The sequence below is a fragment of the Mixophyes fleayi genome, chromosome 2 (assembly GCF_038048845.1).
Source record: "Mixophyes fleayi isolate aMixFle1 chromosome 2, aMixFle1.hap1, whole genome shotgun sequence".
Lineage (NCBI taxonomy): Eukaryota > Metazoa > Chordata > Amphibia > Anura > Limnodynastidae > Mixophyes > Mixophyes fleayi.
Genome location: NC_134403.1, coordinates 259,728,396 through 259,872,574, shown reverse-complemented (window position 1 = coordinate 259,872,574; position 144,179 = coordinate 259,728,396). Strand labels below are relative to the sequence as shown.

Here is a 144,179-nt window from a genome sequence, read left to right as displayed (position 1 = left end):
TGGGATGGCTCAGTTGGAATAGTTTTCCCAACATTTTTCCTCAAACAAGTAAGACATGACATTGCTTTCTTACCAGCCTGAGAGGAAAATCCGGGAGCACACCAGTATGCTCTCACCAGTTTGCCCATACCTTCTTTACCCAAGTGAGTCAGGCCGTGTGCTGCTTCAGCCAGGCTTGGATAGTATGTTCGGGGAGCTACGGGCTTACCTTGTCCATCCCTCCAGAGTCCTGAGGACTCTTGACCACATCCCTTCGCCTTCCAGACCGCCTTCTCCTGCAGGGAACACAAATCTTGCATTTCAATTAATTTCTGCATGTCTAATGTCTGAAAAACCATCATAGTCTCGGTCGATACAGTCATAGGTTGCCCTGCTGCCCATTTAGCAGCTTCGTCTGCCCTGTTGTTGCCCAATGACACTGGGTCTTCTTCAAAGGTATGGGCTTTGCACTTTATGACGGCTACTGTTCTGGGTAACTGTATCGCTGTCAGAAGTCCTTTTATGTGTTGCGAGTGTGCCACTGGTGTACCTGCTGCTGTCGTAAAGTTTCTAAGACGCCAAAGGGCCCCAAAATCGTGCACTACCCCGAAGGCGTACCTAGAGTCAGTATATATATTGGCTGATTTACCCTCTGCCAGTTCACACGCTCTCTTTAGTGCTACTAGTTCCGCCACCTGGGCTGAGTGAGGTGGACCAAGGGGTTCAGCTTCTACCACATCCTGATCGTCTACAACAGCGTAACCAGTACATAGCTCTCCTGTCTCTGTCTGTCTATGGCAACTTCCATCTGTATAAAACGTAAAATCTACATTTTCTAAGGGGGTGTCACGTATGTCGGGCCTTGCAGTAAAGGTCTGATTCAGGTGTTCCATACAGTCATGCGTGTCAGTATTCTTGCCTAACTCATCTTCAACCAGGGTCTCCTCACCTCCCACCCTTTGTGTCTCTTGAGACACATACGGAAGGTATGTAGCTGGATTTAGGGTGCTACATCGTTTGATGGTGATGTTTGAGGGTGCCATCAGGGCTAGTTCCCACTTTGTGAATCTAGCTGAAGAAACATGTCTGGTTTGGGCTGAATTTAACAGAGCTGATACAGCATGGGGTGTATAGATGGTTGAATTATGTCCTAATACTACATCCTCGCTCTTACTTACTAGAAGGGCCGTTGCTGCTACACTTCTGAGACATGTTGGGAGTGATCTTGCCACATTGTCTAATTGTGCACTGTAGTATGCTACCGGTCTGCTAGCGTCACCATGTTTCTGTGCGAGGACACCTGCTGCACAGCCATCAGCTTCTGTACAATATAGCTCAAAAGGCTTTTCATAATCAGGTATTCCCAATGCAGGTGCTCTTGTCAGACTATCTTTAAGATTAAAGAACGCTTGCTCTGACTCTTCTGTGTGTACGACACGTTCTGGTTTTGAGGAAGAGACTAGCTCCTGCAATGGTAATGCCAGAATAGAAAAACCTGGGATCCAGGACCTACAGTATCCACACATCCCCAAGAAAGTACGAATCTGCTTCTGGCTCTGCGGCAGGGTCATGTGTTGTATGGCCTCAATTCTGTCGGTTGTCAGGTGTCTTAGCCCCTTAGTGAGGCAGTGTCCTAAGTATTTGACCTTAGTCTGATATGGCTGTAATTTATCCTTTGCCACCTTGTGCCCTGTTTGTGAAAGATGAAGCAACAACAATTTAGTATCATGTAAACATGACATAAAAGAATCAGAGCACAACAACAAATCGTCCACATATTGAATTAGAACAGACCCATTGTGGGGTTGAAAGGATTGCAAACAGTCATGTAAGGCTTGGGAGAAAATACTGGGACTGTCAATGAACCCCTGGGGTAGTCTGGTCCATGTGTATTGCACTCCCCTGTAGGAGAATGCAAAAAGGTATTGGCAGTCAGGGTGAAGAGGGACTGAAAAGAAAGCAGAACATAGATCAATGACAGTAAAATGACTGGCAGACGGTGGAATCTGCATGAGGATGACAGCTGGATTCGGCACTACGGGGAATTGGCTCTCAACAACTTTGTTAATTCCCCTTAAGTCCTGGACTAATCTATAGCCCCTCCCCCCACTCTTCTTCACAGGGAAAATGGGACTATTTGCTGTACTGGCTGTACGAATTAAAATCCCTTGTTGTAACAGCCTCTCAATAACAGGATATACCCCTAGTTCCACCTCCGGTTTTAATGGATACTGTGGGATTTTTGGAGCTATCCTACCACTTTTTAGATTGACCATGACAGGGGCTACGTTTGCCATCAGTCCAGTGTCCTGTCCATCTCTGGTCCATAGGGAACCTGGTATTTCCAGCAACATCCCCTTTACTTGAGGTGGACTTTGTTCTATAACAGGAGAGTGTAACATTAACCTTTGAGGGGTGTCCAATATGTCCTGTACCTCATGTGCAACCTTCTCGGGTATATCTAGGAACACACCATCTGAAGTACAGTATATGACACATCCCATTTTACATAACAAGTCTCTCCCTAGTAAGTTAGTAGGAGCCGCTGCAGCTAAGAGAAACGAATGCTTAGTATGCAGAGGGCCGATAGTAACTTCAGCGGGTTTAGTTAGAGGATAATGTAACACTTTTCCCGTTACCCCCATAGCTGGAATGGATTTACTGGTCACCTGTAGATTGAAAGGAGAGGTTATCACAGATCGGGCCGCCCCTGTATCTACAAGAAAAGTTTGTTTCCTACCAGCTATGTCAACTATCATTGTTGGTTCTTCACTCTGACTCTCAGTTAACCTCACTGGCTGTAGACTACAGGTATGACCTGACCCCTAGCGCTGACTATTATTTTCTCGCGCAGCATTTGCTGCTATAATATGCGCGGGTAGCTGTGTGTTCTCTTGCCTATGTGTGTTTCTCCGTGGAGGATACCTATGTGATTCTCCCCTTGATGTTTCTTTCCTTGCTTCTGGACAGAATCTCCTTATGTGTCCCTCTTTCTTACAGCGAAAACATACCATGGCCTTTTTACTTGAGTTGTATGCTTGGTATGATTGTGGTTGTGTGTGTATTCCTTCTAAAGCCTGAATACTCACCGTCATCAACCTATCACCTTTCTCTTCTTTTTTTCTAAAGATATTTTTGTCATGTTCCACAGCAGACTCCCTAAGAGAGTCTACTGTGATACCTCTCCAGTTAGGTAATGAGGTTTGTACCCTTGTTTTTAAATTTTCCCTAAGACCATCCATTAACACCCCTACAGCTACTTCCCTGTGATGTGGATCCTCTCTTATGTCAGTTACTCCGGTAAAGTGTGTTATTGATGCTAGCGCCCTAGAAAAATAGTCTGCTGCTGTTTCACTATCCTTTTGCTTAATGGTGAAAATCTTACTCCAATTTACTACTACTGGAAAATAGATGGCTAAATGTTTGACAATTTGTTCTATATTCTTTTGGTTAATCTCATCAGTCAAGGTGTCATCTTCCTTCAACAAACAATCTTCAATGAATTTTTGTATGTTAGTATTGGGAGGAAGACACGCCCTCAACACTACACGCCAATCCTTATTGGTTGGTTCGTGGGCATTTCCTAAGTCTTTAACAAATTTCTGACACTTAGCCAACTCTTTTCTAGGATCTGGGAATTCAGTCATAATGGAACGTAATTCTGATCTAGTCCAGGGACAATGCATTGTAACATTTCTTAAAGGAACTACACCATCCTTGTCCGGTTTCCCATTGGGAACTGATATTGTGCGGACTGGGAACGCACCTTCTGGTACACTGACTTCAGGGGACACTACAGGATTTGCTAGTTCTAGATTTAAAACGCTTTCACTTCTAGTGATCACGCTACTCTCACCTATCTCAGCCATTTTCTCATACTTGCGCTGAGCCTCTAGTACACTAACAGCATGGGCAATGGCCGAAATCACAGTGGGTTCATCTTCAGTTTCAGATACACTTGGTTGAAACTGGCTTAAAACAGGGTACAACTTAGCAATCTTTCTATTTTCAGTTTTAACAACGGCTGTACTTACCCCTCCCGCCACATAAGGTGGCGGGGGCGCGCTTGCGCTGAGTTCGCCACGCTTCGCAACGGTTACATTCGCCTTGCGCGCGCTTTTCGTCACGCCTACTTCCGGTTTGCATTCGCTGCTCTGCCACGTGTTACCTTCCATTTGCCACAATTTCAAACAATCATTATGTCTATTTCTCTTTTTCGTTGACTTAATCAACCAAACTTTATCTCTTACGTTATTTAGTACTTCTGAATAAAAACTTCCTATTGTTGGGAAAGGCCTATCACAATCTTTGGTCATCTTGACCCACGTGTCGCAATACGCAGTTGCGTATGCACCATATTTCTTAAACATAAGATACCTAGCTGACCCCAGCGGTCCTTCCTTAAGCAGCACAACATCAACCATCTCTAGCGTTTGCTTCGCACCCATTGTGAAAACAACCTATTTCTCAACGCTACGCAAAAAGACTTTTTACCTGTTCTCCTTTCAAACAGAACTTACTAGAGATTTTTATCCGTGGACGGTTTCACAGGCTACGCCCACGCACCTCCTAACCCAGAAATATCGCTATGGACAACAGAAATATCAGCTCCTCGATATCCTGGCTCTCCACAAAATTCTGTTGAGTATTACTGAACTGGTAGTACCGGGGTTTTATACCCGTTTGTACCAGCGTAATTCCTCTCAGCCGTTCAACCCAAGTCACAAGCACGGTTGTACAACCATGCGGTCCGATCGCACCGCTTAGCAATACTAACTATTACTAAACTTTGCGATTACTCTTGGGGAGAAAGTTTCCAAAAGCTTTTTAACTGTTCTCTTTTCAAACAGGGCTTTTGCTGCCAGTATACCTGCCTTGTATACTACCTCGGTTGCAAGCCCGCCTCGTCAAGCGGCAACCGATATCCCTGTCTTTTTGACAGTAAATCAACTTTCACTTCAAAATCATACAATCACAAAACACATACACCTTAGTTTTCTGCGCAGAAAATCAACAATATTCCCAACAATAGTGATAGTGTTTCAGAGACTTTCACAAGTGATTTATACTATGCATGTATAACTATCAAATTGATTGTTTAACCACGTGGCAAATCTACCGGAAGTTCGCGTACGCACAGCAGGAAATACACATACGCTAAGCAATGCAATAAAGTTAAAACGCACAATGACAGAAAAAAGAAACAGTTTTCTCTTTTGTCCCTAGGTTCTAGTTAGCGTGCCCTAGATAATGCAAAATGGACATTCAGTTTCACAACACAGAGTAAAATTCAGGTTTTGAACACAATGCGTTCTTACCCGTTTATGACGCGTCTCCACCCTTTGTTGAGGAACCGAAATCCGTTGGTCTTGCGTATCATCGGCAACGAAACCTCCAAAGCTCACGAGCCCCCAAATTGTTATGTGCGTATTGTCGCTAACCAATAACGATTGTCGAACCTCGATTTGTGTTTCCAAAGCACAAAGATTTATTCGACAAATAAGTAGAATAATATGCTCAAGCGAAGTAATAGTAAATACAGCAGTTACTGATCCAGTGCAGTCATTCAATCCTGAAGTCTGGGGACAAGATGTCTGCACTCTGGATCACAAGCTGCTGCTTATATACACAATCAAGTACAGTAATACAATGAAGATGGTATGGCTTGCATCTATTGGTCCGGGTCTCAGGAATGTCCAAGGGGTCGTCAATCATTGGCTGGTTCATCCTAAGGAATCCAAAGGAGGGGGTCATCTCTGCAGGGGGTATGCTCTGCTCTTCCCGCCAGAATTCCTTAGTCTTAAGTAGTTCATAATTCCCTATCATTCATAACTTGCGTATGCACTCTGCGATTCCCTCGCAGAGCGCACCAAACAGTAGGATATGTAACAAGGTTCATTATGATACCACTCATGATGTTATTCCTTTAACCCGTTCTGTGTATTTCACTAATATGCATGTAACTCTGATATAACATATAAATACTACTATATTTCGACATAACTGACTATGTGTTGCAACTACCATTAATGTGTACTATTTTATAAGTATGCGTGTTTGTGCGAATGTACGGTAAAAGACCGATTACTGTTGCTGCCACGTGTAGTGGATGCGTACGCCCTTTCACGCCGTAGCGTGCCCTTGTACGTCATAGCGTACCGTACGCATCTTTTCAAACAAAGACAACCAAGTTTGCTAGACTTTAATTGAAATGACTTTATCCAATTTGCTGACTTCGACACATGTTAAACATTTAATTATGAATTTTCCAAGAATACCATATTTTTATATAGTCCAAAAAGTATATAAAGGAAAGTTTCTGAATCTGGGGAGCCCATTGCATCGGCCAAAGATTCTGTACTTGAACCTATGACACAATATGCCAAACAATATTTCATTCCAATGTGTTGCAATTATGTCATGAAGTTTAAAAGAATGTGAAGGACACTGATAAATCAGAAATATTTCATAGTTGTTGAGGTATTGACAGTGATATTCCATCTACAATACACTGTGCACAATGTTCTAATTATGTTTCATTAACCATTATTTTAGATTGATACACTGTTTTTCTCACAGTGTAATAGATAGCCCTCCTTCATAGATAACCTACATATGGCTAAATATAAAACTACTGGCTACATATTATAATAATTTTGCTGATGAAATATTTATCTGAAAAACAGAGTTGAATGTAAAAATGAGCCAAAGAGCCACAAGTGCACAATATACAAGGAACTGCAAGTAAGTTGTGCACAAGTCCAGTTCAATTCAATTTTGCTCCAAGATGCATGTGTATGAAGAACAAATGTACTTGTATGCATCTCTAAATCAGGTCCTTTCTCAATGATGTGTGACACCCCCTCTGGAGTTGTTGTTCACACGTCCTAGAGACTGAAAGAAGATTTAGCATTGTTTATTTAAATTTCTGTTCTATCCTTTACATGTTATGTCACACGTGTGCACATCAAGTAACACACAAGACATTGTATAACCATTTGGCTTGTGATCATACTCCCTTGTGCAGCGTTGCTCATAGTGTGCGACGCGGCTCCCAGGGGTGCTGCGGCGCTGTCACGGGGGTGCATCCTCCTCCCTCCTTGCTTCTCACTGAATCATCACGTCCGATATACGAGGTATGTCTATTAAATAACAAGACTGATTAAATAACTCCCCTTTATTTATTGCTATTACAAATTTAATGTTTGTCCCCTTCAATATACTCCCCATTCACACTAATACATCGCTGTAGTCTTGTTTTCCACTGGTCGAAGGCATGGAGCAAATCAATTTCTGTCACTTGTTTCAACATATCTGCTGTTTTCTTCTTTACAGCATCAACTGGCTCAAAATTAGTGGTGTGCAACGGGCACTTTTAGGGTTTTGGGTTTTGGGTTTTGGGTTCTGATTAGCTTGAGGTTTTGGGTTCTGATTTGTTTTGCCAAAACACCTGACGAAAGGTTTTGGTTCTGATTTAGCGTTTTGGGTTCTGATTTATTTTTAAAAAAAGCATAAAAAGCGCTAAAATACATTATTTTGTTTTTTTCACACTCCTACGCTATTATTAACCTCAATAACATTCAATAACAATCATTTCCACTAATTTCCAGTCTATTCTGAACACCTCACACCTCACAATATTCTTTTTAGTCCAAAACGTTGCGCCGAGGTAGCTTTCTGGACTGCGTAGTGGAGTGGCCCCGGTACCCAATACACAATACCTCCTCCAACTGGTCTGAATTCCACTGCACATATGGCTGCTCCTCCATCCTCTGCAGCATATAGAGGGTGGAGTTCTAGCGTGTCAATACCTCTTGTTTTCGATCATGACAGTGCATTTTAATTTTTTTTTTATTTGCCCCCAACACTGAATGTAGTTTAATATCTGATACGCATGTATCTGGACTGCGTAGTGGAGTGGCCCGGTACCCAATTTGGTACCGGGGCCACAATATATCACCCTCAACAGTTCTCAATTCCACTGCACAGATGGCGGACACCGGATGGACGTCTAAAACCAACATAGATGTTAAGACCGCAGTTCCTCTTTTTTGGGACTGCACAAACAATTAACGTAGTAATATAAATGGAAGTTACTATTTTTTTGAACTACAGGAAGAAAGAACGTAGTAATAAAAATGGCAGTTACTCTTTTTTGGAACTACAGAAAGAAAGAACGTAGTAATAAAAATGGCAGTTCCTCTTTTTTGTAACTACAAAAACAAAGAACGTAGTAATATAAATGGAAGTTACTATTTTTTGGAACTACTGAAATAAAGAAAGTATTATTAGAATCGGCAGTTACTCCTTTTTTGAACTACAGAAAGAAAGAACGTAGTAATAAAAATGGCAGTCCCTCTTTTTTGGAACTACAGAAAGAAAGAAAGTAGTAATAGAATCGTCAGTTACTCCTTTTTGGAACTACAAAAACAAAGAACGTAGTAAAAGAAATGGCAGTTCCTCTTTTTTTGTAACTTAACAAGAATTATATAATTTTGTTTATTCAGAAATGATGAGTCTCTCTATTAGAGTGTAATGCCCCTTAAAACTCCTTTAAATAAAATAGTACGTATTCTAGGAGACCCTGTTTATATATTTAACTTGGTTCTGCAAAAATATGCATGATGATCACTGGACAGAGATCTGTAATAGAGCAGCGATTAAAGTGGCCTGATTAAAGGTCATGTAAGATCTTAAAGCACTCACAATTATATAGAGACTGTATTCTCATTAAAGACGCTAAAATTTGGCACTTATATAGAGCTTGCTTCACTGGGTGATGTGAGCAAGCGGAGTGTGTTAATATGGAGAGACCCTATCTAAACATTAATATGATAGAACAAATTGCAACGCTGTATACGCTGTGTGTAGGCATGGGCGGACCCAGACATTTGTCCTACCCCGGGGCGATTTTAGGGGGGGGGCGATTTAGGCCCCGCTCCCTTTCTAATTTCTAAGGCTGCCGGCGGCTGCACAGTATGTGCAGGTCCGCTCGGCAGTGACAGTGTGCTGCCCCGCTGCTCTGAAAACACAATCAGAGCAGCCGGGCAGCACACTGTCACTGCTGAACGGACCTGCACAGTGTGCAGCCGCCGGCAGCAGGCCCATGCTAGGGGTAAATGATTGGTTTGTTTGGGCCCCCACACCAAAAAAGCTATTCATCTCTCCCTGTACAAACTAAACTGGCTCTACTGAGGCAAGATGTCGTCCTCATCCTCATCCTCTGATTCCTGGCCCCCTTCAGTGTGTACTTCCTCATCCTCACACATTATCAATTCATCCCCGCTGGACTCCACAACCACAGGTCCCTCTGTATTATCTGGAGGGCAGTGCTGTACTTGATTGAGGAATTGATAATTCATTTTTATGAACATCATTTTTTCAACGTTGTGAGGAAGCAACCTCCTTCGCCGCTCACTGACCAGGTTCCCCGCTGCACTAAAAACTCTTTCCGAGTACACACTGGAGGGGGGACAACTCAGGTAAAATAGAGCCAGTTTGTACAGGGGCTTCCAAACTGCCTTTTTTTCCTGCCAGTAACAATATGGACTGTCTGACATGTCTATTTGGATGGTGTCAGAAAAATAATCCTCCACCATTTTTTCTATTGTGACAGCATCCAATGCAGCGACAGTAGACATATCTGCAATGGATGGCAGGTCCTTCAGTCCGGACCAGATGTTGTCTGCATCCCCGCTAGCGGGTCTTTTAGGAAAACTGAGCTTTTTCCTCGCAGCCTTAGGTGTGGAAGAAAATGAAGGTGGAGCTGTTGGCATGTCACGGTCCTCTTCAGAGGACAATCTCCTGACCAGCAGGTCTTTGCACCTCTGTAGACTTGTGTCCGCCGGAAACAGAGACACAACATACGATTTAAACCGAGGATCGAGCACGGTGGCCAGAATTTATTCCTCTGACTTTAAAAGAGTGACCACCCTCGGATCCTGGCAAAGCGTACGAAGGGCTTCATTCACAAGAGCTACATGCTTGGAATCGCAATGGTTTACCAGCTCCTCCCTCACTTTCTCTTGTAATATAGATTGCAGTACCTATTCTCTGGAACTGCTTAAAGAATGAACGTAGTAAATGTAATATAGATTGCAGTACCTATTCTCTGGAACTGCTTAAAAATTGAACGTATTAAATGTAATATAGATTGCAGTACCTATTCTCTGGAACTGCTTAAAGAATGACCGTAGTAATAGAACTGGCAGTTCCTATTTTTTGGAACTACACAAACAATGACCGTAGTAATAGAACTGGCAGTTCCTATTTTTTGGAACTACACAAACAATGACCGTAGTAATAGAACTGGCAGTTCCTATTTTTTGGAACTACAGAAATAATAAATGTAGTAATAGAAATGGCAGGTCCTCTATTTTGGGATTGGAAGAATATATTGCTCTATAATATTTTTTATACTTTTTCAATAATTTTTTTATATTTTTTTATTTTTTTTTTGGGAGATTTTTTTAAACATTTTTAAAAGATTTTTGGCTAATTATCAAATTGATATGGACTTATCAGAAACAAATACAGGACAAAAGCACCACTGGACTCAGCAGCACAGACACTGGCCAAAGCACCAATGGAATCAGTAGGACAGAGCACTGGGAAAAGTACTACTGCACTCCGCAGGACAAAGCACCACTAGACTAAATAAATCAGCAGGACAGAGCACTAGACAAACTACTAAATCACTCAGCAGGACAAAGCACCACTTTTGTAAAGTTATCAGCAGGACAGAGCACATCAACCTCCCTCTTCAGTAACCACAGGGAGAATGAAGATGGCGGCCGCGAGCGGGGCATTTATGAGATCCGAGTCTCGCGAGCCCCGACGCGAGACTTGGATGTCATAGCCTCGTTTTGGATGCATTTGGCGGCCGGAAGTTCCCGAACAGTGCTCGGATCCAGTCGGATCCGCACTGTTCGGGTGGGCTCGGATTTGCGAAATCCGAGCCCGCTCATCTCTACTCAAAATGTGTCCCTTTAAGAACTGATTTAACTTTTGGGAAAAGATAAAAATCGCAAGGTGCTACATCGGGCGAATATGGATGATGTTCAAGTGTAGTAATGTGTTTGTCGGTCAAAAACTGCTTCACAGAAAGTGCTGTGTGAGCAGGCACATTGTCCTGGTGAAGAAAGAAACCATTTTTCCACAGTTGCGGCCGTTTCTTTCTGACTCTTTCTCTCAGCTTTTGCAAAACTTCCTTATAATAGTGCTGATTAACTGTTGTGACTTCTGAAACCCATTCTTCCAAACTTACACCTTTGATATAGAAAAAACCCATGAGCATTGCTTTGAATTTTGACATGCTTTGACAAGCTTTTTTCATTCTTGGTGATGACAGTATTTTCCAGTGCATTGACTGTCTTTTGGTATCCTGATTGTACTGGAAGATCCAGGTCTCATTACAAGTGATTACTTTATGAAACAGGTTTGGAACTGTGTCAAGTTGCTGCAGAATGTCAACACAACATTCCTTGCGACATTCTTTTTGCTCTGGTGTGAGAACCCTTGGGACCATCTTTGCACAAACTTTCGTCATGTTAAGATCCTCACGCAAATTTTTCCATACAGTGTCTTTGTAAATGTTCACGGATTCAGCTATCATTCAAACACATAATCGGTGGTCTTTTTCGAACAATCTGACTAATTTTTTCTACATTTTCTTTGGTCCTTAAAGTGCAAGGTCGTCCAGGGTGTTCATCATCTTCGACATTCTTAAAACCCTCATTAATCTTTTCTGCCACCTTAAACACACGAGCTCGAGACAGGCAGTCATTCCCATAGGCCGTAGTAAGCATTTGAACACATTCTGTTGGTGTTTTGTGCAATTTTACTAAAAATTTCAAATTGACAACGATGTTCAAATTTTAAACTTAGCATTTTTTCAGCAGAAAACACAACCAAACTAAATGGCGACTCACAATCAACTGAACGTCATAGTGTTGCAGCTTGTCATGCAGGTTCAGACAGGTTCAACGTTACTACATATGCAGTTATAACCAGTTCTGACTGCTTTGTTTACTAGGTGGAATCACAGAAGAGAGGAGCCAGAATAAATAGTAGAAAGAAGGCCAAGTATGTAAAGTAAAGAAACAAAGGAGAAATGGTGATAGGAAACAGAAATGGAGGGGCAAAAGAATACAGGAGGGCACAGAGTGAGGATGAAGGGGCTCAGAGTATAAGGATGAAGGGGCGCACAGAGTGAGGATAAAGGGGCACACAGTGTGAGGATGAAGGGGCGCAGAGAGTGAGGATGAAGGGGCACAGTGTAAAAGTGAAGGGGCACAGTGTGATGATTTTTGTACATGTTGTTGTTTTATTTTGTTTGATCTTATGCCTCTTAATTTTAGCTGTAAATTATTGTTTGACAGAAATATAATTGAAAAAAATATAGAAAAATATTATTTTCCCTTGGATTTATGTGTATTATTTTTGCAAGCAACTTACTAAGTATTTCTGTCCTGACCTAAATGCTTATCACGTTATTTTTACCCAACTACTCATAAAACGGGACTGCTCTGTAATTATTTTGGAGATGTGCCTTGAAAAAATTATGGAGACTCTAAGGGTGCCGGGAACTGAAAATGTTTGGGAACCACTGCCCTAGTGACATGATCAGGATCCAGTATTTCTTCAACTGCATATTTTTCTGAATCCTGGACACCCTGAGAAATATTCTTGTGGGGAGAGAAACTTGTTAAACTGGACAAGATATGTTTTGTAATTCCCTGGTCTTATTGAATTAAATGTTCTGCAACAACATGGTTAGAACTGCCAAACAAAGGGATATTGTTTTTGGCTGTACATTTTGTTATCTTTTATTTTGATTTGTGAGGTTTGTAGAGTGACGACCTGTTTGTGGGTTTTCTGATAGACTGTAAATATCAACTTCACTATTTTGGAACTTTGACTGTGTGGGCATTGCAAAGAGGTTGTTTCCCTTTGCTGGAATCTTTAAGGCTTTATACCCTTCTTCTTTGTTTCACTATTTACAGAGTTACTGTCATTGCTTCATATGTGTCAAATGATTCTGTCTCACTTACAATTGCATCCAAAAGTGACTGGGAAAACTATTTTCAGGGATTTTAGTTATGTGGGTATCTTGGGAGTAGATTCAGTACCATCTTCAAAGATCCTTTTCTCATGATTATTTGTCCTATTTGTGCAAATCTTGAGTTGGACAGCAGCAGCTGCACTCTCTTCTGCAGAATTTCGTTAGCTTCGGTTATTCTGAAACGAACAAATGAATTATTCCGTCTACAGCACTCTCTACATTTATTCACCGGGACATTCATCGCTAGCATCAGCTGAAAAGAACACGACTCTGTAATCTCTATGGAGATCGTGAGCATGAGTGCATATACACATGATTGGTCTGTAATTGGTCAGAAAATATTAAACAGTACAATCAACCAAATGAAACAATTATTAGCACTTTGAGACTACTTTAGATCATCGTGTCACTATACACACTCACACGATATCTGACCAAACGGTCGGATGTCGGCTGATTGGAGGTTTTTTGTGCAATCATAAGGCCAGTATGTACCTTGCCTTATTGTAACCTTGAAACCCTAGACCTTGCCATGTTCTCCTCCTCCTCTCAGGACTAGCTTCTCTTCCCAATTAGCACTCTCTCATGCTTTCTTCATAATAGAAACTTTACCTCTGTCCTGGACTCTGGCTGTCACTATCAGCTTACGATGTTACCCACCACAACATTGTCCTTATAAACTGACCCACTGTCTACTTAAATGTTCATGTAGTGCTGAGCGTCTCTTGCAGAAACCATGCTCCCATGCTGACTTCCTCCATTTCATTTTCCTTCTCTCTAAACAGTCCTACTTGAAATCTCTAATTTGGTCTTACCCTCACCAAAAAAGGGTGGAGGAGTTAAGGATTACACCATGGCTTTTTTAAAACTGTCCACTCTACCAAAGCTGCAACCATGAAGGTCACTAAATATGTATTTACTGCCAAATGTAATGGCCATTTCTCTGTTCTCATGCTTCTAGACCTCTCTGCAGAACTCAACACCATTGACAACAATCGCCCCTTGCAAACCTTCCATTCCAACGATGTCTGCAATACTGCCGTTGCATGATTCACCTCCCATCTAACCCCAGCCTTCAGCTCCCCTTATTCCCTCAGTGATCTCATCAGTTCTTTTGGCCTCCAATATCTCCTTTATGCTGACAACACCCAAATCTACCTCTTCTCACCCAATCTCTCTCCATTTCTGCTCTCTTGTGTCTCCAGTTCTCTATCAGCCATCTTCACTTGGATGTTCCTGCGCTTTGCAAAGCTAAACATGTCTAAGACAGAAATTATTGTTTTAACCCCTCTCCTTCTCTATTAACAATATCTCCCCTGCCCCTGAAATTCACCTCCTTGGTCTAATCTTTGACTGCTCTCTCTTCCCCACGTTCAGTCCCTCTCCAAATTCTGCCAAATTGGTAACATCTCCAGGATCAAGCCCTTTTTCATTCTGGATGTAACTAAAACTCTCATAAATGCACTCACCCATTGATTAACACAACCTTCTGCTCTCCAGCCTTCCTTTCTCTCAGCTCCTCTCTCACCGCTCTACCTCTGTTGCTATCCCTCTCTAGCTCCCTGTCCTCGTCAGAATGCAATACAAACTTTTTACCCTCACCTACAAAACCTACAACCACTTATCTCTCTGCTATATATCCAACCTCATTTTCACACACACTCCCTCCCACCACTCCACTCTGCCAATAACTGTCGACTCATCTAGTCATTGATTGAATTTTCCCACTCCCGCCTTCAGGACTTCTCCAGAACTGCTCCCAACCAGTAGAACACACTACCACACCCAAATAGCCCATCTACAATTCCTAAGGCCTTCAAAGATGCCCTTAAAATCTCTTCATCCTAGCCCATCATCCCTCCCCTAACTCTCCCATCTCCACATCCCCCACTCAGTTTCACCCTGTGTGTCCATCCATCCATCCCCTTTGGAATGTAAGCTCTCTAGAATAGGGACCTCTTTCCTAGAGTTTTCCTTACATAATTATGTAATTTTGCAGGTTTTAATTATGTAAATTGGTTGTTTGAATTAACTTTTTTCACTTTACTGATGTTATTTTATTATATGTTTTAATCCCCTATGTATGGTGCTGTTGATCCCTTCTGGCGCCTTATCAATAAAAAATAATAATAATGTGTTAATGACACAAAAGACATGGCTAAAGGGAAGTTTCACATGTGGTAAATGTGCATAGTTCAAATTCATGCTGCCATTCAGATATTTATTGCATCACTTGACATATGTAAGAAATTTCAGGAAATGTACATATGTTGCAATCATCAGATGACCCCATCATCATCATCATCATGAGACCTCACATCTTCCCATTTGTCTTTGCACTTTCAAAGTGAGTCGTAGAATGGTGTAATAACCAGAAACATACAACGTATGTTTTTGGTGATTTCTACTCACTTGTACTCGGGAGTTGAAAAGAACAATAAACTTTCCCTTCACAGCTATCTGTAGTTAGCAGGATATACAGTTGAACAATCCAGGTATATGTCACTGAGCCAATACCTAACTTCAAATCTCTTTCTTGCCTCATGAACTGCAATAGTATAGACTTGTTTGATGGAAATATTAGTATTTTTATATTCAAGGTGATCTTTACTTCTTTCTAACCTAAAGATGTCCTCTTTACATTTGAGGAAGTTTGATATTAATGGCCAGGAAGGAGAACACGGTGGCAGGGCCTTAGTAGTAATGTATTGAGCCCTTTAATGGCAAAACAGAATAAAAAGAGCTTTTCTCCAAATAGGGAAAGCAGCCTTTCTCTCAAAATAACTCCACTGCAGCTCTCTCTACCCTTTCCCAGGAAGCTCACAAACTGGAGGTTTTTTTATCTGTTCTCCAAATACTTTGCCATGGATAAGCAAGTTTTACATTGTTGTTGAATAAATGAAACATATTTAGCAATAGTGTCAGGTGAATACTCAAGTTTGGCATATGCTCATCTAGGATTCAAAAGTGCAACTTCTGAGGACGTTTGATCATGTTCACGCTTAAAAAAAAAAAAAAAAGCTCAACTTTTACATCTTCTACTTTGTCAGCTAAAATGTTTTGACATGTAATCACTGCCTTCATCATACCTAAAAGCTGTATGTCGGATTCTGACCTAGACATCACTATAAGATCAAGAGAGCAGGTCTGCTTATTACAAGTGTGGAATCTATAGTTAGTAGGTAGTAGAGCGCTGACCAGGTGCTTACCTAGTTTGGAAACTAAAATTAAGCATTACATCTGTTGCAGTGGACCACTGGGAGGACTTTGCTTTTGGTCTAGATGTCCACAGAGCTATTTATATATATACCTGAATTCTGAACCTCTGCTAGTGACCCTGATCTATCACCTGTGCCTGGATTCTGAACCTCTGCCTGTGACCTTGACCTTTTTGCCTGTACCTGACATCCTCTCTGGTGCTCTGTCCAGTCCACTGATCTCTGACCTGCCGCTACTCCATGTGCTACCTCCTGTCCCTGTGCGGTGCCGTGTTAGCATAAACTCATACTACTCTGAGCATGAGACCTGGGGGCATCCGAGTACCTGTGAGCATAACCAATCTCCACGGGAAAGGCGGCTGCTAAAGGTGGAGACCTCTTCTACCTGTTCTATGAGTTTATGCAGCACTGGTGGCCATAACACTGAAGCATTAAGATTGTCCTTCACTGGAGATAAGTGTGATTCGTCACTCCAAAAAACACGTTCCCACTGCTCCACAGTCCAGTGTCGGTGTGCTTTACACTACTCCATCTGACGCTTGGCATTGGTCTTTGTGATGCAAGGCTTGCATGCAGCTGCTCAGCCATGGAAACCCATTCCATTAAGCTCCCAGGGCACAGTTTTTGTTCTTACATTAATGCCAGTGGAAGTTTGGAACTCTTCAGCTATGAAATCAGCAGATCGTTGGCGACTTTTTCGCACCATGTGCCTTAGCAGCCATTGACCCCGATCTGTGATTTTACGTGGTCTTCCAGTTCGTGGCTGAGTTGGTTGTTGTTCCTAAGCGCTACCACTTTGTAATAATATCACTTACATTTGGCTGTGGAATATCCAGTAGAGATGAAATTTCACGAACTGTCCTATTGCAAAGGTGGCATCCTACACAGTACTACGCTTGAAGTCACTGATTTCTTCAGAATGACCCATTTTGTATCACAGCAAACACTGCTCTGCTGAAACAATCTTGCTGTTTATTTGGAAAGTGTAAGGATTACATAAACTGCAATTCAACACAATTGCTCCCACAACTCTACATCTATACAGTTTCCCTCAATACCAACCGGCCACTAATTGGCGTTGGTTACCTCGCCCACAAATACAAGAAGTGTTTTTATCCTCCACCCCAGCACTACAAACTAATTACAGCAAACAAATCAATTACACCCAGGTGGAACACCTGTGTATGTGCTGAAAGCAGAGCCCAGGGAAAATGTAACCCTGTCTGCAACATACTATTGCAGACTAGCTGGGTTTTTACCTATTTTCCTGTAGAAGAGGTGTGACAAATAAGCCTCTTTGTCACTAGATAGATAGATAGATAGATAGATAGATAGATAGATAGATAGATAGATAGATCATCACATGGGGCGGCACTCATTGGTCTTCCAAAGAATCTAGGCACAAAGTTGTTTTTGTGTATAGATTCTTTGGAATACCAAGGAGTGCTACCCCCATGTGGTGATGTATTTTGAAAAAGTTTTTTTTCTGGGAGGGCACCCAGGCAGTGAGATTTTTTTTATTTTTATTTTTTTAAAACTCTTTATTTATTAGCAGAAGAAACATCATGAAAAAAATACAAACAGCAAATAAAACAGAAGATTTTAAGGCAACAAGATTTCTCCTCTGCTTTTATTTATTATACTAGAGGGGAGGGAGAAGAGAGATCAGGGAAGGAGGGGGGTATAGGGGGAAAGGGGTTGGGTAGAGGGAAAGGCACGTATATCGCCATAACTATTACTAATGAAATTATAAGTAGCATGTCCAGAGATTAACAACCTATGTAATTAAGAAACAAATATCCACACATGCAGTACTCATGCAGTACTCGTACTACACCCAGTCTGGAGGATCCGGAGGTGGCCCAGAATCTATATGCTATTAGAGGGTGGGTATCAGGCGCCGCCTCCGTAACCCACATAGGTGCCGGAGGTGGTCGCCTTCTGTTGTTCTCCCATTTCGGCCTTCTGACGGCGCAGCGCGCGCATGCGCTGTATGCCACATCCTGTTGCTAGGCATCGGGACGCCAGCTCCCCCTGCAGCCGACGATCACCTGTGTCTGATCGCCGGAAATCCTCCCTCCTATCAGGATACTTCCCCAGGTATTTAAACCTCACTCTGGCACCATTAGAGAGAATTGGTTCTCACCACTCCTGCGTTCCTGTTATATACTGCTACATTGGTTTTTGATTTCGGCTTGCCTTGACTCTTCTCTTGGATTCCCCTATGTACCTTGCTGCCCGTACTGGTTTTGACCTTCGGACCGTTCCTGACTATTCTCTCGTCTATCTCTGTGGTACTGCGCTTCCTTTGGTTCTGATCCGGCCTGTCTGACTACATTTTCTCTACGCTGCACTGGTGACTATCTGGGAGAACCGGGACCTGCGCACCTCATGCAGCGAAGCCCATACCATCTTGCGGGGGTCCCTGGTGAACACTGGGGGTGTGTTAGACTCTGCGCCTCCCAGTTTAGTAGCGCCAACACCAGTTAGTGGTAATTCCTGTGTAAAACATGACAGTGGGTGAGCCAAAGAGAGTAAGCAGCTACGACTTTCATGTAGATACCACGGGGCCCAAACCTTGTCAAAGTTGTATGATTTATCGTGAAGGTAACATGTAATACTCTCCATGTTTATGATATGCCAGATGTAATTCCGTAAAGCCTGCATGGAGGGAGGATTAGGGTCTTTCCAATGTTCAGCCATTAGGGATTTGGCAGCAGCCAGTATGTGAGAGATCAGCTTGTTGGAAGGGGCGCTCTCATCATGGATAGGACGAGAGAGAAGGAATGACCAGGGATCCTTCGTGACTTGTTGTTTAGATATGGAATTAAGTGCAAGGTCCATGTTCCAAAAATGGGAGGGACTCCCGTAAAGTGGGTTTCCAAGTCCACCCATGCTATGGTCCGGAATGGGACATAACTTACCGCAACCTGGGTCAGATGAGGTAATAAGAGTTTAACATCTGGAAAGCCTCTTCCTCCCCGAGCCCTGAACTGCTTAAGTACTGCTACTAAGATTCTAGGGGGCTTACCACACCAGACAAATTTGAGAAAAGAGGAAACACAAGGTCCAGCTGTTACGAGCCGCCGCGGCTCGCTTCCTGGGTCCGCTAGCGTCCCGGCCATCACCTTGATGACCGGGACGTCATTTCCAGTTCCTGGTCGGCCGTTGCCAAGGCAACGGTCCGACGCTTATAATCTGGTGCTGCATCCCGGCGGTACTAGTGGCCGGGCGCATGCGTGCAATTTAACACAGCCTGTGGGCTGATTAATGTCATTTGTATGGGGGCTGTGTGAGACTCAGAGCTAGGCTCTGATTGGTGGCTTGTGGTATTTAGAGCAGTGAGGTCTGCAGCCTCACTGCCGGTTATAGCGTTCTGTCCTCAGTCCTGCTGCCTGCTTTTGCTATCCATTTTGGTTCCTGCTACCTTGGATTTGACTACCCGTGTTTTGACCCCTGCTTGTTATTGGACCTGTGACCCTTCTCTTCTGACCTTGACCTTTTGCCTGGAATTCGGATTTTGCTTCTCTGCCTGTGAGTTTGACCCTTCGCTTGCCCTTGGATATTGCATCTGTGCCTGTGACCTTTTGACCTAGGATTCTTCTTATACTACAGTCCACCAATCACTCCACTTCTGGGAACTCCTTTAAGTCAGTATACGTTACTCGACCCTCAGTCGGCCCGCAGCCCAGTCTGTCCCCACCACTAGGGGCTCCAGCAAACACCTGGTCTTTAGAGTAGTTCCCGAGTTTCACTGTACTGACTTGGGAGTTCCTAACACCAGCACCTTCACCAGAAGAGTCTGGAAGAGGTAGAAAAGTTTAGGAATCAAGTTCATCTTAACAGCAATGATCCTCTCCAGCCACGATATGATATAGCTCCTCCATATTTCTAAGTCCTTTTTGATTTTAATTAGAAGAGAAGGAAAATTTTCTCGGTAGAGTCGTTCATAAGAAGAGGTGATATAGACACCAAGATACTTGATCTTGTTCACCTGCCAGCGCAAGGCAAAATTAGCCTGTATGCTGGCATGGAGGGGAGGGGGAGTGGGGAGGAGCATGGCCTCAGGTTTAGTAAAATGTATTTTATAGCCTGAAAGAAGACCATACTCATCTATGAGCCTGTATAGAGCGGGTAGAGAGTCTCGGGGATTCGTAAGAGAAAGAAGTATGTCTAACGAAATTTCCTCATTTAGTTGTTGTGCTGTATCGCAGGAGAGGATGGGGAGGTTCGCTTGTTTCAGTAACGCCTTTATGGTTTCAGCTGGGGGGGTACTTCCAGGGTTCGAGCTATCTAAATTATACAAAGCAGAATAAAACTTCTGAAACTCTCATCCTATTTGGTCAGTGCTGTAGATGGGGGAGCCCGAGGCAGATTTCAGGGCCATAACGTTGTTTTGGGAGGTTTGAGCCCTCAAACAGGTGTCCAAGATACTGTCTGCTTTGTCTCCCCTCTGGTAGAACGTCTGCTTCAACCCTTTGAGGGCCGCCAGCTGTGGACTCCAAGAGGTGGAGGTTCAAATCAGACCGTACTTTTAGGCGTTTGTTCAAAGTAGCTTCATCTGGGGAAAGTTTATGCTGTTGTTCCAAGGTCTGAAGTTGGATAGCTAACGAAGTGCATTTAGAAATGGTTAGTTTCCTATGGCGTGAGGCCATGCTAATCAGATGACCCCATATCACTGCCTTATGGGCTTCCCACAGAGTCGCGGGGGGCATGTCTGGAAGGCCATTTAGAAGAAAATATTCGTCTAAAACAGTCCGCAATTCAAGGGTAAGTTGCGGATTATGTAGAATGGTGTCATTGAGGCGCCACATAGCAGAGTGGGGGTGAGGACATATATCAGTGAGGTCAGCAAATACGGGGGAGTGGTCAGACCAGACCATCAGGTGGATGTGAGGTGCCTGGAGCTTTAGGGACACATTTTGGCTGAGGAAGACCATGTCTATTCGCGAATAAGATCCATGGACCGGAGAATAGAATGTATAGTCTCGCTTGGAAGGTTACCTAATTCTCCAGGAGTCAAAAAGAAGATGGTGAGAGAGGAGGGACGCCAAGGCCTTGGATTTATGAGACTCCAGGCTGCCCGGCGAGGGGGGGCCATAGTGGAAGATCTATCAACAATATCATCCATCACAGTATTAAAGTCCCCAGCCATAATCACTTGTCACTGGCAGACCTGAGAGAGCAAGGAGTCTAGGGAAGCCAAAAATGAGCATTGGCTTTGGCTCGGGGCATATAAGTTTAAAGTACACAAGGTGTTGTCTAGTTTTCCCACTAGGATTAGAAAACCACCGTCCGGGTTGGAGTGGGACATCAACATCTCAAATGTTATGTGGGAAGCAAAAAGGGTTGCTATGCCCCGTTTTTTCTGTCTAGCATCGCAAGCATGGAAAGTAAAAGGTCTAGTCTAGACTTCAATTCTGGGTGGAAGTGACGGGTAAAGTGTGTTTCCTGAAGAAAAACTACATCGGCCCTGTGTTGTTTAAGTGTCAGATAAGTGTTGTGCGTTTTTGTGGACTGTTCAAACCTTTGACGTTCAGGGAGAAAATTCTAAATGTCATCAATAGGAGTATAATATGCTGCCTCAAGTCCCTCAGCGAGGGTCAGACGTGCTGGAAGAGAACATACAAAGTGCACAGTATTAGCATGTAATAATAAGTACAAATAGAATCAGAATGTGCCTGAGGATAGGAAGGAAAGGCAAAGACAAGGAGAAAAGGGGGGAAGGGAAGTGGACAGGACCAGTATGTGGGGGCACATCTGGTACATGATGCCGGCCACGAAAAGTAAGGGGATATGCCAATGGCAGGGAAAGGCCAGGCAGTTATCCCACTACGTGGACGTGGTCAGGAAGACCCAAAGTCTCAAGAAGACGGACAGCGTCTGCCATAGTCCGAGACAAGTGGAGCTTGTTATGGTGCCAGAGGGGAAGAAGAAACGGGAATCCCAGGCGGTATCGAATGTTGCTATCTCTGAGGATCACTGTCACTGGTTTTAATTCGCGGCTTTTGAGGAGGGTGATCGGAGCCATGTCTTGGTAGATTTGCAGGGAAGCGTTGTCAAATAAGATTGCTTCAGACTTACGATATTCCCACAGGATCGCGCCTCCTTAATAGTATAATAATGACATCTCAGGATGACATCCTGGGGCTGGGAAAGTTCCTGTGACCTAGGGCGTAGGGCTCTGTGAGCTCTCTCCAGGAGGAGATGATCTTCTGGGGTAGAAGGAGCTATATGAGTAAAGAGCCTTTTTATGTATTGACCAAGGAGAGATTGATCTGCTTCCTCGGGGATGCCTCTGATGCGCAAATTATTTCCCTGAGCCGTTTTCCTAGTTTTCTCGTAGTTCCTGCAGGTGAAGCATATCTTGTTGGAGGCGGAGAAGATGTGACGCTGTGTCTCAGTGGGAGGAGACGATTTCATCCATTTTGGTTTCCAGGTGATAAATCCCATCTCCGAGGTCATGCAACGCGGTCTTGAGAGAGCCTATCGCTTTTTGCACTTCAGTTTGGACTGCCTATATCTCCTCGTCTCCTTCACCTCGCGGAACAGAGATTGTAGGTCTTTGCGAGTCAGTGGAGAAGAATCCGAGTCATCGGAATCAGAAGTCTTTGCTTCTGTGTAGGCAAATTTCTTAAGTCTCTGAGGAAGGTCTTAACCCCCCGCCTTCCTGCCCCCTTTCGGCATGGTTTACTCAGAGCATGGGCCACAAATAGATCAAACAGTGTGTACCGTTGTGGAAGATTCTGTGTGTAGGTTAGAAGAAAAGACAGTGTCACGACATTCCAGGTTAGGACCCTGGCCCAGGGGTCATGCGGGACGTCATAGTTTAGTCCATGTTGCGGGTCACATTAAATCAGAGCTGTGCTCAGCTACATAGAAATCCAGATTAAAAGCAGTGCAGAAGATGTTCTCTAATATTACATAGACTGTATGGGAGTGCCAGTGATCAAAAGGTGTAGTACCACTAATCGTCAGAGCCACAGTTAGAAATTCAGTCAGCAATCAAATCGGCACAAGTGTGACATACAATCAGATCGGGCGATCACAACATGTACTCACAGCAGAGGGATGCTGATGAGCACCGCCTGGTGACCGCAGTACAGGAGGGCCAGTGGAAGTCCTGGTGGGGCTCAGCAGCTCAGGTTTCTCAGAGGGCTGCCAGCATAGCTTACAATGGAAACTCCAGTAGGTCTGCGATCTGGGATGGATAGCGCGCCCGAGGGCAGCAAGAGCGGGATTCACCAGGAGTAGGCCAGATGTTATTGAGCCCTCAGATGGTTCCTCGACAGGCAGCTGGGTTTTGCAGATGGATGGAGGCAGAAGGAGGAGAACCTGTTAGAAGCTGTGTTCGGTCCTCAATCTTCACAGCATTCCAGCTGTCATCCTAGCGCCACATGCAGCTGTCAGGGGGGACTCTTGATGGGAAAGGGTCCGGGGGGAGCGTTGATCCAGATATTGCAATCGAAAGGTCTGGCAACAGTGTTTATTGTTCCTTCACAATAAGACAACGCACATTTTGATAGGATGACACCAGGCAGCCTATCGTTGGCAAGACAAAAACCAGGTGTACAATACAGTGTTTATAGTTGAGACTGCCTTTAGTAGGAAGTCTCCTCAGGTTCTTTGCAATGAATCTTCTAGAGACATCTTGTCAGTCTTGCTATTAGCTGTGGAAAAACACTTTCAAAGCTTGTGAGGCATAAACTCCACACGACCTCTGAAGGAGTCCTGTGATATATGGCACCAGGACTTTAGCAGCAGATCCTGTAAATTGCGAGGTGGGGCCTCCATGGCTTGGACTTCTTTTTTTAGCACATCCTCAGCTGCTCCATCGGTCTGAGATCTGGGGAATTCGGAGGCCAAGTCAATACCTTGAACTCTTTGTCATATTTCTCATACAACCTGAACAATTTTTGCTGTGTAGCAGGATGCATTATTCTGCTGAAAGAGGCTACTGTTATCGGGGAATACTGTTGGTCTGCAACAATGTTTAGGTAGGTGATAAAAGTCAAAGTAACATCCACATGCAGTCCATTTCTGCACTAAACATATATAGGAAAAGATGTACCCAAAAAAAATACTTACATGTATGTGATGAGACAGATGCATCTCAATAGCATTTCCACCAGACAAACATCAGGCATATGTATACTTACGCCCCATAATAGCATTAAGATGAGGCTTGACAGTGTTTATATTAAATAGTAAAATCGCATTACCCAATTTGTACACAAATAGTAATATAATGAAGTGTCATACACACGAGAGAATATTTGTCTTGACAGTTATATAAATGCAAGAGCCTTATTTTACATTAAAAATATAATGAAATACAAACACTTCAACATCTATGTTTGCTTTGGAAATCTTATTTCTTAGAATAGGCCAAAAGGATAGGTAATGTAAATAGACCACAACTTGATATATTAGAGCAGCAACTCTAAATGTTTAAGTACTATCAGCTTGGATTACGGCTGCTGATGTTTCAATGTATAGTTACATTGCAGTTACGATAGCATACTCTTACTACACTCAGCTAATGTTTTCCCACCATGTTTTGCATCTCCAGGCCTAAGGGAAAGTTAGTTAACAATATGCAATTGGATGTATGTCCAAATCTAAGTGAGCCCCAGCGCATGTTAGGTATATTACATAGGATGTTTTATCTATTGCTTGCTATGCATGACAGAGTGCGAAACATACAGAAAAAGATGGCATGTGGTTTGGATAGGTCTCTGAATATATGAAATATTTTTGTATGTTGAGGGAGAGAATGGATGATTGTGTGTGAGTGTATGCTGGATGGGAAGTTAGTGAAAAAGTTATGGTTATTGTTTTTCCCTAATTTTGGGGTATATGTACTAATAAAAACACCAAGGGGTATATTTACTAAAAAAAATGCCATTGTAAGAAAATGACTGCAAAGCGCTGAGAATGGCAATTTTTTAGTTCATTGGAACCATCGCTTAATAAATATACCCCCAAAGGGCTTTAGTTCTTTCAGCTGCTAGAGGTAAGTGTTTTTATAGGGCCTATCTATTTAGTTTCTAATCTGGAGTTGCTAGGATATATATGTCTATGACGTTAGCTATCTATTTTGCTGTGGTGTTTTGTTTTGAAGTATTTAAATGTTTATTATCTTGTTTTTACTTTTAATAAAAGATTCTACTCAATTATGGTTTTGTATATTATTCATGTGTTCTTACAATAGTTTATTTAGTAATCTTACTGGACTGCTTACATATGGTTAACTTGTATGGACATGTTATTATGTATCATATGTTTATAGATTTGCATGTTTTTGTGGATTTGAAGTAGTACATTTTAGTTGTGTTGATTGCATGCTTTACAGTGTTTGATAATAGTTCTCTGAGGTCTCTAGTTTTTCTGTGTTGTAAATGAGTGTATAAGTGGCATGAACCCATCTCTCTAAATCTTTTGGCCATGTCTTAGCAGGTGGTGTTTTTGGTGCAGTCTTTTTGACAATTTCTTGACTTCAGATTCTGTTCCCTCCCAAATGAGGAATATGTAAGTTATGTAATGTTTCCAGAGTACTATGTGTTGTTTGTATGGATTAACTATATATAGCATTTTGCCATGTGTTCATGAAAGGTTGGCATACATTGGGGCAAATTTAGTTCTCATGACTGTTCCTTGTGTTTGTAGGTAGTACATATCTTGGAAAATAAAATAGTTGTTTGCAAGGATGTATTTTAATCTATACTCTTTTTGTGTTTTCCCTCTGGCTAGTATACTGTTATGTTGTAGGATGCTAGTGTAGTTAGCTAACATATCTTGTGCACCATATATGAATCCTTACATGTGTGGTCTTTGAGGATGTAGAGTGACAAGTGTTGTGGCTCCGAGGTATGATGTTGTTTTGCTAACATATAGCTGCTGGAATGGGTCTATGTATTATGATTGGCATTAACTTAATAAAACCTAATACAATAGGTATTTGATTAGGTTAGTGACTGATTTGTGATTTTGGGTAGGAATCTATATCCTGGCCTGCATTCCTTGCAAATTGTTCCAGCCTAGCAGCAATCTCTACCATTTGTTTTGGCGGTGTCATGTCAGCTGACATGGATCACAAATGCTTCCCAAACATGTGTAGGAAATCAGGGAAGTAAATTACAAGGCATAGAATTAAACGAAGGCAGATATTTGGAATGTCTTTTTACATTGCCCAATTGTCAAGTGACCCTAAAGGCTTCCTAAATTACCTTTATGATAAAGCTAGAAATAAAATAAATAAATTATAATACAGCTGAATTAAATGTCCTGCTGGTATTTTGCAAGATGCAGATGCAAACAGATTTTACTTCAATCCAATAAGAGTGACTGGTAGAGTCAATGAATTAAGTGGTTGTAGGTTTTGCTAAAATGTGTTTCCTCTTCAGACTCTCTGGAAGTCCTCTGACCTATGGATTAATTCCCTACTCAGTTGAGCATAAACAGGAAAGAAAACATCTGAGCCAATATAATTTAACTAGTCCTTTTCCTCAGTGTCTTTTTTTCCTGAGTAGGCAAAGTATGTGGTATGTAAATGTATTGCACGGTCACGGAGTAGGACCCCTGGATCTGGACGCAAGATTTCTCTGATGATTGTGAGAGAGGGGGCAATATTACGGCTCTTAAGTCAAAGTTGCATGCAAGATGCGACCGGCTTGTCAGAACGCATATTTCCGTCAGAAAATTTGAATTGCGTCTGCAACACCAGTGCCGTGTGTAAGTCTGCCTATATAAGGCTAAAATGCACGGAACCAAGGTAAGTCCCATTAGTTATTGTGCTTCTATTCATTTTTACAGAGACTTATTTAATTTTTTTATTGTTTTAGTAACATTAGAGAACCTCTGGGAAAGAAGGTGGTTTGAAAGATACATCACAGGATTTGTGGAGCTTGCAACAAAGATTTACTTAATGACTTTTCAGACGCTCTGTGTTTGGATTGTACCAATTATAAAGGAAATGGGAAGCTAGCGGAGGAATTTAGAGTTTTAATAGACTTAATAAAAAAAACATCTTTTTGTAACTAAAGAGGTCTTTGATAAGTGTTAGAAAATTCAAGGTACATTGGATGATCTATCAGGACCCTCTATGTGTGCATCAGAGGAAACTGTTGAAGTGGAATACTGGTCCTCAAAAGAGTGAAAACGGTAAGAATTAAGGAAAAATCCAGATTTAATTTAGATATAGTAGAAATACTACTGAAATTAATAAAGCTAGGGGAATTCAAGATATACTGTCACGACGCTTATTTGTGCCCCGCTCCTCCGCACTTCCGACGATGTCCTGACGGCTGTCATGAATTCCTGGGCAGCTGTCAGTGCTTTCCTCCACTCGCACTACCGCACTTTCGGCTTCTCTCGGCAGCGGTCATGTGACTCCTGGGCAGGGAATTCAAATTCTATATCTGCTCTGCTCTGACACACTATCTGTGTCAGAGCAACGTGTTTCCTGTTTCTGGCTCCCTCTCCTGTGTTCCTGACCCCTGTGTTCCTGCCTCCTGTGTTCTCCTGCATTGTTCCAGATTCCTGTGTACCGACCCGGCTGTTTCTGGCTATTCTTTGGTTTCATCCCTGGCACTGCATATTGGACCGATTCCTGTTTACCGACCCGGCTGTGTTCCTGGCTATCCTCTGGACTCATCCATGGCACTGCGTATTGGACCGATTCCTGTGTACCGACCCAGCTGTGTTCCTGACTATCCTCTGGTCTCATCCCTAGCACTTCGCATTGGACAGATTCCGTGTACCGAACCAGCTTCCGTTCCAGACTACCATCCTCCGGAACTCAAGGTTAGTGTGCTTTGCTTACTTGCACCTGCCTGTCCTATTTTGCCTCTGCCTGTCCATCACATAGAGCTTTCTCCTTATGTCAGTAGGCTAACCTGGGGGCCGCGACCTGCGGTTCTCCAGCAGCAAAACCCATCCTGCCTTGCGGTGGTTTTTGGTGAAGACCGGGAGGGCCGTTAGACTCCGCGCCCTAGGAAGGCTTGCGAAAATACTGACTAAGGTAACCTGAACCGTAACAGTTTGCTCTGACCCCACATCTATCTTTTGGACGGATCTGGGAATCCCTCCGCCAGGGAGTTATTGGAGAATTTAGCTGTTCGGGTTGAAGATCAGGCACAGTTACTTCAGTTTCTGCAGAACCTGTCTACTCGTCTGGACAAACTCCAGAATACGGTCTCGGCTCAAGAGGCTCAGGTGGCTGCCCTTACCCCTCCATCTGCTCCATCTCCGCAATCCACTTATTCCCAGAGTAGCGCTGCCAGCCATATCTCAACTCCGCATCCCTAATCCACCTAAATTCGATGGGGACCCCAAGGCATGTCGTGGATTTTTAACTCAGTGTGCCATACAGTTTGAACTACAGCCCGGAAATTTCACAACGGAAAAGACTAAAGTGGCATACATCATTTCCTTGCTGTCTGGTCAAGCTCTTGCCTGGACTTCTCCCCTATGGGAGCGCAATGATCCTATACTTTATAATTGTACCACCTTCCTGGAAACCTTCAGACGCATTTTTGATAAACCAGAACGTGTCTCCAGCGCGGCTTCTGGTCTTCTCCATCTGCGCCAAGGCTCCCTTACACTAGGCCAGTACGCTCTTCAATTTCGTGCTATGGCGGCCGAGCTATGCTGGAATAACGAAGCCCTTGTGGCCACCTTCTGGCAAGGCTTGTCCGACCGCATCAAGGACGAATTAGCAGGTCGAGAACTCCCAACTTCCTGGATGCATTGGTCTCTCTGTGTAACCAGACTGATATCCGGTTTCGTGAGCGCTCTCAAGAGAGGGAGAATTCCCGTCGTCCTACCTTCCGTTTGGCTCCCCGGTTTCAGAGTCCGGTGGTACCTGAGGAGGAGCCTATGCAGTTAGGAAGAGCACGCCTATCTCAGGAGGAGAGGGAGAGGTGATTCAAGAATCGTTTGTGCTTTTATTGCGGGGAACCCGGTCATGTGTTGAGCCTTTGTGGAAAGCGACCGGGAAACGACCGAACCTAAATGACAATGGAGAGGCCAAGTTAGGTATGTTTATTTCCTCTCCAGTGGATTCTAGCTTTTCCATCCAGGTCCTTTTACAATTTATTGACAATCAGCTTTCTCTTCCAGCACTCCGGGGCAGCAGGGAACTTCATAAGAGCCGACATCGTTGAGAAGTTGTCGTTACCTACGCTTCCCTTGGACCCCCCTATCGCCATCACAGCTATCGATGGCAGTCGTATTACTGGAGGATCTATTAAGAAGAAAACCATTAACTTCTCCCTCCGCATTGGAGCACTACATACTGAAGAGATTTCCTTATTAGTCATCCCTGAGGCTATAAATCCTCTGATCCTCTGCCTCCCTTGGCTCAGACTTCACTCTTCCACCTTACACTGGCATAAACCGGAGATTCTTGCTTGGGGTCCAGCTTACCATTCCCGTTGCCTTCCCAAGATTCACAGGTCCATTACTGCTAGTCCCTCTTCTGTCACCACATCCTCGTGTATCCCTCCCCAGTACCATTCCTTTTCTGCGTATTTTGTGAGAAAGAGGCTTCCAAGTTACCTCCTCACAGACCTTTGGATTGTACTATTGAGTTGTTACCGGACAAGATTCCACATAGAGGACGTGTTTTTCCGTTGTCTTTGCCTGAAACCGATGCCATGTCTCAATATATCAAAGAAAATTTAAGTCGGGGCTTTATCCAGAAATCCTCCTCTCCAGCAGGGGCTGGCTTCTTTTTTGTTAAAAAGAAGGACGGTGGTTTACGTCCTTGTATAGATTATCGTGGCCTAAATGCATTACTGTGAAAAACAAGTACCCCTTGCCTTTAATCTCGGAGCTCTTTGATAGGATAAGGGGGCTTCTATATTTTCTAAACTAGACCTTAGGGGTGCCTACAATTTAACCCGTATCAAGCAAGGGGATGAATGGAATACTCACGATGGGCATTTCGAATATATAGTTATGCCGTTTGGACTTTGCAACGCCCCTGCAGTTTTACAAAATTTTATTAAAGAGATGTTTCAGGATTTCTTATATCAATTTTTTGTGATTTACCTGGATGATATCTTGATATTTTCCCCTTATATGGTTATGCATCGTCATCATCTTTCCTTGGTGCGTCAACTTCTATGATTACATCATCTATTTTGTAATTTGGACAAGTGTGTTTTTGAGAAAGACCATCTTCCTTTTCTTGGCCATGAGGTTTCTGGCTCTGGACTACGTATGGATCCTGAGAAGTCAGTTTCAGAATGGCCCCAGCTGATAGGACTCAAGGCTATCCAGCGTTTCATTGGTTTCGAAAATTATTATCGGCACTTCATCAAAGGCTTCTCGTCTGTGATTGCACCCATTACTGCATTAACCAGGAAGTCCGCCAACACTAAACCCTGGCAACCTGAGGCTGTGAAGGCCTTTGCATCTCTTAAAAAAGCCTTCATATCGGCTCCGATTCTTCATCAACCAGACCCTACTTTTCCTTTTTTCCTCAAGGTCGATGCATCCTCTGTTGGAGTTGGGGCTATCTTATCTCAGAAAGATTCATCTGTAAAATTTTCCCCCTGTGGCTTCTTTTCTCGTAAACTTTCGGCCTGCAGAAAAGAACTATGGCATAGGGGATAGAGAACTCCTTGCCATCAAGTTAGCCTTAGAAGCTTGGAGACATCATTTGGAAGGAGCCAGGTTTCCTATTACAATTTTTACAGATCACAAGAACCTGTTGTATTTACAAACTGCATCTTGCCTTAATCCTCGTCAGGCCAGATGGTCCCTGTTCTTCTCCCGCTTCGATATGATCATCACCTTCAGACCAGGGTCCAAGAACAAGAAGGCAGATGCTCTCTCTCGTTCCTTCAACTCTATGGATACGGGAGAGGAAGTTCCTAGACCCATCCTGGATCCAGAATGTATTTTGGCCACCACTCCAGCTCATCTAACTATTCCTCGCGGGAAGACCTTGGTCTCTCTGCATCTCTGGCCCAAACTTCTCAAGTGGGCTCATGCCTCCCGATTTTCTGGTCATGCTGGTATAAAGAAAACCTTGGAATTTATTTCCCGTAATTATTGGTGGCCGTCTATCCACTCGGACGTTCGAGATTTTGTGGCGGCATTTCCCACCTGTGCTCAGAACAAGGTTCCTCGACAAGCTCCCTATGGTTTGCTACAACCTCTACCTATCCCGGATCGACCATGGAGTCATCTCTCTATGGATTTTATTACAGATTTACCCTCTGCCAGAGGTTTCTCCGTGGTATGAGTAGTCACTGATCGCCTTTCTCGGGCCCCATCACTTTGTGGCATTAAAGGGTCTTCCTTCCGCTCCTGTTCTGGCGCAACTTTTCATCAAGGAGATCTTCCGCCTCCATGGTTGTCCAGATGTTATTGTCTCTGATCGTGGAACTCAGTTCATCGCTAGATTTTGGAGAGCCTTTTCTCGTGTCTGCGGAATTAAGTTGAATTTTTCTTCTGCATACAATCCTAAAAGTAATGGTCTCACAGAAAGGACTAATCAAGAGCTGGAGAAATTCCTCAGATGTTTCATTTCAGCTAAACATGACGACTGGGTTGATTTGCTACCTTGGCAGAGTTTGCTCACAACAATCATTCGCATGACTCTACCTCTGCATCTCCCTTTTTTGCTCTCCAAGGATTTCATCCTAAAGTTCCTCCTTTTAATGACCTACCTGCTTCTGGAGTTCCTGCAGTTGATTCCCTTTTTTTGGACTTCTCGTCTAGGTGGGATTTAATTAGACGCAGACTGCTTCACACCTCTACCACCATTAAGAAAGCATTTGATAAGAGAAGGAGACCATCTTCATTACTTGCTCCTGGTGACAAAGTATGGCTGTCTACGAGGAATCTTCGCTTGCTGGTTCCCTCTAGGAAATTCGCCCCCCAAATTATTGGTCCCTTCAGGATCTTGGAGGTCATCAATCCAGTAGCCATTACATTAAAATTACCTCCTACCTTGAGGATTCCCAATGTGTTTCACATTTCCCTTCCCAAGCCACTTGTTGTTAACAAATTTTCCTCTTCTAAAAAAACCTCCTGCCGCCATTTCTACGCAAGGTCAGGAATTTGAGGTTCAGGAAATTCTAAACTCCCGAATTCCCAGAGGTTCCTTACAGTTCCTAGCTGATTGGGAAGGCTACAGTCCTGAGGAGCGTTCTTGGATTCTGGCACGAGATCTTCATGCTCCAAATTTATTGAAGAAATTCCATGCCAAGTTCCCTCAGAAACCTTATAGGCTGTCCGGAGGCCATCCCTGAAGGGGGGGAACTGTCACGGTGCTTACCTGTGCCCCGCTGCACCGCGCTTCCGGCGATGTCCTGGCGGCTGTAATGAATTACTGGGCGGCTGTCAGTGCTTTCTTCCGCTTGCGCTGCCGCACTTCCGACTTCCCTCGGCAGCGGTCATGTGACTCCTGGGCAGGGAATTCAAATTCTATATCTGCTCTGCTCTGACACACTATCTGTGTCAGAGCAACGTGTTTCCTGCTTCTGGCTCCCTCTCCTGTGTTCCTGACCCCTGTGTTCCTGCCTCCTGTGTTCTCCTGCATTGTTCCAGATTCCTGTGTACCGACCCGGCTGTTTCTGGCTATTCTTTGGTTTCATCCCTGGCACTGCGTATTGGACCGATTCCTGTGTACCGACCCGGCTGTGTTCCTGGCTATCCTCTGGACTCATCCATGACACTGCATATTGGACCGATTCCTGTGTACCGACCCAGCTGTGTTCCTGAATATCCTCTGGTCTCATCCCTAACACTTTGCATTGGACAGATTCCGTGTACCGAACCGGCTTCCGTTCCAGACTACCATCCTCCGGAACTCAAGGTTAGTGTGCTTTGCTTACTTGCACCTGCCTGTCCTATTTTGCCTCTGCCTGTCCATCACATAGAGCTTTCTCCTTACGTCAGTAGGCTAACCTGGGGGCCGCGACCTGCGTTTCTCCGGCAGCAAAACCCATCCTGCCTTGCGGTAGTTCTTGGTGACGACCGGGAGGGCCCTTAGACTCCGCGCCCTAGGAAGGCTTGCGAAAATACCGACAAAGGTAACCTGAACCGTAACATATACCAACTATAGCAAAATTACAGAATGCTTTATTTGAGGAGAGTCACAGTAAACAGAGTATATATTGTACATTAAGGACCTCATCCCAAGAACTTTAATCAAGAAGAAAGCAGTAAAAGTAACACCAAGTCTTCTTTTATGGTCCCAGCGACCATGGTTTAACATAGCCTGGAAATTGTTTCTGGAATAGGCCTCTACCATGACTTCCAGATCTACTGTATCCAGGACCTGTGTTGCACACAAACCTGTGTAAACTCTCCTTGACGGAGTGGAAATTGAACAGACATTGCTCCAGAGAAAAGGAGTCTGTAGTCAAGTAATTGAGCTACAAGCTAGGAAACTAATAATTGTACTAATCTCCTTAGTAACAAATCCCTTTGAGCCTTTACAAGAAACGTTTCTCAAATGATTTACTCTTAAAAGTATTATTCTTAAATTATTATTCCGGATGAAAATTACTTCTGGCAGACGAATAGGAGAAATACATGCATTATGTTGTAAAGAACAATCAGCATTTTACAGTTCAGTTAATAAAAGGATAGTGTTCAACATGATCACGTTAAGCCAGGTCCTAAAGATAAAAGGGATTTTTCCTGCCTAAAGTAGAGTCAGATTTTCATATAAATCAAGAAATTGCATTACCAGTGTTTTATTCACAAGCAGAGAATAAAGAGAAGCGTCTATATACAATAGATGACATGAAAACAATCTCTATATATCTTCAAACAAATAAACTGACAAAAACTTCTCTTTGTATTGCCTTCTGGATTGCAAAAGGGACATCAAAAGATCCCTTTGCAAATCAGTCAAGTAAACGTACAGGCATATAAGGGGAAAGGTCTGCAGGCGCCTAAAATAGTAAAGGTACATTAAATGAGAACAGTGGCAACGTCATGGGCTTGCAGGGTGCAAGTATCTCATATTTCATTTGACAAGCAGCAGGATAGTCCACACCTTTATAAAACATTATATACTGGAAGTAGCACCAGTAAATAAAGCCCCATGTGGAAGGAGGATCCTTCAGACACAATATCAATGAATTATTTATTTTGTGCATTCAATATGGTATCACTAATAAATTTGCTCACCCTATGTTATTAAGCTTGGGTACATCCCACTGGTCAAAGCTGCCAAGAAGTTTGAAGTGGAAATAAACAAATTATGTTTACCAGTTAATTTTTTTCCCCTCAAAGCACCCCATGGCACCCATAATATTCCCACCCTGGTTGTTTATTATATTTTTCCCAAGCAGCTTGTGCAGTTACTCAAAGACACGGTGGAAGAGGAGGAGTTACCATATATACGCTCAGGTGTTGTATGGAATTAACCCTTTGAACAGGGCTGTCATGGAGTCCTTCGAGGAAACAAAATTAACAGATAAACATAATTTATTTATTAAACAAGATGGAAAACTGCAGTCAGCTCGCCATATGTATAGTGCCAGGATAAGATGCACCATGACACACACATCAAATTCTGGGGTGCCCTCTTTGGCCAGTTATGCACGATTGCTGCTGCCCTGCCAACTGCTATATTGTTTCGATCCCTTACTAAAACATAAAACAAATGAGTTATATTTACATTCCATTTAACAGAACGTCTACACACAAGGATGACAATGTATTTGTATTATGAAATTTAACACAATGAATATTATACCCTACACATAGGGCATTAAAGAAAAACAACAAAACAGAAACATCATTTCTATTCGCCCATGGAAGAATCCTGATAAATATGACACTGTGTTGGGGTCTGTCCTAGAAGTTGTTTGAGAAAGAGATTCTTGTGATTCTGATTTAACGTTTGCAAAGCAATATAGTGCAACATTCCCTAAAACATTCACAATCAATGTGAGCAAACCTTTCACCAAAATTGCAGATGGTAAGGTAGTAAGAGTGGAACAGCACACTCTCCTTCTAATCTTCAATCATAATGTCTGTGTGTCAGTATGAAGCGTGGGATTACAGGCTTCCCTTCTTAACTACAATGTTGTCACTTTTTATGTCTCAGTTTAGGTTTTTTCACAGGCCGCAAGTAGTAGTTATCAATCAGTGTTTCCTCCCCACCCTTCAGGGAATTTTGTTGCAGAATTGATGAATTTTCTTTCTCTGCACCTGAATCATCCTAATAGAAAAGCCATTATTAAAAAGAAATGTGATAAAAAGGTAGATAATCAAACTGCAAAAGACAATTGAAAAAAAAAACCACTAAGATAAACAACAAATCCCAATAGAAAATGTCTCAAATTAAGAAAAGGTACAATGGGAAATTAAGAAAAGGAGTAAAAAACAAAAGTACAAGACCAATGATTACGAATATGTAAAAAAAAAAAAAACAACAAACATGAACAAAATCACATTGTATCACCTGAAGATGCATGGAGAGGTTCTCTGTATCAGTCTGCTCATCTTGTTCTGAGATGTCAGTCTCTTCCACCTGCTGCAGTTCTAGTTCTGATGGGAGGAGAGCAATTAGATATGGGATGAACAGAGGACGAGCAGCAATCGCTGGAAGGGGCAAGCAGGAGATGCAACAAAGAAATCAGGTCACAGGTATCAAAGAAGAAAACTGGAATACTGAAGACAGCATGTTGTAAATAAGATATGGATTAGGGAGAAAATAATAGAGCAAGTTGGACTGAACAGCAGGGTAACAGTTAATCTCTCACATGGGAAAGTGCTGGTGTCATCTCTGAAAAGACTCTGAGTCTCCTCTGTTTTAGCCATAAACCGAGTAAGTGCTCTCTCCACGTCTCTACGTTGAGATGCTGCTTTCTCTCGCAGGACTTGATAATCGCCAACTGGCTCTCGACATGTCTTCAAAAAAAAGCAGTACCTGAATTAGTTGAAAGACCATGCAAAGTTGTAGCTGTCCAGATTATTATGCTACATAGGCACAATCGCCCCTTAATATAGTGGTCATTCTTGCTTTGGCATGACACTGGCTTTTGTGTCCCTATAGTTCTCACCAAAGTCTTAATGTAAGTGTGGGAATCTGGAAATTCCGGAAGGTGGCTTGGAATGTGTGGCGGATGGGGCCTGTTCTGTCCTGCACTCAATGCTTTCGGGACTACTGGATGATTGGTCACAGGAGCTAAAAGAAAGAGAAACACATGTTATGCAGGCATATGATATAAACACATTTGCAAGGATTAAATAAGTATCTTGAAAACAGCACGTTTGCATGGGAATATTTTTCTTGTGATTAATTTTAATTTCCACATTAGATGTCAGGATTCTATTGACTTGCATTGCTTCCAGTATTTATGATTTGTACCAACTGGCCTTCCAAATCAACAATTGTTGTATTCTCTGAAGTGTTTTCTCATTTATCAAGTGAAGTCGACAAAAAAAAGACCGCAGTAGAGATCGGTGTCCATTCATGAGTACTTATGCAAAATAAGTTTTACAAAATGAAAGCAAATATCTGTTTGTCAGTCAGCTGCAAAATCACCATTTTCCTTTGCACTATTTTTTTAATAAATGTATCCATGCTAAAAAATGCTCAGGTTTAAAATAAAGGCTAAATTCACAGCTATTATATATAAATAAATATAATAATTACACTTATGTGCAGTTATCACCATCCTCTGAGAACGCTTGGCATATGCGGTCAAAGTGTCCACATTAAAACCTGCAATCATTGACAAGAATCAGTACACAATCAAAACATTGCAAGATCAAATATTTAACTAGTTTGACTCACCTATTTCTACTAAGGTCACTACAATCAATGTCTGGCAGAGTGGGCTGTGTACGTGCCGTGTGTTCACAGTAGGATTTTGCGCTACGTCCCATCTCTGTCAGATCTGTGGTTGGATGATATAACAGCATTGAGTAAGCATTAAAAACTACAATGCTGTTAACTGCTACCCAGATCTAAAATATTTTAAGTTAAAATGTACATATGCATAATACAGAGATATAAACTTTTGAAAAGGAGGTTGCGTCTTTAAAATGTATGTCTACATTTATATGTTTAAAACCAGCGGGTCAGTCAATATATATGTAGGGTTATACATATATATACTAATTAGCATTTCAGAAGTCAATACTACCACAACTGTTGCCACATCAAACTCAAGAACAAGTGTATCATAGTTACATAGTTACTAAAGGTGGATAAAAACAGCCTTCCTCTGGCTGTATTGAGTCAGACGAAGGCAAACATAATTTGTTAGGCAGCTAGTTTTAAGGCCACAGTAATTAAGTAACACATACTGGCTGTTAGAAAAACCTGCATCAGTTACTATTTCTATGTTTAGCCTCTTCAAAAATGGGAACACACAGAATGCAGGAGATAAACAATAAAAGAGTGCTTTGACTCTAGCCAAACATAACTGCAAAATAATTCTAAACAGTGAAAGAAAAATACTGCAAATTCCACTAAAAAGGTACACTCTGGTCACACTTACAGCTTTGTAACATCTCTGTCAGAGTCTCTACAGCTGCTTTCTCTGCACTCTCAAATCCAGCTTCAGTGAGCAAAGAGCTGACAACCACCTGTAGTGTTCGTCGACGGGCCAGCAAGTAGTTATCTGCAGGGGTGGAGGTACCACGGCCACAGGATCTCTGAGGACAAACAAAACTTGGATTAAATTAAATGTTATACTCTAAACATATAGTGACAGGATGGGAGTCTGACATGTGAGGAAGAGGTTATGTTCTCCAGAAACATGGAATAGTTAAGCACATTAATTCACAAGGCTCAGTATGGATTAAGGGTTCTCAACTCTAATTCTCAAGTACCACCAACAGGTCATGTTTTCAGGATTTATTTAATAATGCACAGATGAGAACCTATTTTGCTCTGTCAATAGTTAACCCACCTGTTTCCATAAACAGAAATCCTCTGAACATGACCCATTGGTGGTACTCCTGGATTAGACTATTAAGAGGAGTGAATGTTGTATGTTATTTCACTCTGTGTTATTTTCTGCTTGTGTAAATAGGATTTATATTGTATATATCTCTTTCTCTCTCATCCTACTTTCCTCCTGTACCTGTGTTTAGTTACAACAATTGAATGTAACAAGGATGCTGTTGAACACTACACCAGTCTCCTAACTTGACCCTACCCTCCACACATATAAAAAGACAAAAATTAAAACCATATTACATCGTACTGCCTATATTCTTGTTATATATCACTTCTTTATATATTGCAGCACATAAAAATCAGCCTACATATACAAGGTATATTCCAAGATACAAGAAAACAATCCAAACAAGTCAGTGTCTGAGGTAAATTTCTGTCATATTTTGAAGTTTCATCTCAGAATTAAAAAGCAGACCCCATGGGGTAAATGTATCAAGGTCCGATTTTGCCAGCGTGTTAAAATCAAGGCAAATCGTGATTATAGCCCCAAACTCATCAAATGTATCAAGCTGCGATTTTTACCCTGATCTTCAAAATCTCTGGTCATCTCCGGCGATTTGCTGCGATTTCAAACTCTCCCGTGTTTAGCAAATTCTCCTGTGTTTAGTATAAAATTTACATTGCAAAAAAATATATAATTTCTTATTGGTTGCCAGTTTGAACAGCAAATCCGGCGGGATTTTGAACTCAGTAACATTATAAAAAGGCAGCTACTTCCTTATTTTATTTGAAAGGGGTTTAAGGAGTTTAATAGAGAGCTAGAGAGAGAGAGAGAAAGAGAGAAAGAGGGATATTTGATAAGGAGTGTTAGTCGTTATATTTCTGTTGGTGTGAGAAGGTTGGTTTATTTTTATTTTTTTCATTTTGGTTCATTGTCTGCCCATATTTGTCTTTATTTGTTTTTTATTTAACTTTTGTTTGTAATTTATTTTTTTCTTTGGTTTTTCCATTTAGTCTGTATTTTTGTAGTGTGTGTGTGGTGCCCCAAAATCTGAGTACCCTGGGGTGTATCTATATGTTTTTAATTTGTTAATTTAATTTGTTAATTGTTAAAAGTGTTTATAAAGATTTAAAAAAAAAAAATTATTTCTTGAGGGAGAAGTGACAGTTGGGAGTGGTTGGTGGTTGCCGGGAGTAACAGGAAGAGGATGTGCAGGAAGAAGGAGTTTGTGGCATAGCAACAAGTCCACTAACTTTGGTAATAACTGTGAACTCCCAGAAGGCAGTGGGAAGAGGAAAGTTGTAGACTTCTGAGGGAGAGAGATCCCTGTGTCTGCATAGACTGAGAGAGAAAAATAGGAACAGAATGAAAATCGGACAAAGTGATCTATAAGCAGATTAAAAGTGAAGTAAGTGTAAGAAGAGAAGAAGATAAGAAGTGAGCCAAAGAGAGGTGTGAGTAAAAAGGAAGGTACTGAAAACAAATAAGCAGTATAGAGATCTGTGACATCACCCTAAACAGACTGAGCTATGTACTGAGAACAGTGTGAGAGGAGAGAAAATGAAGAGACTGTGTAATACAAAAGATCATCAGTTTATTTGGCATGAAAAAGTAATTTATGGGCCCCAACCACGTGCACCACTTCTACAAAATTCCTGTGCAAAGTTCAACCCAGGACTGAGTGTAAAATATAGTAACGTTACCAGGGATAATATTGGTGCACCAAATGTTTTAGATGATGTTAATGTTATGTGATTTACCTAAAAATTGATTTATTGTTATTATATGTTAAATGCTATTGTGCTCTATGTTGATCAAATGAGTGTTTTGTCATTGCCATTGAGTTGAAGGGGTCAGTGGCGTGGTGGCTTACCAAAATTATCTTTACCGCATTATTAATAAACCCAAGTTATTTGACCAATCCTTGTCCCTCTCATTGAAGTATTTATCTCCTAAACACCGGATGTCCGAATAAAAAAGAACCTGACTCGTGTCTGGAGGACAAGGTAAGGGAAGGATTTCCCATCAGTACTCGACCACCACACAAGGAGTTTCACATCTTAAACATTTACAAATCTTACAGTTCGTCAAAAATGTGCTTATAAAAATACATACACATACATATATTCTAAATGTTGTTAGCTGATTTGTGTACATATTCTGTGTTGCTTATGTCAAAGGTTAGTCTATAATACCAAAAATTTACAACAAAAGTTTATGTTCAATCACATACAATTATAGTTACTAAAAAAACATGCTCACCTGTGAAATATGTTTGGATTATAGTTCCTCGCATCTGCCGCCCTCCCTCTGTATTATCCATATCAGCTGATGGAATTGGCTCTCCTGCTTCATTACTGTCTACTGCAGGTGTTAATGGTAAATTTGTAAATTGGGGCCAAATTATGCAGCAGACTGCACGCAATCACAATATCTGCCACCTTACCTGGGGCATAGAGAAGCACACCACCAGAAGTATCAAGGCACCTGAATTTGCTATTTAATAGGCAAAATTTACATTCTATCACCCCTCGGGTGGATGTTTGCTGCTCATTATATCTGTGTTGTGCAGAAGTATGTGGAGTCAACAGAGGTGTCATTAACTAGGATTGATACCCATATCCAAAGTCACATATAATAAAGAATAAATACATTTAGTTTGTATAAAAAAACACTTTTTAACAGGTAAACAGCACCCCACCCCCCTAAAAATGCTTAAACAGTAGGCACCCCTCAGGCATTTCACTGTGCTCCAATTTTTGATAGAGGGATGTCTGGCGCAGGACATAGGCATCATGCCAAGAGGCAGGGAACCCTGCAACCCCAGTCATTTTTTAAATTACAATAAATTTCATTTAATTACATTTTACAAAAATTATTATACATATTTTTAACTATTTAAACCTGCACTCAAATTATTATTTGATGGTCCCACACACAGGTGTAAGTCGAAAAAATAGACTGGCCTCAGAAAAGCCACAAACCTTGGTTAGCTGTGTAAAATCAAAGGACATCATTTTTTTTATTGACATTGTGCCTGCTGGTATATTTACATTGGTCAACAGGGGAGGTAATGAAAATATTACACATTGAAAGGTCAAGAACACTGTAAGATGAGTGTGAATTGAGTCACTCAGCTGCACCACATGTGCAGGAGTGTTGAGAAAATGAGAATAATGTGTTATTGTTTTTAGAAAAAAAAAAAGGCGTACGGACCGCCTCTATTCATGCTTAACCCTAGTGCTGCCTGACTACTGCTGGTTCCGTGAAAATCGGGGAAAAATTTGGTGTGGGGTCCCCCCGATTTTTACTTAACCAGCACTAGGCAAACCAGCCAAAGTTGGAGGCACTATAGCTGGAGGGACACGAGGCAGGGGTCCCCCTGCCATAATGACTAACCAACCCCAGACTGTTCAGCGCAGGGCTGCATTCCCTAGGGAGTGAGGTCCGCTGAAAAAAATGAGCGCCCCCCCCTAGAGACACCTAACCCAGTGCTGATAGCACTAGAGCTCTACCTACACCCCCTGGGCGGTGTGAGTAGGGTAATAACGGCGATAAATGGTTAAAAAAAAAACGCCATTTGTTTTGTGGAACCACAAGTCCCAGCCAGCCAGGTTGCCCTAAATAGTGTGGGCATGCTGCTGCTTGTATAACTACAAGCACCAGCATACCCACGGCAGCCAGGGCATGTTGGCACTTGGAGAACCACAAGTGCCAACATGCCTTGACACTGGCTGGGACCTGTAGTTCCACAAAGCAAAATGTTAAATAAACCACCACTCCCTCATTACAACCCCTAACATTTAATAAAAATAATAAACCCACAATAAATACAGTAAACACCCTAATTGATACCACAAATTTTTATTAAAAATAAAAAATTCCCTGATACTCACCAATGAAGTTTTCCCCTTTTGTCAGCAGCTTTCAATCCAAAAATGGCTGTAAACCAAGTCCAAAATAAATTTGTATCCAAAGTCTGTCTTGCACCTGTCCCAAAGTCAATTTACAGTATTAGATGATTTTCCCACGCTGGTGGGGAAATCACGTAATACTATACATAGATCAACCGCAATGAACTAAGCTCATTGCGCATCATAACTCCTAGCTAGTAGGATCTCCGCTCCGCAATGAACTTAGTTCATTGCATTAGGTTTATTTATAGTATTAGTGTATTTCCCCACTAGCGTGGGAAAATCATCTAATACTGTAAATAGACATAGCGCAATGAGCAATAAGCTCATTGCGTAGCGGAGTTCCTAGCTAGCTAGGAAACTGTTTGCGGCGGCTCCTCCCTTTTTTATTTTTCTGCAATCAAGCAAGAAGAATCATCGGATGTACAAATATGCCCCCCCCTGGGTGAAGAACAGAAGACTTCAATCAACAATGGGCCCCCCTGGGCGAAGAATTGAACAGATTACAAGCCGGACTTTTGGAAATACACATTGTTTTTGGACTTTGTCAAACCTGGACTTTTGTAAGTATAAATAACTTTAGGACAGGTGCAAGCCAGCACTTGGCTCAAGTGTCTGAACTCACTTCACGGTGACTACTTCGAATGGTTTCAGCACCTTGCACAACACGGAAAGTATTTTCCACTGCGCTTAAGTAAAATACATTCCCCCTCCTTTCCCAATGTCATGCAGGGCAAATTAAATTGTTCTTGTAGCTGCTGTAATGTTCTACATGCTGTTGGCGAAAGCCGGAAATGTCCAGATATTTTACACTCCACAGAAAGCATCTCCTGCACATCCCTGTCATTTTTTAAAAAGCTCTGAACCACCAAGTTTATTTTGTGAGCAAACTAGGAATGTGATGAAATTCACCCAGCTGCAAAGTTCTCACAATATTGGTGGCGTTATCAGAAATAACATATCCTGAGGAGAGTCCAAGCGGGATAAGCCATATTACAATGACATCCATTAGTTTTTGTAACAGATTGTCAGCTGTATGCGGCTTAGTGAAGCCGGTGATACACAGAGTAGCCTGCATCTGAAAAATGTGACATACTTGGGTACATGCTGCTGCTGTTCCTGCTGGTGAAGGTGAATCATCAACCCAGTAGGCTGTCACAGTCATATAATCGTTGGTGTATCCAGTTCCACTTGTCCACATATCTATGGTTAAGTGTACAGTGGGTAGAATGGCATTTTGTAGCCCAATAACTACATTTTTACAAACCTTCTTGCGCAGGTGAAGAAAAGCTTTTCTAGTAAAATGGTGTTGTGATGGAATGTGGTAATGGTGACACAAGACCTTAATTAACTGTCTAGTTGCATTAATAGTGGATATTGGACGCAGATCTAATACTAGAATAGTTGCCATGGTGTCTGTGATCTGCTTTGCGACTGGGCAACATCTTTTATAAAAAAAAATGTATAACAGTCAATTGTTGTAAACAACTAGTAGTCTTCTTCTTGGCATGCTTGTGGGATGAAGATCCACCCCAGCAGCAGCAGCAGCAGTGGGACTAATGCTCAAGAATTCTTCTGAGGAATCCTGGATAGGGGAGAAATCATCTAGCCTTAGCAACTTGGATGCAGGACTCACTCCGATCACTACTGAGGATATTGATGAGGAAGGTGTTGTGGGTGTATATTGCAGATGCTGGAATCTAGCTGAGAGAAGGAACCTAGCTGATGCTGAAAAGCTTGTTGTTAATATTATTAGCATAAGTTTCAGATTTTCCCAAAAGCTTACTATGAACTGGCTTCAAATGTAACATGGATGAGGTTCCTAGATGGTTAAGGTCCTGTTATGAGCGTCTAGTTGCTGTCCAATAATGATTGTCCACTTCCAGTGATGTGGTTCCAAAGCACAATTCGATTTATTAGTAAAGGTAGCAAAGTAATAAGTGAGAATAAAATAAGTACAGTCGTTTCTTATCGCAGGCACTTTGGATCCAGTGTACAGTCATTCAGGTCTGAAGGCTGTGGTCAAGTAGACTGGCTACTGAGTCCAGAGCCTCTTCTTATATACAGTCAGTGAATACAGTAAAACAATACAGATGATGTGGCTTGTTTCTATAGGTCCAGACTTTAGGAGGGTCCAGTGTAATGTAGGTCATTGGCCAGTTCAAACATTCCTACTTTCCCGCCAAGAATCTAGTTTAAACTAGTCTATTTACATTACACAGACAATATCATTCTAATCATTTATTCCCCATCATCGATAACTAGAGTACGCAATATGCGATCCCTTCAGCGAATTCACTGGACAGCTGCGGATAAATAGGGGATTAGAATGATACTAAACATGATATGTTTCCTGTAACCTGAACCTTTGATTTCACTAACATGTATATAACTTATAATATCAACCATAAACATTGCTACATTTTGACATAAATAACTATGTGTTGCAACTACTATTAATGTGAACTATTTACAAATGTGCTTGTTCGTGTGTATGTGTGTGAAGTGCTTGCCATGTGTCATGGCTGAATACCATCCTCCATGCCATAGCGTGCTATACGCATAATTTCGGACAAAGACAATCAAGTTGTTAGATATTAATTGAAATGACATTATCCAATTATCTGACTTCGACAGTCCCTACCTCTACTGACTGTGGCTTTACAAATGCTATAAATAGCTAGACAACTGTTGTCAGGAGGATTTCTTGGTCTTATACCCAGGCATGACCATGGCTTTCTTGTTATCACATGCAAAAACTGCTTCCACTGGTGCAAGACTTACACAAGCAACATCATCCTCATCAACATCCTCATTAGCGTCGTCGTCAGCTACACAAATATCCCTCTCATCCTGTTGCAATTCCAAAGTGGCATTCTCAATTTGTGCATCACCAGCTATACTCGGGCTGCTCATCCACACATCTGCAGAAATGCTGAAAGGAGTCTTCTTTATGAGTACAGTATCAGAAAGGTCAGGCTTACACATAGCACTTGTGGATAGACTCTCCTCAGGGATTTGTGTCATTTCTGAATCTAAACATACAGTTTATTATAATGCCTTACTGTTTTCTCCCAGCTCGACTTTTACAAGTAAAAGTATTTGGGCACTACTTTTTGAGTCAGAATGACAAGGTTTTGCATTGTCATGACTGACCTTACAAGAAGATGCCTCACAGACAGCTCTAGAACTAGCACTCATAGAGAAAGGCAAAGTCCTGATTCTTTCCTTGCCATTGCATGAGAAGAATGGCAATTTTTTTTTTTCTACAGTTAACTTTCACTTGATTACAGATGGTTTTTTTCTTTACCAAGGTGAAAGGTGTTTTTTTTACATTTTTGTTTTGCTGATTTAAAAACACTATGCACTTTAACATAGGCTTTAGCAGATGACGTAGAGGGATTACTATCATCAAGACTGGTGCCAACAGCTGCTTGGTGCTCCTGGTTTTCTGTGGACTGTAGTGAATTCATTTTGATTACACAGTACAATGTGACTGTAGACTTTTAAGAACACTGCAAGCCCTATTATTTCTCGTTCAGCACTGACGATGAGCAATGGCACATAGACTGTAGACTTTTAAGAACACTGGCACCTATCCTGTTTCTGAGTGAACTATACTAACACAGTACAATGTGACTGTAGACTTTAAGAACACTGGCACTCTTATTATTTCTCTTTCAGCACTGACAATGAGCAATGGCACGTAGATTGTAGACTGGCAAGAACACTGGCACCTCTACTGTTACTGTGTGAGCTATAACAACACAGTACAATATGACTGTAGAGTTTTAGGAACACTGCCAGCCAGATTATTTCTCTTTCAGCATTGACAATGAACAATGGCACAGTAGAATATTGGTGATAATTAGCGCTGAGACAACAGACCACACTTTAAGTAACTGAATCCACATGGTTGATAAAATATATATAACATTTAATAAACAAAACTCACAAATAAATAACAATATACCATCTCATATATTAGTGCACTGATAATACCATTACCACTCATATAAATATCATGTTAAAACATGATCAATCTTAGACCTATGATTTTAGGATAAAAGATCTGTCTCAATAGACAGGTTTATACCACCGATGTTGAAAATATGGTAGAATGAATATAAACCTAACACATAGGCTCAAATTAGAAGGTTCCGGAATGTAGAATGGAAATTATATTGAGTATCTATGTTGATAATGACTTTTGTAGAATTAATCCAAAAACGAAGTCTATTCAGAATATGTTCCTTTATTTATGTATGCCCAATACAGACCATTCAATTCAAATAGAGTAATGGTAATTTCATAATACCTTTGCAAGCCTTTTATTTCTTAAAACCACAAACTAATACGTAGATAAAAAGCATAATATAAGACTTAAGCCCAATAATATCACTCCACATTTCAGGAACTATCAATATCTTCCCCTCGCGCCCCAGATATTGGCATTAATCCAAGTTAATCTTGCCACATTTTATCATGCACTAATTTTAATATCTCACTATACCACAACTTCTCTATTCCCGGGTCATGGAAGGCACATTTCCTTTAGATATGTTACTTCAGAAATACTTTGTAGACATACCCTAAGCTATATTTCTATAAAGGAATAAAACAGCCTAATTTGCAATATTTGTTTATGCACGTAGCTTCTTAACTCTTAACTTTATTTTATAACCAGCCTTTATTCAACTTCCATTTTGTGTGAATTGATTATCCATATCAATGTAATATACACAAAGTCCCGGCAATTGTACAATTAGTACAATTAGTGTGTGAATCCAATATGTGGATAGTAAAAATAAAGGTTTATTAGACGGTAATTAATCCTCCTCACTACATCGGTAAATATCTTTGTATCACGATGATAAATGGAATGTGACAGATTAGTATCACTCTCTGTGAGAAGTCCAATCTGATTAACAATAGTCTCTCTGTAGGAAGTCTGATCTAATTAGCAATTTAAACCAATGCAATAGGTAAAAAAATAAACCGTTACTTACTGGGACTTTAGTTGTTGATGTGATAATATACATCTCAGTGATCCTCGGAACCATCTAAACCTCTATGTCCAATTTGATCGTGTTTGTGATTCAATATACCACAGTCCGGGGTGTGTATGGAACTCGGTTCAATCCGTGGCCCAACGATCAACAGATACCAAAGCTGGTCTTGGAATATAAATGATCCTGGATATTTCAAATATATAAAAGCATCCGATACAGTGGTAAAACTGATATCGAGTGGAAGGCAGTTAGTGCCTAATCATTACTGACACGTTTCATCACACAAGCGTGATTTCATCAGAGGAAATAGAATCATGTTCCAAAACATAGAACTCTTTAAATAGCCAATCAGATTATACTGCTATTCAGACAAACAATCGCAAGCCTGCATGTAATTAGTTTACTCGCAAATTAACTACTCCGTTTCCACAATGGCACAGTAGACTGTAGACTGGCAGGAATAGTGGCACCTCTCCTGTTTCTGTGAGAGCTATAATAACACAGTACAATGTGGCTGGAGACTTTTGAGAACACTGCCAGCCCTATTATTTCTGTTTCAGCACTGAACACTGCCACTTCTCCTGTTTCTGGGTGAGCTATGGCACAGTAAAATGTCACTAGAACTTTTAAGAACACTGCCAGTCCTATTATTTCTGTTTCAGCACTGAACACTGCCACTTCTCCTGTTTCTGGGTGAGCTATAGCACAGTAGAATGTAACTAGAACTTTTAAGAACACTGCCAGCCCTATTATTTCTGATTCAGCACTGAACACAGCCACCTCTCCTGTCTCTCTGTGAGCTATAACTCTGTAGAATGTCACTGGGGACTTTTAAGAACACTGCCAACCCTTCTCTTTAACTTTGATAAATTACGCTGCCCAACTGAACTGAAGACAGCCAAGAACCCTGCTACCCCTTCTGTGTCTCTCTGTGAAATGGCGCTGGATCTCCGTGGAGGGCGGTACTTATAGAATATAAAACTCGCAAGATCCGATGACGCAACAATGATGTTTTGCTCCGTTTTCAGTTCCAAGGGTGCACGAAAGTGTACTTGGATTGGCTATGTTCGGGTGGGCTCAGTTTTCCAAAAACTGAGCACAAGCATCTCTAATAAAATGCAGCAAACCTTCAGAAATGTTTATGATTTCATCCGTTATATATAAAATATGGTGATACATTAGATATATTTTTCATGCAGATAAAACTATGGTGTATTTATTTTTTGATTCTTTCACATTTTGCACTGAAAAATACAAGAAAAGAGTATTTTTAATGACAAGACAAGAAATTCACAGGATTTGATGGACTTTATTTTCACGGGTGAACTGTGAGACATTTAAGAATATTCATTAAGATAATAGAAAAATTTATTGCGCAAACAAGTTTATGTTTATATAATAGGTAATGTTATTTGTCAAAACGTTGGTGTTAATGTCACGAGCCACGGTGGCTCCGGGCATTGCCGCGACTCTCAGCCCCAGCGTCCCGGCAATAGTCGTGACGACCAGGATGTCACTTACGATTTGTCCTGGCCGTTGCCAAGACAACGGTCAAGACGCTCTCTCGCAGCAGCACCTAGGGTAGCCGGGGGCGTGCGCCAATTAGTACTAAGCCTCAGCTGGCTTAATATTCTTCTCTTGTGCCCAAACATTGCCCATTGATCCACATTAGTATTGAAGGCAGGAAGGGGCAAAGCCTTCCTGCCGGTTATAGTCCCTGCTACCCTGCATACTTCTCCTGCTCTATTGTTGCTCCTGTGATTTATATTATCGTTGCTGACCTCTTGCCTGGATACTGACATCTCTTACTTGCCTGTGACCCTGACCCATTGTTCGGATACTGACACTGCCGTATTGCCTGTGACCTGTTTGACCCCTGGCCTGAACCTAGACGCTACTGTATTGCCGGAGACCCTCAAAAACCTTTTCCGGTATCTTCACTCCAGCTCTGTGTGAAGAACTGCGCTACGTTCTCAGGTATCAGCTCCTACTACTAGAGTACAAGACCTGGGGGCATCAGAGTACCTGTGAGCGCATCTAGCTCTATGGGAAAAGCTGTTCCTATAGGCGAAGACCTCTGTAGCGGTTCTAGGAGTTGATGCCTGGGGCGTGAGCCGTAACAGTTAAGATATAAGATTTTCATTTTTACTCACAAGCACTAATTCACACTATATTGTCACACTTGATATAAAGCACTAGATTTAATACGGCAATACATGTAAGGGGGGAAAAAAAACTAAAAAAGATCTAAAAAAAAGAAATGGCATAGCCCATCCCCAAACAGCTTAACTGATCCTAGTGCTGTCAGCCTAGGCTCTTTAATTGCAAATACAAAGGAAAAAAAGCGTGGGTCCCCCCAATTTTATTATTACCAGCACCTGGCTTTGCCAGTCTGGGCTGGGCTGGTGGCACTATAACACGCAAAGTTGGGTGGACCCTCCTAGTCGTATCCAGCCCTGTGCTGAAAGCACTAGGGCTCTTCCCACACCACTGGGTGGTGTGTGTTGGGTAATAATAACTATTCTATAGCAAAAAGCATTTTGTCCCTGGTGCACTACAGGTCACAGCATTCCCAGGCAGCCATTAAGTGTCTGGGCATGGAGACTTCTCACGGCTTCAAATCAAGCCCTGAGTTCAAGCCGTGGAAAATTCCTATGTTATAAATATGAGCACTGCTGTAAGAGCTCATTTTGCACCAGTTACTCTTAGGAGCTAGTCTTGCGTTATCTATCACTGTATTTTATTTTGTCAATGATCCATGGATGTATTACAGATGAAGACCTTGGATTTACAATAGGTGAGAAATAAAGATGGTGAATGAGGGTTGTGTAGGGGTGTTTGTATTTCAATTAAAATAATGTTTATACTTGTGTGTGTGTTTTATTTTCATTTTTTCTCGGCGTACTACAGGACCCAGCAGGCCCTGGGTGAAAGGGCATGCTGGCACATGTGGTTCCCCAAATGTCAGCATGCCCTGGTAGCCATGGGTATGCTGGCCCTTGTAGTACTACAAGAGTGAGCATGTCCAGATACTAAGAAGGTACCCTGTGCATGCTGGGGCTTTTCTACTATAAAATAATTATTATTACCCCACACCCAGTGCCCAGGAGTGTGAGAAGAGCCCTAGTGCTATCACCAGGGGGCTGGGTAAATCTAGGAAGGGGTCTGTATTTTTTTTTGCAGACCAAATTCCCTTTGAGAATCCAGGGGAACTTCATGCTTGTTTGTACCCCGGGTTTGCTAGTACCTGCCTAGCAAAACTAGGGGGTAAATGTATCAGGCTGAGAGTTTTTCGGCGGGTTTGAAAAACCAATCAGATTCTAGCTATCATTTATTTAGTACATTCTACAAAATGATAGCTAGAATCTGATTGGTGGCTATAGGCAACATCTCCTCATTTCAAACATGCCGGAAAACTCTCAGCTTGATACATTTACCCCTAGGTGTTTGTTTTGTTTTTTTCTTTACTGTCACAATCTGCCTCCGGCTGCACAGCATCTATTTCATTGAGATACTGCTTGCCTCCTGCAGCTCCTGCCTCTTAAGAACTCTGCTTGAACTTTGCCTTTGTGTGTATCTTGCCTGCAGTACCCTTCTACAACCAGAGATGCTGCTGTCTCACCATTACACACACTACCTCACTAGCAGGAGTTACCTAATTCCCCAATCAGCACCCATACCTGTTTGCTGCCTTAATAAGCCTGCATCTACCAGTAATCTGTGGCAGTTCATTGTTGTCTTACTTGTTGCTGACTCTTCTGAGTATCCTGTATCTGATTTCCTGGTTTTGACCTCAGCTTGTTCCTCAGCTTTGCTGCGTATATCCTGACCCAGATTCTGTCTCCGTTCTTGACTACTCTCCAGCTCATTCCCTGGTACATTCGTGGTGCTCCTGTTTTTGAACCCTTGGCTTGTTTGACCCTCCTCTATTTTGTCTCACATGGATCGCTCTAGCTCCTCGTACCTACTGGCAAGAACTTGTGCTCCCCTTATAGTGATTTATCCAGTATCTCGTGCCTCATACCTCCTGGCACGTACTTGAGCCCTGCTTATTGTGGTTTATCTTGTACACCGTGCCTCCTAAATAAGCCAGGCGTCTCTGCTTCTCCAGCCTCTGAGTTAGGTCTGTTATCCAGCTTATCTGTACTGCCTCTACAAGCTGTGTTCCCATTTGTGACTCTCAGAGTTATTCAGCCATATTACCAGTACATCCTGCTCTGTTATCTTAGTAGCTTCCTGGACCCTGGTGTATTCCTGCTACAGTTCATGGCACCTCCTGATCCAGTCTCTTGCTGCAGCTAACTGGACCTTTGTATATACCAGTCTAGGAACATTGCACCTTCCAATCCTGTCTCCTACTGCTTCTACCTGGACTCTGTTGTCTAACTGCTGCAGATTATCTACCAGCCTCATCCTCTATCCAGTCTCCTGCTTCTTGCTACCCGGACCTCCTTGTAAACTTCCCGCAGACTTTCGTTCCTATACTCACCTCTGAGCCTCCCTGAGTACCTACCCAGAGAGCCACAACCTAAGCGCAGAAGGCGCTAAGCCCAAACTCCCTTGCGGGGGTCACTGGTGAAATGTTCCTGTCCTGTTAGACTCCACGCCTCCTTGTAGGTGGCACTGAACCTAGCAGGCTCTAGAATCCCACAGATACCCGTGGACCGTGACAGTATGACCTGCCCACAAAACTGAGTCTGCAGTTACACACCACGTCTTGTCCAGAGCATTCCTAGATTTTTGGTGAAGCACAGAATAGGTTATTTTATTTTACCATGTATGAAAACCCACAATTCCAGATATTCCAGGTGGACATTATTCAACTCTACTCCCAATTGTCCCAAGTGTCTATGCTTGGTCAGAAATTGATCCACTCAGGAAACTGACAGATTTTGCTTCTCCCAATTCAAATACTGTTGATTTGCGTCAACCAATTTTGTCTGCTACTGAATCAATACAAACAGCCCCTCTTAATAATGTGTCTACAAAATTGCAGTTAACCAAGTACCACTGTGTAGCAATCTCCAGGTTCACAGGTAGTCCACGCCCCCACCTGACCGAAGAGGAGCGATGGCGCAGAAGGACCAATAAATTATGTCTCTACTGTGCCAGTGATGTACACTTTTTACATGACTATCAACTCCACAGACCATGACAGTCAACAGAACAGTCTTCAGTTTGCTTCCCTTCTCATCCTGGATTTGTTTGCACATCACTACCCATTTCTACATTACAGCCTGACTTATTCTTAGTGAGGGGGCCTAAGTTGTTGGTTCATGACTGTCCTGAGGTGCAAGTTCCTGCCGCCTGTCCTGAGGTGCCAGTTCCTGCCGCCTGTCCTCCTGTCCTGATTGAAAGCAAAGATCCCATTCTCTCAAACGTACAACTTTTTACGGACGCTGTGGTGAAAGAATTCGTTCCATCTCTTGCCAATCCAACCTCCATCACTTCTCCTAAGCCATCTTCTTTAACCCCAGTTATTCAAACTATTTTACATGTTAACCTTTTAACTGTATTGACATTATGAACATGTAGACATTATGACTGTCAACCTTATAGTGTACACATTGTGACTGTTGACATTTTAACTGTTGACTTTTCATCTACATCCCCTATAATGCTCTCTGTATTGCATATCGGTCAATAGGATGCTCTCTCTATTTTACATTGGTGACTAGGTCACTAAAGGTAGATCCAGGACCAAACTTCGGCAGAGGACCCGTCGTTTCTATGGACAACCCTGATATGAGAAAATCTTATTATCATACATCATTTCATACCTTTTGTAATATTTATATGCTGAATGCTGTTTGTACATCATATACATAATTTAGAGGCAAAGTTTTTCGGCCTGCCTGTCAATAATAAGTGTGCAAGCAGCATATGCTATCCTATATCTTTTATCAGATTGCTTTGGTAAACTGCGTTAGCGGAAGCTGTTGGTGGAGATTCATAATCACGGATGCAGCCACTTTGCTATTTGCTGGCTTAAGACATATAATGATAAGAAGTAAAGGCTATTAATGACTCTAGCTTTGCTTTTTCCTTGTCCGGATAATAAAGAGAACAGTCCTGGCACAGGATGAATGGCAGTAAGATGTCTAATGTGGAATCTCAGAAGGAAAGACACATGTTGGAGGGTCCATGACACAAGATTTTGATTCCAAAGTCAGGGAGAACAATCTTTTTCGTCTTAATAAAAAACCTGCATAGAACAAACCATTTTATTTGAGTTTTTTTATTAAGTGGAAATAGATTGTTCTCCCTATCTTTGGAATCAAAATCTTGGTTTGGTTTAATAAGTATCCTTCAATTATTATCGTATGGAATACAAAAACTATTAATCTGGTTTTGATTGATAAAAATATACAAAGGTGGGGTCTGCGCTCCTAGACCTGTAGGTAAGCAGCCAATTGGGATGTGGATGGGGCTAGTCCTAATCCCCAGAATTTTCTAATAGTTATGGATAGATACCCAGGCGCTGGTGTGATATAGGGATACAACATTCAAAGGTAAATGGCTAACAGTTAATATAATAATACAATAGCAGTGTAAATTAATGTGCCGGCAAACTTAATTGTATTGACAATAATTAGTACACCAAAATACATATATGCAGATGTGAAAACATAGACATGGATTGGAGTCCACTAGCATACAGATAATGCAAAAATACCACAAAGGCTCAATGGTAGCTAGCCCCAAAAGAGTTCCATAAAGAAGGAGCAACTAAATCTTTTGTAGGTGGCTTGATAATCCAAAATATATTGATGAAAAAGGTGCTATGCACCAGAAGCAGAAAAGTCTTGAGATTGTTAATATCGAAAAAGAACAGAAACCACATGTGCAAAGCACTAAGTGTGATCATAAATGAGTTCATACACCTAGTGTAAATAGGTAACAGCCGAACAGCCACTGACCTATATCCAGAAGGAATCTCTGGTACGATCCTGGTCCTCTGTTTTGGTTTCCACGTGTGGCTGGGCGTCCTTCCCGGGTCTTGCTGCAGTGTGGTGAGGAGTTTCCAGGCAGCCGCCCCTCCCCTCTGTACAGCTGGATGGTCGCGTCCCTGGCAGATGCAGCGCGTATTGCGCATGCGCAGAGGCGCGTTATCGCTGTTTGGATGTTTGAATGAAAAAATGAGTTAAAAAAGATCTGTGCTCATGAGCTTAGAAGTGTACAATGTAGCAAGCCTACGCGTTTCACCCACGTGGGGCTTCGTCATGCTCATGAGCACAGATCTTTTTTAACTCATTTTTTCATTCAAACATCCAAACAGCGATAACGCGCCTCTGCGCATGCGCAATACGCGCTGCATCTGCCAGGGACGCGACCATCCAGCTGTACAGAGGGGAGGGGCGGCTGCCTGGAAACTCCTCACCACACTGCAGCAAGACCCGGGAAGGATGCCCAGCCACACGTGGAAACCAAAACAGAGGACCAGGATCGTACCAGAGATTCCTTCTGGATATAGGTCAGTGGCTGTTCGGCTGTTACCTATTTACACTAGGTGTATGAACTCATTTATGATCACACTTAGTGCTTTGCACATGTGGTTTCTGTTCTTTTTCGATATTAACAATCTCAAGACTTTTCTGCTTCTGGTGCATAGCACCTTTTTCATCAATATATTTTGGATTATCAAGCCACCTACAAAAGATTTAGTTGCTCCTTCTTTATGGAACTCTTTTGGGGCTAGCTACCATTGAGCCTTTGTGGTATTTTTGCATTATCTGTATGCTAGTGGACTCCAATCCATGTCTATGTTTTCACATCTGCATATATGTATTTTGGTGTACTAATTATTGTCAATACAATTAAGTTTGCCGGCACATTAATTTACACTGCTATTGTATTATTATATTAACTGTTAGCCATTTACCTTTGAATGTTGTATCCCTATATCACACCAGCGCCTGGGTATCTATCCATAACTATTGATTGATAAAAAGAAAGAAAAAATGGAATAAAACTATTATTTTTATTAAGGATAGTTATTCATGATATCGGTCCCAACGACCATTCGTTGAAGTATAAGGAGATCTAGAACTAACAAGATAAAAGTCATTCTTAGTATATTTCTTTTAAATGATACAATTTTTATTGACGTAGCAATCACATTTTTTAATTTAAGCACAGGTAAATAAGAATTCGAACCTTATTCTAGCAATTACTATAGGAATGAATGGTAAAATAAGTAACCCGGGAGTGATACATAAATATATTTGCTTTGCTTTACATTATTTGCATTGTTTCCATTTCGTTTACAAACGGATATGTACCACAACTCTAGCTACCAGTATTGCTGTTTATAGAGATAAATAATATAATCTAATCACTATCCAATGAAGGAATTAAATAAGCAGTTTTAGTCCGGGGAGTAATATAATGAGAGTGATATTTGCAGTTTCCCGCAATTAGATGTTTGTTGCAGATATAGACATACATGCTAGTAATTTTCTTATACGGAACATATTGTTATTTTTTATACATAGATGGACAATATTTCCATTTTGAATTAAGTATCTTGCTGTTTTACAGATAAGTATAATGTACTGGTTATGAGTATTATTTCATGATGGATAACTGTCTGTTATCCGTATTGATATCTCTTTATGATGTGCAGGTAGTTTTATAATACACAAGTCCCTATTAATACAAAACATAAGGGTGAATTTCTGTTAAGAAAAGAATCTCAGACTATTTGTTTAACCTTGTTTTGGATAATTAGATCAGACGTATTTTTTAATAACATGTTTTAATGTAAGTTTAAATATGTATTTCCTTTAATGTTATGTACTCCTTTTATTAGCAAATGTATCCAACAGTGTGTGATTTATTGAACAAACAAAAGTACTCTCTAAGGTATCTCCCTAGTATACACCCACAATGTTGAAAGTGCTTGACAGGTGTGCTGAGAATTAATGATTAGCAACATATGTGCAGATTTTAATCTGATTGGTTTGGACTTATTTAAAATCGGACGCTACTGAAGTTATCCCTCAGCCTTAATAAAGATTTGAAATTGAAATGCGTTTGTGGGCGGGATTAGACACCTGGAGAGATGAACTTTGGTAACCTAGGATCTGAGTAGTTTGCAAGTGCTCTATGATCTCACCTTGTATTCAACTTGAAACTCTACGTGACTGCTTTTCACCTACCTGTGGTAAGAGTCCATCCACCCCAGTGTCGGCGGATCTAATGAGTTATTTTAAAGTGCCGATTCTTAACTTTACATCCAGATTTTGTCTAGTAATAAAGAAAATGTTCATTTTGTCAGTATGTGGACTGATTGAAAATAATTGAATGGAGTATTAGTCTTCCTTTTAAAGTGCATATTAATATATAAGTTAACCCGTGCATGATACTCATGCATTCTAGTCAAATCAAGCTACTTAAGGTCTTAAAAAGGTTCTTGTCATGCATTTGGGCCTAGCCCAGGCCTCCTCAGGGGAAGAGCGTTACTTCCCGACGCAAGCGCCCTTTTTAATGTGTGTTCATGAGGTAAAATTACCTCAAGGAAATGAGTTTGAGTCCTCAACTCGTAAATTTAGCCTTTACTACCCCTCCCACGAGGAAAAGGGGGGATGATGGAAGTTAACTGACTTCACTGTTCTAATTTTTTTGTCAAATAATGTCAGTATACCAAATTTCAGGTCAATTGGATGAGCCCTTTCTGAGAAAATAGTTTTTTCCACACACACACACACACTAACACATGCCGCTAGGATTTTACTTTTATATATTAGATATTAGATAATGCTAAGAATTTAGTAGGTCAGTGTATAACTCCGCCCAGCAGGTGGCGCTGCAGCTTGTTTTTTTCCACACACAGACTAACACACGCCGCTAGGCTTATATATATTAACAAGTAAACCCGTGCATGATACTCATGCATTCTAGTCAAATCAAGCTACTTAAGGTGTTAAAAAGGTTCTTGTCATGCATTTGTGCCATAGCCCAGGCCTCCTTAGGGGAAGAGCGTTACTTCCCGACGCAAGCGCCCTTTTTTAACGTGGTTTTGTCCACATGTCACCACCTCATCATTTTTCTCCATCACCTCATCCTTCATCTTTATCGCCACATCTATCCAGATGTCTATCCAGACACAGGGATCTCTCTCAGCGGTCCTGAGTATCACACTCCTCTCGCTCTGTCACCCCCGGCAACCACCAACCACTCCCCACTGTCACCCCCGGCAACCACCAACCACTCCCAACTGTCACTTCTCCTTCAAGAAATATATATATATTTTTTAAAAATCTTTATAAACACTTTTAACAATTAACAAATTAAATTAACAAATTAAAAACATCTTAGTATACCAAATTTCAGCCCTTTCTGAGTTTTTTTCCACACACACTAAGAATTTAGTAGGTCAGTGTATAACTCCGCCCAGCAGGTGGCGCTGCAGCAAATTTTAGCCCTTTCTGAGTTTTTTTTTCCACACACACTAAGAATTTAGTAGGTCAGTGTATAACTCTGCCCAGCAGGCGGCGCTACAGCTTGGTTTTTTTTTTTTTCACACACAGACACACGCCACTAGGCTTTTATATAGTAGATATTTATATATAGAAAGATTGTTTTCAGGTAGTTGAGAATATATGGTTTTATTTTCTCTGTTTTTTTGGATTGACTTGAAATAATTTAATGGATAATTAAGTATCTCTTTGGAATATATGGAAAGAAGGAAACAGAGATTGTCTCAAATTTGCGATTTCTTATAAAATACAGCAAACCTACAGAAATATTTATGATTTCATCCATCATATATAAAATATGGTAATGCAATAGATATATATTTTCATGCAGATAACACTATAATGTATTTTATATTTTGATTCTTTCACATGTTGCACTGAAAAATACAGTATTGTTCATGAAAAGACAAGAAAATCAGGATTTTGATTTATTTTTATGGGTGAACTGTGAGACATTTAAGAATATTCATAGAGATAATATAAACATTTATTGCACAAACAAGATTATGTTTGTATAATATTTGTTATTTGTCAAAACATTACTGTATATATAAGATTTTCATTTTTACTCCCACACACTAATTCACACTATATTGTCACGCTTGACATAAAGTAATAGATTTAATCATCATCATCCCCATTTATTTATATAGCGCCACTAATTCCGCAGTGCTGTACAGAGAACTCATTCACATCAGTCCCTGCCCAATTGGGGCTTACAGTCTAAATTCCCTAACATACACACAGACAGAGAGAGAGTGAGAGACTAGGGTCAATTTGATAGCAGTCAATTAACCTACTAGTATGTTTTTTGGAGTGTGGGAGGAAACCGGAGCACCCGGAGGAAACCCACGCAAACACGGGGAGAACATACAAACTGCTCACAGATAAGTCCATGTTCGGGAATTTAACTCATGACCCCGGTGCTGTGAGGCAGAAGTGCTAACCACTTAGCCACCGTGCTACCCACAATACGGCAATACATGTAAGGGAGGAAAAAGAACGGAAGGGATGTAAAAAAAATGGCATAGAACAGCCCCAAAAAGCTTAACCAGCCCTAATGCTGCCTGCCTAGGTTTTTTACTACCAAAACTGGAGGAAAAAAAGTGTGGGGTACTCCTGATTTCATTATTACCAGCACTAGGCTTTGCCAGCCTGGGCTGGTGGCACTATAGCAGGGAAACATGCAATGTTGGGTGGACCCCCTTAGTCATAGCCAGCCCTGTGCTGAAAGCACTTGGGCTCTTCCCACAAAACTAGGAGGTGTGTGTTGGGTAATAATAACTATTCTATAGATAAAAAGCATTTTGTCCCTGGTGCACTACAAGTCCCAGCATTCCTAGGCTGCCATTAAGTGCATACTTGGCAACTCTCCCGGAAAGTCCGGGAGACTCCCGCATTTTGCGAGAGTCTCCCGGACGAGTGTGGCAATCTCCCTGATAGGAAGTGGGCAGAATTCGGTTTAAACGCAGCGATTCACCCGAAAATCGCGGCGTTTAGCCCCACTCCCACTGTAAAATGACGCGATTTGCATCATTCCGTCACGGGGGCGGGGCCAAAATGACGCTATTTCGGCGCCCCCCTGCACGCCCACGTCCCAGCCGGCATCTCCCGGAAAAAGAAATACAAATGTTGGCAAGTATGACTAAGTGTCTGGGCATCGGGATTTCTCACGGCTTCAACTCAAGCCCTGAGTTCAAGTTGTGGAAAATCCCCATGTTATAAATATGAGCACTGCCGTAAGAGCTCATTTTGCGTCAGTAGCTCTTAGAAGTTAGTCTTACATCATCTATCACTGTATTTTATTTTGCCATTGATACATGGATGTATTACAGATGAAGACCCTCGATGTACAGTAGGTGAGAAACAAACAGGGTTAATGAGGGTTGTGTAGGGGTGTTTGTATTTCAATTAAAATAATGTTTATACTTGTGTGTGTGTTTTATTTACATTTTTCTTGGTGTACTACAGGACCAGCGGGCCCTGGGTGGAAGGGCATGCTGGCACTTGTGGTTTCCCAAGTGTCCTTGTGTCCTGGCAGCCATGGGTATGCTGGCCCTTGTAGTACTACAAGTGTCAGCATGTCCAGACACTAAAAAGACAGCCTGTGCATGCTGGGGTTTTCTACTATAAAATATTTATTATTACCTCACACCCAGAGCCCTAGTGCTATCTCCACAGGACTGGGTATATATAGGAGGGGGTCCGCATTTCTTTTGCATTTCTCCTGTTTTTGTTTTTTTTTAATATGTATTGTTGTTTTAAATATACTGATTTATGTTGACATTTTGACTGTCGACTTTACAACCCTGTCTACATTTTACCTGTCTACCTTTTAACTGTTTAACTGTATTGGAATTATGAACATGTAGATATTCTGACTGTCAACCTTTTTACTGTATTATGACTGTCAAACTTATGGTGTAGACATTGTGAGTATTGTAGTATTCAACTACATCCACTATAATGTTCTCTGTATTGCATATTGGTCAATAGCATGTTCTCTCTATTTTACATCGGTGACTAGGTCACTAGAGGTAGACCCAGGATCAAACTTTGTCAGAGGACCCGTCATTTCTATGGACAACCCTGATATCAGAAGTCCACAATCTGAGAAAATCTTATTATCATTCATCATTACATAGCTTTTATAATATGTATACGCTGGATGCAGTTTCTACATCATGTACATAATTAAAAGGCAAGGTTTTTCATTCTGCTTATTAATAATAAGTGTGCTAACAGCATATACTATCCTAATCCTTTATCAGATTGATTTGGTAAAATACATTGGTGTCTGAGGAGCTGAGAGAGAAGGGAAAACAATCCTTATTTGAAAGTTTAAAAAAACAATTTTATGTGGTGGTGACACCTTAGTAACATAACTGTATCCACTGTGATTATTGTAATGAATTTTAGGTTCTGATCATATGTACAATATGGGGGGAGGTTGGGAATTCACATGGCAATTCAAATTCTCTATGAGTTCATGTTAGTGAAAAACCAGCCCTAAACACTCTGGGCCTGATTCATTAAGGAAAGGAAACTTTTCACCTTGGCAAAACCTTGTTCTATTGTAGGGGAGGTAAATTTAAAATTTAATGACAGATTTATAGTTCAGGTCGGGCATGTTCTAGATCAACTTTTAATTTCAGTGTACAAATAACACTATCAAGTATTTGTGTGCTGCATGACAAAACAGCCAATATTTAACTTGTGCAAAATAATAGACTAATTTGCACCCCTTGGGTTTGTCCAGGAGAAAACGTACTCATTTTTTTTTACTTACTTTCCTTAATGAATCAGGCCCTCTATATTTTAATCATGGGGATTCTAACATTGTATTATCCCTCTTAGTAGTAATACCATTTTTATATAGTAATAATTCTTATGCCTCCATCACCTAATATAAACAGCATTATATACTTTTTGGTTTATTATCTGGAGCTTTATAAGATACTAATGATGCCAATGTAAAATATTTGTGTTCTATATAGTAATATATTTTGAAAGAAGTGTTATGAAAAGAGAATATTGTGCAATATGTGCAACACCAAGAACACGCAGCTGTTTATTCTTCTCATCCAAAACTATACTAATGCATTTGACTTTTAATGCTTTTTATATCCTAACAATGTCACCAGGGCTCCCGGTTGATGCCGGTCTCCACCCCTTCAGGCACTGTCCTGCCCCCATTCCTTATCTTGTGTGCAGAGGAGTGAAGGCATGTTCTGCTCCTCTGTCACACTAGTGGTACCATAACCCAGCATCACATTCCCAGTCCTGACATAGAGAGGCAGCACATGACTGCCAGAGACACCATTGAGAAAATAAGACCATTGAATGAATGACAATGTATCATCAATTCAATATTTTAAGAGTGTAGATTAGTCTAGTGGTAGCGCTAGCCTTGAATGTCACAGTCTTCAACTGATGTAGAACATGTCTCTTTGCTCAGTTGATATATCATATATTTAAATAACGTTATTGAGATAATAGGTTGGATTTGCTTGTGTTTATTGTGTGTACAAAAAATGCATATTAAGCAGACCAACATATAGAGTTGCAGATTTATTAGGGGGTCTTAGAATGAGGGAGGGGTGCTCTCAGATAAGAGGGAAGCGATGGATATTCATGGCCAGTTGCAGCAGTTGCATCCTGTGTCGAACACTAAACCATCAGCGCATTTCATGGGGTAGGTCTGTCCAGATGCACACTGGTAGAATTTATTGGAATTTAATGGGTTCACATAAAAGCCATCAGCTTTACCCTCACAGAAGTAGGGGTCATCTTCAATGGTTGGGGGAGTGGTGACAGGAGGTTTAGGTGTACTGCCTCCAGGTGTAGTTGTACCTGTAGTTGTAGTTGTAGTGGTTGGGATAGTTATGTCAGGATCACATAACTCCCCAGGGCAGTTAATGGTTGAACCTACATAACAAAAATAAAATGTTTCTCATAAATACACTTATTTGCAATAAAATGAAGGACAATTAATAAGTTAGCAGCAATTAATGCATTTTAAACACAACAGATGTATTTATTATGAAATCGGTGTACTTATGACAGACATAACTAAACCATGTTTCAAACTTCAAAATTATTCCTGGTAATGTCATGTGTGCTAATGAGTTGTTATGTTGCTGTCTACAATGATACTTCCTCCTCTAATATATGCACATATATGGAGTAAGAGTCAGCATGCTAAACAGTTTATGTCCATGTGTTTTTCTGGGTATCTATAGAAAATGTATGTACAATATGAACCCTATTTATAAATATTTATTCTCTTTAAAACAGTCTCATACCTTCCAGCAAGGATTTCAGGTGGCTGATCAATGGATATTTCCCTTCACTGCAGAACGTTCCCAGGAAGTCATCTAAATCAATGGCCCAAACCATAGCACCGCCAAAACCACTTTCCTTCAAAAACCTCACCTAGTGTATAAGGGAGATAAAATTACATAATGAAGTTATAATGTTTCTGACATTTTTTTCAAGCAGCCCTGAATTGTGAGTAAACCTTTCTGAATAATAAATTAGTCCAACCGTTTAGTAAATTGTGAATAACATTAATTTCCCAAAAAACAATATAGTTTCTGGGAGAACTATATTGTGTGCAGTTTGCAGTGTTGCATGTCATATTATAATTATGTAATACAGAGGAGATGGAATATTGGCAACACTACAGCTATGTAGGCAAACAGGGATCCATGCGGAAAAGCTGGACATCTTCCTTTACTTTTACTTTACTTTTACATGACTACCTGATACCAACTAAACAATTTACTCTTGTAAAAACATCTATATAGAGATAGATGTATTGAGTTTTAGGGTCAGTTATTGGCTGATTTTCAAATGGTGATGTTTTCTATGTCAGCTTCAAACCTTTGTAGAACTTTGGCTATAGACAACTTTTAAAGAACCAACCCTGTTTCTTGCAGAGCTGTTTACATCTTACTGTATATGACAAGGTGATGTATAACCCTACAAATACACCCGAATAATAACCATAACAATTATGGGTTTCTTTTATAAGAGCAAAGTATTTGTGGACAGTGTCAGATTAAATAAGGTATAATAGGTACAGAATCATAGTCACAAAATATCAGTAGTTAGCCTGTTTGCACTTTATATGTAGTATTACATACTGCCCAACATTTAGAATCATGAAAGCAGGACAAAATAAGCCCTGTCCCAGTTCCACCCAACTCTGTCCTCAAATAAACACATTAGGGTAAAACTTCACTCATTTTCTGCCCTGCCCCATTTGCGACATGTGAATGGGAATGTCCCGTCAATATCAGGACAATCGGGAGGTATGGAACTGTCACAAATTATTGCTGCTTTTATCTAGAACCAAAATTGTGAATTGTCCCGTACTGACACATGTTAGTCAAAGTGATTATCTCTTCTCCATCACCTGAAAGTGCTTCAGCTTTGAAAACATTGAATCTAAAATTCATAGCTTTCACTTCTTACTGTGTGCTACCACCCTTAAGGTGTAAGATTACCATTTAACTCTGGATCAATATAATTTTTGCTTGTAACTATACAAACCCTCATCTGAACACCATCTTACTTTGCAGTGATAACTTTCTTTGTTGTCAAATCCAACCCATTCATTATCCTTGCAAGCATAGGGCACCCTCTGGTCTGTAATCATTTTCACTGTGGCTCCTTTAAGCCAAGTACAGATCTATGGAGAATACAGTATAGAGTACAGTTTTGAGATGATTGCACTGTTAGCAAAGAAAATACAAATATGTTACTCCATGCATTTGGATAACAACATTTTCACACTTACATATTAAAATATCTCATTTACATTATAATCATGCAAATCTCTAAAGTATATGTGCTGCATACAGGAACCATGGATATGCTATACTTTCTATAACAGCAGTGAAGTTGCATGGTTACTAGGCGTAACAATATACTATTAAAAAACATACTGAAAAGAATAAAACACAATAAAATCTAAAATGAAACCAATCTTAGTCAAGTTTTAAAAAGTTGGCTATTCTTGCAAAGGGCTCTGTTCTTGGCTCTGTTCTCAGCCCTCTGTTTTTCTCTCTTTATACCTCTTTTCTCTGTGAACTAATACACTCTTTTGTACTTCCCTACCTCATCTATGCAGATGACACACAAATATAAGAAATACACTCCTTCTCTTCCTCTTCAATCTACCTCTAACCTACACCTCTCTTCCTCTCCAGTAAACCCTCCTAATACCAGCCTCCAAGACTTCTTCTGTGCTTCCCCCCACTGATAGAACTCCACACCTCATCTGACCACTCTTTCCCCAACTTTTAATCCTTTAAATTCGGCCTCAAACCTGCCTCTTTACTATAGGTATCCTACCTACACCGGATACTACTACCTCTGCACACACTACCTGCTCTAGTCCGATGTCCCACTAGCTCCTATTGTCTCAGCATTGCCCTTGTAACTGTATGCTCTCATCAGCCTCGTCTGTCCTTTTTATTATTTATGTGCAATTTTCATTACTGGAATCTGACTGTGCGGCACTGAAAACTTTGAGGCTACTAATAAAGATGATAATTATAAATCTATTACAAAATCTAATAAAGCAATGTTTTATGATAATAAAAATAATAATTATCTTTAAAGAAGATTCAAAGATATTTAGTATAATTCTCAATATACAGTAAAAGTTTGGTTACAATTTTTTTTGCAATGGGTCATATACAGATTTAAGAGAATGTTGAAGTTCTTAAAGACACTCAGGGGCATATTCAATTAGGTTTCCGGTCCACGATAAAATAAAGCGCATTACCACGTAAAGTGCGCAATATTGATGGTAATACGGTACCGCAATAACACGGATTTTCCTATGCAACCCTATGAGGCGTGCACGAAAATCCACGTTATTGCGGTACCATGGATTGACTTTGCGGCCTGTTCCGGCACGTTACCGCGGACCGGAAACCTAATTGAATATGCCCCTCAAGGTTTTAACCCCATTTTTTTTCAAGCTTTTAATAGGATTTCATCTCCACAGCAGTAAGGGATGGAATCACAGAAAAGGGAGGTGGGTGATGAGGTCTGTTCAATTCTTTTACCAAGGAATGAAGTCTCAGGAGACAGTGTACAACTTTATAGTATTGTAAGCTTGCAATCAGGGCCTTCTCTCCTCTCTGTCTGTTTTACCAAGTTTGTTTATTAGTTTACTGTGTTTGTCCCCAATTGAAAAGCGCTATGGAATATGTTGGCGCTATATAAATAAATGATGATGATGATAGTATGCAATTTTATAATGTATTTGGTGAAAAAATACAAAGCTGGGTATCATCATTATGATTATTCTTTATTTATAACTCACTGTCATTTTATTCAGAGCTGTACATTAAGATGATCACATTGCAGACAATCTGCATACAGTGACACTGAGTGGGAATAGTTAATTTTAGGAAGAGTTCATGTAAAAACATTGTGCTATAAGCCTTTCCAAAATGTTTACAGGCTGTCACATATGCAGGTTAGTATAAACCAACTTAGTGATGAGCAGCATCCTCAAGTAATTAATGTAGAAACCATGTTCTATCTACAGCTGAACTGTAGATTAGCAGCAATATCAATTCAAAGTCTATATACTGCAAGCAAAAATGCATTTACACAATTTAAATGACAATGAAAAGCTGTTTTACAGTACATCACACTATCACCTTACTTCCTCTGACTTAGACAGAGAATCACTCAATGTGGGTGAGTTTGATGATCTACAGTTGTAGGTAATTGGCTCAATTAAAATAAATATTATAATAAACAGACTTAAACATTTCTTCACTGGGTAAAAAAGTGGGTGATTCAGTGGGTCTATGGGTGAAGTACCTAGTATCTTCTACAGATTATTTATACATTGACAATCAACATGTTATTGTGTATGTTAATGTTTCATATTAAATATCACCTCATAGTAGGCCCAGAAGCCAGCCTCCCGGGTGTATTGCCCAGCTGATCCTGCTCCAGACACAGGGATCCCCACATCGCAGTTGTTAGGATTAGGGTTCCTGAATGTTCGGCCGTAAGTTGGGAATCCAATAAGGAGCTTCTCTGCAGGTGTTCCATTATCTCTCCAGTAATTCATAGCAAATACCTGGGATGAAGAGGACATATCAATGATGGAAAGAGCATACCAAAAGCTCAGCGTTACCGTGTTCAGTGATCTATGTAATAGATCATTAGAGCGAGTAAGGGTTAAGTTCCAACATAGCTCAAAGATGTAAATATGCACTTAAACCATAACAATGAACTTTTATTTGTTTAGTGCAAATTAGACAATGAAAGCAAATATCTGATTGGTTAATGTAGTTTTTCATGCAGACTTGAACAGTTCATCCATATTATTAAACAATACATAATGCCAGAAAGATAAAAAAAGACATCTCAAATATAGAATAATGCACTTCATGTGATTATAAATGTTGTATCATTATGATCTGATGTGATAACAGTATAATCATAAGGGAAATGGTCTGGTTTGCTTACAATGTTAAAGTATATTAAATCTCCCACATCAGTGGAACCTTGGCACAGGGGGCTGTTGTGTCCAGACAGAGTGTCCCACCCGCCATGGAAATCATAAGTCATCACACTGATAAAATCTAGGAGTCTATGGAGAAAAATGGAGAAATGGAGCTATACACTTTAAAATAAGAATAAATAGACTCGTCTTATGACCTTGTAACATAATGAAAACCACACAAATGACACATGACAGGACAGTCACTGACAATGTAAATTTCCACACACAGATTTGTAATAATTGTTGATTATAAGTAACTCTATATTATGCTTAATGTTCTTCAAATGATTTCCTCTCTGTAACTCACTTTCCGATCTTCGCTATCTCATATCCAGCATCAATGGTTGCTTTTCCTGCAGACACTGCTGCTGTGATCAGGAGCCGTGGAAGACCCTTGGCTTTTGCTTCTTTATTAAATGCATCAAGCATTTCCTGAGAGAGACAAGATTAAAGGAATAGGTTACATAACGAACTACGCTTATATTAGTCTATGCAGGACTCATATGGCTACAGGGTACTGACAAAATAACTATTCCTGTTTTGCCTATAATATTAAATGAATAGAAGTGGTAATGGCTACACATGACTTCCTCACAGGGCTACAGCTTCAGTGTATTATACCCAAACAAGATTTGAGAGGTAAAAATGATAAACTCGTTAAACAATTGAGAGCTGTTTTTTTATTGCACAGTTGCAAATTTGTTACACTTTAAATTACAGCAAGCATCTATTTTATATATAATTAGAATTGAATATCTATCCAGATTTTGTCAATAATATGCTGTTAATATGTTTAAGATATATTCTTGCACGAGACACATTTGCATGGTGTTTTCTATAAAACAACTGCACACTAACGGGCACAGTGGGACACTGAGCATAGAGAATCAGTGGAGAATGGTGAGAGACTCCCACTGTTCTACATGAAACACTTTCTCTAAATATCTTGTAATAAGGTGATCAATACCCTTTAAAATATTTTTTACCTTTTAAACATTCCTGATATTTTTAAATAAATTCAGTTACTTGGCAATTCCGTGCTCATTTCCTACTACTGCTTAGGGCAACAGAAAACTAGAAGTTAAAAAAGGATTTTGCCAATTGTATAGTATTTGATGACTTTAATGGTGTGTTATGGAGAGGGAAAAAAGGTTGGAAGCAGATACTTTCATAATGGAGCTAAATATGCCTCTATTCAGACGCTACCCTTACATATAAATCTACTTTTCAGAGCAACTCATAGAAAAAATAGTGTTTCATTTTAATTACTTAAATCAGTTAGAAAATAAAGGAGAAGGTTTATCCAGTTTATATGTAGACCACTGAGAAGACATAAGGCACATGGTAGAAATTAATAAAAATAGCATGATATCATTTATTTGAAGCAATAAACTCTGGCAAGCTTGAATAACCAAAGAGGGCCAAGCACAATTCCAAGGAAGTTTAACTTGGCATGCTGAAACAACCAACTCAATGGCATTAATACGAAGTATGTTAGACAGTCGTCCTCAAGCAATACGATTTTCCGCAATGACTATGTCAAAAACAGAAGGGAACTGTTGTAGTTATTTTTTCTATCTTCTCCCCAAAAGCACAGTGGTAGGAGACAGTTGTTATACTGCATCACACTATTAATCCAATCCAGTCTATGTTCTCCCTCTCATGTACATACTGCAGTAACTGGCATTAGATAAGATGGGCCTATGTTACTGTACATAGTACTTTATATGAGGAGCTCCCATATGCTCTCCCTGAAGTGTATAATGTCGTCTTATAGTAGAATTTAGTAGCCCACCTCTATGAGTATAGTAAATCTTTGCTTGTCCTCAGGGGGGCTACCTCGAGATCCTGGGTACTCAAAGTCGAGGTCAATGCCATCAAAGTTATATAGACGGAGATGTGCAATCACAGATGTAATGAAAATGTTACGGTTAGTAGGAGAGGCAACCATATCTGTGAACCTAAAGATAAGAAAAAAGAGGGCCTCAGTAAAATAACAGATAACTTATTTACATTTGTGCATATATATATATATATATATATATATATATATATATAATGATGCTTACTTTTGTGTCCCAAAGTTCCAACCACCGATTGCCAATAATGTCACCAACTTTGGGTTCCTAAAAGACAGAACAAGACAGGACTAGTAAAAAAAAAACTGTATTTGTGACACAAATGGGATAAATACATTAGGTGAAACTAACATAACAAATAATACAGTCATAGCCTTGTACATAGCCACAATAGCCATGACTTGTTTCACAGGTTGCATAATGTAGAGAGATAAGGCTGCATAATATAGAAATGACAATAATTCCCTATGAGATGACTAGGGCAGCTATAACACATAAACAGAACTAGCAAATCAAGTAAAATGCAATGTCGGACTCAAACAAATGTAGCACATAGATAATATTATCTATATGTTGCATTGATGGTGCATAGGATTAATGATATATACGGGATTATTCAATTAAATATCTGTCTTATCTGTGCATGTGGATCACACAAACAATCAATGTTGATTCAGTAAAACAAACAAATTGTGAGTCTGACCCTATGGGGAAGATTAAATTGCTGTTGCTGTGGTACGCAGATATCGTGCTGCGCACATTGCCGACAATTATGATTGAAATTTCCACTCATTACCCCTTGCACAAAAGGAAAAATAAGCAGAGATTTCTGTCAAATCTCCACTGCCAAGTGTCTTGCGATGTTCCAGAGACACTTCATGACTAACTGAATTCCCTCCTGTAAATGCTGTGGACAAGTTTGTCGTACTAACTTTAGCTTAAGGTCGTTAAACTGCTTATAGAGGACATCATCGTTCCACTCGTAAGGTGTAATCTTGTGCTCACTCATGGTGGCGAAGGCATATATGAGATGTGTGCAGAGCTGCGGGTCAATATTCCCTGGCATGTACTTTGCAGGCTCGGGCCGGTACTGAGACCAGTTTGTGAAGTAACAAACCAGCTTGTAGGTAGAACCTAAAGAAAGCAGAATATTATTATGTTTATTTATATGACATCAACATATTACGCAGCCCCTAACATGACACAAACAAATTACATACAGTGAAACAGAAGGTAAAGGTGACCCTGTCTAAAGGAAAATACTCTGTAAAAGGTGTGGGATAATCTTGATAAACTAGGTAGCTGAATAGCAATCATATCTGTTGGTGGAGATACATATTCATGTATGCAGTTGCTGGCTCCAGGCATTTAATAATTACAGGTATAATGCTGTTCATGACACTAGGTAGTTGGTGGATACAGACGCTCTACTAGCTGCTGGCTCAAGGTAATCAACAACTACAGTCACAGTGCTAGTTCTTAGTACTGGGCAGCTGGTAATTACAGATCAGATATTTTATATCACAATGACGATGCCCCAAAATGTAATATATTCCTTACATACCTTGCTCAATAAATGCTTTTTTACTTACATATTTTTCTATTTACACATATGATGCCTTCTAATCCAAATGCATTTTAGCACCCTTGCATTTGCTCATTTATATCTATTCACTATAAAAGCATGTCTGCTTCAGGTCACTTCACTGATTTTGAAAATGTTTTATGATGGACTGCATAACAATAAGTTTAGACAAATTATGTGTAAATTTCAGCATCACCTCATACAAGCAACAACAACATCTGCTATTACATATGCTTTAGTACAAGAGAGTCCCCTTTTAGACGAACAAAATTAAATAGTGACAGTGTTGCGTCGTAGTTGCACTTACCTGAAAGAGTTAACATGGGGTTTTTGAGCTGGCCAATGACGCTGAGGGGAGGGCCTTGTGGCTTTGTAAAGGTGATGCATTTCCTGTTCTTAGTCACTCGGCTTGAAAAATCCCGCCCACCCACGCCATTTTTAAGTATGCTTAGAGTTTAATGGCGTTTGACATAAGCCGGTTTAGTAGGATTACATTTTGGTGGGGGAGGAAGGCACTGCGATCAGCGGCTGATATATACGGCTCTATCGTGATTGGTCGCAGGTATCTGTCCCCTTACAAGGCAATCGGTTACTCTTGTCCCTTCCGTGGGGAGGGGCTTCGCCCGGCTCAGTGAGGGAGGGGGAGTGAGTAGTGAGGTGAGTGCAGTTTACTCTGACGCCAGGTTAGGGCCGGCCAAGCAGTGAGGTTATGAGAGAAGTGGGTGGACTTAAGGCTATATTGCCATGTCCACGCTTGGTTGGGTATCGCTGGAGCTGATCTTCAGTGCCCTTTCTCCGCCACCAGGTTTCTAGCTAGGCTATAATAAAATATTTTTAGTGCCCCGTTACTCAAGTCTCCGTGTCTTTATTTTATATAAGTGGTTATTGTAATGTAAGGTATGGTGTAGAACGAAGGGCATACACAGTGAACTATTTATAATTCTGCGGCCTTCTCCTCCACATTCCTGATACAATCCCATAAAACCTCCTTTGTCATTTCCTTAGCAGACACACAGTACATATAAAATACGTCATGTCCTTACCCAGCTGTACATTAAGCAGCAGGAATAGACCTGTGTGAGAGAGAAATCACAAAAAGATTTCAAAAACATGTAAAACAATTTATTGTACATCCTGTACATAAAGTATAACCAAGCATAGTCCATGTAGTAACAAAAACAGTTTTCACACAGAACCATATAATATTATTTGTGTCTCTTACCCGCCCAAAGCAACATCTTCCTCATGACTCTGTCTGTCTCAGCACTGATGGCTGATCAATGTTACCTTTATATAGAGAAGAAATGGCTGGTATCAGTGTGGGAGCTTCACAGGTGAGAGCAGCAGATAAACCTTTACTCACAGATTTTGAAGATAAATAAAAAAAATATGGAAACACAATCATTTTGGCAGAAAAAGAGAAACAGCTGGGAAACTGGAAACACTGGACAAGATTCAGGAACTGACGGGGCTGATAGCTGTGGCTGACATTGTAAAGGCCATGGCAGGAGGTTATAGGAGCACACCATCATCTAACTCTACATCATACTTGCCTACTTTAGGTAAGTTCTTTCAGGGAGAGGGGCATGACTGGAGGGCGGGGGAGGGGGCAAACGCGTCATTTTGGCCCCACTCCCCGCGACGGAAATGCCATTTTGATGCGAAGGGCAGGACCAAAATGCTGCGATTCACTGCAAATCGCGTCATTTTAGGAAGGCAGTAGCGGGATGCGGGAGACTTGCCTGCTCTCCCGGGAGTCCGTGAGACGACCCGAATTTTGAGAGTCTCCCAGATATTCTGGGAGAGTTGGCAAGTATGCTCTACATGCTACATAATTTATAAAATCAAGAGTATTTAAAGGACCACTAACACTAAACTAAACTAAAACAGTGAAAACATCTAGTAGCTGATTAATATTTAAGATACTTATAATTATTGTTTGCTCATGAGGATAGTATACAGAATCACTGCAGATGTTTCTGGGTCAGGAGACCCAGAAACTGAGTGGTACTCTCAGTCTCTAGTATCCAGCATGGGTTCTATGATAGAAGTTATACTACATTGGAACATATCGAATGATACACCAATAATATTTATACATATCTTCAACGTTCTTTAATAGGGAATAACCAATACTTTCCCCTTTTTTTGTTACTGATTTTTGAATATCATGGCTAATTTCAGTCTTCATGCAGATCTAAACAGTAGGTGTGAGAAATGGAATGAAAATATTAACTCGATTTTCCCAGAAAAAACAAGGATTATGTAGATCAGGGAGATAATACTTGGAAGAATGATCTGGATAAACTAAAAATCCTACTATCCAAACAAAGTAGAGTATGGTGGAATCTCACAACTACACAGAACTATTTAAAACTGTCTCTGACTCCACGGGGTCTTAGACCAAGAGTGTATCCTGCATACCAGTTGGCTACTGCAGAACTTAAAACTAAGTGGGAAAACATTTTACTCAAATGCTCTAAAGAACTAATGCAAGTCACTTTAAAACATGATACACTCATTCTGAATATGTACTCTAAGGAGATAGAACAAGTTAGTTCCAAACTTAAGGAATTTGAGAATGATATTAATTTCCAAACGACCTATACCAAATATAAAAGTAATTTGGAACAATTGGAGAGACTTATTATGGAAAAGAAAAAACATAAATTTGCTCGTGATTGTAGGGATTATTCAGAAGGTACTATTTTTAAATGGAATAAAAAGACTCTCCATAGAAGTAGTAAAGATCCCACTGATAGTTATGACTCATCTGAATTTGAAACATCAGATAGTGAGATGACCAATAGCAGATCAGACAACCGGGGCAGAGAATCTTTCCCTAACAGAGGTAATTTTATAGAGAATCTCCACAGAATGGGAGACGAGGGAGGACCCATTTGAAAGCCACCAGGAGAGGTAGTAAGAAATCTAAGGGACAGAAACCGTTGGGGTTGGAAGGACAACCGCAAATACAAGCAACGACAATGGAGGGGGAAATAAATGACCAATCCCTACAAATCATTAATCTGTCCAATAAATTTCTCACGGATAAGCATCTAAACCTTTTACGAAGAGGTCTCACCTTCTCCCCAGTATCCAACCTTGATCGTTTTTCTTGGGAAAAAGATTTACACCTACTTATTCGAAAATTTAAATGATCTCTTCTCTTTAACAAAGATACATCGGACTCAACTGGTTATAATGATAATGCAATTGGATCTGCCTCATCATTAAACAGTATTGAGGAGATGGAAGCAGTCAATGCTTTAGAACAACTTATGAATGAACAAATCTCAGAGTTGGATAACTCCATATCCACTCACAGACCAGTTTGTAAGAAAAAATCTACATTTTTTCCTAAAGACATAAACTGTCCAGAGATCATGGTATTTGAAAAATTGGTATCACGAGACCTAGATACTTTCAAAATTAATTCTCAAACTATCAAAAATAACATAACCAGAGAAGAACACCTATGCCTAAAAGAAATGGAACTTTGGAATGATGTGGTAATTAAACCATCTGATAAAGGCGGTAACATGGTTATCTGGCCTGTAGACATGTACAGGCGAGAAATACACCGCCAATTGAAAGATATGACCTGTTATCGCCGTATTTTCTCGAATCCTTTGGAAAACTTTCAGAAACAATATGATAACATCATTAAGAAAGCATTTGAATCTCAAATTATTAACAAAACTGAATATGAATTCCTACAGGTGACCAATCGGAAAATTCCAACCTTATATCTTTTGCCAAAGATACATAAAAATACAAGGAATCCACCTGGAAGACCTATCGTATCCGGGATAGGCAGTTTAACAGAACAAGCCAACATCTTTCTAGATGTACATCTAAGAAAATATATTCTCTGCCTACCGTCTTACGTTAAAGACACTATGGATGTTCTTAAACTACTAGATGGCGTAATCATTGATTCAGACACATGGTTGATTACATGTGATGTGGAAAGTCTCTACACCAGTATTGGCCACTCTGTAGGAATCCAAGCTGTGAGATATTTCTTACAAACAAATCAGGATTTTCCTTTTAGCGACTTTTTAATTGAATAATTAAAATTCATTTTGACTAAAAATTTCTTCATATTTGAAGATCATTTCTATCTCCAGACCCAGGGAACAGCAATGGGGGCGGCGTGTGCACCAACATTCGCCAACCTCTATCTGGGTCAGTGGGAAAAAGAGATGGTTTTCGGTGATGATTTAACACAATTCACTGACCACATAATCATGTGGGTTCGTTATATAGACGATATCCTCATCTTGTGGAGGGGCAGTCCCTCCCAATTTGAGGAATTCGTCACTATTTTGAACACCAATGAGAACAACCTAAGACTGACCCATGAAATAAGTCTAGAACAAATTAATTTCCTGGATATTACTATAAAAAAAGGGATAGGGGGCGTGATCGAAACAGATTTATACCGAAAATAAACAGCTACAAATAGTATTCTACATAATACTAGTTTCCACTATCCCTCAGTAATAATAAATATCCCTAAGGGAGAATTTCTACGCATTAGACGATATTGTACGAATATGAAAGATTTCATAATAAGATCTAAAGAGCTGAGAGAAAGTTTGTCTGAAAGGGGCTACAGCCAAAGGATTATAAAGAGAGCCTTTTATCAAGCTAAGATCAAGGATCGAGATCAGCTTTTATACCCATCCGCTCTGAAAACCATACCCAATAAAATAAGATTTATTGGTACTTTTTGCCAGGAGTGGAAAGATATACGATCAATTTTACAAAAACACTGGCCAATTCTACAGTTTTGGAGGATAATATAAGCTTGACATGGCGACGAACCAAAAATCTGAAGGATAGACTTGTCAGGAGTCATTTCTGTAAAATTAAGAGAAAAACACCTACTATTACAGGATCTTTTAAATGTGGAGGAAGCAAGGCCTGCGAATACATGGTCAAAACCAACGAATTTAAGGACAAATTTGGAGACAAGCATAAAATCAATCAATTCCTTAACTGTAACTGTAAGGGTATAATTTATGCCCTAAGATGCCCATGCAAGAAATAATACATAGGCATGACTAGTAGAATTATGAACGAACGTACCCTTGAACACGTTGGTACTATCAGAAATGAAAAGACGGATAAGGAGAAATTCAAACAATTCACCACTGTAGCTAAACATTTTTTAAATGAACATGGAGGTTCAGCTCGTTGTTTGGAGGTCTTTGCTATTGAACAGATACATTTGGGCATAAGAGGGGGCGATATGAACAAACAGCTGCTCCAAAGAGAGAGCAGATTGATATTTCTATTTGACTCCCTGATGCCCAGTGGTCTGAATGAAAATACCAATTATGCTTGTTTCCTAGGCTGATCCATTTATCCTTAATGCATATACTATTTCTTAAGTAATCCTTGCATCCTATATCCTACTTCCATATATTTAGGAGTTTCCCAACACTCATATCTCTATATCCAATTAATAGTCTTTTCTCATTATCAGTGAGTGCTGGTGAATTAATCAGTGAATATATTTTTATAATTTCTTCACCTTAATCTATTTTTGTATGGTCCTCTGTTTCCCTTTAGCACTTATTTCCTTTATGCCAATATATTTTATAACTTACATTATACATGTCCATTTCATACCACACCAATCTCACAATAGCCACCATTTATTATTCAGAAACTCATTTCAAATATACTTACCAACTCTGTAAATAATCTCTGTACATTTCTTTGATAATCATCAGTATTTATTGTTCATTAAATATACATTTGCTGTGGAATATACACAAAATAATTTTTCACAATCATCCATTGGCTGTTTCCTCTGTCTATCACAACCATAGAATCTGATAGTGGGTTATTCCCCACTACAAAGACACTGTCCGTGTCTACAATCTGTTTCTCTTGACAAAGCTATATGTGGTGAAACGTACATTGGGGGTTATGGGTAACTGACGTCATTAGTGACGTCATACCAGGAAGTAAGAGCTAGCGAGCGGTGGCACCGCTAAACGCTCTCTGACATATTCAATTTAATGGTCAGTGTTCTTATAATATCTTTATACAGTGCAGCTTTTTCTCTTCCTGGGTTAGCAGCAAGCATCTGTTATTTATTGGCGCTTTGCCTCTCATCCACACGGAGGGATAGCATTTGCATATATAGTGTACTAATACACTCAAACAGCACTGATATATTTCTCTCTGGGCTCACAACATGTATGAACCAGCAATCGATGCCTTACTATTGAGTACAGCAAGTGACAATATTTGCATATATACACTCTGTACTAAAGTATCTGACTATACCCAGGCGTAGCAGGGTTTCCACTCTCTGATCAGCTAACGATTACACTAATTGAGGGATTTCTGACCATGAACTTTAAACGGCTTACACATTCATGTTATGCTGGTCTATGTTTGATCCATATATTAGGGATTAGTCTGACTTAATTCAGATTTAATAATTTTATTTATGACCTGGTAATAACATTTTTTGACCAGTAATGGGATTTTCAGTCACAATACCAAAGGGAGATTAATGGATTTCATTATCTGTCTATCATTAAGATTATAGACAAGATATAACATTACATTAGAATCCATTATCTATCAGGATCCACAAATATTTATATATAGAGAATAGGCAGACAATTCACGGGAATTATCCTGTTTATTACTGTTCTGCTCTCTCTTCTTCCCTTGTCTGGGTCAATATGTGGATTATCTTGATATTTACTCTGCCTATTATATTTTGTTAAGACCATTTACAGTATATCTATCTATTCTGATCCCATTCATCCCTATTTCTCATCCTACATATATATTGAGGATGATGATATTTGGATTATACAAACAATAATATACCCCTGCCACCTTTCTAGCTCTACTGTCCGTGGTACAATTTTATACATTATTTGCACTTGCTCTTGCACGTTTATTTTTTTTTCTCTTTTATTTCACTTTTTACTATGAGGATATTTCAATCTCAATAGAGAAATGTTTTTAATTAAATACTACCAATAAAGGCATTTGCCCTACAAAAATACGAATGAAAATTCCAATATTGGATCATCTGATATGTTCCCACTATACCATTATTTGAACAGGCATTAGCCTGGAACGTGAGAGATGTTCTCAATTATCTAGACCGGATTAGGAGTGCTCTAGCAATCCATTTCTTTCTCTTTTCTACTTTTGTTCTATTCAGGAGAATCTCAGCAGTCTATTAATGATAATTAAGAATAGAATTCATGGACAGCACAGAGTGTATTAGTCTGACATGACCTGTGTACGCTACATGAATTAGTTTGTTGATATTGGACCAACCGCAGGATAGAACACGTCAGTAAATTAATGTGTACCGCAAATTGAATATTATAAAGGATAATTGCCAGAAAAGTAAATAGATATAAATGAGAAAGAAGACCAGACTAGTTTTTGCAGAGTGCATAGTATTTAATGCAATATAAAGACATTGTTGCATGGCAAAATTATGGAATTGTTATTGGACATATACAAATAACTGTGAGTTATTTTGCATTAATTTAGTGCATATCTGGTCTTTTCTGGATAGCATTAGGCACAGGGGCCAGAACACAGCTCTGTATTTTTATTTTTCCTTCTTCACTTAAATATTAACTAATAAAATAAGAAAAATCAAATATATAAACTTTTGGGTTGTTATGACCTTAGACAGGAAATCTAACCCTCTGTCAGTATAATGTTAACCCATGATAAGTGACACAATAGCAAGCAGTGGAGAATATATGGCCACAGTCTTTACTTACATTTACAACACCTTAACCTCAAGGGGTATCCACGCCAGGCAGCCAAAAGCCATAGATATCCTGCCGATAACCAAATACCAAAACCACCCATTGTTCCTTGAACGGGTATCATATCTCCACAAATATTGAATCAACGTCCTCATTTGTTTAGATCAGTTCTTAGATTGAGGTTCGCCATTTTTTATAACTTGTTTCTGTATTTGTACCCAATGAATTCTGGACGTAATAACCAAGATTTATATGACAGGGAAGTAACGAGTCATAAATTACCAAACTATGTTGTCTTGCCTCTTCCCTAGTCTACTCCATAATCTGAGAAAACATATATACTCTAAATGGTAAGTTCTGGTTCTGGTCACATAGATTGAGATAGACCCCAGTAAAACGATTATGCCACAAAAAACAGAGGAGTGTGGCCGCACACAGAAGGGAATAACATCTGTGACTTGTAAGTTAGTACCATCTGCAAATACAGATTGGGTGCTCTCTCTTAAACAATCCAACAAAAAAAAAGAAATAGACAGGATAGGCACTCCAGTCCCTGAAGAAATTATATTGGTTAAAAAATTAGACTTTATTGAAAATGTAATAAAAAGTATTAATTCTCAGATACAATAGTGAAATATTGGTTACAATAGTGATGTGTATATGTATAGTGTGTATTAAAAAGTGATAATGATAAATTAACCCTTCAGTGGGGTTGTAGACAAATATCAGAGCATGATCCTAGTCAAGAATAGTTATTTATATTTCTAATATTTATTAAAATTTTATTTAACATCACATTCCCATTATATGTTCTAACATGGGATACACAGTATATCACCAGCTGTTTGATCGATGCTGGGTATCTCAATAATAACTCAGAATACTGGATCTCTTATTTGCACAAATAAAACATTTAAAACTAGTCCAACGTTTGGTAATTATAGGGGTGAACACCCATATAGGTAAACTCATATTATTTCCAGGGAGTGATTACAATATATGTCAGTGTTGCTTACTGCATAATAAGCAATATGTATGCATATAGGACCTAGGTGCTAATCATTGGGTCCAAATTAGCACCTATATCTCAGCAATTTGAAAAATATAGATAAGGGACAGACCGCGCTTCCAATAAATTGCGAGTGCTGCCTGGATGGTAATAATGTATAATGTTTTTGTGTTTTTGTGGTTTTTGAGTTTTTGTTTTAACTTTCATATTTATGCCTTTGTTTTCTGTAATCTATATATCTGGAAGATTCCCTTAGAACTATTATTAAGAGTTATATTTATACATTCTCCAACTTCCATCAGTATTAGTTTCGTATTATCAAAATGGAGCTGTGATTTGTGATTCTAGATGGTATGGATTTTTTGTATATTTTGTAAATATTCTTTTCTGTAAGACTTCAATTTCTTTCCTTTTTTTCCTTTCATGATTAAATCCTTTTGCATTTATCCACACACCTACTACCTTTTATTCTTTATAATATTTATGCGCCAGGTAATACTTTTCTCTTACCTATATCTCAGCAACCTTATTATCAAAGCACACCTTAAAGTACCCAAACCTAGATGTGAGTCAGGAGAGGTCAAATGTATCCAATCTCTCTCATAAATTGATTACCTCTCTCATAGGTTAATTGTATTGCCTCTGCGTATAACTATAATACTGACAAACTTATAGTTGCACAATCACACATACACACTTCCTAGTAAGAATGGAGCATATATCCTATTCAGTCTTCATGTGCATTACCGCATTGGGCACAGTAACCATTTAGTTAGGACTAGTATTTTAGGCATACATTCCCGATGCCAAACGCCACTGTCGGGCTCTGTGACGTCACTGATGATGACACCACTTCCCGACGTACGCTTCACCTATCGCGTTGTCAAGGGAGTAACCCAAACTCAGGTCCTTGGTAGGTTATGTATGTTAGGTGTCCAATCACATTGCTGGCTAGTTGATTGACACTTATACTGTCCTAGAGAAAAATAAGCCCGCGCTCGGTATATCCCACATTATATATGGTACCAGCTGCTTGGCAATAAGCCCATGCTCTGTATATCCCATATTGTATGTGGTACCAGCTGCGTGGCAATATAAATGCCCATATATGTATACAAAACAAAAAGAAAGTTGTCTGCGCTTATCCTTTAAACTGCATATCTGTGTGTGTTTAGCAAAATGAAAACATGATGTATTAGTTCATATTTTGATCAAAAGACTTAAGCCTGCATCCCAACGTGAAGGGTACCTCATTATATGCAGGTCCTAGACTGACCTATATGCTTTAAACACTATTAAAATGCAGTTAAAATCAGATGCACTCACCTCCCAGGTATAGGGGTTTACATCTAGCAAAGGCTGTTGGGATGCAGGCTTAAGTCTTTTGCTCAAAATATGAACTAATACCTCATGTTTTCATTTTGCTAGACACACACCGATATGTAGTATAAACTTATACTGTCCTGCCTGGTCTGTGTGTCACTAGGCGTTGACCATACAAGCCAATCAGAGGAAAACTTTTCATTTGTTTTGTATAAGGTATGTTTTTGTTTTTTCATATTATCTGTTGCTCTTTGAAAACTGGATGATCAAAGTTTAATGTCACTGCATTGAAACCCACAAGGTGTACAATTTGATAAGGAATTTGATTCTTTGGGACGGGTCCAGGTTGTATTTATTGTTGTTGCAAGTCATAAGACATTTTGACTAGGTCATAAGGTATTTTGACCAGGGGAAATAACAACAGTACATAATTGCTATGACTAAGTCATAAGGTATTTTGACAAGATCATAAGATATTTTGATCACGGGTAATTACAATTGTAGAGAATCTGAAGTTCCAGGAACACCTATGGACATAATGGAATATATACATGGCAAGGAATTTTGTGTAGGAATGGGTAAATTGTTTAAGAAGTTTGGTTTGACCAAAGATGGCAGTTTTGATCCAATTAAGATACAACACATAATAAAGAGTATGTCAAAATATATTCCTAAACATAACTTAAGAGAAAAATGTGAAACATGTCTGGAGACCACATAGAAATTGATTTATGAACATGAATGTGCAGAGATGTCAGATGGAAAGGAAGGAATTGATATGTGTGGATGGAGGAACTACAGTGCTGCAAGTGGCAATATGATAGGAGTGTAATACGGACTACTAAGTCCTTTAAGCCCTAGACCCCTATGGATAACAAGAGAGGATGTCCCCTTGGCGCTCAGATTGAAATGTACCAATCCTATAAATAATTGAACCTTTAATTGCTTAAATATCAAAATTCATATATGTAAAATAGGTTGCAACCTTGATATGGGTACACAAATGAATACACACCGTATACAAGTGTACATAATTCAAACAGGAAATATGTTATCCATATAAATGATATACATTAATACAGGCTCATAAACCCCCAAAGATCAACCTCTTGTTTGTAAATATTAAACCAGGTATATACCGAGGAAGCTGGCTGGGCATAGAGTAGGTAATAGAGTAGTTTATCTCTGAGTGATTAAACAGAAAATGTCCCAAACCATAGGGTTTGAACTAGGGATGAGCGCACTCGGATTTATGAAATCCGAGCCCACCCGAACGTTGCGGATCCGAGTCGGATCCGAGACAGATCCGGGTATTGGCGCCAAATTCAAATGTGAAACTGAGGCTCTGACTCATAATCCCGTTGTCGGATCTCGCGATACTCGGATCCTATAAATTCCCCGCTAGTCGCCGCCATCTTCACTCGGGCATTGATCAGGGTAGAGGGAGGGTGTGTTAGGTGGTCCTCTGTCCTGGTAGATCTCGTGCTGTGCTGTTTAGTTCTGTGCTGTGCTGTTTAGTTCTGTGCTGTGCTGTGCTGTGTTGTGCTGTGCTGTGTTCTGCAGTATCAGTCCAGTGGTGCTGTGTGCTGTGCTCTGTCCTTCTGAGGTCAGTGGTGCTGCTGGGTCCTGTGCTGTGTCCTGTTCAGTCCAGTGGTGCTGTGTCCTGTGCTCTGTGCTTCTAAGGGCATAGTTATTTCCCCAATATTCCCCTGTGTTTAAAAAAATAAAAAAAAGTTTTTTTAAAAAATACCAAAAACTACTTTAATTTTTTTTAATTACCACAAAATTTGCACAACCAATCCTGCAGTATAAGCCCATTGGTACTGCAATATTACCAAGTTCACACATTCAGCAGTAAAAGTCCAGTGGTACTGCAATATTACAAAGTTTACACATTCTGCAGTATCAGTCCAGTGGTGCTGTGTCCTGTGCTCTGTCCTGCTGAGTTCCGTAGTGCTGCTGGGTCCTGTGCCGTGTCCTGTTCAGTCCAGTGGTGCTGTGTCCTGTGCTCTGTGCTTCTAAGGGCATAGTTATTTCCCCATTATTCCCAAGTTTTTAAAAAATAAAAAAAAAGTAAAAAAAAATAAAAAATTTAAAAAAAAAAAAATATATATAATAATTATAACCAAATTTGCAAAACCAATCCAGCAGTATAAGTCCATTGGTACTGCAATATTACAAAGTTCACACATTCTGCAGTATCAGTCCAGTGGTGCTGTGTCCTGTGCTCTGTCCTGCTGAGGTCCGTAGTGCTGCTGGGTCCTGTGCCGTGTCCTGTTCAGTCCAGTGGTGCTGTGTCCTGTGCTCTGTGCTTCTAAGGGCATAGTTATTTCCCCATTATTCCCAAGTTTTTAAAAAATAAAAAAAAGTAAAAAAAAATAAAAAATTTAAAAAAAAATAAATAAATATAATAATTATAACCAAATTTGCAAAACCAATCCAGCAGTATAAGTCCATTGGTACTGCAATATTACAAAGTTCACACATTCTGCAGTATCAGTCCAGTGGTGCTGTGTCCTGTGCTCTGTCCTGCTGAGTTCCGTAGTGCTGCTGGGTCCTGTGCCGTGTCCTGTTCAGTCCAGTGGTGCTGTGTCCTGTGCTCTGTGCTTCTAAGGGCATAGTTATTTCCCCACTATTCCCAAGTTTTTTAAAAATAAAAAAAAAGTAAAAAAAAATAAAAAATTTAAAAAAAAAAAATATATAATAATTATAACCAAATTTGCAAAACCAATCCAGCAGTATAAGTCCATTGGTACTGCAATATTACCAAGTTCACACATTCTGCAGTATCTTGTGCTACATATAATGGAGACCAAAAATTTGGAGGATAAAGTAGGGAAAGATCAAGACCCACTTCCTCCTAATGCTGAAGCTGCTGCCACTAGTCATGACATAGACGATGAAATGCCATCAACGTCGTCTTCCAAGCCCGATGCCCAATCTCGTAGTACCGGGCATGTAAAATCCAAAAAGCCCAAGTTAAGAAAAAGTAGCAAAAAGAGAAACTTAAAATCATCTGAGGAGAAACGTAAAGTTGCCAATATGCCATTTACGACACGGAGTGGCAAGGAACGGCTTAGGCCCTGGCCCGTGTTCATGACTAGTGGTTCAGCTTCACCCACGGATCTTAGCCCTCCTCCTCCTCCCCCCCCCCTACAAAAAATTGAAGAGAGTTATGCTGTCAGCAACAAAACAGCAAACAACTCTGCCTTCTAAAGAGAAATTATCACAAATCCACAAGGCGAGTCCAAGGATGTTGGTGGTTGTCAAGCCTGACCTTCCCATCACTGTACGGGAAGAGGTGGCTCGAGAGGAGGCTATTGATGATGTAGCTGGCGCTGTGGAGGAACTTGATGATGAGGATGGTGATGTGGTTATTGTAAATGAGGCACCAGGGGGGGAAACAGCTGATGTCCATGGGATGAAAAAGCCCATCGTCATGCCTGGTCAGAAGACCAAAAAATGCACCTCTTCGGTCTGGAGTTATTTTTATCCAAATCCAGACAACCAATGTATGGCCATATGTAGGTTATGTAAAGCTCAAATAAGCAGGGGTAAGGATCTTGCCCACCTAGGAACATCCTCCCTTATACGTCACCTGAATAACCTTCATAGTTCAGTGGTTAGTTCAGGAACTGGGGCTAGGACCCTCATCGGTACAGGGACACCTAAATCCCGTGGTCCAGTTGGATACACACCAGCAACACCCTCCTCGTCAACTTCCTCCACAATCTCCATCAGATTCAGTCCTGCAGCCCAAGTCAGCAGCCAGACTGAGTCCTCCTCAATACGGGATTCATCCGAGGAATCCTACAGCGGTACGCCTACTACTGCCACTGCTGCTGTTGCTGCTGTTAGTCGGTCATCTTCCCAGAGGGGAAGTCGTAAGACCGCTAAGTCTTTCACAAAACAATTGACCGTCCAACAGTCGTTTGCCATGACCACAAAATACGATAGTAGTCACCCTATTGCAAAGCGTATAACTGCGGCTGTAACTGCAATGTTGGTGTTAGACGTGCGCCCGGTGTCCGCCATCAGTGGAGTGGGATTTAGAGGGTTGATGGAGGTATTGTGTCCCCGGTACCAAATCCCCTCAAGATTCCACTTCACTAGGCAGGCGATACCAAAAATGTACAGAGAAGTACGATCAAGTGTCCTCAGTGCTCTTAAAAATGCGGTTGTACCCACTGTCCACTTAACCACGGACATGTGGACAAGTGGTTCTGGGCAAACGAAGGACTATATGACTGTGACAGCCCACTGGGTAGATGCATCCCCTTCCGCAGCAACAGCAACAGCTGCATCAGTAGCAGCATCTACAAAATGGCTGCTCATGCAAAGGCAGGCAACATTGTGTATTACAGGCTTTAATAAGAGGCACAACGCTGACAACATATTAGAGAAAATGAGGGAAATTATCTCCCAGTGGCTTACCCCACTTAGACTCTCATGGGGATTTGTGGTGTCAGACAATGCCAGTAACATTGTGCGGGCATTAAATATGGGCAATTTCCAGCACGTCCCATGTTTTGCCCACACCATTAATTTGGTGGTGCAGCATTACCTCAAGAGTGACAGGGGTGTGCAGGAGATGCTTGCGGTGGCGCGCAAAATTGCTGGACACTTTCGGCATTCAGCCAGTGCCTACCGCAGACTAGAGGCACATCAAAAAAGCATGAACCTGCCTTGCCATCACCTCAAACAAGAGGTTGTGACGCGCTGGAACTCCACCCTCTATATGCTGCAGAGGATGGAGGAGCAGCAAAAGGCCATTCAGGCCTACACAGCCACCTACGACATAGGCAAAGGAGTGGGGATGCGCCTCAGTCAAGCGCAGTGGAGACTGATTTCCGTGTTGTGCAAGGTTCTGCAGCCATTTGAACTTGCCACACGAGAAGTCAGTTCCGACACTGCCAGCTTGAGTCAGGTCATTCCCCTGATCAGGCTGTTGCAGAAGCAGCTGGAGAAAGTGAGGGAGGAGCTGGTAAGCCATTGCGATTACACCAAGCATGTAGCTCTTGTGGATGTAGCCCTTCGTACGCTTTGCCAGGATCCGAGGGTGGTCACTCTTTTAAAGTCAGAGGAATACATTCTGGCCACCGTGCTCGATCCTCGGTTTAAAGCGTATGTTGTGTCTCTGTTTCCGGCAGACACAAGTCTACAGCGGTGCAAAGACCTGCTGGTCAGGAGATTGTCCTCTGAAGAGGACCGTGACATGCCAACAGCTCCACCCTCATTTTCTTCCACATCTATGGCTGCGAGGAAAAAGCTCAGTTTTCCCAAAAGAGGCACTGGCGGGGATGCTGATAACATCTGGTCCGGACTGAAGGACCTGCCAACCATTGCAGACATGTCTACTCTCGCTGCATTGGATGCTGTCACAATAGAAAAAATTGTGGATGATTACTTTGCTGACACCATCCAAGTAGACATGTCAGACAGTCCATATTGTTACTGGCAGGAAAAAAAGGCAGTTTGGAAGCCCCTGTACAAACTGGCTCTATTTTACCTGAGTTGTCCCCCCTCCAGTGTGTACTCGGAAAGAGTTTTTAGTGCAGCGGGGAACCTGGTCAGTGAGCGGCGAAGGAGGTTGCTTCCTCACAACGTTGAAAAAATGATGTTTATAAAAATGAATAATCAATTCCTCAATGAAGTACAGCACTGCCCTCCAGATACTACAGAGGGACCTGTGGTTGTGGAGTCCAGCGGGGACGAATTGATAATGTGTGATGAGGAGGAAGTACACACTGTAGGGGGAGAGGAATCAGAGGTTGAGGATGAGGACGACATCTTGCCTCAGTAGAGCCTGTTTAGTCTGTACAGGGAGAGATGAATAGCTTTTTTGGTGTGGGGGCCCAAACAAACCAATCATTTCAGCCAAAGTTGTTTGGTAGGCCCTGTCGCTGAAATGATTGGTTTGTTAAAGTGTGCATGTCCTATTTCAACAACATAAGGGTGGGTGTGAGGGCCCAAGGACAATTCCATCTTGGAACTTTTTTTTTGGCATTATATGACCAATCAACAGTCGTTTGCCATGTTCAAAAAGTAAAACCAAATTTTAAAAAATTCAAGAAATTAAACCAAAAGTAAAATGCCGTGTCATAATTTAAAACAAGAGTTTTTGACGTGCTCTAAAACTACTGTATTGTTGTTTATATTTTATAAACACTACACTTGAAAGCTTGAGTCTTTCAATAAAAAAGTAACTGTCCATTGCACGAATATTTGCAACAGGGACAATTTTAGGGTTAAGAAAGCCAACTAATAACACTTCGACGCTGTCTGTCTTTATAAACACTACACTTGGAAGTTGGAGGAGGTATTGTGGCCCCGGCACCAAATTTACTACCGGGGCCACTCCACTGTGCAGTCCATATTTAGGTGTATCAGATATTAAACAACGGTGACAGTTGATGCCCAATTTTTTAATTATATTGTGGCCTCGGTACCAAATTGTGTACCGGGGCCACCACACTACGCAGTCCAGATACTTGTTTGGTGGAATTCAGACCAGTTGAGGGTTTTATTATTATATTGTGGGGACCACTCTATCTATACCACACTACAACTCTATACCACTCTATTTCATACTTTAATTCTATTTAATACTTTAATTCTATTTCATACTTTAATTCTATTTAATACTTTAATTCTATTTCATACTTTAATTCTATTTAATACTTTAATTCTATTTCATACTTTAATTCTATTTAATACTTTAATTCTATTACTAATTACCATAAAGAGGAACTGCCGCTTCTATTTAATACTTTAATTCTATTAGTAGTTACCATAAAGAGGAACAAAATAAACCAATTTTACCAAAAGTATAATATGACTTAGACTTACAAACACTACACTTGAAAGATGGTGCCTTTAAATGAAAAAGTCAGTCTTCATTGCACGACTATGTGCAACAGGGACAGTTTTTTGGTTTACAAAGTCAACCAATAACACTTGGACCCTGTCTGTCTTTAACATACTTGATGGGATCTCAATGACGAATTGTCTGTACCATGTTTGGAGGAGGTATTGTGGCCCCGGTATCAAATTGGGTACCGGGGCCACCCCACTACGCAGTCCAGATACTTGTTTGGTGGAATTCTGACACGTGGAGGGTGTATTTATTTTATTGTGGCCCCGGTATCAAATTGGGTACCGGGGCCACCCCACTACGCAGTCCAGATACTTGTTTGGTGGAATTCTGACACGTGGAGGGTGTTTTAATTATATTGTGGCCTCGGTACCAAATTGTGTACCGGGGCCACCACACTACGCAGTCAAGATAGATAGATGCGTATCATAGATAAAGTACATTCAGTGGTGTGGGGCAAATTGAAAAATATTCAAAATGCACTGACATTATCAAAAACAAGAGGTTGTCACACGCTAAAACTCCAACATGTATATGATGGAGAGGATGGAGGAGCAGCCGTATGTGTAGTGTAATGCAGACCTGTTGAAGGTTTTTTATATATTTTATTGTGGTGCCCAGTGCCCACTCCTCTAGGCAGTCCAGGTACATTTATTGGTGCGATTCATAAAAGTTCAGGGTTTTTAATATATTGTGGTGACCCACTCCTCTAGGCAGTCCAGGTACATTTATTGGTGCGATTCATAAAAGTTAAGGGTTTTTAATATATTGTGGTGACCCACTCCTCTACGCAGTCCAGGTACATTTATTGGTGCGAATCAAACAAGTTGATGGTTTTCTTATTATATATATTGTGGTGACCCACTCCTCTAGGCAGTCCAGGTACATTTATTGGTGCGATTCATAAAAGTTCAGGGTTTTTAATATATTGTGGTGACCCACTCCTCTACGCAGTCCAGGTACATTTATTGGTGCGAATCAAACAAGTTGATGGTTTTCTTATTATATATATTGTGGTGACCCACTCCTCTAGGCAGTCCAGGTACATTTATTGGTGCGATTCATAAAAGTTCAGGGTTTTTAATATATTGTGGTGACCCACTCCTCTACGCAGTCCAGGTACATTTATTGGTGCGAATCAAACAAGTTGATGGTTTTCTTATTATATATATTGTGGTGACCCACTCCTCTAGGCAGTCCAGGTACATTTATTGGTGCGATTCATAAAAGTTCAGGGTTTTTAATATATTGTGGTGACCCACTCCTCTACGCAGTCCAGGTACATTTATTGGTGCGAATCAAACAAGTTGATGGTTTTCTTATTATATATATTGTGGTGACCCACTCCTCTACGCAGTCCAGGTACATTTATTGGTGCGATTCATAAAAGTTCAGGGTTTTTAATATATTGTGGTGACCCACTCCTCTACGCAGTCCAGGTACATTTATTGGTGCGAATCAAACAAGTTGATGGTTTTCTTATTATATATATTGTGGTGACCCACTCCTCTACGCAGTCCAGGTACATTTATTGGTGCGATTCATAAAAGTTCAGAGTTTTTAATATATTGTGGTGACCCACTCCTCTACGCAGTCCAGGTACATTTATTGGTGCGAATCAAACTAGTTGATGGTTTTCTTATTATATATATTGTGGTGACCCACTCCTCTACGCAGTCCAGGTACATTTATTGGTGCGAATCAAACAAGTTGATGGTTTTCTTATTATATATATTGTGGTGACCCACTCCTCTAGGCAGTCCAGGTACATTTATTGGTGCGATTCATAAAAGTTCAGGGTTTTTAATATATTGTGGTGACCCACTCCTCTACGCAGTCCAGGTACATTTATTGGTGCGAATCAAACAAGTTGATGGTTTTCTTATTATATATATTGTGGTGACCCACTCCTCTAGGCAGTCCAGGTACATTTATTGGTGCGATTTATAAAAGTTCAGGGTTTTTAATATATTGTGGTGACCCACTCCTCTACGCAGTCCAGGTACATTTATTGGTGCGAATCAAACAAGTTGATGGTTTTCTTATTATATATATTGTGGTGACCCACTCCTCTACGCAGTCCAGGTACATTTATTGGTGCGATTCATAAAAGTTCAGGGTTTTTAATATATTGTGGTGACCCACTCCTCTACGCAGTCCAGGTACATTTATTGGTGCGATTCATAAAAGTTCAGGGTTTTTAATATATTGTGGTGACCCACTCCTCTACGCAGTCCAGGTACATTTATTGGTGCGAATCAAACAAGTTGATGGTTTTCTTATTATATATATTGTGGTGACCCACTCCTCTAGGCAGTCCAGGTACATTTATTGGTGCGATTCATAAAAGTTCAGGGTTTTTAATATATTGTGGTGACCCACTCCTCTACGCAGTCCAGGTACATTTATTGGTGCGAATCAAACAAGTTGATGGTTTTCTTATTATATATATTGTGGTGACCCACTCCTCTACGCAGTCCAGGTACATTTATTGGTGCGATTCATAAAAGTTCAGGGTTTTTAATATATTGTGGTGACCCACTCCTCTACGCAGTCCAGGTACATTTATTGGTGCGATTCATAAAAGTTCAGGGTTTTTAATATATATTGTGGTGACCCACTCCTCTACGCAGTCCAGGTACATTTATTGGTGCAAATCATAAAAGTTCAGGGTTTTTAATATATATTGTGGTGACCCACTCCTCTACGCAGTCCAGAAAGATACCTTGTTGCAACGTTTTGGACTAATAACTATATTGTGAGGTGTTCAGAATACACTGTAAATTAGTGGAAATGCTTGTTATTGAATGTTATTGAGGTTAATAATAGCCTAGGAGTGAAAATAAGCCCAAAAACTTGATTTTTAAACTTTTTATGTTTTTTTCAAAAAAAATCCGAATCCAAAACCTTAAATCCGAACCGAGACCTTTCGTCAAGTGTTTTGCGAGACAAATCCGAACCCCAAAAATAACGAAAATCCGGATCCAAAACACAAAACACGAGACCTCAAAAGTCGCCGGTGCACATCCCTAGTTTGAACTGTTGTAGAGTTCTGGGAGTGAATGTGCAAACATATGATCCGGAGTCTTTAAACATAAAGCCAGAGTTCCGGTAATCACTGTATTATGCCAAAGGCATGGATCATAGTGCAAAAAAGGGGGGATAGGAGTCCAATAAGCAGTCAATAGTGTTGTGGTGCTGGTAAGCAACAGACTTACACTTAAAGGGCTTGAAGTATAACAAGATCCCAGTGATAAGACTGAGTTGCGGCTAAGTCTTATAGTGCTCATGCGACGATAGTGCCGATGCTGATTCTTGGTGAGCTCCCGTCCAGAGCATGGAATGGATAGAGGATGCGGCAATGCCCCCAACGCTTCTTCAGGGAGGTGCACCGGCACTATCGTCGCATTCGCACTATTGGACTTAGCCGCGGCTGCGTCTCAGTTTTCTCACTTGGATCTTGTTGTACTTCACGGAAGGAGGTAAATTTCGGGAGGATGGAGCAGCGCTTTGTTTCCATTGTGGGGAAAAAGGCCACTTGAAAAGAGACTGCCTAAACAGGGATAAACCTAGGGCGGAATTGACACACACAGTAAATCTCGACAATAGGAAAACAGCTCCCGGTATCCCATATGCCCCACTATAACGATACATTTTTCAGGTCCCCAATGAATGGTCCCTCTGTCAATAGGAGGTGCACCTCCCATAAATTGTTTGGTTGATACTGGGGCCGCCAGAACAATGACAACAGGTATAGTGTGAACAAATCAGCCACTGCATCATTCAAAGAATGTCCCATTTATTTTCCCTGATGGTACAATCTTGCAGACACAATTTTTGATCTCAGACACATGCCCGATTAATCTATTAGGGGCAGGCATGCTAAATGCAATGGAAGTTTGTATAATATACAAGTATGGACAAGTGTACATGTCCACTTCTGCAGGATTAAATCAATCCATAGCTTTTAACACCTATATGATGTTGATGATTGCCACTGAGACAGGTCTGGGGCCTCCAGACCCAAGTGATATAATGTTAAAAGTATTAAAACAGGTACCACCTAATGTGTGGGCAGTGGGAAACGTTGATGTGGGACTACTTAAGGTAGAGCCAGTACAAATAAAATTAAAACTAAATGTGGTACCTGTTAAAATTAAGCAATACCCACTTAGTCCAGAATACAATGATGCAGTTACTAAACAAATACAAGATTATGTACAGGCAGGAGTACTTAAGCCCTGCCACTTTCCCTGGAACACTTCGTTGTTTCCAGTAAAAAAAAAAGTCCAAGCCAGATGAACCAGTGTTCTACCGATGGTTCGCGATCTAAGGAAAATTAACAAAAGAATGGTAATAGATAGCCCAATTGTTCCAAATCCACATACACTGCTGAATCAAATACCTACCTCAGCCTCTTAGTTTACGGTAATAGACCTTGCAAATGCCTTTTTTTTTGGTAGCCATAACCCGGGAGAGTCAGTTATTGCTGGCTTTTACACATCAGGGAAAACAATACACTAGGACTAGGTTACCCCAGTGGGGGGCTACCTCCCCGAGTGCTTTCTCTGAGACTATGGCCCAGATCCTACAGGGATGGACCCCGAATGACATAGACACAGTACTTATACAGTATGTTTAGGGTTTACTGCTTTGCACCAGAACACAGGACTGCTGTGTAGAAGAAACAATATTATTACTGACATTTCTAGCAAAGGAAAATTGTAAGTCAGTAAAGATAAGATGCAGATAGCCCAAACGCATGTACAGTTTCTAGCGCACTGCATATCACATCAGACTAGACACATTACCACAGATAGGAGGGAAGTAATATTTAAAATGAAACCCCCCAAGACCTTAAAAGAAATGCAGGCTTTCTTAAGTGTCATCAATTTCTGCAGAGACTGGATACCTGCACCCTCCCTCAAACTGCAAGTCCGGTTTGACACCTTAAAAGGAGATAAGCAACTGGGACCACTTACACTTTCCTTTGAGCAGGCACAAATGTTTAACCAATTGAAAGCTGATGTAACTTCAGCAACAGCACTGGCTTTGCCCGATTATAACAAGTTGTTTAATCTGTTTTGCCATGAAACACAGGGACATGCTCAGGGTGCTCTCACACAAGCACATGGAGGGAAAGAAAGACCCTTAGCGTACTACTCTACGCAGCTGGACCCTGTAATCAGGGCGGTACCAACATGTGTTAAATCAGTAGCAGCGGCTGCACTACTGATGGAAAAACAGTTCCCATGGTATTAGGGCATAAACTTGTTATACAAGTGCCACATGCAGTAACAGAGATTCTTTGCTTACCCCGTCTAATGTCAAAATAAAAAGGTGTACAAATTTGAATCCAGCAACATTATTGCTGCTGTATTCAAAAGAGGGGGAACAAGGGGTATCTGACATTTCTGAAGTCCCTATACCAAATGCTGATTTAGAACTGTTTGAAATGGTTCCCAATATTATGTTGATGGCACACCATACACAGGGTATGCAGTCACCACAATTAATGAAGTGGTAATTCCAGAACCCCTCCCATCCATAATGTCTTTGGAAGAAGCCGAATTTAAAGCACTTGCGTCAGCTTGCATATATGCAGAGGGACAAACTGTTAACATGCTCAGGGATTCCTGCTATGCTTTTAGGATTGCACATGACTATGGCCCAATATGGAAAAGCAGGGATTTCATAGGCTCTGCTGGGAAACCAATCAAACATGCAGTGCTTATTAGGTCACTGTTTGCTGCTCTTCACTTGCCTATTGTCACGGTCACTAGAGTTCTTGACCCAGCTTTCTGCCAGTTGTTATTACTACTCTCGAGGCGCGGAGACTAACATAGCGACTGGTCTTCTCCAGAGACCCCCGCAAGAGGATTTGGGTTTCTGCAGCATCACTACGCAGGTCGCGGTCCTCAAGAGAGTGCAGCAGAGCAATTGAGTACAGCTTAATATAGAGATAGACGGCAATAATGATGCAATGTTACTTAGGAGAACAATTGTATATGTATATATATGATGATTGTAGCAACAACTGCCCGGACAAGCAGAGAGATGAAACAGAACTATGGGATAAACAAACAGCAGTAATGTTATCCCATATGAGGCTAACAGAGTCAGTCCATCTAGAGAAATATAGCACAGCAGTGGTGGTGAGCCAGAGGTAATTTCACAACTGACAGAATAGGAGATGGCCAGCAAATGTTTTAGACAAAACGATAATAGAGCAAAGTCAATGAATAATAACTTTACCACAGATGTGGCTGAGAAGTATCTGGTCTACAGGTGAGATGCAGCGGTCACTACAGCATACAGCAGGAGGCAGGTTTACCAGGGAGGTGGCTGAGAAGTTTTCAGTCAACAGGTGAGATGCAGGTAGAAAACTCAAAGACCAGTGTAATGAGGCAGGAACGCTGAAAGTAACTGCAGCCTCAGAGAGCACAGCTGACATGAGGAGGTGAGAATCAAGATCAGACAATTAAGGAGAGGTCAGAGGTGCTTAAAATACGGAAAAGGCTAATGGATAGCCAACACAATTAAAGGGAAAGTTATAAAAGACCCTCCAGGTTTGCACATGCGAAGAACCACAGTCAAGATGGTAGACGGCCGCAGCGCAGCACATGAGCCGGCAGGGGGGCAATTGGCCTAACTCTAGGTCTGGAAGTCTGGTGAGTGACACCTATGCAGCTGGCAGTGGTAAAGGTAAAGGCACACACTCGGGAACAGACCTCAGAAGCCAAAGGTAATGCCCTAGCAGATGCCGCTGCAAAGCAAGCTGCTGTAATGCCAATGAACACTGTGTATATAAATGTTATGGCCCTACCCCCAATCCCAGACCTAGTGACACGCATAAAGTTCCAACAACAAGCCCGAATGTTGAAAAACAGGCCTGGAAAAGGCTGGGGCAGAGGAACAAGGAAATGAATGGCGGTTGCAGGATCGCTATTGTTTACCAAAAGCACTGTACCCAGTGATGGCACAAGCACTACATGGAAAGGTCCATGTGTCCATGGATACAATGGTAAAGGAGCTGGAAAGAAACAGGGTGGCTCCAGGATTTGCACAAGCTGCACAGGCGTATGTATCTGGGTGTGTGATATGTGCTTTACATGTCACAAAAGCCGGATTATGGGAATGGTCCAGATGGCTGCTACAGAGACAGCTTACCCCCTGAGAGGTGCAGAGTCTAACGGTGGAGAGGTGTTCACCAGGGATTCCCGCAAGGGAATATGGCCTTAGCTGCTCTCCACCGCAGGCCGTGGTCCTCTAGGGGTCATAGATCAGCGACTGCACAGAACCACCAAGTAGTTGCTAGTCAGAACCAAAGTAGAGGTGAAGAGATGCATGGCAGAGCACTAGAGCACTGAGGTCCACACAGGTGTATAACTCTGGAACAGAACCGATGATGAGTGATGCTCTGCAGTGAATCTACAGGTCTTGATTGTGAGGGAAGCTGAACCAATATGGCGGTGAAGCGATGAGCTGCAGAGAGCAATAGCACTGAGATCCACACAGGTGTTATAACGCTGGAACAGGACCAATGATGAGCTGCACAGGTTGCTGCGAAGCAGTAAGCAGCAAAGGTATTCTGAGCTGCACAGGTAATAACTGAGTAGAGATGAGCTGCACAGGTAATGCTGAGACATGGGAGCTGCACAGGTATTGCTGAGTAATGATGAGCTGCAGAGGTAGTTGCTGAGAAGCAGTAAGCAGCACGGGTATTCTGAGTAGCAACAAGCTGCACCATCCACGATGTCAGGAACAACAGGAGTCAGAGGAAATGCTTCCTATCAGGTAGAGAGACCTGATGATCTGGCACCCATAAAAGGGAGGAGGGCTCTTATAAAGGGAACTGGCTGCAGATGATCCAATCACTTAGGAGCAGAGATTTTGAAGGCTCCCAGGGAAATGCCTTCGCAGACCACTAGGCAAGATGGCATCTGATGATAGAGGAACGCCAGGCTGAACAGCAGATAGCGATAACCAAGGGAAACCAAAGCACACAGTGAACCACACAGATCGAAACTGATGAGATGCGTGATAGTATCCCCCCCTAAAAAAGGTGGGCACTGAACACCTAAGGTTTTGGTTTCCTGGGATTTTTCTTTTGAAAACTTTTCATCAGAGCTGGAACATGAACATCGGAGGCCTCGATCCAAGAACGCTCCTCTGGACTGTATCCCTTTCAGTCGACTAGATATTTTATTTTGCCTTGTGAGATCTTAGAGTCCACTATCTGTGAAATTTCGAATTCATCTGAATGCTGCACAACCGGAGAAGCCGAAGTTGCCGAAGTAGAGAAAAACGATTAATAATAAGAGGTTTAATCAGAGAAACATGGAACAAATTAGCAATCTGCAGTGAATCTGGTAATTTCAGTTTGACTGACATAGGATTAATCACTCAGAGGATTTTATAAGGACCAATATAACGGGGTGCAAATTTCATGGATGGGACTCGAAGACAAATGTTCTTGGTTGATAACCAAACTTTGTCTCCCACTTTCAGTGGAGGTATGGCCCAGAGTCTTCTATCTGCAAACCGTTTATATCGATGAGACAAGAAATCTCGGTGGAGTTCGTTGGCAGCTGGAACTTGAGTTGGAGAAATGGTCTTCAAGATGGTTAGATTAGGATGTAACCCATACACAATAGAAAATGGGGTGGATAATGTGGATTCATGATAAAGATTGTTATGGGCAAACTCGGCCCATGGTAGAAGGTCCACCCAATTGTCTTGTGAAGCAGATAAGTATAACCGAATGAAAGTCTCTAGATCTTGATTTACCCTTTTCGGTTTGACAGTTGGACTGAGGAAGATAGGATGAGGAAAAGTTTAACTTAATATCCAACAGTTTACACAATGATCTCCAGAATTTTGCCATGAATAGAACTCCCTGATCAGACACAATCTCGAGAGGACATCCATGCAAGCGGAATATCTCTTTGATAAATAATTGAGCAAGCAGCGGAGCTGAAGGCAGACCAGTCAGCAGAATAAAATGTGCCATTTTCGAAAAGTGGTCAACAACGACCCATACAGTATTAAATTTCCTGCATGGCGGAAGGTTTGTCACGAAATCCATGGAGATGTGCATCCAAGTTTGGAAGGAATTGGAAGCGGCACCAGGGGACTAACTGGAGACTGATGAGAAGCTTTAGGTTGCGCACAGATTTGACAGGCTGCCAAGAACTGTTTAACATCTGCTCTAAGAGTAGGCCACCAATAGTTTTGGGAACCTATTTCAAAGACTTTGGATGTGCCAGCATGACCCATAAACCGGGAACAATGATACCAGCATAGAAGTTTTTTGCGCAGGTTAGGAGGTACAAAGCTTTTTCACGGAGGAGGCGTCTGGGGAGGAGATATTGATGAAGCTTGTAAAAATTTTGGCTCCAAGATGGGACGATTAGTGATATTGGACAGTTCTGGTTCACATGAAAAAGCTCTGGACAATGCATCTCCCTTCTTATTTTTTGATCCTGGCCGGAATGTAACATGCAAGTTAAAACGTGAAAAGAAGAGAGACCAACGAGCTTGTCTGGGATTCATGCATTGAGCTGTCTGAAGGTAAAGTATATTTTTGTGGTTAGTAAAAACTGTCACAGGGAACAATGCTCCTTCCAACAGATATCTCCATTCTGTCAAAGCCAACTTCATAGCTAAAAGTTCCTTATCCCCAATTGAATAATTCCTTCTAGGCCGGTAGAAATCTACGTGAGAAGAAGGCGCATGGGTGAAGTTGTTTCTCTGGAGGAAACCTCTGGGATAATACTGCGCCGACTCCAACCCCGGAAGCATCCACTTCAACAAAGAATGGTAACAAAGTATTGGGTTGTCTTAAAACTGGAGCTGTGGAAAAAGCCTCTTTGAGGGCATGGAATGCAGATATGCTAAGGGCTGGCCATGTCTTGGTATCTGCCCCTTTCTTATTGAGGGCAACAATCGGTGCTACAATCGAGGAATAATTCTGGATGAACTGCCTGTAATAGTTGCGAATCGCAAGAAACGTTGGATGGCTTTCAGGCCGGAGGGAATAGGCCAGTTGATAATAGCTTTGACTTTCTCGGGATCCATGCGTAATCCTTGTCCCGAGAAAATGTAACCCAAAAAGGTAGTTTCCGATGTTTTGAACACATATTACTCTAGTTTACAAAAGTGCTGGTGAGCTCTGAGCCTAGACAGCACCTCCGCTACATGAGCCCAATGAGAATTTAAATCCTGCGAGAAAATCAAAATATCATCCAAGTAGATGGCAACGGAAGAATACTGAAAGTCTATGAAAATTTTGTTCACAAAACTTTGGAACACTGCTGGGGCATTGCTGAGTTCAAATGACATAATCAGGTATTCGTAGTGGCTGTCTCTAGTATTAAATGCCGTTTTCCACTCATCTCCGTCATGTATCCTGATAAGATTATAGGCGCCCCTCAGGTCCAATTTGGTAAATATCTGTGCCCCCTTTATGCGGTTGAATAATTCGGTGACCAGAGAAATGGGATACCGATTTTTTAAGCTGATAGCATTGAGACCTCTGTAGTCAATACAAGGACGTAATGTCCCGTCTTTTTTTTAACAAAAAAAAAATCCTGCCCCCGCTGGTGAGGTAGATGGTCGAATAAACCCTCGAGCAAGGTTTTCTTTCACATAATCTGACATGGCTTGCTTTTCAGGAACAGATAGAGGAAAGACCCGACCCCTGGGTGGTATTTTGCCAGGAAGACTATCAATAGCACAGTCCCAAATGCGGTGAGGAGGTAGTAATTCATATTTTCGTTTATCGAATAAATCACCAAATTATTGATACTGGGATGGAAGCAAAGTTTTGGCAGTCGTAGAGAGAGATGTCATTCTGAGTAGAGTTTCACTTGAAGCAGGCAGTTGGAATGGCAAGAAGGACCCCAGGACAATATCTGAGAAGAGGTTTCAATTGTAATCACGGAAGACCCAGACTAATGGGACTAGTGGTGCACGGCAATACATAAAAATAAATTTTCTTGAAATGTAATGCTCCAATCTCAAGGGACAAAGGTTCCATCTGGCATAGAATTTTCCCTTTAGCAATCGGACTTCCATCAGGACCGATAATGTGTAGCTAGTGGACAGGTAAGCAGAGACAAGGATTTGACCACCGAGGAGGAAATAAAGTTCCCACAGAGTCCAGTAATGCTGATAACAGTTTGGTATTACACAATCCTGGTAGACTGTAAATGTTCCACCCAAAAGTACCCCAAAAACTCTGTACCCTTTGCAAAGGCTGCAGATTGACTTTATACAGTTGCCATAAGTAGCCGGCTATGAGTATGTCCTTGTGTGCACTGACCTGTTTGCCAATGGGCGGAGGCTTGGCCTTGCAGGGCAGCAACCACTAGGGCAGTGGCAAAAAAATTGATGTCAGAAGTAGTGTGTCGATATGGGGTCCCGGAAGTGATTAAAAGTGATACGGGTACCCATTTTACAGGCAAGGAACTACAGCAGGTCCTAGAAGAAGTGGGTATCATGTCAGCTGTTAGGAACCCCTCTAGCTGGTACAACACAACCCGGAGTCTGCTCTGCCAGTCTGTTGTTCACTGGAGCCCCTAGTGGTGGAGACAGACTTGGCCGCAGACTAGTAGAGGGTCGTGAAGTGCGTACCGGCTGGGGAGAACCCAGGAAAGCGAAGTGAAGTCCAGGCAAGGGTCGAGTGTCGGCAGCAGACAGGGAATCCAATAAACAAGCCGAGGTCAAGGGTCACGAGCAAACAGGAAAGTCGGTAAACACGCCAGAGGTCGGGGTCACAAGAAACACAGGCAGGGTCCAAATCCAGGCAAGGGGTCATACACAGGCAATCCAACAGAATATCCAAAGGACAGGAACAAGGAGAAGAGCAGGTCAGCAGAACTGATAACAGAGAGCTATAACCGGCAGTGAGGGTGCAGACCTCACTGCCTTAAATACATAGGTGGACCAATCAGAGCCTAGCTCTGCAATTACTCCCAGGAGCTGGCTAACTAATAAATTAAAGCTTAATAGCCTCCACGCGCCCGGCTGTCCCCTGTTGTCAGGACGCGGTGCTGCACTGCAGGGTGTCTGACGTTGCCTTGACAACGGTCGGGAGTTGGGCGGCCGGGACGCCGAGGAGCACAGGAAGCAAGTCGCCGCAGCTCATGACAGTACACCCCCCCTTGAGGAGGGGTTAAGGAACCCCGACACCCAGGTTTCTTATGAAATTTTTTGAAAAATTCCTTCAGATGTTTTGAAGCATGAAGTCGTCTTCGCGGGACCCAGGACCGCTCCTCTAAACTGCGATTCCTCCACTGTACTAGGAAGTGCACCTGACCCTGCACTCTTTTAGAGTCGAGAATCTTCTGAATGATGTATTTTTGTGGTTTGTTCTTATTCTGCACAGGCAAACTTGAAGACTGGGATTGATTTGGGTATAGCACAGGCTTAAGCAGAGAGCAATGGAACGTGTTGGTGATCTTCAACGAAGCAGGAATTTTCAATCTGAAGGCTACAGAATTAATCTGTTTGATAATGAGGAAGAGACCGATGAATTTAGGCCCCAGTTTCTTGCAAGGCTGCCTGAGCCTAATATTTTGCATAGAAAGCCACACTTTCCTGCCCACTTTGAAGGAGCAGGTGGTACGGTGGCGATACGAATTTTTTTTTGCAAAGAATGAGGCCCGTTTTAAAGAGGATTGCACCTTTTTCCAGATGACCTTGAGGTCAGCAGCTGTGGAACGAATCTCCGGAATACCAGCGGATCTGAGGGAATACAAGTAATTGGACCTGGGATGAAAACCAAAGTTGCAGTAGAATGGAGAGATTTGCGTAGATGAATGACATGAGTTGCTATAGGCGAATTCCGCCCAAGGCAATAAGGAGGACCAGTTGTCGTGAAATTCGGAAGTGTAACACTGTAATAACTGCTCTAAGGACTGATTAACCCTTTCAGTTTGCCCATTAGACTGAGGGTGGTATGCAGACGAAAGGCTAATCTTGCTTCCAAGCAGGGTACAAAAGGATTTCCAAAATTGTGCTATAAATTGAGAACCACGATCCGACACGATATCGGTAGGAAGTCCATGGAGACGGAATATATGCTGGATGAACAGGATAGCCAAATCTCGAGCCCTAGGGAGCCTAGGTAACAGTATGAAGTGTGACATTTTGCTGAAGCGGTCAACTACTACCCATATGGTGTTATATCCCGCAGAGAGTGGTAGATCGACTATAAAGTCCAATGATAAGTGTGTCCAAGGTTTTGCAGGGACGGGCAATGGAACCAATTGGCCTACAGGACGACTCCTGGGAACTTTATTCCTGGCACAGGTTTCACAAGAGAGGACATAAGCTTTGACGTCAGCGGACAATGACGACCACCAGACAGTTCAGGAGAGAATCTCCAGTGTTTTCTGAATTCCAGGATGTCCAGCAGTCTTACTATTCTGCAAGAACCGCCTTCCTTAAATGAACCGGAACAAATAAACATTCCTCTGGCATATTATCAGGAGCTAGTCTTTGGAACCTTTGAAGTGTTCTGCTCAGGTCTTGAGTTAGCCCAGCATGAATTACGGAAGAAGGAATGATAGGTTCTGGATTAGTAACTGGAACATGATGTGCCAAGAAGCTCCGAGATAGGGCATCTGCCCGGATATTTTTAGAACCTGGTCGGTAGGTGATCACGAAATTGAAGAGAGTAAAGAACAACAACCAACGGGCCTGTCTGGGGTTCAGGTGTTTGGCCGATTGTATATATTGTAAGTTCTTTAAATCTCTAATAACGGAGATTTGATGTGTAGCACCCTCCAGCCTATTGCCCACATCGTAGTTGGCATCAGCTGAAGAGAACTTACAGGAGAAGTAGGCACATGGGTGCAGAGGGTGAGTAAGAGGGTCTTTCTGGGACAATATAGCACCAGCACCGACATCAGAGGCGTCAACCTCAAGAACAAATGGTTTAGTAGGATCTGGGTGTCTAAGGACCTGAGCAAGGCTTTCTTCAAACTTTCAAATGAGGCTACTGCTCGGGGCGACCAATTAGTTGGATCCATTCCTTTGCGGGTAAGGGTGACAATAGGAGCCACAATGTCAGCAAAGCCACGAAATAACCTTCTATAATAGTTGGCGAAGCCCAGGAACCTCTGCACTGCCTTGAGATTGTTTGGTTGCACCCAATTCAGGATAGCTTGGACCTTAGTAGGATCCATGGAGAATCCCTCAGAAGAGATTACATAACCCAAAAAGGATACCTTCTGCACCTCAAACTCACATTTCTCTAGTTTGGCGTAAAGATGGTTTTCTCGTCATTTCTGTAGAACTTGTTTGACGTGACCCCGATGTATCGATAATGATTTGGAATATATGAGAATATCATCTAAATAGACAACCACAAAAAGGAACTCTCGAAGAACTTTGCTAATAAATCTTGGAACACTGCAGGTGCGTTGGTAAGACCAAACGGCATGACCAGATATACGTAGTGGCCAGAATGTGTGTTAAATGCTGTCTTCCACTCATCTCCTTCTTTAATACGGATGAGGTTATAAGCTATACGAAGATCGATTTTAGTGAAGACAGTAGCACCTCTTAACTGATTGAATAACACGGAGATGAGGGGAAGGGGCAGTGGCGCATGCAGGGGGGGTTTCTGAATCTCCAGAAACCCCCCCCCCTGCGATAACTAAATGGCCACTATAGCGGCACTGTCTTATACAGCAGCCGTGGCCCTGTCAAAGAAGCATCTGCGCGGTGCTGTAGTGTATACAGCACCACCGCGGACGCTTCTTTGACAGCGCCGCGGCTGCTGTATAAGACAGCGCTGCCTAAACGGAGCTGGGGCGCATGCGCAGTAGCTCTCGCACGGGTTGGTTTTGGGTTTTTTTGGGGTCGGGGGGGAAACTCCCCCCCCGACAATCCTCCGTGCGCCCCTGAGGGGGTAAGTGTTCTTAACAGTAATGAGATTCAGTCCCAGATAATCGATACAAGGTCGTAGACCTCCATCTTTTTTGGATACGAAAAAGCACCCAGCTCCCACTGGAGATTTAGATGGCCTGATGAAACCTTTCTCCAAGTTTACATCAACATACTCCTGCATGGATTTGGTCTCTGGACCAGAGATAGAGTACAAACGTCCCTTGGGTAGCTTGGAACCAGGAATAAGCTCTATGTAACAGTCGAAGTCACGGTGAGGTGGTAAGGTGTCAGCAGCCTTTTTGGAGAACACATCCCAAAATTCATGATATTGTGAAGGAAGTTGCTCTGGAATAGACTGAATGATTTGCAGAGGCATAGTTAAACAGGACTGTGCACAAAAAGAGCTCCACTGGATAATCTCTCCTTTCACCCAATGCACAACAGGGTTATGACGAGAAAGCCACGGATGACCCAGAATCAACGGAACCGATGGGCAGTCAATAAGGAGGAAGGTTATGGTCTCTGAATGGAGAGCTCCTACGTTCAATTGTAGCGATGGGGAGTCTCCCAAACAATTTTGCCTCCAAGCAAAGGACTCCTATCTAGGCCACAAACTGTAACTGCAGAATGGAGCTTCACCATTGGAATCCCAGCAGAACGGGCAAACCCGATGTCGAGGAAGTTGCTTGCAGCTCCACTATCAATGAAGGTTGACAAGGCCACAGAACTGGCATCGAAAGTGACCTGTGCAGGAATCAGGACAGCATTCTTTTGGGAAACAATTTGCAGACCTAAGTGGACCTTTCCCAGACATGCTCCTTTTTCAGGTTTGTAAGGACAAGAGCAGGAGAAGTGGCCTTTATTACCACTATAAAGACATAGGCCTTGTGAACGTCTTCTGTCTTTTTCGTCAGGAGAGAGTCGATACGCCCCAGACTGCATAGGCTCCTCCTCCTCTGTGGGAACCGGGATAAATGCAGATGAAATGGAGGATGCCTCTTTCTCTGTCTTCCTCTCCTTGATTTTCCGGTCAATTTTATTGGCGCGTTGCATAAGGCCTTCCAACGAGGTGGGGGAAGGATACTGAACAAGTGAATCTTTGATCTGCTCTGACAGTCCTAGGCGAAACTGGCTGCGTAATGCTGGATCATTCCACTCACTGTCAGGTGACCATCTGCGGAATTTAGAGCAGTATTCTTCTGCAGGACGTCGTCCTTGCTTTAGAGCCCATAAATGAGCCTCAGCGGAGGCAACTCGGTCAGGGTCATTGTAGAGCAGACCCAATGCGTTAAAGAAGGCTTCCAAAGATTGCAAGAAAGAACTAGACTGCGGCAGGGTGAAGGCCCAAGACTGGGGGTCACCCTGCAGGAGGGAGATATCAATCCCGACTCTCTGCTGTTCTGAACCGGAAGACCGAGGTTTCAGCCGAAAGTAGAGCTTGCAGCTTTCTTTAAAGTTCCGGAACAGGGCTCTATTTCCGGAGAACCGGCTCGGCAAATTTAACTTGGGTTCATCGGTGGAACCGGAAATGGCTAGTGTAGTCCGGGAGTCCTCCTCTTGAGCGGACAAATGCTGGGACAATTCCCGGACCATCTGATACAGCGTCTCAAAATGACCCGCCAGGGCTTGGAATGGAGACGATTTGGTTCCTCTTTCATCCATCCCAACTCTGTCTCCAGAACGTCTGTTTTTAGGCCGGTTATAATGTTAGGAACCACTCTAGCCAGTACAACACAACCCGGAGTCTGCTCTGTTAGTCTGGTGTTCACTGGAGCCCCTAGTGGTGGGGACAGACTTGGTCGCAGACTAGTATAGGGTCGTGAAGTGCGTACCGGCTGGGGAGAACCCAGGAAAGCGAAGTGAAGTCCAGGCAAGGGTCGAGGGCCGGCAGCAGACAGGGAATCCAATAAACAAGCTGAGGTCAAAAGTCACAAGCAAACAGGAAAGTCGGTAAACACGCCAGAGGTCGGGGTCACAAAAAACACAGGCAGGGTCCAAATCCAGGCAAGGGGTCATAAACAGGCAATCCAACAGAATATCCAAAGGACAGGAACACGGAGAAGAGCAGGTCAGCAGAACTGATAACAGAGAGCTATAACCAGCAGTGAGGGGGCAGACCTCACTGCCTTAAATACATGGGTGGACCAATCAGAGAGTCCAATCGGGAATTGGGCGGAAGTGACGTCCCAGTCGTCATGGTGACGGCCGGGACCCCGGGGAGCACAGGAAGCGAGCCGCGGCGGCTGTGAGTAGCGCCGCGGCTCATGACATCAGCACAACACACCCCCTATCGCACCTAGAGTAGTGAACTGGTAGAAAGGCTGAATGGTACATTAAAATTGAAAATTCAATAACTAATGGCAGAAATAGGGAAAAATTGTCTGGACTGCCTACCTTTGGCCCTACATTCTGTCAGGAATACCCCAGTAGGGAAGTTAAAATTGACCCCATATGAAATCATTTTTGGGGCACCCTACAGACTAGGATGTTATTTTCCTCAGCAATTGGAGCGCACACACATGGTGATTTGACAGCATATATGGTACAGTTACACAAACAGTTGACTGACATCCACCATAATGTATTCTCTTCCATTCCAGATCCAAATCAGGATACTAATACCTATCATTTGTAACCCGGAGACTGGGTTGTCATAAAGAAACACGTTAGAAAAAGCTCTTGAACCCAGGTTTGATGGACCATACCAGATCTTGTTGACAACTCTCACGGCAGTGAAAGTACAGGAAAGAGACACCTGGATACATGCTTCCCACTGCAAGATTTTAGACAAGGGGAGTCTGAGTAAAATGATAAGCAAAACCTGATTATGATGACTTGTGCTGGGCTAATGTCTTTTGCAATTGCAGTTTTAGTCTGGGTTTTTTGCTAGACCTTTACACACAGGAAACAGATCCAGATAAAAAGTTAATGCACCACAATCTTAGCATAAGATAATTACATAAACACTTACAGGACCCATGGGACAATAGATTGCTTCAGATGCATTACATGCTTGCAGAGGCAAGAAATTTATCTGACTGTTGGATATGTACTCACTCTCCTATTTCATCACAAGCAATGCCCCTTTTAGCTACACCAGTGACACCAGAATAATTAAACATCAACGGGACATGGGAAAATCTTGGTAATATAACACTCGGAAGGTTTAACAACACTAAGGTTGACTATATGTTCTGGGGTGGACATAGGCTTCTTGGCTTGTGGTAAAAAAAACAAACCAACAAGACTAATGCCCATGTAAATGATTGTAATCTGGACAAAAGTGATGACACTCAGTGTACCAAGGTCAGAGCTAAAACCCCTTTCCTGGGAAAAACCCCCTTGACCAATGAATCCGTCATCCTATATTGTAACCTGGCCAGACATGTAGTGAATCTTCAAATAAATGGGAAAACTGTGATGAAACTATGGAAAGGTGATGATAAAGTAACCCAATGCACTGGGAATAAGTGTGATAATGGTTCAGCATGTATACAGCTTGTGACAGGGTATTGTGTTCCTCCCACTTTGGCTCCCTGGATATGATACGCTTGGGACATAGCCAATTGAGGTCATCTATGCCTACCTGAAGGGCTGTTTTATGTGTGTGGAAGCCAGGCTTATAAATTTCTACCTGAAGAAGGCACTGGAACCTGTACCCTTGCTAAATTATCCCCAGCAATGTGGGTAAGGGAAACCATTGATCTAACCCATAGTCCAGCCATTCAACGAATAAAGAGAGCATTGAAGGTCAGAAAAGACAAGTATTATGATCTGATTTACCAACCCTGGGACACCAAAATGGGATATTCATTATCCATATCTGGAGGATCTGTTAAGAATGCCCATAGCATAGAAGCTTTGGCTAAGCTAGAAATTACTAGAAATTCAAACTGATGCTATACATTTTCATGTTAAGGTACTCAGACAGCATCAGTTAGCATTTGATTACCTTCCGGCAGCTCAGGGGGGCATGTGTCAAATAGTAGGCCCCACTTGCTGTTCGTACATTCCTGATAATTTTAGTGACCCAATTGCAGCTCATTTTGCTGCAATACACAGATTAAAAGATGAGTTTAGAAAGAAACATAATAAATTAATATGATCTTGATATTGAAGGATGGTTTTCATGGCTGAACCCAGCCAACTGGTTCAAGGGTATAGGAGGATGGATATCAGGTCTTATACATGCTGTACTTCAAGGACTGTTACTAATCCTTATTATATATATTAGAAAACAAATAGAGGATATATCAGGCGCTGATCACCACAGCGTGATCACTTAAAAGTGGTATAATAAAATAAAATAAAATATGTATATATGCACACATACATATACACAGTTTATGACAATAAAGTCCCGTATCCACAATATATAAAGATCACTTGACTCTTGTAAGAGTGGCAGCCTCGATAGCCTGACGTCAGATGGTTAGTCCGGACAAATTGGATTACTGCAACAGAAATACAAGCAGGGCGCCTTTCAGTGGTATATTAAATATGCAACATGGGATAGAGCAATAACATGCGTACCGTGAGGAAAATAGCGTTGGGTTTTGTTGGGAAATAGTGGAGTAGTCTTTGCTGTACTTGTAGTCCTCCAGAACTCCACCGATCAGTACAAAAATGCGGAAAGAGCAAACATAGTATAACTCTGTGGTATTTTTGGTAGGGGCAGTATCACCAATAACCCCACAATCCTATGGGGTGTGTGGGATTGGTATCCCAATATTACCAATTTATATGACACCCATATAAGTGCAACACAGAAAAACATGTAACATGTGAGTGCTTTTATTACATTTTATTAAATTTTTTATATGCATACCAAAATATCTTCCTTTTTTTCAATCTTATGCAATTTCGCCATCTGGATGAGGTTGTGACTGTGAAGTCATTGGTGTTGCACATGTTCTAATTTTATCCAGAAGTGGGATACTTCAGGATATATGGTACGCAGACTTACATGTTTTTCTGTGTTGCACTTATATGGGTGTCATATAAATTGGTAATATTGGGATACCAATCCCACACACCCCATAGGATTGTGGGGTTATTGGTGATACTGCCCCTACCAAAAATACCACAGAGTTATACTATGTTTGCTCTTTCCGCATTTTTGTACTGATCGGTGGAGTTCTGGAGGACTACAAGTACAGCAAAGACTACTCCACTATTTCCCAACAAAACCCAACGCTATTTTCCTCACGGTACGCATGTTATTGCTCTATCCCATGTTGCATATTTAATATACCACTGAAAGGCGCCCTGCTTGTATTTCTGTTGCAGTAATCCAACTTATTATATATATACTAATATAATTGATGATTTTGCTTATTAACAAGTGCACTAAAGCTAAGTCTTTCTCTTTTAGAAAGATTGAAGCTACCACATCTGCCTTAAACGCTATACTGTACACCACATCTGATGAGTGTGACCTTTGCAGAACTCACAGTACTACCGCCATTTGCGACCATTGTAGAAACCAAGAACCTTTTCCTTGGATTCCACATGTTCATCACTGAAGGCTATCCTTGTGAAGATATACAGCACAATGGACAATCCCTCCCATTGTGAAACAAGTGACGATTAACACTTGCCGAGCGCACTGTGTGTCTTCTCCCTCCCTTTGTTTTCTTGTTTTTTTCTTTTCTTTTTCTCTTTCCCCATGAAATCCATAGGTAGGGTGAGATTCCATTTGGTACGGCCAATAGGCTTGAATGAATCTATCAGATTCTATTGTATAAAACCTTTAGGGAATTATACTGTGAAGTAGGGTCCAAACAGGAGGCAAAAAGGACTACAGGCAATGTATAGTTTAGAGGTTCTAGATTAAATTTGAATCAAAAGAGGGGACTGAGAAATTTGACTATAGAAGTCATTTAAAAATGTGTATTGTGCCTTTAAGATTGCTTCAAATATAATGTATAAGTCTTAAGAAAAATAAGGAGTATATGATATGATCCTAGAAATATGTAGATGGTGCTTAGGAGTAGAAGATAAGAGGCGCCCAATGCCAATTATTTTCTTTTAGATAAGAGTATGGGCCTCTTAGAATTTACGCTACCATACAATGGCAGATTTATATTCCCAATTATTTTAGACATAGGATGCCAGGTGTTGTATCTCTTTGCATGCTTACAAAGTACTATAAGAATATGTAACTTTGATTATAATAAACAGAACAGCTTCTTGTAACACCAAGAGAGTGTTGTGTGTCTGTTCTCTGCAGCCGGCTGTAGAAGGGGTGAAGGATTCCCATGTTTGTGTAATGGTCTCAGCTTCAATCCACTGGTAGCACTCTGAATTTGACAGGCCATAAAGATTTTGGGGGTCTTTCAGACATTTTACACAATGGCGAATATGTCTGCCACTTGGGAGACATAAATATAGAAGGCACGCTGACAAAATATATCAGAACCTGGGAAAACACCACTACGGATGAATGTAGAGATTATCAGAAGTGCATACAAGCTGGAGTTCATGAAGCAGCTACCAAAGGACTATTTACTCAAATATCCTTGGCTAAGGATATTGAAGGAAATGTTAGCTCTGAATGAAATTCTATATAAATTTCTAGAACAAATAGTCATGTGCAAGGTACCAAAAGCAAAAAAGAAAAGAGGGTTTTACTCACAAATCTTCATAGTAGAAAAGAACAGAGAAGGATATCGCACACTCCTAGATTTAAGACAACTCAACAAATACATGTGCAAAGAAATTCAAGAGGGTATCACTGCATTTGAACTAAGAAGCCATGGAAGTAGGATACTATTTTACCTCAGTAGATCTGAGATATGCTTACATTCATGTCTCTATTAACAAGACACGTCAGATGATATACTCATATCGACAAGATCAAAGGAAGAAACCTCAAAAGCCACAGAAAGAATGTTACAAGTCCTAGGCTTGCATGGGTGGATCGGTGGTATTCGTTTTCCCGACTATAGTGTGAGTGACAACCACTATATAGACATAGAAATTCCAATAGTGTGACTGACAATCGCTATATAGACAAAGAAATTCCGATTACATGAGGCGCGTCACTGATGAAATGCAGACTTATGAGAAAAAACTCAATCCTCATTTCTGACGAGTCTCCAATGCAGACTGCTATCAATTCTGAAGATACAACATGCTGGGGTTTCAGTTGTACGTCATCAAATAGAGCGACAGGTGAGTGTTAACAGGATGTATTTTCAGCTTCTCCATAACTTTGGACCTGATATTTATGGCATCAGTCCAGATGTAATGTCTATTTGAAATCCCAAAAGGGGTACTAGCTGTTCTATATGGTACTCCAAGAAAAGAGATTCATCAAATAAATAAAGTACATAATTCATGCTGGCATCAATGTATGTAAGTATGTATAATCAGTGAAGATAGGCCCCTAACACATATTAAAAGTAAACTCTAACTGAGTGGTTCCCAAACTTTAGCAGTTCGTGGCACCCTTAGAGTCTCCATAAGTTTTTCAAGGCACCCCTCCAAAATAATTACTGAGCATTCCTGTTTTAGAAGTAGTTGGGTCAAAAAATTGTAATAAGTATTTAGGTCAGGACAGAAATACTTATTTAGTTGTATGCAAAAATGCCCCCTTTGCATCCAGACACTCTGCCCCCTCAGCATCCAGACACACTGTCCCCTCTGCATCCAGACACTCTGCCCCCTCTGCATCCAGACACTCTGCCGTCTCTGCATCTAGACACTCTGCCTCCTCTGCATCCAGACACTCTGCCCCCAGATGCACTGCCCTCTCTGCCAGGGCCATCTCTTCCATAGGGCACAATGGGCAGGTGCCCGGGGGCCCTGCAGCCCAAGGGGCCCATCAGAGGCAGCTAAAAAAAAAAGTTCCTGAAAAAAAGAAGAAGAAAATACTTACCTTGCTCTCAGCTGGCGATCTGGCTCCCTCCCTGGTCTCCTCCTCCGTGCTGCGCTCACAGTGCATGTCGGGCGTGACGTCATCACGCCCGCCCGACATCCATTGCGGAGCGCAGCACGGAGGAGGAGACTAGGGAGGGAGCCGGATCGCCAGCTGAGAGCAAGGTAAGTATTTTCTTCTTCTTTTTTTCAGGAACTTTTTTCTCTCGCTGCCTCTGACGGGCCCCCTGGGCTGCAGGGCCCATATATATAATCTTTTTTTTTATATATATATAGGAGTCCCGGTGCACTGCTTTGCCCGGGGGCCCCAAATGTTGTTAAGAGGGCCCTGCCCTCTGCATCCAGACACTCTGCCCCCTCTGCATCCAGACACTCTGCCACCTCTGCCCCCAGACACACTGCCCCCTATGCATCCAGTCCCTCTGCCCTCTCTCATGCTGCCCCCTCTGCCCTCTCTCATGCTGCCCTCTCTCATGCTGTCCCCTCTGCCCTCTCACGCTGCCCTCTCATGCTGCCCCCTCTCACGCTGTCCCCCTCCTCTGCCCTCTCTCTTGCTGTCCCCCTCCTCTGCCCTCTGTCACATTGTCCCCCTTCTCTGCCCTCTGTCACGCTGTCCCCACTCCTCTGGCCTCTGTCATGCTGTCCCCCTCCTCTGCCCTCTGTCACATTGTCCCCCTTCTCTTCCCTCTGTCACGCTGTCCCCACTCCTCTGGCCTCTGTCATGCTGACCCCCCTCCTCTGTCCTCTCTCACGCTGTCCCCTCCTCTGCCCTCTGTCACGCTGTCCCCCTCCTCTGTCACGCTGTTCCCCTCCTCTGCCCTCTCTCACAATGTCCCCGTCTTTTGTCACAATGTCCCCCTCCACTGCCCCTCTCACGCTGTCCTCCTTCTCTGCCCTCTCTCACGCTGTCCCCCTCCTCTGCCTTCTGTCACGCTCCCTCTCACTCTGCCCCCTCTGCCGCGCGCCAGCCATAGAAATAACAAACAACACAAAAACTTACCAATCCGCGTGGCGCCGGGACCCAGCATCCTCCTCCCTCACGCAGCTTGTCACTGAGGATGCTGGGTCCAGTGCACCCCTGTGACAGCGCCGCGGCACCCCTGGGAGCCGCGGTGCACACTTTGGGAACTGCAGCTCTAACTTCTAAGTGGAGTCATGGAAAAATAACATATTTTCCCCAATATTATATCTAATGTTGTCACATTTCATATATATCTGTGTGTACATTTGTGACCATTGATTGGAGGTAAAATCATATTTCTATGATGTAAAGGGTAAAGGAATATGTCATTTTTAAAATTTCCCCACTGAATTGTGTGTGCAGTGGAAGTCATAAAATGCTGTTGTAAGCATGCACACATCCCCCTCTTAGTAAAGTCACAGAGGAGGTCAGGAACAGAAGGATCATGCTTAAAAGGTCACTGTATGTTATTAAAAATTGCCATTTTTCTGGAGGCAAACCATGTTGGGGAATTGGTTCAAGTTTCTGTATCCTTCAGCAACATATATGACATTTCGCAAGTTTGTGTCACGATATCAAAAATGAGAAACTGGATCCTTGCAGTTCAGCTGGGATTGGTGTGACTTCACCTAGGGGAGCAGAGTCAAACAAATGGAAGGTGTTCGCCAGTGATTCCCGCAAGGTAATTTGGACGTCGCGGCTTCCACTTGCAGGTGGCGGCACCCTAGGGAAGTTCCCAACGAACCGTGAGAGAGGGAGAGAAGGATTGACAGGTAGAAGCCCCAGGTAGAAGAGGTAGGAGAAGTGGAGGTCTGTAGCCGTTACCACTGATGAATGGAGTGTAGCGATGATCTGTGGTTTTACCACTAATGAGTGGAATGTATCGATGATCTGCGGTGTAGCGATGATCTGCCGTGTTACCACAAATGAGTGGAATGTAGCGATGATCTTCAGCGAAACCACTAAGGAGTGGAGATGCAGCAGCCACATAAAGTGTGCAGAATCACCAGAGCGCAAACACCCAGTAAGCCAGGAGACAACAGGAATCAGCAGAGAGCAGTGGCCGAAGCCCAGGGAGCTGCTTCCATCACAGAGGATTAAGCTGACTGAAAGAACCAACGCTGAGAAGAGACACCAGGAGTCTAATATAGAGCTGTCAGAGTATTCCATCAATAGGATGAGCAAGAAGCAGAGAAGAGGCAGGCGATTCTGGACATGCGCAGAAACATCTGATGGACAGCGGCAGCCGGCGGGGACGGAGCTGCGGTGAGTGCACCTGTTCCTGGACTGAGTGTGCAGGAGGCCTTCGCGTGAGCTGACGATGAAGACCCCAAAGAGGAGGACGGAGCACTGAGGAGACAGGTGATTGCACCAGCTCCCTGGTAAGTGCGCGGGAGACCGACGCTTGACAGTTTGTTTTTCTATTTCTCCTTTTTATTTTGTAAGAAATTTGATTGCATCATTTTACAGTACTGTGTGTCATTTTGTTATCTTAATTATTTTACATTAAGCATTGCATTTTCTCATATCAAATATCATATAATAAGGTTCTGTATTTGTGTTCTTACCAGGCTCATGGACAGACATCTTGGCTATTATAAATGCAACATAACTGAAATAAAGAATAGTATTTGGCTTAGGATAACTCTGGTTTACTTAAAGATTAATTGTAGTGAGATATAAGTTGTGATGCTATTCTAAGTTAAAGGAGAATAACCTTACCTGTCTTCCCTAAATTGACCTGTCAAATCAAATCTGGATGGTAGCAATTTTTGATTAATAGAGAGCGTGAATTATAATTTTTAGGGTTTTTAAATATTTTTTAGACAAACCAGGTGGTTACGTAGTGATTAACCCTTTGTCGCAAAACCGCCACGCAAGCTCAAGTGAGTGTTATTTGTGACAGGCATATATAGCAAGATTAGAATGATTTAAAAGCCAGCAAGTTTTAAATTACTAGCTGCCACTGCTTGGTACAATAACATAGCGGTGTTATCATACATGGGTATGACCACTGTTAAATATGTTGAAAATAAACAAATGCTGGTATGTCAGTATTGAGTTATTCAAAAGTAAATTCCAAGTACATTGATTGGGTCCCAGGACTGCTGAATTATTGAGATATAAAATCCAAGCATACTGGGTCACATATTAAAAGCATGGCAACCAGTTGGATTGTGCACCTAAAGCTCTGGGCCATAGACCCTATTGACTGGTGGTAGTGCAGAAGTTAAAAGTAAAGGCAGTAGCTTATGCCAACAAACAAAGGCCTCAAGAACCAATGTAATACAGCTTGGTAGCTGTGAACTGTGGTTGTCCTCAATGAAGTTAGTGTAAGGAAATCAGCTCCAAAAATTGGGATAATGTCACTCAGTAAAATGTATGGTAAGGTGCTAAAAGTAGTACAAAGAGTTAATCCCTGGGAGCAGACTGTAAATGTTGTCAAGTCAAAAGTCAAGGGTTTGATCAACCAAGTAGTTAAGACAATGACAGAGACTCTGGTCTCTTCACAAGATCCAATATTAGAGACTACTGGAATTAAGTTCTTTCTATTCATCACCCATAGGGTTGATGTCACTGGTGCAGGAAAGACAGGTACTGGGGAGAACCAGGATTTGTGTTCAGGAACAATCTAACGTTTTGGCAGACAGAACAGCATCAAAAGCAAGTAGTTATGGTAGAGACCTGTGTCAGGCACACAATAATAAGCGACACAGCTCTCAGTGTTAATATAGTACCTGAGGTGCACCCTGCGCCGATGATGATGCCAGCGCCCTGAGTACAAAGAGGCATTACCTGCACCTAAGCACTGTTTGTATGTAGAAGTCAGACAACGCAACACCGCCCTGCCCAGGCTACTGTAACCTGCTCCTCCATTCCTCCCACACCCTCATCCGCAAGCCAAATGCCAAAATGTAGGTGGCATATATCTAGCGACAAGATGTTTATAGTGATAGGTTTTAATGCAAACATCACATAGCTACATTTGCCTGGAAATTGTACCAGGGTTGCTGAGGTGTGTGAGAGTGAGCTTATTGAATTTGCATCATGTACATGGTTTGACTGGCAACACTGTTGAAAGTGATTGGATCTATTTTCATAGAGATGGGAGCTTGCACCAATATAAAATATTTTGCTCCACTGATATAATTCTCAGACTGTGTAAAATTTCTGAGAGTTTCATTTATATAGAAGCCTAAGTATATACAATCGGTACAGATATTAAAAAGGAGCCAAATGTTCTGAAAGTAAATATAAAACTGTTCAAGAGAAAATGACAAAATATAATCTCTGTATAACAATATTGGATTGAGTACCTGATCACTATGCCCACATGCAGCTCTTGAAGTATATATCAAGTTGCCCATCACCGGCCTATGCAGTTGTTAAACATCTAGCAACTGGCTTTATTTAATATTAATTTTAGATCAGTTGCCAGCAGATTACAATTTTATATATATATATATATATATATATATATGTACTACATTCTGTTGACTAGTGATAGGCTGCAATACAAAGTGTTTAATGCTTGCTACATGACAAGTTAAATAAGACATAGGACAAATGACACCAAAACAGAGAATGGTACATTACAGATAGACCTTCTTGCTGATAAAAAATATTAAATGTATACAACTGTTTATGTATTACAAAGTAATACAGTTTATAAGTTAGGGAAAAATCAGCCTTGTCAATGAATAAACGCATGAAATTCAGAGACTGTTATTCCAAAAGAAGACTATATCAATCATCACCATACAATAAACAGCAAAAGAAATACATACCATGGATAGACAAACTGCAAATACTAATTCTGCACACCAGAAGTTGCCTTTAAAAAAAGTATTCTCCCACTCATGTAGTGTTTAAAATTCAATTATTTTTAGCAAGGCGAAGGAAGAGATCTAGGTGCAAGACTCAAATTGTTCAGTGAGATGATGAGTCAAAAGGAAACAGAAAATTCTTACACAATATGTACAATAGCCTAAAAAAAGTATAGTAGAGCTAGAGAGACTCATGTTCTTCTGACAGCAAAACAAGATGCTTGATGTCTAAAAATCCCAATCTAAGGACATATTACAAGTAGAAATGTTCACTGACCCCCGTGTTTTGGTTTTGGATCTACATTAACTTCGTGTTTTGGTTTTTGCAAAACCACCCTCACATGTTTTAGTTTTGGTTTTGGATCTGTATTTTTTTTTAAAAAAAAAATTGCTGAAATATGCCAAAATCACATAATTTGGCTACTTTTTTGTTCCTACATTATTATTAACCTCAATAACACCAAAATACAGTAATTTTCAGTCAATTTTGACCACCTCACATGTCACAATATTATTTTCATTCACTGTCGGCCAAAGACTGCAGTGAGCTGGCTGGATACTTAGCGACAGAGCAACGGCACAAACACACTGCAGTTTATAGCACATGTAGGATACATTGTCACATAGCTGTGGCAGAAAAGAAAAATGGTGCAAGATGGCATTGTCCTTGGGCTCTCCAACTCACACTTATGTTGGATATTAAAAAGGACATGTACAGTTTAACAAACCAAGCACTTTAGAGACAAGGAGTGCCACTTTTGTGGCTGAACTGCTTGGTTTGTTTGGGTCCCCACAAAACAAACTGCCAATAGCTTAGCTGTCTTAAGCCCAACAGTGCTGTCAATGAGCTCTACAGTGACAAGAGGTTGTTGTCATCATCCTCTCCCTCATCCTCACCCTCATCAGTGTATATATCATCTTCACACAATATTAATTCATCCCCACTGGAATCCACCATTACAGAAGTCTCTGTACTTTGATGTAATTGGATGTAAAGGTCTTCCTCATGGAATTTGTTTTTCTTTTGATGGTCATCAACTTTTACACATCTTTAGGAAGTAGCCTTCTACGCCAATTGCTGACAAGGTTCCCAGCTATGCTGAAAACTCTTTCTGAGTACACACTGGAGGGTGGGCAGCTTAGGTATTGCAAAATGAGTTTGTACATGAGACTCCAAATTGCCTTTTCATCCTCCCAGTATGTAAAGGGACTGTCTGACATGTCTATTTGTACGCTGTTATTAAAATAATCCTCCTCCATTCCTCCATTGGATGTTGATAGTATGATAAGGTGGAGTTACGGCGGAGGTATCACAAATTTTGGCCAATTCTTTTACACCAGACCAGATGTCAAAATCTTGTGCTGACTCATGTGCATCACCAATGGGTCTTTTGAGAAAGCTAAGTTTTGCAAAGCACACGGCAAAAGAAAAGTGGTACAAAATGGAATTGTCACACATCGCACCAGCTAACATCTCATTCTGGCTGTTCTGAACTGAGCATGCGCACACCTGGGGCTAGATTTACTAAGCTGCGGGTTTGAAAAAGTGGGGATGTTGCCTATAGCAACCAATCAGATTCTAGCTTTCATTTATTTAGTACCTTCTACAAAATGACAGCTAGAATCTGATTGGTTGCTATAGGCAACATCCCCACTTTTTCAAACCCGCAGCTTAGTAAATCTAGCCCCTGGTCTTTTCAAAACTTCCTACATTTACTTGGTTGGCTAAGTACTTACTGTGATTGCCAGATCTTCAAGTCTCCTTACCTGTTAGGATGTCTCCTCCTCTGGCTCCTGTTTATTGCTTCCACCTCGTTGTACTCTGGATTCAGCAATTACACTGCGAACTATTGCATTTCATCTCTGATCCTGCTCCAGGGCTTCCAGCTCATCAGGACCTCAGCGTTTCATAACCCTGCAGTCTAGTGCACTCTTGCGTATACTGCATCACTTCCACAGTCTAGACGCTGCCGCTTTGCTGCAGATCGTTGTGCATCTTCTCTAATCCTGTTCCTGGGCTTTTAGCTCATAAGGACCCTGTTGCAGCAGCATTCTGCAGACTATTGCTCTCTTCTAAAATCCTGAACTTCCACTTATCTGTTGGACCCACATACAGCACTCTAACATATCCCTACTGCAACCATTATCTCCTGATCCTCCTTCTAGTCTCGCTCATCACCCCCTAGAGGATCGCGACCTGCGGTTAGAGAGCTGCTAAGCCCATATTCCCTTGCTGGGATCCCTGGTGGAAATCTCTCTTTCCGTTAGCGGTAGTATCCACCTGAGCAGACTTCAAGGCCCATCCTGACTCTGATGCTGATTTCGTGACAGGAATTTTCCATGTTGGATATTAAAAAGGACACGTACAGTTTAACAAACCAATAGTTTAGCTCCCTTAAACCCAACAGTGCTGTCAATGAATTCTATAGTGTGCAAATCATGCACCAATGGAAGCAGTTCTTGCCAGTGATAAGAAGAAGGCCATTGTCATGCCTGGGTATAAGAACGAAAAATCCACCTCTTATGTGTGGAATTATTTTTTCCCAAATCCTGGCAACAGTTGACTAACTATTTGTTTCACTTGTAAAGCCACAGTCAGTAGAGGTAGAGCTTGACCATCTAGGAACTTCATCCATGTTACACCATTTGAAGCGAGTTCATTGCAAGCTTTTTGGGAAATCAGAAACTTATGCTAAAAAATTAACAACAAGCAGTCCAGCATCAGCTACCTCCCTTCTCTCAGCTAGATCCCAGCACCTGTAATCTACACTGCCAACAAATTCATCATCAATATCCTGTCACAGATATTTTTGGATGAAGCCAATTTATGAGCTTTAAATATTTACATTGTTTTATCTTATTTTTATGTATCATTTATATTTGATGTGGTTTTGTTTTGTCAATTGGATCCTTACGTGTGAGCTGATGAGAGGGATATGAGTAGTAATGAAATTCGCAGAACAGATGTTTCTAATCAGTGTTGGTGAACAAAGACTTTTCAAGAATTTCTCCAAACCCCATTGCATACAAGAGAACCTAAAGGACCAAGAAACTCCTATATGCCATATCAGCCAATTGTTATATGAAATTTGTGAATTGTAATGCAACCTACTTTTGTTACTGATAAAAGAACTGTCTGGTCTGTGGACGGGCAGAATGTCAGAGACTGACATTTGGGCTGATAATATTATCACAGCACAAGCTTTTTTTATTAATAAACATTTTATACTTTTTTTATCCTTAAAGTTTCTTTTGCTGAAGACATTCAATTACTGCTTTAACAATCCTCACTAGTGATCGAAGTTAGTCCTGCATCCAAGTTGCTAAGGCTAGAGGACTCCTCCCCTATCTAGGATTCTTCAAAAAAATCTTTGAGCATTAGGCCCGCTGCTGCTCCAACTGCAGAAGCAGACCAAGAAGAAGTCTACTAAACAATCCTTTGCAGCAGGTTATAGACAGTTAATTGAGGTATAGTGTCCCTGTTACCAAATTCCATCTCTACACCATTTTACTAGATAAGCAATTCCTCACCTGTACCAAGAGGTTACAAAAAACAAAATTATTGGGCTACAAAATGCAATTCTAACCACTGTACACTTGACCACAGATATGTGGACAAGCGGAACCGGCCAAACTAAAGATTATATGACTGTGACAGCCCACTGGGTTGATTAATCGCCTTCAGCAGCAGGAAAAGCAGCAGCATCTAAGAAATAACGCCAAATCTTTCAGAGGCAAGCTACTCTGTCTATCACCGGCTTCACTAAGAGGCATACCTCTGACAACCTGTTTGAAAAACTAAGGGATGTTATTGCAACATGGCTTATCTCGCTTGGACTCTCCTCAGGATATGTGATTTCTGATAATGCCACCAATATTGTGAGAGCTTTACAGCAGAGAGAAATCCATCATATTCCCTGTTTTGCTCACACAATCAACTTGGTGGTCCAGAGCTTTTTAAAAAATGACAGTAACATGCAAGAGATGCTGTCTGTGTCCCGAAATATTTTGGGTCATTTTCAGCATTTTGCAACAGCATGAAGACTGCAGCAGCTGCAAGAAGAATAGATTTTGAGGGGAAATATACTTTAGTTCAGCGCAGAGGAGACTACTTTCCGTGTTGTGCAAGGTGCTGAAACCATTTGAAGTAGTAACCTGTGAAGTGTGTTCAGACACTGCTAGCTTGAGTCAAGTGATTCCCCTAATTAGACTTTGGAAAAGCAGCTTGAGAAATTGAAGGAGGAGATGAAACAAAGCAAGTCCGCTAAGTATGTCGGACTTGTAGATCATGAACTTTGTTCGCTTCGCCAGGATGTAAGTGTTATCAACATATTGAAATTGTATCACTACAACGTGCTTGATCCTAGGTTTAAGAGCTATGTCTTTTTTTTCTTTCCAAATTATCCAGATCTCAAGAGATGCAATGAGCTCCTTGTGAGCTAGTTGACAGCTCAAGTGGTGCATGACACGAAGACATCTCCTCCTTCAGTTTCTCTGGCAACTGCTGCTAGGAAAAAACTTAAGTTTCCCAAGAGACCCAGTGGTGATGCAGATGAATCAGTACAACATTTTGACATCTGGAGGTATATGTATCAAGTTGTGATTTTGCAAATCCAGCGATTTTCGCGGGAGAGTTAAAACTCGCAGATGTATGAACCTGAGATTTCATATAAAATTGACAGAGATGTGTTTCTGTCAAAATTTCACAAATCGATAAAGATCAAAGTCCCGACTGTTTGCCACTCTAGCTATACAAGTCTCAAATGTATGAAGCTGCGATTAAGCAAACTCTCCTGAATTTGCTTGGAAAATTACCAGATACATCATGCTGCATCCTAGCAGAATGATTAGTAAACACATCATTGTTACAATGCCCCTGTCTATACAGCCGCAGGTCCCTGCGGCTGTCAAAAGTTTTAAAACAGATGAAAGTTAAAAAAAAAAAAAAAAAAGTATGAGGTCCCCCTGCCTGGCCACTATTAACCCTAGTGCTGCCAGCCTACTGATGGTTGCGGGAAAATCTGGGAAAAATTTGCGTGGTGTTCCCCCGATTTTCACATAACCAGCACTAGGCAAACCAGCCAGGGTGGGTGGCACTGTAGCAGGGGGACGCGCGGCAGGGGGACATGCAGCAGGGGTCCCCCTGCCATAATGACAACCAATCCCAGGCTGTTCAGCACTGGCCTGGATTTCCTAGGGAGTGTGGTCCGCTGACAAAAATGAGCGTGCCCCCCCTCTTGGAGTAACCAGCCCTGTGCTGAAAGCACTAGGGCTCTTCCTACACCCCTGGGCGGTGGGTGTAGGGTAATTATGGGGAAAAATAAGTTAAAAATAAAACAGGCACCATTTTGTTTTGTGGAACTACAAGTCTCAGCCACTCCAGGCTGCCCTAAACAGTGTGGGCATGCTGATGCTTGTATAACTACAAGCACCAGCATACCCATGGCACCCAGGTCAGGCTGGCACTTGGAGAACCACAAGTGCCAACATGCCCTGACACCGATGGCTGGCTGACACCTGTAGTTCCACAAAAAAACACAACTCCCTGTTTTAAAGCACAAAATTTTAATTAAAAAAATAAAACCCCAATAAAAAAAATATACACCTTGATTCATACCACGTAAATTTATTAACAATAAGAAAACCCCAAGATACTCACCAGTCAGAATTCTTCTTCTTTTGTCAGCAGCCTTTAATCCAAAAATGCTTGAAAACCAAGGGCTATATTTACTAAACTGCAGGTTTGAAAAAGTGGAGATGTTGCCTATAGCAACCAATCATATTCTAGCTGTCATTTTGTAGAATGCACTATATAAATGATAGCTATGATCTGATTGGTTGCTATAGGCAACATCTTCACTTTTTCAAACCCGCAGTTTAGTAAATCTAGACCCAAGTCCAAATAAATTTGTATTCCAAAAGTCCCTGCTTGAAAAGTCCAAATAAATTCGTATTCCAAAAGTCCCTGCTTGAAAAAATCTTCAGTTCTTCTGGCCAGAACATCCCCCTTGTTGATTGCTGTCTTCTTATCTTCAGCCCAGGAGAGGCCCCATATTTGCATTCCACTCCGGAACATGCTTGGTAAGGAAAAAAAAAAAAAAAAATTAGAGACAACGCAAAACAGCTTGTACAGTGTACAAGCTCAGATACACAATGAATTTAGCTCAGCATTGAGGTCTATTTATAATATAAGAGGTTTTCCCCATTATTACTCTACACCCACCGCCCAGGAGTGCAGGAAGAGCCCTAGTGCTTTCAACACTGGGCTGGGTGTCTCCAGAAGGGGGTGGGAGGGGAGGGGGTGCTCGTTGTTTTCATCGGACCCCACTCCCTAGGGAATCCAGCCCAGCACTGAATAGCCTGGGGTTGGTTGTCATTATGGCAGGGGAACCCCTGCTACAGTGCCACCCACCCGGCTGGTTTGCCTAGTGCTGGCTATGTGAAAATCGGGGGGACCCCACACAAATTTTTCCCTGATTTTCACGCAACCAGCAGTAGGCTGGCAACACTAAGGTTAATAGTGTTTAGGCGGGGAGACCCCACGCATTTTATTTTTTTTTACTTTTACCTATTTTTACACTTTTAACAGCTGCCGGACCTCCAGCTGTATAGACAGGGGCAGTGTAACAGTGATGTGTTTAGAAATCACGCAGCTAGATGAGGACAACACAGGAGAGATAGCTAAACATGGGATTGTTTGACATCGCAGCAAATCGCCAGAGATGACCAGCGATTTTTAAGATCAGAGTAAAAATCACAGTTTAATACATCTGAGGACTAAAATCGCAGGTTATCACCTGCGATGTGCTGCGATTTTAAAATGCTGAAAAAATCGGACCTTGATACATTTGCCCCCTGATTTGGTTTAAAAGAATTGCTAAAAAATCATGACAGCTCTGCTGTAAAATCGACTACAGATTCCAGGAGGAAGGCCTTTACCGGCAATTACAACAAAGTACAGAGACTTCTATAATAGTGGATTCCAGCAGAGATGAATTAATATTGTGTAAGGATGATGTACACACTGATGAGAGTGAGGATGATGAGAGTGTAGATTGCAGGTGGTGGGACCTAGCTGCGAGAAAAAAGCTAGCTGATTCTACACTGAAAAAGACCTACAGCGCTGAGAGCGGCACTCACTCAATTGTGACTAAATCTGTGAAGCTCAAATTTATAAAATACACATTAAAATAGAAAGATAAAAATAAAAAAATAAAAATAAAAAAAGTTAAAAATGTAAAACATATAATCACACTGAATCTCTTGATCAGTGCCCTGATCTAATTTATTACATAGAAAATCATCCAAACCACAACTGGCGTTAATCTCCTTGATAAAGTATTGGATTCTATAATAAGAGGAGTATTTGTTCAGCAATAATCTATATCTCTGGATTTCATTCACCTCAGATATTAATGTAATAATCCAAAAAATCCGTAGCCAAACTTTGTCACAAAAGTAGCTGTAACTTTTGCTTTATATTTTGAAATGGACCACTAAATAAATAAATAAATATATTCATATGTGTCTTAATCCTCCTAAAGATGTGCATAGCTCTCCTGAAGTGCTCAGGGAGTGATGTGAATAGTTAGTCTATTCAGTGCAGTGTTGCATAAACAGCATCTATTATTTAGAAAGCAGCCTTGTGATCAGCAATAGAAATCGTCACTGTGTGTTATTATCCATATGGTATCCAGTTTAGCAAATATAAAAAATGCATAAAATACTGTTTATGCAGAGCCACCGGCACTTTCCTGATCCGTGATATGAACCTCCATGATGCTTAGCTCACTTGTATTTAGAACATATTTATCTAGTGACGCGCTGCTGCTGTGAGCGGTGATCAGATGTGTCCACACATAGGTTTCTATCATAGGAAGCTTACAGGAACAAGGTAAATTGCGGATCATAGAATAACTTTGAGTTGATAATTTGTGGTCACATATCAATAATCATCTTCTGACGCGTTTCATCACTTAGAAGTGATTTCTTCAGAGGATTATTCAATGTAAATTCAATTTCCCAAATCCTGGGCCCCTTTTTAAACATTTAAGCTGATGTTTAAAAAGGAAACCAGGATTTGGGAACTGTTCTCCAGTGACAAGAACACTACTATCCCTTCTGTTTCTGTGTGAGCAATGGCACTGGAGACTGGAGAGTGACAATAACAATGTTAACCCTTCTGTTTCTGTGTGTGCAATGGCACTGGAGACTGGAGAGTGACAAGAACACTGCTACTCCTTCTGTTTCTATGTGAGCAATGACACTGTACAATGTCACTGGAGACTGACAAGAACACTGCCACCCCTCCTGTTTCTGTGTGAGCAATGGCACACAGCATTGTCACTGGATACTGACAAGAACACTGCCACCTATCCTGTTTCTGTGTGAGCAATGGCGCTGAGCAATGACACTGGAGCCTGCCTAGAATGCTGCTATCCCTCCTGTGTCCATTTGAGAAATGGCGCCGGATCTCCAGGGAGAGAGGCACTTATGGAATACAAAACCCGCGAGATCCGACGACGTGACAATAACGTTTTGCCTCAATTTCAGTTCCGAGGACACAGGAATGTACCGAGCCTTCTCGGATTTGGGATATTCGGTGGAGCTTGGTTTTCGGAAAACCAAGCCTGAGCATCCCTAATCACAAGGAGATATTCACTATTCACTCTTGTAATTGTTCTTCACATGTTTTGACACCTAATGATCTTTTGGTTTTAAGCAAAGTTTATTCCAACATTTTATTTTGATTTAGTTTGCAGTTCAAACATGTATACTCTGTTACTACTTAGTCAACCTGTTCTTAATGCACAACAAAACACAGATAAGGTTGATCATCAGTTAGGCTGGTTCACACTACATGTTTTTCACTCGATTATTGGGCCAATAACATGATAAATGACCATTTGGCCTGATATCGCATTAGTATTTACAATCGTGTTTTATTTGCATGTGAATATGCTTTTAGGTGTATTCTCCAGCGTTCAAATTTAGACAGACTTTGTTGTTCTCTCTTTCTTGTTCTTGCAGCTTTGTTCTAATCTAATTGGCTTCTAGAAAGTTGGAAATATTGAAATATTGTATTATAATGCAAAATGTTAACCAACCCTGAATGATTATACTCTTTAGTTCAAACGCAACACTCCATTATAGCCAGATAAATCTACCCCATAGCACACGCTTAAATATGGACAGTAAAACACATGAAAAATTGTCAAAGAGCTATCATTAAATTCAAACATCTACCATCCCTATCTGACTAGACCACAGTGCATCATTATATCCGTCACACAGTACAGAGATCATGCTACCGACCCCCAACCCCAAGCTGTATTTTTTCTTATTTCTTTTTTTTTTACATAATTCTTTATTTTGTATTGTCAGATGAAAACACACAAATATTATAACGATAGGAGATTGAGTCCAATATAACAAATACTGACCAATATATTACTAGAAAAAAAAACCACAATAAAACAGACAATAGAAAGTGAAAACATTTATTTTAAGAGTAAAAAGGGGGATAGGGTATATAGAAAATAGAGGGTTGAGAGATATAGGAGAAAGGGGGACGGGGGGTACAGGACTAATGTGGAAAAATCTAATTTTTTGTCAGTTTATACTGTATATTTTTTAAATACCTACTCAGAAATTTCATCACCCCTTCAGACATTTTCACCCCCTCCCCTTCAGCCATTTTTTATCTACCCCACCTTCAGCTATTTTCATCACTCTCCCTTCAGCTTTAATGTAAAAACGAGCCAGAGCCACGAGTGCACAATATACATGCAACTGTAAGTAAGTTGTGCACAAGTCCAGTTCAATTCACTTTTGCTCCAAGATGCATGTTTATAAAGCACAAATGTACTTGTATGCATCTATAAATCAGGTCCTTTCTCAATGATGTGTGACACCCCCTCTGGAGTTGTTGTTCACACGTCCTGGAGACGGAATGAAGATTTAGCTTTGTTTATTTAAATTTCTGTCCTCTCTTTTGCATGTTATGTCACACATATGCACATCAAGTAACACACAAGACATTGTATAACCATTTGGCTTGTGATCATATTCCCTAGTGCAGCGGTGCTCAAAGTGTGCACCGTGGCTCCCAGGGGTGCTGCGGCGCTGTCATGGGGCTGCATCCTCCTCCCTCCTTGCTTCTCACTGAATGTAAGGCGTGATGTCATCACGTCCGACATACGTGGTATGTCTATTAAATAACAAGACTGAATAAATAACTCACCTTTATTTATTGGTATTACAAATTTAATGTTTGTCCCCTTCAATATATTCCCCATTTGCATTAATACATCGCTGTAGGTTTGTTTTCCACTGATCGAAGACATGAAGCAAATCAATTTCTGTCACTTATTTCAACATATCTGCCGTTTTCTTCTTTACAGCATCAACTGACTTACAATGTGTCCCTTTAAGAACTGATTTAACTTTTTCGAAAAGATAAAAATGGCAAGGTGCTACATCGGGCAAATATGGAGGATGTTCAAGTATAGAAATGTGTTTGTCGGTCAAAAACTGCTTCACAGAAAGTGCTGTGTGAGCAGACGCATTGTCCTGGTGAAGAAACCATTTTTCCACAGTTGCGGCCGTTTCTTTCTGACTCTTTCTCTCAGCTTTTGCAAAGCTTCCTTATAATAGTGCTGATTAAATGTTGTGCCTTCTGGAACCTATTCTTCCAAAATTACACCCTTGATATCGAAAAAGCCAATGAGCATTGCTTTGAGTTTTGACTTACTTTGACAAGCTATTTTATTCTTGGTGATGACGGTGTTTTCCAGTGCATTGACTGTCTTTTGGTTTCAGGATTGTACTGGAAGATCCAGGTCTCATCACAAGTGATTACTTTATGAAACAGGTTTGGATCTGTGTCAAGTTGCTGCAGAATGTCAACACAACATTCCTTGCGACGTTCTTTTTGCTCCGGTGTGAAAACACTTGGGACCATCTTTGCAAAAACTTTCGTCATGTTAAGATCCTCATGCAAAGTTTTCCATATGGTGTCTTTGTCAATGTTCACGGATTCAGCTATCATTCGAACACGAGTCAGCAGTCTTTTAAAACAATCTGATTTTTTTCTACATTTTCTTCGGTTTTTGAAGTGCAAGGTCGTGCAGGGTGTTCATCATCTTCGACATTCTCACGTCCCTCGCTAAATCTTTTGTGCCACTCAAACACACGTGCCCGAGACAGGCAGTCATTCCCATAGGCCGTAGTAAGCTTTTGAAAACATTCTGTTGGTGTTTTGTGCAAGTTTACTAAAATTTCAAATTGACACGTTGTTCAACTTTTAAACTTAGCATTTTTTCGGCACTCTACAGAAAACACAACCAACCTAAATGGCGACTCACAATCAACTGAACGTCATAGAGTGTTGCAGCTTGTGATGCAGGTTCAGACAGGTTCAAGGTTACTGCATATGCAGTTATAACCGGTTCTAACTGCTTTGTTTACTTGGTGGAATCACAGTCTCATTATTTAATAGACATACCTCGCATTCAGTAAGAAGTGGCAGGAGAGAGGAGCCAGAAGAAAGAAGACAGAAGAAATAGAAGAAAGAAGGCCAAGTATGGAAAGTAAAGATCAAAGGGGAAATGGTGATCAGAAACAGAAATGGAGGGGCAAAAGTATACAGGAGGGCACAGAGTGAGGATGAAGGGGCACACGGTGTGAGGTTGAAGGGGCGCACAGTGTGAGGATGAAGGGGCGCACAGAGTGTGAGGATGAAGGGGCGCATTTAGTGAGGATGAAGGGGCGCACAGAGTGAGGATGAAGGGGCACACAGTGTGAGGATGAAGGGGCGTACAGAGTGAGGATGAAGGGGCACACAGTGTGAGGATGAAGGGGCGCACAGAGTGAGGATGAAGGGGCACACGGTGTGAGGATGAAAGGGCACAGAGTGTGAGGAGGAAAGGGCACACAGAGTGAGGATGAAAGGGCACACAGTGTGAGGATGAAGGGGCACAGAGTGTGAGGATGAAAGGGCACACAGAGTGAGGATGAAAGGGCACACAGTGTGAGGGTGAAAGGGCACACAGTGTGAGGATGAAGGGGCACAGAGTGTGAGGATGAAAGGGCACACAGAGTGAGGATGAAAGGGCACACAGTGTGAGGGTGAAGGGGCGCACAGAGAGTGAGGATGAAGGGGCGCATTTAGTGAGGATGAAGGGGCGCACAGAGTGAGGATGAAGGGGCGTACAGTGTGAGGATGAAGGGCGCAGTGTGAGGATGAAGGGGCACAGTGTAAAAGTGAAGGGGCACAGTGTGATGATTTTTGTACATGTTGTTTTATTTTGTTTGATCTTTGATCTTAATGTTAGCTGTAAATTATTGTTTGACAGAAATATGATTGAAAAAAATATAGAAAAATATTATTTTCCCTTGTATTTATGTGTATTAGTTTTGCAAGCAACTTACTAAGTATTTCTGTCCTGACCTAAATGCTTATCACGTTATTTTGACCCAACTACTTATAAAACGGGACTGCTCAGTAATTATTTTTGAGGGATGCCTTGAAAAAATAATGGAGACTCTAAGAGTGCCGCAAACTGAAATGTTTGGGAACCACTGTCCTGGTGACATGATCAGTATCCAGTATTTCTTCAACTGCAGATTTTGCTGTTCAATGTGGCTCCTCAACCTTGATGAATCCTGGACACCCTGAGAAATATTAAACTGGACAGGATATGTTTTGTTATTCCCCTGTCTTCTTGAATTAAATGTTCTGCAACAAAATGGTTACAACTGTCAAACAAATGGGTATTCTTTTTTTGATGTACATTTTGTTAACTTTTATTTTGTTTTTTGAGGTTTGTAGAGTGAAGACCTGTATGCGGGTTTTCTGATAGACTGTAAATATCAACTTCACTATTTTGGAATTTTGACTGTGTGGGTAGTGCAAAGAGGTGGTTTTCTGTGCTGGAATCTTTAAGGCTTTATATCCTTCTTGTTTGTTTCACTATTTACAAAGTTACTGTCATTGCTTCATATGTGTCAAATGATTCTGTCTCACTTACAATTGCATCCAAAAGTTTCTGTCAGGAAAAACTATTTTCAGGGATTTTAGTTACGTGGGTATCTTGGGAGTAGCTTCAGTACCATCTTCAAAGATCCTTTTCTTATGATTATTTGTCCTATTGGTGCAAATCTTGAGTTGGATATCTCCTTTGACCTCTGTTATATAGTTTGCTGCTATGTGTCCTTTTAGGGCAGCTGAGTCATGCAGCAGCAGTTGCACTCTCTTCATCTATTCAGCTCCTTTAGAATCTGCTTACTGTTCTTGTAACAATGTATTTTCTTTGCTTTTTAACATATTTTACCTACAGATTTATTTAAAATACAGAATATAAAACGGTGCAATAATAATCATTACAAATAAATATAATTATTACAAATATGCTCATAGCCTTTGTGCTTTTTCTAAAAGTACTGTAATTAGACAATACTGAAAATTTTCATGTCCTTCCTCAGTATCACTGAACCATGGCAATTCCTAACCAACACTTTTCCTGGTGCTCTCTCCTTTGGGGGTCTTTCCTTCTCCCACACCCGAGGTGCTAGGGTCCGGCAAGGTGACAGTGTAGGTGTCTTGCTATCTCCCAACTGCACCTAACAGGTCATAACCACTGAACACTCTCTTTCCTTCACCTTCTTAAAGGTACACTCCATTCCCTTTTTGTACCCATCAACCTCTCTGTTGCCCTTACCTATTGTTCACCAGAACCCGTCTTCCAATTCCTTGATTCCTACTTCTCTACCTGACTCCCACTCTTCTTCTTCGCTGGCCTCCATTCCTTTCAAGACCCTGATCGAAGATCCTAAGTCTCTGACTTCAACTCCTTCCCTATCTTTGGCTCTCATCTCTTCTCATTTAGCATCACCCCACCCCACTCACCTCCCCCCTCTCCTGAGGCCGCTCTAAGGCTAGGTACACACTGAAGAATTTTCCGACCTACCTGTTATCTCAAATGATTGTACCTACGACTGATGGTCAGATCAGTCTGTCGATTCATGCATACACACTGACATGATTTACCTTCAGATCTGTGCTCTTCATCTGGTCCTTCATCTGGTGCTCTAGTCTTCGGAGAATGACAGCACAATATCCTTCATTCATTCTTGTCACACTGATTAAAACGCCTTGTTATAGCTATACACATGTCCTAAAGAATCTTGTTAGCTTCTGTTATTCTAAAACTAACAAATTAATTATTCCGTCTACAGCACTCTCTACATTTATTCATCGGGAGATTCATCACTAGCATCAGCTGAAAAGAACATGACTCTGTAATCTCTATGGAGATCGTGAACATGAGTGCATACACACTACATGATTGGTCGGTGATTGATCAGAAAATATTAAACAGTACAATCAACCAAATGAAACGATAATCAGCACTTTGGGACAATTTTAGATCATTGTATCACTATACACACTCACACAATATCTGACGAAACGGTCGGATGTCGGCAGATTGGAGGTTTTTGTGCAATCATAAGGCCAATGTGTACTTAGCCTTATTGTAACCTTGAAACCATAGACATTGTTCTCCTCCTCCTCTCAGGACTAGCTTCTTGTCCCAATTAGCACTGTCTCATGCTCTCTTTATAATAGAAACTTTACCTCTGTCCTGGACTCCGGCTGTCACTATCAGCCTACGATGGTACCCACCACAACATTGGCATTATAAACTGACCCACTAACTACTAAAATGTTCATGTAGTGCTGAGCATCTCTGGCAGAAATCATGCTCCCATGCTGACTTCCTCCATTTTAATTTCCTTCTCTCTAAACAGTCCAATTTTAAATCTCTAATTTGGTCTTACCCTCACCAAAAAAGGGTGGATGAGTTGAGGATTACACCATGGACTAGATTTACTAAGCTGCGGGTTTGAAAAAGTGGGGATGTTGCCTATAGCAACCAATCAGATTCTAGCTCTCATTTTGTAGAAGGTGCTAAAAAAATGAAAGCTAGAATCTGATTGGTTGCCATAGGCAACATCCCCACTTTTTCAAACCCGCAGCTTAGTAAATCTAGCCCCATGACTTTTAAAACTGTCCACTCCACCAAAGCTGCAACCATGAAGGTCACTAAATATGTACTTACTGCCAAATGTAATGGTCATTTCTCTGTTCTCATGCTTCTAGACCTCTCTGCAGATCTCAACACCATTGACAACAATCTCCTCTTGCAAACCTTCCATTCCAACAACGTCTGCAACACTGCCGTTGCATGATTCACCTCCCACCTAACCCCAGTCTTCACCTCCCCTTTTTCCCTCAGTGATCTCATCAGTTCTTTTGGCCTCCAATATCACCTTTATGCCGACAACACCCAAAACTACCTCTTCTCACCCAATTTCTCCCCATTCCTACTCTCTTGTGTCTCCAGTTCTCTATCAGCCATCTTTACTTGGATGTTCCAGCGCTTTGCAAAGCTAAATATGTCTAAGACAGAAATTATTGTTTTAACCCCCTCCCCTTGTCTATTGACGATATCTCCCCTGCTCCTGAAGTTTACTGCTTGGGTCTAATCTTTGACTGTTTTCTCTTCCCCATGTTCAGTCCCTCTCCAAATTCTGCCACTTTCAAATTGGTAACATCTCCAGGATCAAGCCCTTTTTCATTCTGGATGTTACTAAAACTCTCATAAATGCACTCACCCATTAATTACCACAACCTTCTGCTCTCCAGCCTTCCTTTCTCTCAGCTCCTCTCTCACCGCTCTACCTCTGTTGCTATCTCTCTCTAGCTCCCTGTCCTCTTCAGAATGCAATACAAACTTTTTACCTACACCTCCAAAACCCACAAACCACTTCTCTCCCTCCTATATATCCAACCTCATTTCAACACACACACTCCCTCCCACCACTCCACTCTGCCAATAACTGTCGACTCATCTAGTCATTGATTAACTCTTCCCACTCCCGCCTTCAGGATTTCTCCAGAACTGCTCCCAACCAGTGAAACACACTCCCACACCCAAATAGCCCATCTACAACTCCAAAGGTCTTCAAAGGTGCCCTTAAAATCTCTTCATTCCAGCCCTCCCCCTAACTCTCCCACCTCCTCATCCCCAACTCAGTTTCACCCTCTCTGTGTCCATCCATCCCCTTTGGAATGTAAGCTCTTAAGAACATGGACTTCTTTCCTAGAGTTTTCCTTACATAATTATGTAATTTTGCAGGTTTTAATTATGTAAATTGGCTGTTTTAATTTATTTTTGTCACTTTACTGATGTTATTTTATTATATGTTTTAATCCTCTATGTACGGTGCTGCTGATCCCTTCTGGTGCCTTATCAATAAAAAATAATAATAATGTATTAATGACACAAAAGACATGGCTAAAGGGAAGTTTCACATGTGGTAAATGTGCATAGTGCAAATTCATGCTGCCATTCAGTTATTTATTTCATCACTTGACATATATAAGAATTTTCAGGAAATGTACATATGTAGCAATCGTCAGATGACCCCATCATCATCATGAGACCTTACATCTTCCCATTTGTCTTTGCACTTTCAAAGTGAGTTGCAGAATAGTGTAATAACCAAGAACACACAACTTATGTTTTTGGTGATTTCTACTCACTTGTACTCAGGAGTTGAAAAGAACAATAAACTTCCCCTTCACAGCTATCTGTAGTTAGCAGGATATACAGTTGAACAATCCAGGTATATATCACTGAGCCAATACCTCACTTCTTAAAATCTCTTTCTTGCCTCATGAAATGCAATAGTATAGACTTGTTTGATGGAAATATTAGTATTTTTTATATTCTAGGTGATCTTTACTTCTTTTTTATCTGCTCTCCAAATCCTTTACCATGGATAAGCAAGGTTTACATTGTTGTTGAATAAATTAAACATATTGTAACAAAAGGAGGCATTTAGCTGGCAATATACAGAGAAAGCAGGGAAGTAGAGTAAAACATTTTTGCAGTAATGCACCTAGAGTGAAGACTTATGTATGAAAAGCAATAGTTTAAATTTGGTTAAACTTACATGATCTGAAATCCTTCCTCTCAGCAAACAGACAGGGCGTGTCTGGTTGTGCAAACAGAGGCAGTGATGGGTGTTTTCTTTTAAAGAGAAGGTGGGTGTGTCACCTGTCCATCAAGCTAAGGCTGGGGGAGGAGCATCATGTATAAAAGCTTGTTTGTTTCATTTGTTCAGAGAGACCAATGCTGGGTGAGCTGGCTGGTCCTGAGAGAGAGCTGAACTATGTATAGCTAGTGTTTAGGGTCTCCATGATTGCTGTGCAAGTATACGGGGTCAAACATTTACCATCTTGACAATAAAGCACCATAAAAAGGAAGTTGTTGTTCGCGTGTGCTTCTCCAGTAGCCGGCTCTTGCCACAATATTTAGCAATAGTGTCATGTGAATACTCAATTTTTGCATATACTCATCTAGGATTCAAAAGTGCAACTTATGAGGACGCTTGATCATGTTCACGCTTGAAAAAAACATAAGCTCAACTTTTACATCTTTGACTTTGTCAGCTAACATGTTTTGACATGTAACAACTGACTTCATCGTACCTAAAAGCTGTATGTCAGATTCTGACCCAGACATCACTATAAGATCTAGAGAGCAGGTCTGCTTATTCCAAGCGTGGAATCTATAGTTGGTAGGTGGTAGACCGCTGACCAGGTGCTTACCTAGTTTGGAGTTTGGAAAATATAATTAAGCATTATATCTGTTGCAGTGGACCACTGGGAGGACTTTGCTTGCTTTTGGTCTGGATGTCCAAAGTGGTGTGGGAGGAGAGGTATTATATAAATATATATATATATATATATTTATATACATATACACACATACACACTATATTGATAAAAGTATTCGGACGCTTGACCATTACACCACACCAACAGGGACTGTAATGACATTGTATTCAAATACATATGCTTTAATATGGAGCTGGTCCCCCTTTTGCAGCTTACACTCTTCTTGGAAGGCTTTCCACAAGATGTTGGAGTGTTTTTTGTGGGAATGTGTGCCCATTCATTCTGTAGAGCATTTATGAGGTTAGGCACTGATGTTGGGTAGGAAGGCCTGGCTTTTAATCTCCATTCCATTTCATCCCAATGGTGTTCAAAGAGGTTGAGATCAGGGCTCTGTGCAGGTCAGTCAAGTTCGTCCACACTGGTCTCATCAAACTATGTCTTTGTAGTCCTTGCTTTGTGCACTGGGGCACAGTCATTTTGGAATAGAAAATGGGCCTTCCCCAAACTTTTGCCACAAAGTCCAATAGATTGTAAGCTTGCGAGCAGGGCCTTCTCACCTCTTTGTCTGTTTTACCCAGTTTGTTTATTAGTTTACTATGTTTGTCCCTAATTGTAAAGCGCTATGGAATATGTTGGCGCTATATAAATAAATTATGATGATGATGATGAAAGTTGGAAGCATAGCATTGTCCAAATTGACTTAGTACACTGAAGCATTAAGACTGTCCTTCACTGGAGATAAGTGTGATCCATCACTCCACAGAACACGTTTCCACTGCTCCACAGCAGGGCTGCCAAGAGGAATTCAGGGCCCCGGTACAACAAATTCATGGGGCCCCTCCTTATAGTTGAGCAAGCAAAAAATTTTAGTTAGGCGGCGCAAAGTTTTTCAGCGGTATGGTCTCACAATTGGGGGCGTGGCAATTCACCGTTGGGGCGTGGCTAGCACAATAAAATCACTAGGTCCTGAATTCCACGGAGTGTGACATTTGCACAAGCACTCCTGACTTTCAGGACATCTAGTACCCTTGTGTAGTATAGGAAGAATGCAGTGTGTACAGAAAGACTTCAGTCTTGGCCTGCGCCCACTGGGCTCACCAAACACTCACCAAATATTGGCATTGTCCCTAGTATAATCACAACATTTCACACACTATGCTGCTCTGTCCTACCTGTTCTTCTCCCTTTTACCACATGTGGCTGCTGGTTTCTTTAGTTGCGGCTTGTCTGGATCCCGGAGTGTTGGAGGACCTATTTGGAAAAAAAAATGGCTACATTTAGAAAATTACAGCTAGCCCCACCGTTAAATCAATAACATCCATGATTAATAATTAGGCCTTCCTCCAGCCCCAACATGAAAATAGTATTCCCATTACCCTGCAAACAAAATAGCAGCCATTAATTAGCCACCATCTACCTCACACACACTACATTGCCAAAAGCTCCGTGCCATCACACACACATTACTGTGCCCCTTTATCATCACCACGCTATGCCCCCTTATGATCACACTGCGCCCTCCATGCTGCCTTTGCCCCTTTATTTAACCCCTCTGTGCCATGCTGCTTGTCCCTCATTTTTTTAACCCCTCTGTGCCATGCTGCTTGTCCCTCTTTTCTTGAACCCCCTGTGCCATGCTGCTATTTTCCCTCCTTTCTTTAATCCCCTGTGCCATGCTGCTTGTCCCTCCTTTATTTAACCCCCTGTGCCATGCTGCTTGTCTTGTCTCTCTTTTCTTTAACCCCTCTGTGCCATGCTGCTTGTCCCTCCTTTCTTTAACCCCTCTGTGTCATGCTGCTTGTCTTGTCCCTCCTTTCTTTAACCCCTCTGTGTCATGCTGCTTGTCTTGTCCCTCCTTTCTTTAACCCCTCTGTGTCATGCTGCTATTGTCCCTCTTTTTTTAACCCCTCTGTGTCATGCTGCTATTGTCCCTCTTTTTTTAACCCCTTTGTGTCATGCTGCTATTGTCCCTCTTTTTTTAACACCTCTGTGTCATGCTGCTTGTCTTACCCCTGCTTTCTTTAACCCCTGTGTCATGCTGCTATTGTCCCTTTTTTAACCCCCCTGTGTCATGCTGCTATTGTCCCTTTTTTAACCCCTCTGTGTCATGCTGCTATTGTCCCTCTTTTCTTTAACCCCTCTGTGTCATGCTGCTATTGTCCCTCTTTTTTTAACCCCTCTGTGTCATGCTGCTATTGTCCCTCTTTTTTTAACCCCTCTGTGTCATGCTGCTTGTCTTGTCCCTCCTTTCTTTAACCCCTCTGTGTCATGCTGCTATTGTCCCTTTTTTAACACCCCTGTATCATGCTGCTATTGTCTCTCTTTTTTTAACCCCTCTGTGTCATGCTGCTATTGTCTCTTTTTAAACCCCCCTGTATCATGCTGCTATTGCCCCACCCCCCATTTTTTAACCCCCCCCCCCGTTTTCCTCCCTTCACTTACCTTTACTTCTCTCTTTCTCCCTGTCTTCTCTGCTGCTCTGTGCTCCATTGCTCCAGACTGACGAAATGCTGGGTGTGACATGATGATGTCACACCCGGCATTCAGTCAATTTCGTGAGTAAGTTTTGTTTTTTTTTAACTACCCTGCTCTCCCCACCAACGACCGAGCCCCCTTACCCATGGTGCACTACACCCAGCCTAAAGGATTCGGAGGCGGCCCAGAATCTACATGCCATTAGAGGGTGGGAGAGCCAAAGAGGGTAAGCAGCTACGACTTTCATGTAGATACCACGGGGCCCAAACCTTGTCAAAGTTGTATGATTTATCGTGAAGGTAACATGTAATACTCTCCATGCTTGTGATATGCCAGATGTAATGCCGTAAAGCCTGCATGGAGGGAGGATTAAGGATTTGGCAGCAGCCAGTATGTGAGAGATCAGCTTTTAGGAAGGGGCGCTCTCATCAGGGATAGGACGAGAGTGAAGGATGACCAGGGATCCTTTGTGACCTGTTGTTCAGATAAGGAATTAATAAGTGCAAGGGCCATGTTCCAAAAAGGGGAGGGACTCCCGTAAAGTGGGTTTCCAAGTCCACCCATGCTACAGTTAGGAATGGGACATAAGTTACCGTAACCTGGGTCAGATGAGGTAATAGAGTTTAACATTTGGAAAGCCTCTTCCTCCCTGAGCCCTGAGCTGCTTAAGTACTGCTACTAAGATTCTATGGGGCTTACCACACCAGACAAATTTGAGGAAAAAGGAATGCAAGTCCCGAAACACAAGGTCTGGCACCTTCACCGGAAGAGTCTGGAAGAGGTAGAGAAGTTTAGGAATCAGATTCATCTTAACAGCAATTATCCTCCCCAGCCACGATATGATATAGCTCCTCCATATTTCTAGGTCCTTTTTGATTTTAATTAGAAGAGAAGGAAAATTTTCTTGGTACAGTCGATCATAAGAAGAGGTGATATAGACACCAAGATACTTGATCATGTTCACCTGCCAGCGCAAGGCAAAACTACCCTGTATGCTGGCACAAAGGGGAGGGGGAGCGAGGAGGAGCATGGCCTCAGATTTAGTAAAATTAATTTTATAGCCTGAAAGAAGTTCATACTCATCTATGAGCCTATATAGAGTGGGTAGAGACACTCGGGGATTCGAAAGTATGTCTCACGAGATTTCCTCATTTAGTGGTAGGGCCATATTGCAGGAGAGAGTGGGGAGATTCGCTTGTTTCAGTAACGCCTTTATGGTTTCAGCTGGGGGGGGGGTACTTCCAGGGTTCGAGCTATCTAAATTATATAAATCAGAATAAAACTTCTGAAACTCTCGTCCTATTTGGTCAGAGCTGTAGATGGGGGAGCCCGAGGCAGATTTCAGGGCCATAACTTTGTCTTGGGAGGTTTGAGCCCTCAAACAGGTAGCCAAGTTCCTGCTTTGTCTCCCCTGTTAGAACGGCTGTTTCAACTCCACAGCTTCGGCCGTTTGAGGGACGCAGCTGTGGACTCTGAGAGGAGGAGGTTCAAATCAGACCATACTTTTAGGCGTTTGTTCAAAGTAGCTTCATCTGGGGAAAGTTTATGCTGTCGTTCAAGGGTCTGAAGCTGGATTGCTAACAAAGTGCTTTTAGAAATGGGTAGTTTCCTATGGCGTGAGACCATGCTAATCAGATGGCCCTATATCACTGCCTTCTGGGCTTTCCACAGGGTCGCGGAGGGGAATGTCTGGAAGGCCATTTAAGAAAAAAATATTCATCTAAAAAGGTCCGCAATTCAAGGGTAAGTTGCGGATCACGTAGGATGGCGTTATTGAGGCACTACATAGTGGAGCGGGGGCGAGAAACTATATCAGTAGGTCAGCAGATATGGGGGGAGTGGTCTGACCAGACCATCGGGTGGATGTGAGATTCCTGGAGCTTCAGGGACACATAGTGACTGAGGAAGACCATGTCTATTTGCAAATAAGATCCATGGACCGGAGAAAAGAACGTATAATCTCGGGAGGAAGGTTACCTAATTCTCCAGGAGTCAGAAAAAAGATGGTGAGAGAGGAGGGACACCAAGGCCTTGGATTTATGGGACTCCGAGCTGCTGGCGGGGGGAGCCACAGTGGAAGATCTATCAACAGTGTCGTCCATCACAGTATTAAAGTCCCCGGCCATAATCACTTGTGTCTGGCAGACCTGAGAGAGCAAGGAGTCTAGGGTAGCAAAAAATGAGCGTTGGCTTTGGTTCGGGGCATACAAGTTTATTAAAGTACACAAGGTATTGTTGAGTTTTCCCACCAGGATTAGAAAACCACCCTCCGGGTCAGAGTGGGACATCACCATCTCAAACGTTACATGAGAAGCAAAAATGGTTGCTCTGCCCCGTTTTTTCTGTCTAGCATCGCAATAATGGAAAGTAAAGGAATAAAGTCCAGACTTCAATTCTGGGTGGAAGTGACAAGTAAAGTGTGTTTCCTGAAGAAAAACTACATCAGCCCTGTGTTGTTTAAGTGTGAGAAAAAGTTTTGTGTGTTTTTGTGGACTGTTCAAACCTTTGACGTTCAGGAAGACCCAAAGTCTCAAGAAGACAGACCGCGTCTGCCATAGTCCGAGCCGAGTGGAGCTTGTTATGGTGCCAGAGGAGAAGATGAATTGGGAATCCCCAGCGTTATCTAATGTTGTTATCTCTGAGGATTGTTGTCACTGGTTTAAATACACGTCTTTTGAGGAGGGGGATCAGAGCCATGTCCTGGTAGATATGCAGGGAAACGTTGTCGAATAAGATTGCGTCAGACTTAAGAGATTCCTACAGGATTGTACCTCCTTGGTAGTGTAATAATGACATCTGAGGATGACATTCAGGGGCTGGGAAAGTTCCTGAGACCTAGGGCGTAGGGCTTTGTGACCTCTGTCCAGGAGGAGATGGTCTTCTGGGGTAGCAGGAGCTATATGAGTAAAGAGCCTTTTTAGGTATTGACCAAGGAGAGATTGATCTACTTCCTCACGGATGTCTCTGATGCGCAAATTATTTCACCGAGCCCTGTTTTCCTGGTTTTCTTGTAGTTCCTGCAGATAAAGCATATCTTGTTGGAGGCAGTAAAGATCCTACGCTGTGTCTCAATGGGAGGAGACGACTTTATCCATTTTGGTTTCCAGGTGATCCATCCTATCTCCGAGGTCATGCAACTCGGCCTTGAGAGAGCCTATCGCATTTTGCACTTCAGTTTGGACTGCCTGTACCGATCTCCTCGTCTCCTTCACCTCGCGGAACAGAGATTGTAGGTCTTTGCGAGTCAGTGGAGAGGAATCCAAGTCATCGGAATCAGAAGTCTTTGCTTCTGTGTAGGCAAATTTCTTAAGGCTCCGAAGAAGGTCTTAACCACCCGCCTTCCTGCCCCCTTTCGGCATGGTTTACTCAGAGCATGGGCCACAAATAGATCAAACAGGATGTACCATTGTGGAAGATTCTGTGTGTAGGTTAGAAGAGAAGACAGTGCCACGACATTCCAGGTTAGGATTTAGGCCTGCGGGCCATGCGGGACGTCACAGTTTAGTCCATGTTGCGGGTCACATTAAATCAGAGCTGTGCTCAGCTACATAGATATCCAGAATAAAAGCAGTGCAGAAGATGTTCTCTAATATTATATAGACTGTGTGGGAGTGACAGTGATAAAAAGGTGTAGTACCACTAATCGGCAGAGCCACAGTTAGAAATTCATTCAGAAATCAAATTGGCACAAGTGTGACACACATCAGATCGGGCGATCACAACATGTACTCACGGCAGAGGGATGCTGATGAGCAAAGCTTGGTGACCGCAGTACAAGTAAGCTAGTGGGAAAGTCCTGGTGAGGCTCAACAGCTCAGGTTTCTCAGAGGGCTGCCAGCATAGCTTACAATGGAAACTAAAGTAGGTCTGTGATCTGGGATGAGATGGACAGCGTGCCCGAGGGCAGCAAGAGCGGGATCCACAAGGAGTAGGCCAGATGTTATTGAGCCCTCAGATGGTTCCTCGACAGGCAGCTGGGTTTTGCAGATGGATAGAGGCAGGAGGAGGAGAACCTGTTAGAAGCTTTGTTTGGTCCTCGATCTCCACAGCAATCCAGCTGTCATCCTAGCGCCACATGCAGCTGTCAGGGGGGACTCTTGATGGGGGAGGGTCCAGGGGGAGCGCTGCTCCAGATATTGCAATCGGAAAGTCTGACGGAGGAGGGACCTCTCCAGCGGTAAGATGCCATCCGGCAACAGGGTTTATTGTTGCTTCACAATAAGACAACGCACATTTCGTCAGAATGGACACCAGGTAGCCTATCACAGGCAAGACAAATCTCCTGTCTACACATTGGCCACTGTTTGGCATCAGTCATTATGCACAGGTGTACAATCTTTATAGTTGAGATTCCCCCCACAGCCTTGGCTTTAAGGACAGGCGACATTTACAACTTGCCTTTAGTAGGAAGTCTCCTCAGGTACTTTGCAATTAATCTTCATTCCAGAAAAACCTTGTCAGTCTTGCTGTTAGCTGTGGAAAAATACTTTCAAAGCTTGTGAGGCATAAACTCCACACGACCTCTGAAGGTGTCCTGTGATATATAGCACCAAGACTTTAGCAGCAGATCCTGTATGGCTTGGACTTGTTTTTCCAGCACATTCTCAGCTGCTCCATCGGTCTGCAATCTGGGGAATTCGGAGGCCAAGTCAATACTTTGAACTCTTTGTCATATTCCTCATACAACCTGAACAATTTTTGCTGTGTAGCAGGACGCATTATTCTGCTGAAAGAGGCCAGTGTTATCAGGGAATACTGTTGGTCTGCAACAATGTTTAGGTAGGTGATAAAAGTCAAAGTAACATCCACATGCAGTCCATTTGGGCACGCATTTCTGCACTAAACGTACATAGGAAAAGATGTACCCCAAAAAAATACTTACATGTATGGGATGAGACAGATGCATCTCAATAGCATTTCCACCAGACAAACATCAGGCATATGTATATTTACGCCCCATAATAGCATTGAGATGAGGCTTGACAGTGTTTATATTAAATAGTAAAATTGCATTGCCCAATTTGTACACAAATAGTAATGTAATGAAGTGTCATACACACGAGAGAATATTTGTCTTGACAGTTAAATGAATGCAAGAGCTTTATTTTCCTTAAAAAATATAATGAAATACAAACACTTCCACATCTATGTTTGATTAGAGAAGCTTATTTCTTAGAATAGTCCAAAAGGATAGGTAATGCAAATAGATCACAACTTGTTATATTATAGCAGCAACTCTAAATATTTAAGTACTATCAGCTTGAATTGCGGCTGCTGATGTTTTCATGTATAGTTATGTCGCAGTTACGAGAGCATAGCATTACTACACTTAGTTTACGTTTCCCACCATGTTTTGCATCTCCAGACCGAAGATAAATAGTTATGGTTATTGTTTTTCCCTTATTTTGGGGTATCTGTATTAATAAAAACACCAAGGAGTATATTTACTAAAAAAAAATTGCCATTGTAAAAGAAATGACTGCAAAGCGCTGAGAATGGCAATTTTTTGGTTCATTGGAACCACCGCTTAATAAATATACCCCCAAAGGGCTTTGGTTGTTTCAGCTGCTAGAGGTTCAACGTTTTTACATGGTCTATCTATTTAGTTTCTAATCTGGAGCGTTGCCAGGATATATGTCTATGACGTTAGCTATCTATTTTGCTGTGGTGCTTTGTTTTGAAGTATTTGAAAGTTATTATCTTATTTTCACCTTTAATAAAAGATTCTACTCAATTATGGGTTTGTATATTATTCATGTGTTCTTACAATAGTTTATTTAGTAATCTGTGCTGTCTCACCCTGTATCGTGTTTCTGTCTGTCCCTGTACGGCATTACTATAAATAAAAAGTAATAATAATCTTACTGTACTGACTACATATGGTTAACTTGCATGGACATGTTATGTATACTATGTTTATAGATTTGCATGTTTTTGTGGATTTGAAGTAGTACATTTATAGTGGTGTTGTTTTGCATGCTTTAGTGTTGTTTGATAATAGTTCTCGGAGGTGTCTAGTTTTTCTGTGTTGTAAATGAGTTTATAAGTGGCATGAACCCCTCTATTTAAATCTTTTGGCCATGTCTTGGCAGGAGGTGTTTTGGGTGCAGTACTTTTGCCAATTTCTTGACTTCAGATTCTGTTCCCTCCCAAATGTATTGTTTGTATGAATTAACTATATATAGCATTTTCCCATGTGTTCATGAATGTTGGCATACATTGAGGCAAATTTAGTTCTCATAACTGTTACTCGTGTTTGTAGGTAGTACATATCTTGGGGAAAAAAATAGTTGTTTGCAAGGATGTATTTTATTCAATCATATTTATTTTGGTTTTCCTTATGGCTAGTATACTGTTATGTTGTAGGACGTTAGTGTAGTTAGCTAACATCCCTTGTGCACCACATATATGAATCCTTCCATGTGTGGTCTTTGAGGATGTAGAGGGACAAGTGTTGTGGCTCTGAGATATGTTGCTTTGCTAACATATAGCTGCTGCAATGGGTCTACGTAATATGATTGTCATTAACTTAATAAAACCTAATACAATAGGTATTTCATTAGGTTAGTGACTGATTTGTGATTTTGGGTAGGAATCTATATCCTGGCCTGTATTCCTTGCAAATTGTTCCAGCCTAGTAGCAATCTCAACCATTTGTTTTGGCAGCGTCATGTCAGCTGACATGGATCACAAATGCTTCCCAAACATGTGTAGGGAATCAGGGAAGTAAATTGCAAGGCATAGAATTAATCAAAGGCAGATGTTTGGAATGTCTTTCTACATTGCGCAATTGTCTAGTGACCCTAAAGGCTTCCTAATTTACCTTTATGATAAAGCTAGAAATAAAATAAATAAATTATAATACAGCTCAATTGAATGTCCTGCTGGTATTTTGCAAAATGGAGATACAAATAGATTTTACTTCAATCCAATAAGAGTGACTGGTAGAGTCAATGAACTAGCGATTAAGTGGTTGTAGGTTTTGCTAAAATGTGTTTCCTCTTCAGACTCGGGAAGTCCTCTGACCTGTGGATTAATTCCCTACTCGGTTGAGCATAAACAGGAAAGAAACCATCTGAGCCAATATAATTTTGCTAGTCCTTTTCCTCAGTGTCTTTTTTTCCTGAGTAGGCAAAGTATGTGGTATGCAAGTGTATTTTAGAGAGTGTTTGTTATTTTACACATGGGACATACCTGAATGCTCTGAATTGGAACCGGTCAGGGAGGAGGACCCCTAGATCTCTCTGTTGATTGTGAGATAGGAGGCAATATTACGGCTCTTAAGCCAAAGTTGCATGCAAGAAGCGACCGGCTTGTCATAACGCATATTTCCGGCAGCAAATTTGAATTGCACCAGTGCAGTGTGTAAGTCTGCCTATATAAGGCTGAAAAGCACGGAACCAAGGTAAGTCCCGTTATTTATTGTGCTTCTATAGATTTTGAGAGATACTTAATTTTTTATTGTTTTAGTAACCTTAGAGAACCTCTGGGAAAGAAGGTGGTTTGAAAGATACATCACAGGATTTGTGGAGCTTGCAATAAAGATTTACTTAATGACTATTCAGAGGCTCTCTGTTTGGATTGTACCAATTATAAAGGAAATGGGAAGCCAACGGAGGAATTTAGAGTTTTAATAGACTTGATGAAAAAATATCTTTTTGTAACTAAAGAGGTCTTTGATAAGTGTTAGAATATTCAAGGTACATTGGATAATCTATCAGGAGCCTCTATGTGTGCATCAGAGAAAACTGTTAAAATGGAAGACTGATCCTCAAAAGAGTGAAAAGGGTAAGATTAAGGAAAAATCCAGATTTAATTTAGATTTAGTGGAAATACTACTGAAATTAATAAAGCTAGGGGAATTCAAGATATACCAACTATAGCAAAATTATAGAATGCTTTATTTGAGGATAGTCACAGTAAACAGAGTATATATTGTACACAGTGTTATGAAGGACCTCATCCCAAGAACTCTAATCAAGAAGAAAGCAGTAAAAGTAACAGAAATTCTTCTTTTCTGGCCCCAGCGACCATGGTTTAAAATAGCCTGGAAAATACTTCTGGAATAGGCCTCTACCATGACTTCCAGATCTACTGTACCCGGGACCAATGTTGCACACAAACCTGTGTAAACTCTCCTTGACGGAATGGAAATTGAGCAAAAATTGCTCCGGAGAAAAGTAGTCTCTAGTCAAGTAATTGAGCTATAAGCTAGGAAACTAATTCTTGTTACTAATCTCCTTAGTAACAAATCCCTTTGAGCCTTTACAAGAAACTTTTCTCAAATGATTTACTCTTAAATTATTATTCTGGATGACAAATTACTTCTGGTAGACAAATAGGAGAAATACATGCATTATGGTGCAAAAAACAATTTCTGTGTAATAATAAAGATAAAAGGGATTTTTCCTGCCTAAGGTAGAGTCAGATTTTCAGATAAATCAAGAAATTTCATTACCAGTGTTTTATTCACAAGCAGAGAATGAAGAGAAGTGTCTACATACAATAGATGTCATGAGAACAATCTCCATATATCTTCAAACAAAGAAACTGACAAAAACTTCTCTTTGCATTGCCTTCTGGATTACAAAAGGGATATAAAAAGATCCCTTTGCAAGATCTGTAAGGTCAACGTACAGGCATATAAGGGGAAAGGTCTGGAGGCGCCTTAAATAGTAACGGTACATTCAATGAGAACAGTGGCAACTTCATGGGCTTGCAGGGTGCAAGTATCTCAAATTTCCTTTGACAAGCAGCAGGATGGTCCACACGTTTATAAAACAATATATACTGGAAGTAGCACCAGTAAATAAAGCTCACTGTGGAAGGAGGATCCTTCAGACACAAGATCAATGAATTATTTATTTTGTGCATTCAATATGGTATCACTAATAATTTGCTCATCCTATGTTATTAAGCTTGGGTACATCCCACTGGTCAGACCTGCCAGGAAGTCCGAAGTGGATATAAACAAAAGAGGATTTATGTACTTACGTTAAATCCGTTTCTCTGATTCCGTCTGGGGGACACTGCTTACCATGGGTTGTGGAGAGAGCTGGTGGAGTTGGCACATAACTAGTTAAGTTTTAGTACTGCCGACAGACCCCTCCCCTCTACAATCCCCCTGCCCTCTCTTGTCCAGTTTATTAAAAAAAGCCCTAGGAGAAAGGCCAGTCAAACAAGAGCACACAGAAGAACAGCAGAAGGGAGGGATCGCAGTGTCCCCCAGACGGAATCAGAGAAATGGATTTAACGTAAGTACATAAATCCTCTTTTCTCTTTCATCCAGTCTGGGGGACACTGCTTACCATGGGGACGTTCTAAAGCAGCCCCCTAAGGGTGGGACTACTC

At 41.4% G+C, this 144,179-nt stretch overlaps 1 protein-coding gene and 1 long non-coding RNA gene across 2 annotated transcripts; both read right to left on the bottom strand.

Moving 5' to 3' along the window:
* Window positions 1-36,340: 36,340 nt before the first annotated feature.
* LOC142138913 (uncharacterized) lies at window positions 36,341-37,932 on the bottom strand. The gene is made up of 4 exons (XR_012688124.1): window positions 37,749-37,932; window positions 37,040-37,142; window positions 36,899-36,967; window positions 36,341-36,427 (listed from the first exon to the last, which is right to left on the bottom strand). It is a non-coding gene; the product is annotated as an uncharacterized LOC142138913 (long non-coding RNA).
* Window positions 37,933-61,560: 23,628 nt separating this feature from the next.
* LOC142138911 (acidic mammalian chitinase-like) lies at window positions 61,561-114,710 on the bottom strand. Its single transcript, XM_075196019.1, has 12 exons — window positions 114,566-114,710; window positions 71,273-71,337; window positions 71,094-71,123; window positions 69,398-69,599; window positions 68,676-68,732; window positions 68,402-68,567; window positions 66,914-67,038; window positions 66,570-66,693; window positions 65,992-66,177; window positions 63,640-63,756; window positions 62,366-62,495; window positions 61,561-61,988 (listed from the first exon to the last, which is right to left on the bottom strand). Exons 2-12 carry the CDS (start codon window positions 71,295-71,297, stop codon window positions 61,693-61,695), a joined length of 1,458 nt encoding a protein of 485 aa, XP_075052120.1. The 5' UTR covers window positions 71,298-71,337; window positions 114,566-114,710; the 3' UTR covers window positions 61,561-61,692.
* Window positions 114,711-144,179: the final 29,469 nt, after the last annotated feature.

Coding starts and splice junctions, on each gene's coding strand:
- LOC142138911 (XM_075196019.1), bottom strand. CDS start 71,297: ATGAGGAAGATGTTGCTTTGGGCGG. Junction 67,039..68,401: donor GATTTACTATACTCATAGAG/GTGGGCTACTAA, acceptor TGTCTCTCTCAG/GAAATGCTTGATGCATTTAA. Junction 63,757..65,991: donor GCTTCTGGGCCTACTATGAG/GTGATATTTAAT, acceptor TATTCTCCATAG/ATCTGTACTTGGCTTAAAGG.